At 44.9% G+C, this 104,038-nt stretch overlaps 10 protein-coding genes and 1 long non-coding RNA gene across 16 annotated transcripts in view; 5 read left to right on the top strand and 6 right to left on the bottom strand.

The window, feature by feature from the left end:
- The first annotated feature begins 2,185 nt into the window (after positions 1–2,185).
- LOC129582901 (acidic leucine-rich nuclear phosphoprotein 32 family member A-like) lies at positions 2,186–2,622 on the top strand. The gene is made up of 2 exons (XM_055474529.1): positions 2,186–2,477; positions 2,534–2,622. Exons 1-2 carry the CDS (start codon positions 2,186–2,188, stop codon positions 2,620–2,622), a joined length of 381 nt encoding a protein of 126 aa, XP_055330504.1.
- A 12,846-nt stretch (positions 2,623–15,468) lies between these two features.
- LOC129583113 (uncharacterized) lies at positions 15,469–16,505 on the bottom strand. The gene is made up of 2 exons (XM_055474827.1): positions 16,318–16,505; positions 15,469–16,121 (listed from the first exon to the last, which is right to left on the bottom strand). Exons 1-2 carry the CDS (start codon positions 16,370–16,372, stop codon positions 15,721–15,723), a joined length of 456 nt encoding a protein of 151 aa, XP_055330802.1. The 5' UTR covers positions 16,373–16,505; the 3' UTR covers positions 15,469–15,720.
- A 7,773-nt stretch (positions 16,506–24,278) lies between these two features.
- Positions 24,279–32,682, top strand: LOC129583114 (uncharacterized). Its single transcript, XR_008689724.1, has 4 exons — positions 24,279–24,469; positions 27,032–27,153; positions 27,491–27,665; positions 32,635–32,682. It is a non-coding gene; the product is annotated as an uncharacterized LOC129583114 (long non-coding RNA).
- A 6,405-nt stretch (positions 32,683–39,087) lies between these two features.
- On the top strand, positions 39,088–42,297 carry LOC129583007 (kelch-like protein 38). 5 transcript variants are annotated; one of them, XM_055474672.1, is made up of 6 exons: positions 39,088–39,358; positions 39,489–39,765; positions 39,852–40,110; positions 40,290–40,964; positions 41,112–41,219; positions 41,274–42,297. In XM_055474672.1, the coding sequence occupies exons 1-4, from the start codon at positions 39,165–39,167 to the stop codon at positions 40,931–40,933; spliced, it is 1,374 nt and encodes a 457-aa protein (XP_055330647.1). In that variant the 5' UTR covers positions 39,088–39,164; the 3' UTR covers positions 40,934–40,964; positions 41,112–41,219; positions 41,274–42,297. The 5 variants fall into 5 exon arrangements, with proteins under 5 accessions (XP_055330647.1, XP_055330648.1, XP_055330650.1 ...); XM_055474673.1 differs by having other exon boundaries at positions 40,290–41,029; XM_055474674.1 differs by having other exon boundaries at positions 39,223–39,358; positions 39,517–39,765.
- Positions 40,353–42,740, bottom strand: LOC129583010 (uncharacterized). Its single transcript, XM_055474680.1, has 4 exons — positions 42,550–42,740; positions 42,298–42,413; positions 42,082–42,181; positions 40,353–41,036 (listed from the first exon to the last, which is right to left on the bottom strand). Exons 1-4 carry the CDS (start codon positions 42,635–42,637, stop codon positions 40,954–40,956), a joined length of 387 nt encoding a protein of 128 aa, XP_055330655.1. The 5' UTR covers positions 42,638–42,740; the 3' UTR covers positions 40,353–40,953.
- An 11,236-nt stretch (positions 42,741–53,976) lies between these two features.
- On the top strand, positions 53,977–55,087 carry LOC129582900 (uncharacterized). The gene is made up of 5 exons (XM_055474528.1): positions 53,977–54,168; positions 54,267–54,398; positions 54,467–54,621; positions 54,868–55,021; positions 55,074–55,087. The coding sequence occupies exons 1-5, from the start codon at positions 54,030–54,032 to the stop codon at positions 55,085–55,087; spliced, it is 594 nt and encodes a 197-aa protein (XP_055330503.1). The 5' UTR covers positions 53,977–54,029.
- LOC129583008 (uncharacterized) lies at positions 55,079–60,317 on the top strand. 2 transcript variants are annotated; one of them, XM_055474678.1, is made up of 4 exons: positions 55,079–55,191; positions 55,487–55,726; positions 57,926–58,171; positions 59,497–60,317. In XM_055474678.1, the coding sequence occupies exons 1-4, from the start codon at positions 55,090–55,092 to the stop codon at positions 60,076–60,078; spliced, it is 1,170 nt and encodes a 389-aa protein (XP_055330653.1). In that variant the 5' UTR covers positions 55,079–55,089; the 3' UTR covers positions 60,079–60,317. The 2 variants fall into 2 exon arrangements, with proteins under 2 accessions (XP_055330653.1, XP_055330652.1); XM_055474677.1 differs by having other exon boundaries at positions 59,494–60,317.
- Positions 60,318–75,245: 14,928 nt separating this feature from the next.
- On the bottom strand, positions 75,246–76,251 carry LOC129583011 (uncharacterized). Its single transcript, XM_055474682.1, has 4 exons — positions 76,076–76,251; positions 75,743–75,887; positions 75,585–75,665; positions 75,246–75,427 (listed from the first exon to the last, which is right to left on the bottom strand). Exons 1-4 carry the CDS (start codon positions 76,130–76,132, stop codon positions 75,393–75,395), a joined length of 318 nt encoding a protein of 105 aa, XP_055330657.1. The 5' UTR covers positions 76,133–76,251; the 3' UTR covers positions 75,246–75,392.
- A 1,674-nt stretch (positions 76,252–77,925) lies between these two features.
- LOC129583006 (uncharacterized) lies at positions 77,926–82,983 on the bottom strand. The gene is made up of 2 exons (XM_055474670.1): positions 82,325–82,983; positions 77,926–80,329 (listed from the first exon to the last, which is right to left on the bottom strand). The coding sequence occupies exons 1-2, from the start codon at positions 82,968–82,970 to the stop codon at positions 78,522–78,524; spliced, it is 2,454 nt and encodes an 817-aa protein (XP_055330645.1). The 5' UTR covers positions 82,971–82,983; the 3' UTR covers positions 77,926–78,521.
- Positions 82,984–83,135: 152 nt separating this feature from the next.
- On the bottom strand, positions 83,136–89,590 carry LOC129583009 (verrucotoxin subunit beta-like). The gene is made up of 6 exons (XM_055474679.1): positions 89,408–89,590; positions 89,308–89,329; positions 88,730–88,766; positions 86,913–87,131; positions 86,518–86,844; positions 83,136–83,540 (listed from the first exon to the last, which is right to left on the bottom strand). Exons 1-6 carry the CDS (start codon positions 89,457–89,459, stop codon positions 83,154–83,156), a joined length of 1,044 nt encoding a protein of 347 aa, XP_055330654.1. The 5' UTR covers positions 89,460–89,590; the 3' UTR covers positions 83,136–83,153.
- A 14,135-nt stretch (positions 89,591–103,725) lies between these two features.
- The window catches only part of LOC129582899 (uncharacterized), a 2,293-nt gene continuing 1,980 nt past the window's right edge, over positions 103,726–104,038 (bottom strand). Inside the window, exon 3 of the mRNA XM_055474525.1 lies at positions 103,726–104,004. Coding sequence (XP_055330500.1) covers positions 103,726–104,004 — 279 coding nt within the window. The remainder of the gene's footprint in view (positions 104,005–104,038) is intronic.

Genomic DNA, 104,038 nt, shown 5'->3' with positions numbered 1-104,038 from the left:
TGTGATGTATACCGCGGGTGAAGAGGTCCGAACAGCGAACGTCCTTACACAAATCCGTAGCCAGATCGTCGATGACAACTAACGTTTGGCCACCGCCGTCGATGGAGTGTACCACTGAAAAAAGGTCATCCAAACCGTGCAAAAATTCGACCTGTGAGACGTCTTTTCGTAACTCCTCAAAACCTTTTTGCCACTGACCATAGCAGTACAATATACGATCAGGTGCCCGATCAAATACTACTGAATTATTTCGTAATAACGTAAAAACAAACTGCGTTTTTCCCGACATTGTAGGTCCGCAAACACACATACCAAAAGGAGCGCAAAAGCGCGGGTAATCATTTATTATACTGAACATCTTTTTCAATCCAAAATGATTTAATTCTTCCAACGAAACTAGCTTAAATAGACAAATTAAGCGAAAAAAAGTTTGATTTTTTCCAAAATCATTTGACGGCAAAGCGGGCATTCTCTCACTCTTCCGGAACATTCAGCGCAACAAATCGCATGCCCACATGGTGAAAAACAAATTGATACGTTTTTATTAAGACACATACTGCATTCTTTTTCCAGCTGAGAGTTTTCATCCAGTCGTGCTTCGTTGATTCGGGCTCTGATGGTGTTCGCCGCTTTCACGAGGTCCTTGATGCGAACAAAACGACGGTATCGTTGAACGGCCTTTATCAGATACGTGTAGTGCACACCCTGTTCCATTGCAAACGCCACCAGAAAATCCATTTTGTTCTTTCGCAAACTGCCAGCCCACTTCAGTTTGTCCATATCGTAAAACCGTCGAACTTCTTGAACAAAACGCAAGCCTTTCTTCTCGAGTAAATATATGCAACGAGGTTCGTACTTGGCGTGCTCGATCCACGGGTCATCATCACGTGTCCACTGTGCCAGTTTGCGGCCACAGCAAAAGCACTGGACCTGGTCCCACATTCCCTCCATGAAAAAGAACCCGGCATTGGCCATATCCATGGGGCGTTGGCCGATGACTTGCCCCGGCCACTTTGCATACGTGGCGAAACGGTCGCGATACTCTTTCATGGCGGGAACGTACACCTCATCATCCGCCACCATAGCCGCGTATGCACATTCGGGACTGATTCGCCGGTGCTCGAACTTGGGCTGGTCCCCGATCATCCGATTGAAATGGACCATACCGCATAGCACACACTTCACTTCGTCTCCTTCGTGAGTGTATATGAATCCGGCTTCCGCAAGAGACTGTGGTGAAATTAACGACAATGGCCAGGTGTCAAATGTCCGTAGCCGATCCTCCAAACTCATCTGTCGCTCGGCAGCCTGTGCATACAAGTCTATTTAAGGACCACGTTCATACTCGTACTTTATCGGCTTTACCATGGCTAACTTACAGCATATGATGTGCTTAGGACGAAACGTCGAGCAAAAATGCGAAAAAGTTCTTTTAGTTATTTTGTACGTCGTCTTTTTTATTGTTTTTGCTCCGTTTGTTGTTACGGAAGGAATTGGAAAAATTCTTCAGACTGATCACTGGAATAAAACGCTACGAAATGACACATCTTGACTTACCGACGTGACGGCGGAACAGAAGCAGGTAGGATGACAATCACGTACAGTCATGTTGAAACGTGCACAGTAATTCATTAAAAGTTTTGAAAAAACATTGCGCTACTGATATTTTTACCGATTTTTCACCTGCTTTATATACAATTTTTGTGTAATGGAAACCGGTGATCCCTGCTCGGGATCACTGAATTCAATTACAACTACTCGTACGTATGATCACTGAAAACCGTGATCCCTATTGTAACTAAGGACTTGTACGATCACTGAAACCAATTACATTTCCGGAATTCAGTGATCCCGTCGGTATATAAATTGATGTTCGCATGGCATCTGTTTTCAGTGTAGCGAAAAACAACTTTGCAACAATAAAAAATTGCTACTGTTTGTCTAGTGTTCTAGTGCTTTCTTATCTCATAAACGACCATGGCTGCAGGATCGAGCGCTGCCAAGGAAGTGGCTTACCGAAATCTGTTCCGCAAGTTAAGTCCACAGACACCACAGATGATCTTCGACGGGAAGCAGGTTCCACCAGCCATTCTTCCGGAGTTCGCAAAGTTCCAGGGGTTGGAAAAGTTGAGTCTTATCGACTGCGGCCTACGATCTCTGGAAGGATCCCAACTTGCGTGTGCTAATGTTAGGCGACAATCACCTTGACGACCTCAGCCCGCTTCCCACCTGCTTCCCCAACCTGGAAAAGCTATCGATTGTCGGGAACAAGATTGGGTTTCGTGACGAAATGGAGCCCCTGACTCGTCTTACCAAGCTGTGGGCTTTGGATGTTGAAGGCAACGAGATCTGCGAGATTCGCGGACATGACCGATGGATGGCGGACACGTTTCCCCGTGTCAAGCGCTTCATGATTACCGCGTATGACGTGGACAGTGACGAGGAAGACGACGACGATATTTCATTGTTTCTTAGCGGTAAATAAAATTTATTATTACTATATCAACTATTACTTGATAGTAAATGTTTCCAGATGAAAGTATGGACGCCGATGACGAGGAGGAAGACAATGTCTCTGATGGACCCGGAGAATCAGTCCCAGAGGTCATTCAGATCGACTAGGATCTTCTGTAAGGTATCGACCATTCTTTCTTTATATTTGTTTTTTTTTAGCTGATTTTATTGTTCTTTGATTCGAGGTACAGGTTGGAAACGGAATGCGGAGGCGAAATCTTAGATATGTTGTGATTTACTTTGAAAAGGTCACCTTTTTTTGTGTTAATGCCTGTGTTATCTAACAGCTCATTATTTTTACCGACAACAATTAAACGCAGGAATAACCAAATCATCTTGCGTATGCACGTTAGCCCCGTACAGTCAATCACACTAATATATTAACAACAAAATAGAATCACGGTTAAAACTGAACTGCTTTTCAAATGCACTGTATGCCACTATTTTTCCGGCAGTCTTTGCTTTCTGATTTTTTTAGTTTTCTTAGTCTGTTCTTTTTTAGTAGCGAGTAGCGGTCAGATTTAAAAGTGGTGCAAGTTCGTTTAGCGGTTACACCAAGTACTAGATTGTATTAAACACTACAAACTGTGAGAAAAACATAATTGACAGTAAACAGCTAACCGTTGCTACGAGACTTTAAATGTAAAGCACACCCAACGTGGAACTCCGTCTTGAAAATTTGACTAAAAAACTCAAACTTTTCAATAATTAACCTTTAAAGTTTCTTTTGAGTTTTTCGTGAATTCACCATGGCACCAAATCTTAGCTGCTTGATGAACTCGTCAAATAACTTGTGCTCTAAAACATTCAGCAATAAGTTAGAAGCATGGGAACATCTTTTCGCCAAAGATCCCACTACAGTCTGCCCAAATGTACTTGCTGCAGTAGAAAGGGCATTATCTGCAGGAACCGCGACCGCTTCAGAAGTTGCAGATAACAGAGACCATTGCGTCCTGTTGACTGAGTCTTTCAAACCTGTTCTCCCTCTATATTCATCACATATAAATGAGGTGTTGCGCAGCCTTATCAACGGAACGCACGCGCAAAAAGAGGTCGTATTTTTTGATGTACACGGTATTCAATATTTGAGATCTTACAAGGCACTACGACGGCTTGGTGATGTAATTGGTCAGCCGAAATTGGGGAACGCTGAGGCCTTCAAGAGGATTATTGAAGCAAAGCTCGTTGTAATACCTTTCTGTCACGACGTCCATGTAAAGCATATGGCTTTAGTCGTCGTATCGGGAGGCGGTAAGTTCAAAAACGTAAGGGTCGTTTCCTAAAATGACTTTCATTACTGGAACAGTTGTGTGCCATTTCCACGGATCTGGTGAATCTGTCACCAACGACTGGTGCAAGTTTGTCGATTGTTTGGAAAGCCTAGCAGGGATACGAAACCGTCGGAAATACCGTAAAGAACTGAAACGGTGGCGTAATCCCAAACAAATGATTGTCGAAGATGTGCAGCGTAAGGTACGTCCTTTTGGTGTTCTGTCATGTTGACCTTTATTATTACGCATATGAACGACAGGTGGTCACGCTTAAGATGGCGTGCGGGATAATAACCCTTTACATAGCCGCAGCGACCATAAAAGCCTACTGTATTGGTGGGTTACGTGGTGAGGCGTGCGTCGAGGCTGCCCAAGTTGATTTCTTACAGCTGCAGAATGAAATGCATAGAGCAGAACGGAGTAAGGCAGTCCCGACACCAAAAGACCTGCACCAGCGCTTACTCACAGCTGCCGGATTCGGGGTTTTCCGCAGCAAATGGTCGACCGCTCGCTATGCAGGTATGCTGTACTTTCTCACTGAGAGTAAATGTAAAAGTACAGGACAGTACTTTAATGCGTAATGTCACAATTTTACACAAGTAAAGTTCTATACATGTAGCAACTAACTCGTACCACGTTTAAGTTAACTACGATTATTATAATCTTTGTTTTCTTTTACTAGAATGGGCAGAATTATTGAAATATCCGGCCGGTGAACCACTAGGAATCGTCGATTTCGTCGAATTTGAAGGGGAATGTTTTTTCAAACTAGAATATTTCGATAACGAACTAAATTATGAATACTGGACGCCTGCGGCTGATGTTCCAATTGGCTTATTTCATTTTTGATAGTATTTTTCATGGTAACTCATAATATCGTTTAGTTAAACGCAATAATGCTGGTGAAATACAGTGCGAGAAAACAAAATGTAAATGCGGCTTAATCACTCATACCCATTTACAGTAATGTTATAACTACAGTAGAGTAGTTAACACTAGTACGTACGTACGGTACACAGTACTACCGATTTGGCTCAAAAGATCAGATGTCCATTCGGACGTTCTTTCTGCAACAATTCGGAATCTGTCCATTCGTTATATAGTTTCTGGTACGATAATGAATCCATACTACTTTCCTTTCTTGCTCGCATTGTACGTTTGGCAGGCTGGTTTATTGAGGCACATCAGATAATTTAGTAAGAATTACAGTAATTGCCTGGCGCAAGGTGCCTAGAATACGGTCGGTGTGGTAATGGGCAATCTAACTGCCCATTACCGCACCTAGAGCAATTAGGCCGTCCAATTAACGGAATGAAGTGCCCATCGTTTTAAGCGCAAACTTAGCGCTAGCTGTATCTTTACGACAGAAATTACCGGACAACGTTATACAACAATTAAAAAAGCATCAGGTAAACAAAAACAAAAACCTTGTACAGTTGTACAAGTACTGCAATTTGTGACTAAGGTATACATTATCTGTAATTTTGTTTCTAACTTGCAGGTCAGGGTGAATTCAAGTGCAAATTCGATGGATGCGAATTTAGGCAGCATCAGAAAATCAATCTGGAGGCGCACTACCGCAGCAAAAAGCACAACGGTAAATTGAGTACAGTTGTATGGACGAATTCTGTTTCTTTTTTATACTGCCATTATTGCGAAGCTGTAAAGTGTATGTGATCGTGATGGTTTCTTGTCTTCTGACAGGAGAACAACCGTTCGAGTGCTCGGAATGTGGCAAGAAATTCTCCCAGCAGGGAAATCTGGACACTCATAAGAAAACACATTTATATGAACCTGGTAGGTGTTGTGTTTAATTTTGTGTGTGACAAACGATATGTTGTGTTTGTTTTTACGAGTGACATGTTTATTGAATTTACGCAACGAATTTTTCAAAGTTTTTCTTTTCAATAAACCAAGGCGAAAATGGAATTTTTAAATTGCAGACGAAAGACCGTTCGCTTGTTCCGTATGCGATTTCAGAGCCAACCAGAAAAACAACTGCTCCGAGCATATCAAAAACGTGCATCCAGGTAATTTTCCTGTTTTGACTAATTTTCCACTACCGGTAGTAAGATGTGCCGTAAATCAAGCTTGAAAACACCCGGAAATCCGATGCTGCAGACTGCAGTTAACCTGCACGGATTGATATATTCCGTGTTTTAGTATATTTCTTATAATACGAGTGAGTACGAGTAAGAAGTGTGCATTTCGGTTGTGCAGATGTGAACGATGCTAAGCCTAATGAGGTCGGGGCTTCTGCGAAAGTGGGAAAGAAGGTAATGCCGGCGGACAAGTTGGATGGAACGATGGGAGAGGTGAAGATTTTTTTTTCAGTAAATGCATTCACGGTAGGTAAATTCGAGGATGGAGTAAATCAGCTCGATGTACCCGAGTAAGCGGCAACCGCGCTCGTTAAATGTGCCCGTTCCTGTGCAACACGGCCAGCCACCAAGGGACGGCAGCACATTCTATAACGCAGATATTATTTGAGACAGCCGTTGAGTTTTGCTAACTGCTATGTTTCTTAACAAGTTTCCGAGATACGCTAATTAATGCGACCACATGCTGTGGGAATGGTGATAGTGCTAACTGTCGGAAGGCGAATGAATGTGAGCGCACTGATGTAGGTTATGCAGAGAAAGATCCCGCTGGTAATCACTCTGGACCGCCGCAGCCACGCCCACATCATCGGCCACACGGGCGCCGGACTGCGGCAACTGCAGATGCGTTTCGAAGTGGAGATCAGCTTTCCGGTAGGCCGGCCGTACAGCGACGCCAACACCGTCATCGTCCAAGGTCACGCGGACAATGTGGACGACTGCGTGGCGGAGCTGCTGCGGCTGGAAGCGCTTTACGTGAGTTGTGCGTTGACGGGCGTTTGTGAGTAAGAGAGATGATTCCGCGGGTCTGTGTAGTTGGCGGAGTTGAACGATGTCGTCGTGGAAGACAGCGGCGACGATGGTCGCGATGCGGAGGCTGCTGAAAACACCGAAGCCCCGACGGAGCACTGTCAGGCCGACGAGTCGGGACTGCTGGTAAGTAGTACGTAATCAGTTGTAATATAGATCTGTAGTATAACAACAAAAATATCTGAGACATCGAGATCGGGAAAATCATAACAGTCATAACAAAAAAGCTGAAAACGCTATTAGATTCAGCGTGTACAGAGACTGTGTCAGGTACATCCTATTTTTAAAAAGAAATATTTTTACCCGTGCCGCCGCTACCGATTCCGGTGAAACCGGCTTCGGAAAGCTCTCATGGTAACCTTGAGAACAGTGACCACTCGAGCTGCTTATTAGCACATTAAAATACTACGAATATAACGATGATACCCTATACGCTAATAAGTAATAACCATCCCTGACATCATGAATTCCAGGCTGCGCTCGTGGCGCCGCTGCCCTCCCTAGGACCTCCACGGCGACGCAGTCAGGAGAACCCGGCACGCGTCACTCCTCAGTCATCACCGCGCAGAGCCACCGCGTCGAGTCGCGCGTCCCGAGCCACCGCGAATCAGCCATCCCGTCGTCGCCATTTCCTGGAGACTTTGTGGCCGTCTCCGCCCACTCCCCGAAATGTCTTTTCTGTGCCCGACGATGGCAAGCGCAGTGCTCCGGCCTCTGCTGACGGTGACGGTGGAACGCGTCCGGCTGGCGTCAAAATGAGAAAGCGAAGCGGCCGTTCTGCGGGAGTGTCGGTGTTGAAGAAAACCCTACGGACGAAGAAGGCGTCGACACAGGTAACTGCATCAGCGCCTGAGCTAGCAGATACCGTATCGTGTACAACAGTTACTGCCTGTAGGTGAAGGGGCGCTGCGGAAGAAGCGGGGCGGTCCGGCAAAGCGGCTGCCGGCACCGGAACGGGTCAGGGTGGTCACGCGCGCTGTGGCCCGTCGAAAAGCGACATCGCAGGTAGAACTGAGGATGATGGACGGCGACAGCAGTGGCTCGCCTGCCGGCGCAACGGCCTCGATTTCCCAACCGGCATCCCAACCTCCCGAAGTGGCCATGAGCGGCGGCGGCGCCGGTGTTAAAGGTGTTGGAGCGGATGCTCCCGTGCAACAGGTTTGTTCCACCTCGGATAATATGTACACTCTTTGCCATGTAATAATTATTACTTTAAGTTTTATTTATTTTTTTTTACTTAATTACTAATTTTTTTGTATTACTTTTTGTAGCCGGCGGAAACGGTTAGTGTGGCTGGCGCATCAGAGGTTGCCCCTCCCACTGTGCCGCTGACGATTTTGCAATAAACTGACAGATTTTTCATGATTTTGTTGAATTCTTAGTGATTTCTAAAGCTGTTTGTTAGCTTCGCGCGAAAGTACGTGCTTATTGTAATTTAATTAATGAGTTTAAAATCCCAGGGCAGAGTGCAGGCAGAGACTTTAGGAGTTCTGGGTCAGAAATTCGTAATAAGAAATTTTTTAAAAATAAATTTGTAGCTCTTTTTGCAGCCAAAACATGCTACGATTCATGCTTCGCCTGAAATTTTGTCTTTTCTTTAAATTTCATACTTTAAATGCTGTAATAACAGTAGCGTTTCCCATAAAGTGTCGATGTGAAATTTTTTCGGGACGTGATGTGTCGCTGTCAGTTTGGTTATCAGCTGCTGAGTTGCCGTTGACAATGTTCCGTTGTTAATGTAGGAAGAGATGTACAACAGGGCGAAGAAGGAGGTGGAGCAGGGTACCTCCTTCGACATACAGCTGCTGCAGCGCCAGCGAGACAGTGCGTCTGAGAAACCGCGGAAGGTTTCTTTCGGTGTCAAGAAGAGTATGCCGCTGCCGGTTGAGCTGCTGGTGGAAGTCTTCCGCTCACTAGACTCCATCGCGCGTATTCGTTGTCGGCGTGTGTGCTGCCTGTGGGACAGTATCCTCACCACCGAAGTCAACTTTCCGGATGTGCGCGTCTCCATCGGCCACCCGGATTACGTCGTGCTGACGGAAGACTATCACGGTATCTACTGGGCGGGGGTCTGCTTGCTCAAGTGCCTCAATACTCGCACCAAGATGGTCATTATCGTAAGTGTCGCCGAGGATAGATGCAACAGTCTGGCCGAACTCATCGCTGGTATTCTCTCATCGGGACGCATACCACCGCTGGTGTTCTACGACTGCGTGTGGTCCGAGCTGGGTAGTGAAATGGAAGGCCTGGTTGACGTGGTGGCTAGCGCGTTTGATGAGTGTTCGCGTTGTGAGAAGGTGGTGTGGAAGAAGTGCAAGATGGAAGTTGGCAAGCTGTCGGCACATGCGGCGCACTATGAATTTCGCTCCCTTTCGGGTGTCGCGTTGGCCAGGGAAGTGTGTTATAACGAAGCCGCTGAGTCGAGCGGACCTATCGACAGCCATCGCCGATCAACCCAGTTGGCTGTCGAAATGGCGCATTGCGAAGGTAAGGTGATTGCTGGTGCTCTTTAGTATGTAGGTGTACAGATAGGATGTGAGACTATACAACTCAACCGAATTTCTCCCTAACTCGCCAACAGACAAACGGTTTTCACGCCACTGTAAACAAATCATTTTGGTACGAGGAGGGAACAAGCATCTTCGGTAGCGCGTTCGAATAGTCAAGACACTTTGAACACTCGTGTGGTTGCAAATCTGGCTTAACAGTTAACAGTCAACCGCGGAAGGCTGGCAGTCCACGTTTAACTTGGCCACTGTCAATCAGGGCACCCATCCACGGTTGACGGTGAGGTGCACGCAGATGGGCAACATTCCGCGGTTGGCTTTTAAGTGAATCATGCTGCCGCACACTTGACGCACAGTGTTCAAAGAGTCTCGACTATTCGAACGCGCTACCGAAGATGCTTATTCACTCCTCGTATGCATGTCATAATAAGTGCAACAAAAAAATGTTTGGAAATGCGCGAAAGTGACATTTCCGGAACGTGCAGGAAATACCTCCCTAAATCTACTCCATCGATGCCATAGGACCTGACCATTACCGCGGTAGTGATGGTGGTCTGGGTAAATTAACTGTCCCCTACTATCGTGTAAATACCCTGAACACTAACTGGTACAACCCGGTAACGACGCAGCTAAAATTGTCCATGGATGGTTGTTATGTCGCAGGCTCTGAATGTTTACCAGAGTAACGATCCTCGGCCCTCCGCTCATTACCGCGGCCGGAAATGGACGCGGGCTACGCTTGGCGATCTCGATCCCAGCAAACTGAACGCACTAACGGCTGTGGCCTTGAGCGAATTGGATGATTTCGTTGGTTGCGGTATCGATTCGGATGAGGAAGACTGATGCAGATTTACCTGGAATTAACAGGTGAAGTCAAACAGGCGCGTTACGTGAGCTACATGTTTAGCCGCAATATAAAACTGCAGCCGGGTGACGAAAGCTTTACAGGGAGACGGTTCGGGTTGACTGCATTTGCTCCCTATATGTAAATTACTGCTGTACAAGTATAATTAGCGCATTTGTAATTGCAGTCAGGACGAATTTTTGCTGTAGCCGTTAGTGGACTCGGAAACTATCTTCGTGGGTGTGTGTTGATCAAAGGAAATTTTGTCACTGCTGTTGGCCGTCGTCCGTGTTATGAAATCATACAGGGCATGTAGCTTGTATAATTAATATTAATCGCCGCTTTGCTCTGGTGTCTCTTTCGATCGCGTGGAACGAATGGCTGGTGCGTTTCTGTTTTACTGAGGTGTGTTTAGTATGGTACAAAAATCATTCTATGCATAAATCCGATCTGACTAACTTGTGCCATCGGTATAATAATGCGGTAGTTCGTTGGATGCGGTTGTTGCATAGCGGTAGTTTTGTGACTCGAACTGCTGTTTCCGATTCAGATTTGCATTATAATCTGAACGCGCACTTCACTGAACAGTCTTACAAAGCATTAACCACATGGAATACAGGTTTCGAACAAAAATCCGAACAGAGCAATCTAAAGTGGGTGCAACTGGCAAACCAAAGTGTGTGCCCAAATGGTTTACCAGTTGCCGTTGCAGATGGCACGGTATTTCGTCCCAAGAGCGGCAGTGACCTGTAAAGGGATAAAAATCATGACAGGAACTAATATTGTGTGATTCCCCAAAGTACAACGTACTGAAGGACAAAAAAGTAGCTAGCACTTTGCTGACCTGAGTACCCCCAGAAACCAACGAAAAATAAGAAACGTAAGAACCTAAAAAGCCTACCCTAGGAAACCTCGGAAAAACAACAAGAATTTGAGAAATTCCAAATTCAACTTATCGAACCAAAAAGCAATTTGTCGGTTAGCAAAAATGTTTCGACAAATTCAACTTATCGATTGAACTTATGTCGGTCAATGGTTTAGCAAAAAAAAAGAACGAATTTTCGGTCAATGATTTGTCGGTAAACGATTTACCGCTCAGCGAGTTGTGTACGACAGAAACAGCGAATTGTTGGTCAGCGAGTTGAGGTACTACAGCTTAGGGCAAAAAAGACGCATAATTCCACCCATAGGACTAAGGATTCCGAACGCATGCAGCGCAGTGCACTGTACGAATCAGCTAAAATATCTGGTTGTCGTACAAGTGCACCTGCCAAATGCGTACGGATATCTGGGTATGGGGCTAAGAGTCTTGTTAGTCCTAAGCTGTACTACCCGAAAAGGCACGAATATCAAAACGACTTTATGCTTAGCTTCTGTAGCAAGTTGAAAGCAACGCGCAATGTAGGTTTAAATTCCATTTAATTAACTCCGCAGCTTGCTCAGCGAGACAGCAGCGAACAGAAAGTTTACAAAAGATGTTAGAAATTACAGGACTCGACAGTCTGAAGGTACTCATTATTTCACTCCTTTAGTATGCCTTTACCAACTAGATTGCGCCAGAAATGGCAACGGAGAAATATCTGGTTATTCGGCGTTGGGGTTGCGTTTGGGGTAGCTTATACTGCCGTGCATGACACGCGGCTGCATGCAGTGCTGCAAGTGCGCATCCTTGCGAGTTCCATTCCGGAACCCTCATTTTAAGTAGTCGATCGCAGATTCCCAATAAAGCACTGTAATTTTCATAAATTTGATATTTCGCGGTCGCAGAATTGTCGATACTTCGCCAAAATGGCCGAGGATTGCCAGTACGATCATGACGGTGTCGTAGTCCGCCTGGAAGGTTTGGATTACACGCATGCGGAAACATCGAACCCCGTGAAGACAGCCAGATACCAGCTGGACGAAGCGGCAAAACTGAAGGACCCGACAACCGTCGCGAGTGCTCTCGCTAAGCTGAACGGGATCTTGAAGCAGATCACGGTCGAATGCGCAAAGGTCCCGCTAGCCAACCTCGACTATTCCGGCCTGTCTCCGTATGCCCATGTGGATGACAGCAAGTTGGTCGCGAGCTTCAAGCGAAATCCTCCGAACGAGAAGGAATGCCCCATTCCTGTCTCTGTGAATATTCGAGCTCAGAAAAACTACACGCAAAAGCAGATTCTGAACCGGATCAGAGCAGGGAAGTTCCCCAAAGACCTGAAGCTTTTCCTGGTGGGAAGATCTCCTCACGTAGCCATGATGAAGGACCACCAGGACTTCAAGGATAACTACACGCAGACCGTGCTAACGAATGTAAGTGTTCAAAATATTCCTGCATAGCTGCGTTACTGAACTGTGCTATTGGTACAGCATGCACGCGTGTCCATAATTGTTACGTTAAAAGTAAGAAACCTGCGCCGGGCTGACGATGTGACGTTACAGCGCAAATAGCTGGATATTTGTACATGACAATCACATGTCAGAAACTGGCTTTGCTTTCTGGCTTTCACCATTGCGGTGTTTAGGTCTCGTTTTTCTACGGTCTGTCGGAAGCAGAATCCATTGCCATCGGCGCTGCGGAAAACGACATTGAGTCAGCGAAAATGGGAACTCCGTTTCCGATGATTCTGATGTCAGCGCGCCAACGCGCACTGGAGATGGGAGTGACGTTTAACACTCTTCATCACTGGAACGCCCAGAATAAACTGCCTGAGGGCGACCATTACATCTCTTTTGAGGACTACGACAAGGTCCGGCAGATGATTATTTTCCAGTGTACAAATATCCGGAAATATGAGAGGGATGGTTCCTTTAGCATGAGCGCCGAATTCCAGCAGGTATTACACAATGTAATACGAACATTTGCAGAATTATTTATCAGAGAAATACTTGAAAGTAGATGGCTGTTTCGTTTGAATACACTTTCGGGTAATTTGCATTTACCGTAACGGTGAAAATAGTCATATGTTTAGCTAGCTCTGCTGTGCAGGTATTTCGACATATAATGCAGTGTTCCGAAGCGACGTACCAAGCGATTTGGAAACCGTTTCTGGAGCGTTGGAGTAAGCGAAAGATCACCATGAACGGTAAACCGGCGCCGGCGTCAGCCAAGAACGTGATTTTGAACATCGTGCAGAAGGCCAAACCTGATGTTCGGGACGCTATTGCCAAGTCCATCGTGGATAATCCTGGCCATCATGACGTCATGTTTAACGCTGTCTTCTACAAAAAGCTGCTCAGTCAGATGTCGAATCCTCCGCGGCCATTCGACGCCACTGATTACGGACTGTGGAAGTTAAATGGGGAAGAGGAGTGGCTGCGACGCGATGGCGGCGAAAGCGCCAGCGGTGAAAGCCATAACAAGAGCAGACAGAGCGCAACTGGGGAGCGAAAGGATGGAAAAAGTGGAAAGCGAAAGAACGATGAAGAGGAACATCGAAGCGGACAGAAACTGCAAAAGAGACAGGTATCCACCTTAACGATTTATCTCGTAGCATGCGACGACATATTTGTTGTGCCTTTCGCGGGCAAAAACGAGGTCTTGGTGAGAGACTTTTATTAGGTTACTCACATTAACCTAGGTTAAACTCAAAATTGCGCATTTCAACACATAATACACTGCATTCAGTCTCTTACCGATACAAAACGCTTCCTGAACACAATCAGCGTTACCTCGCAATAAAGCAATACCGAGGTCTTTGCGTATTTTTGATACAATAAAACAGTAAAGTGGGCCGCTTGAATAAAATTATAAAATCAATCATACGCTTTTCGAAATGCACGTGTTTCAAACGAGCCAATGTAGTATCAGGAGTGTGACTTGTAAGAAGGTAAAAGCAAGCCAGTGAAACGCTATGAATTGTACAGGAAGCCGTGATACCCTGGATGCTGAATCTGGATCTTCGCATCCATTCCCGCATCATGGGCCACGAGGGCGATAGTTTAGGCCGGCTGCAGAAGCGGTTTCATGTCAAGATCTGCTTCCCGAAACGCGATGATGGGGATCCCACCACGGTGGTGGTCAGCGGCACCGAGAAGAACGTCGAGGACTGCGTGACGGAGCTGAAGCGGCTGGAAAGACTCTACGTAAGTTGTGTGTTGACGGGCGTGTATGGTTAAGACAGTAGATTCCGCGGGTTTGTGTAGTTGAAGGAGTTGGACGGTCGGGGAGCGGAAAAGGAGAGCCGGCGTGGCCAGGGATCTCCGGTGGCGGCGCGTCAGGACAGCCGACAGAAAAGTTCGGTGACTGGTTTTCTGGGCGATCCTGGCGATGGACAGGGCGATTCTGTCAAGCGACAGAAGAAGATGGATGTCGATGGCAGTGGTGGTGATGAGCGCGGCGTGGCGGACGCCAAACACAGCGGAGCTGGTACGGGAGATGGGGAGCCCGACCAGCCGGCTGTTTTGGTACGTAACCTGTTTGGGTGCTTATGCGTGTAACAGTTGAGTCGCATATTATACGAGTGCAGTCGTAGACTCGTAGGTGTTGTACGGGAAGTCATCTAGGCTAAGCCATATTGTTTCGACAATAGCTCGGTGTACATACTCCGTAATTGTTTTATCCGATGACAGACATAAGAATCTTCGAAGTACCGTCACTGATTCTTCGTAGGTTCTTGGCAGCCAAATGGCGGCTATTGCTGCGGTGGCGGACAATGTGGTGTCCCATGCGGAAATCCCTGCTGTCTTCGCACCCGAGGTTCCTGCTCCCGCTGTGCCTGTGATGATTCCACAGCACAATGCACCGCTCACCTTGAACAGCGGGAACCAGGCCGACAGTAACGCCGTTTCGCAGCCCACCGCGTTATCCTCCGCTGGCCAGCCGCCATCGCCGGCGCTCGGCACGTGCTTCGCCGCCGGATTTGAGGACAGTCGCACGCTAACGGAGGTCATGCGGGAGATGGGAGCGGGCAGTGGCGACCAAGCCCCGGCTCCCGATTCCCCGTTGTTCTGCTATCTGGCCGGCATGATGGCCGGGATGCGACACATGTCGGTGACGCAAAGTGAAGCCAGCCAAGGACCGCCAAAGCGTCCATCCCGCGGCAATGAAAATGGGCTGGGCGCCGGTCAGGAGCCCTAGGATCTTGAACGGTCCAGCTGAGCTGTGTCTGTTCTTTGTTTTAAACGCTGTTGTAAGCGAAGGAATTTTTATGATTTGTTAGAACTCCTTGGGATGAATTTGTTTTTCTACTTGTGCTCTTCTTGAAAATGGCGGTACGAAGAAATGTTTTAGTGGTTTCGTAGCACCAAGGCTAAGTTGTACACGTGTGTGTGTCAAACTATTACCAATCTTTTTTCCTACATTTAATTTGGAATAAATCTGATCGTTTGTATCCATGTTTTGTACAAGCCAAATCAGCGACGTTTACACCATCCAAAATTTAATAAATATTTAACAGATACATGGGATCGCTGCTTCCTAGATGAAACTGGAGCCCTTAGGTTAAGAGGCTGGAACGCTGTTAATGTCGATAGCGTTCAGTCGATGTCTTGTCTAATATTTATTCTGCCAAGGTTCCTTCGATAATTGTAAGAATGCCGTGCGATGAGACCAGTGCGTTGCCTGTGACATAACAAGGCAGCTCAAGGAAACGGACAATTTAGAGACGTGGTATTTTGCAGGTCGTGGACGGCTGCCCAGATGGTGTACCAGCAGCCGTTACAAGTGGCGCGATATCTGGTTCCAGGCGCTGCAGTTATCTGGAAAAGCAGCCAATAATTCCAGCAGAGTTGCCAAGTTGTCTTCCGAGTGATTTGCCATGTCGCAGTTTGACGTGGCTGACTGGAAACTTGAGAATGGTAGAACTTATCCGGACACCGAGTTCGGCCGCAACGACCACGTTCCATTCATAACCTTCGAAGATGCCCTCGAGGATTTCGCGTACCATAACTGCCATCTTGGTGAAGTCGAAGCCCTGGGAGGAGCTTAGATATTTGAAGGAGGAGCAGGAGAAGCCCACCGTCCAGTCGGTGTCGATCAGCATCTCGCCAACCATATCCGACCAGTCCTCGTCAATGATTGGAGTTTCACGCTCGAGTTCCGGTTGTGCCGCGCGCATACCTCCTGCTTTTTCGTGGCGACCGGTTGGAACGCTTTCTACAACGGCAAATGGCCAGCACGAAAAAGCTACAAGCTGCACGAGCATGGGCACACTAATTTATATTTAGCGGATGCTTGATTTTATTTCCGTTTCGTTTTCGCGATGTACCAGTTCGCTTCCCTTAATTACACTATCTGTACACTAATATTATATTTATTTATAGTATACAGTTCAAACGCGTCTTCATCTGACCTGTTGTGCGTCCCAACGCCAACACGGCAACGAAAACGGCGACAGTAGTACGCATCGTGGTTAACCGGATTACAAATAACAGGCTACAGAATGGTAATACTGACTGAGCCGTTTAAAAAAATTAAATTCCTGTTTTATACAGTGAACAGGGAATACTGCTGTATGTCGTTGGGGTTATAGAATATAAGTGAGCGTTTAACTGAGTAAATACTGGCTACGCGCGGCAGATTATTTTCAGCTGTAGTCGGCAACACTTGAAGCAAATTATCAAGGCGGCATCCGTTTCATTTTCCATTAATCTTTTAGTGATTCAAAAGTACAGACAAGAACTCATAAGATAGCGCACAACGCACTTACAGGTCGAGTGCCCGTCACAGGAGCCGATAGCTGTACTGGCGCAGTAATTGTGCTCAAAAGTAGCAACTGACAGCGGAAGTGTTAATGAAGTGTTGAGCACAACTTGAATACTTGATGACTGCTAGCGAAGATAAGTGATAACGTTTTTTACTGGCAACCACATTAACGCAGTAGGTAACTACTAATTAATAAGTACTAGGTAAAAATGCTACAAACGATGAAGACAAATTAAAGGCGTGTTCGGGCCTGATGTTCTTTACATGAATCTGGACTTCCGTTTGTCGTTGATCATTACAACAGTAACAACTACTTGCTGCGCAGTGCAGTGCACGAGTGAGTAACTGGACTTAACACCACACGCGCGGCCATGTTGTCAAAATTTAGCCAAGACAGTTTTTTTTATGGAAAGGCAACAGGACATCTGGTAGCATACAGCAAGTCCACAAAAGCGCTCCGCCTGTCACCATAGTCATTCGAAAGAGGGGCGTGCAGCTAGCGGAAATGTGCCCAAACGGAAAACCTGTTGCCGTTGCAGGTGGCGCGATATGTTGTTCCCGGAGCGGCAGTGAACTGAAAGCGATCCAATCATCACCCAAACAGCTTGCCACTGTACTCAATTTAACTACATGTTGCTCGAAAGTACATTATAGTACAAAAAGTGGCCAGTCGGTCTGTGGTTTGCGAACTTAATAAGGAAGCAATAAGCATCGTGCAACAGAAACACATCCCGTGCGCTTAAATCGTCAGCACCGAGATCGAACTGAAAAGCGCTGGTTGTGCGAGATATGCTCTAATACGAAGCATCCAGGCTTTTTCTATATTACATTATAAGTACATGATGTATGTATAATGAAATTTAAAAAAAAACATGGATCCTTCGTATTAGAGCATTGCTACCGTTGATGAACTGTGCACCTATGGTAGCGATCGTGCCACCGGTTGCCAACTAGCCGACTTCCATGTCAACACCATGCTGCATGATGGAACTTACAGTGGTCTCGAGAGGGATGGACTGATCTGCGACGTCGACTAGCCAGGTGTAGCGCGGGTATTCGGCTATGATTAGTGCGTGCACGCCCTCCCCCAGTTCGTTCAGGGCGAAGGTAGGATTGTTGAAAGACGAGGAACACGCTACTAGCACCGCCCACCTGGATTCCCTAAGCAGGAAGCGGTCCATATCCGTCCAGATCCCGTTCAGAATGTCATACGGCTTGCCCGGGTCGTCCCGTATTTCTGCAACTTGTCACGGGGTGTAAACAAAAAGTATGGCATTGCATTCTGTGCTTGGATCGTCAGACTCAGAACTTACCTGCTGCATGTACGACCGAAAACACGGCGATGAAAAGTAAAACAACGGCACACATTCTGTTGAGTAAACAGTCGCATACAAACCATTAACAAAACGCCTGCTGCAGTAATTAGCAAATCTACCATCTAGAAATGTGTTTTAATCATATAAACAAGACCGCAGCAAAGCTGCCAAGAAAAACAACATCGGGTACAAATCATTCCCGATCAGCCAATCTAAAAGCTAAAAAAACATTTTCGCTGTCTCTCATGTCACTAAATGTTCCGAGGACAGACACTGCACTTCCACGTTGTATCTCAATACTGATTCTCTGACGCAAAAACTCTCCCGACCGAGGGTTACCACTACATTCGCAAATCTTTCTGGACAATTTGTTACGAGTATACATTAGCTTAACTATTAATAATATCTCCTTATATGTGTATCATAGAAGTATCTTTCTTGCGCCTGCCCTAATCTATTTATATGTGTTTTGGAACTCAGCTCGGCTTATAAAGCGCCGGCTGACATTTGTATCCTTCAGCTTATTCTATCATTAAAGCTCACAGTAACATCCGCGCCTTTACGAAATAAGCACGTAACAACTTGGTGGCTCCAGGGCCGTTGACTGTTTTACTCAGTTAACACGAGTGCCCATGACAAATTTTGTTTTCTTTTTGAAAAAGTATCTTTATATACCGCGATACTTTTGTGACCTTTCCATCATTTATTTACGTATTTTCGGATTACTTGGACACCTTACAACCCTCTCCACCAGTGATTGTTATGTCGTAAACCGGTACGTACGCTACGCAGCTAATGTCTCACGCTAATGCCGCAGAAGAAGAAGTCCAGTTCCGGGAAGAAGAATACTTCTCCAACGACGAATCATCCGCTAGCGAACGTGACGACTCACCAGATCGAACAGTTCTTCGAGCAGATTTCCCGCAACAACCCCCAGGGATATCCACTCGTTCTCGACTCCATTTACCAGCTATACCAATTCACGATCAGTACGCCGCCCTTGAACGTGCAAACCGCCCAGCCAAAGCTATCCCGCAGCCACGCGAAGCGAACGAAGCAAACGAAGAGAACGAAAAAGAGGAAGTAGATAATCCACGTCTCTTCTTCGACCCAATACCTGACCCACCGCCTCGTCCAGAAAGTCCACCTTATATTCAACCACAAGAAACATCGTTTTTCGAATTACTATCGAAGCGATACCGGGATTTTAACAACAAAATGGCGAAAGAAGAGGACACGCTCGTTAACCACGCAAACGCCATCCGTGCGCAAATGGCTGCAACCGACAACTTACAACGACAACTGAATGAAATTCGCGATTTAGCAGAGAACGGTGCCGGTGCAACTGACATCATTAAAGGTATTTCTGAGACGCATAAGAAGAAAGTGCCAACTAAAGAATTACCGCAGTTTGCAAACAAAGAAGATGAAGATTTTGAAGACTGGTTGTTGAAGTACGAGATTTGCATTAAACAGCACGACTGGACTAATGAAGACGCAATCGGTAATCTGTACCGTGCATTCAATGGAACTGCCCTGCGCATATACAACACGCTGCCTGCTGAAGGGACATGGACAGAAATGAAGAAACTGCTACGCGATGCCTTCGCCAAACAGCTGTTTGACTACGACTTGGCTAAAGACACCAAGCGCTCACTGACGTACGCTGGTAATCCAAACGACTACTACGCCAATGTCATGCGATACCTCAATTCTATTTCTGACTCGCCGACCGAACGCGAAGTCGTGAATAAGCTGTTCGATGGGCTGCCACCGCAGCTGAAGTCAGGATTCGTGAGCAATATGCCATCTACGCCGAATGAATTCCTCATTAAGCTGAAAGAGGTAGTGAGAGAGAAAGCATACCAGAATAAGCAGTGGGAGAGAGAAGTTGCCGACTGTGTGAAGAATCCTGTCATTGCCGCCTTATTCAATAACACCGCTGAGTCACGTCACAGCAATCCTAATATGGACGATCGTTTAACTGCCATTGAAAGAGCGATTGAGAGGATGACACTGAGCGGATCCAGACCATATATGAACCGTCGTTTCGGCAGAGGAGGAAGAGGAAACTTTAGAGGACACAGAGGATACACACGAAAGTTCTGCAACTACTGCAAGCGTACCAATCACACCATTGAAGAATGCCGGCAACGAAATAAAAATAATCAAGGCCAAAGAAATGTCCAGCCGTCGTATGCCAGTATGCTGCATCCGCCAACTGTTCATGCACTGCCGGCTCCGCAATATTTAAACTGAATACCACAGCTTCCCTGGCTCACGAAGCTGTGGATCGTAAGTCACTAATACCTATCTGTCATTTCTATACAGGCGCATTATCATTTAACTTTTTCATTAACAATGAGCCACTCATCGCTATAATAGACACTGGATCTGGTATTTCTTTAATCAGTGATCGTGTTGCATCGAAGTATTTATTTACTCGTATGAATTATAATGGACCTTCACTTGGGACTGTTTCTAATATAATAGTGCAACCAACAGAAGCATGCCGCATGGACATTCAATTATTAGGATTTAATGCCGAATTAACCGTAGCAATCCTACATAATTTTCCTTTTGATTTATTATTGGGCAATGATTATTTAATTACTACACCGTTCCTATTAAGTTTTGCAGATAGCCAGCTGGTCAACCCGGAGAATCAAGAATCAATTCCTGTCGCCTGCGTACGCATACCCACTTCATACAGTATATTGCCTAGTCCAACCTTGAACTTTCGTGGCCCTGAATCGACATTAAGCGCGCAACCTTCCATCAACAATGCCGGTTCAGCCGTGAACGTTCATCGTACACTGGATACAAGCCGGAATAAGTCTGCAGCTCCCGTTCCCGGCCTTGCCAACATGGCAGCACGTGCACGTACAGATATACAAGTGGATCCACATACAGAATTTAAAGATGAAAAGTTTATTAGCCCAACAGACTTGCTACAAGATGGCTCTCCGGAATCACAAGACGTTTCCATAGAAGAATTTTCTAATCAATTTAATTTCGGCAAAGATATGTCCCAGTCCCAACGTCATCAGATGCTTCAATTACTCTATAAGTACCGTACACTATTCCCCTCGAAAGAAAAGAAAGTTGGAAGAACCAACAAAATCAAACACGTTATTGACACCGGATCAAATCCTCCTGTACATCAAGCCTTATGACGCCATGCCCCTTGGCAACGCGAATTCATCAACAAGCAAGTGAAACAATGGATAGAAGAAAAGATAATAACTCCGTGCAACTCCGAATGGGCGTGTAACATTGTTCTAGTCCCGAAGAAAGATAAAGAGCTTCGTCTCTGTATCGACTTCCGTGCCATTAATTCCATCACGAAGAAAGATTTGTATCCCCTTCCAAGAATTGACGATTGTTTAGACGTACTACAAGGATCAAAGTGGTTTACCGGCCTGGATCTCCTTTCAGGATACCTGCAAGTTGAAATGCATGAAGACTCGAAAGACAAGACAGCCTTTTTAACACCAGAAGGACTTTACAGATTCGAAGTTATGCCGTTTGGACTCTGTAATGCCCCGGCTACATTCTCACGTCTAATGGACAGCATATTTAAAGATTTCAAGTTCAAGTTCGTCATTGTTTACCTTGACGATGTTCAAGTATACAGCCCTTCGTTCGAAGCTCACCTGGAACACCTGGAAAAAGTTCTAATGAAATTTCTCGACGCAAACCTGATGCTCAAGCCCTCAAAATGCCACTTTGGATGCAATAAACTCAACTTCCTTGGACATACTGTAACACCTGATGGAATTTCTCCTGATGCCAATAAAGTAGCAACTATACAGAAGTTTTCCGTGCCGACAGACTTAAAGACACTGCGATCGTTTCTGGGCGCTGCCAATCATTATCGGAAATTTATTAAAGATTTTTCCTTATTGCCAATCCTTTGAACCGCCTTACTCAGAAAGACCAACCATTCCGGTGGACCGATGAACAACAAGTTGCCTTTGAATCTCTTAAAAGAAATTGGTCAGCAAGCCTCTCCTGGCACACTTCGACCCGAATAAGAATCTCATTTTGGAAACAGACGCCTCAATGCTAGGACTTGGCGCAGTACTCAACCAAGTGGACAACAACGGAAATGTTCAGCCAATAGCCTATGCCTCAAGAAGCCTCACCGCATCAGAAAAGAACTATTCCACGACCGAACAAGAGCTTGCCGCCGTAGTTTTGCCGTAGAAATTTTTCACCCTTACGTCGGAAACCCTGGAAAGACCTTCGACATAATAACGGATCACAACGCCTTAACTGGACTACTGAAAGCGAAAAACCCAACTGGACGCCTAGCCCGATGGATCCTAAGATTACGCCCCTACAACATGCGAATTGGATACAGACCTGGAAAAGTTAATAATATGGCCGACTGTTTGTCAAGATTTCCTTATGACGCAATAGACGTCCCACCTGAACACCAGCTATCTACACCTTTATTTTTCCTAGAATCTTTTAACATCGCCTTAATGCAACAGCAAGACTCGTATTGTTCAAAGATTATCGACACTCTCCGTGGAGATACGACAACACCAAATTACCGCCAGAAAAGAGTGCACTTCGTAATCAAGAACGACATCCTTTACCGTATTGTTTTTCGTGACAACAGAATGAATTTCCTCCTAGTTGTACCTGCAGCAGTACAACAGACAGTGCTCAAGAACGCTCACGACACCTCCGGACACTTTGGAGTTTCCCGTACTTACGAAAGAATTCATCAAAAGTATTATTGGACAAACTGCATTAAAGATGTTTTTCAATATGTAACTTCGTGCAAGTCCTGCCAGATTTCGAAGTCGCCGAATAGTAAACCTTCTGGATACTTACAACCTCTACCAGTTTCAGGACCATTCAATACCGTTGGAATCGACTATCTTGGACCGTTTACAACAAGTTCTAAAGGAAACGCCTACCTCATCGTGGCAATAGACCACCTAACGAAATGGGTTGAAGCGAAAGCTGTCCGCTCCGCAACCGCCTCGAACGCCGCACATTTTTTAATTGATTTTATAGTTTACCGCCATGGAATACCTAAAAGACTCCTTTCCGACCGTGGGAAACACTTCGTCAACTCCCTAATGGATAATTTATTAAATTACCTGGGCATAGAACACGCAACTACGACAGCATATCATCCCCAGACGAATGGATTAACCGAAAGAATGAACCGTACCATCAGCGTTGCAATTTCTCATTACGTCAGCTCTAATCACCGCGATTGGGATGCTTTTGTACCTTCATTAGTTTGGTGCATCAATACATCAAAGAACGAAACTACAAAATTTTCACCTTTTGAACTCCTATACGGACGTCAACCTGTTTTTCCCTTCGACCTTCAAATGCAATACGATGGATTACACGAAATTCAAAATATCCCGCAATACGTGGATACAGTACATAAATGGTTGAAATCAGCACAAGAATTAGCCAAACTTCGTATCAACTCAGCACACGACAAGAATGCGCCGCGTTACAACGAACAACATGTTCAGACAGAATTTTCACCTGGAGATTTAGTTTTACTATGGACACCGCCTAAACTTCTTAACGACATGGATCAGCCAATCACCAGTAAGAATAAATTAACTACGAAACTTTTAAAGAATTGGCATGGACCGTGGGAAATCATCGAACAAACTTCTCCTGTCAACTATAAAATAAGAAACCGCAATGGACGAAAAAAGATTGATACTGTACATGTTGACCGCCTGCGAAAGTTCAACGAAAGAATCAACCCGGATACGGAAGAGTTTGATGAAATAATTTATTTGGCTAATAAGCCTAAAGAATCAGCAGACGACAATTTTCCTTTAAATTTTTCTTCTAATGACGATAGTCAGAATTTTATTTTCAGTAACGATGACCCAAATTTACCGGAAGATAATAATCCGCTTGGACATAACGCCCTTGACCATGAAAGGCAACCGGACGATACGGATAACCCGCAACCACGATATAACATGCGGAAGCGAAAGCCAAAGGAGGGAGGGAAGCCGAAATAATTTTATTTTCAATTTTCTTTGGATTTTATTTTCATTTTATTTTCGTTAATTTCTTAAGCTGCGGACAGCTTAATTTTAAGAAGGGAAGTGTTACGAGTATACATTAGCTTAACTATTAATAATATCTCCTTATATGTGTATCATAGAAGTATCTTTCTTGCGCCTGCCCTAATCTATTTATATGTGTTTTGGAACTCCGCTCGGCTTATAAAGCGCCGGCTGACATTTGTATCCTTCAGCTTATTCTATCATTAAAGCTCACAGTAACATCCGCGCCTTTACGAAATAAGCACGTAACAAATTCCTTGAAAAATTTCTTTGTTTGCGGTCCGAAAGTTCCCGTAGTTTCAAATGCCAAGGGTTGCACTATGTATCGAACCGCCAGTCCATCGTATTTCTCAAGCTTTCGATTCTCTTTTGTTTCCGCTGCACTTCCTGGAACACGTGATGTCTGGCCAATGTAGGTCTAGAAATTCTCTTTACTGCAACAAGTAGCGGCTTTCTTCGTTATTGCGGTGGTTATCTGGCTTTTATTGTGTTTATGTAAAATCTATGGATAATTTATGTGAACTGTGATTAGCCACATGTCGACAATAGAGCCCTGCAACGGACTGGGAAATCCGATCCACTCCGAACCCAGTCCGATTTTCGGACCGGATTGGACGGATTTCAATCTGGAAAATTCGGAGTCGGAGTGGTTTCGGAGTTTATGTGCACCTGATCGGATCGGGTTCGGATGCAATCAAGACTCCGAATAATCCGTAATTAAATAAATTTTATTAATTAATTTTTATTAAATTTCACCGGCCTTCAAAACAAAAATTTTCGTCAGCTTCGCGCGATGCTTCCATTTGCGCTTAATTAATTTTCATCGAAGTACCTGCTTTTGTTTAGTTGACTGTTGTTAATTCTCTTTCACTTCCTTTTATTAATTCTCCTGACACTTTTTAATATTTTGAGTGTTTTACGATTGTTATGATGTGGTTATTTGTTATTGTCTTATCAAATAATTTTGGTATAACTACTACTAAGTACAGTACTGTTAAAGTTTAAACGGACCACATGTGTTGTGCAGCTCACTCAGTTTCACTAGGCACCGACTTCCCATTTTTATTTGCAGCACTTGTAATTGGATTAATACTTGAGATTAAGATAACAATAATAATATATTCTAATTATATATACTAATATTATATATAATAATGTATAATAATATAAACTTACACTAAGGAATGCACGAAACTACTATTTATTTTTATTTCCGGACGTTTAGAAACATCCCTCCCTCTAAATTTCTGTCCCTATTTTTGAACCTAACTAATACGTGGGTAATCCGTGGCCTGCAGCGTATACAACAAAAAGGTCTGATACAGATATCTGACAGTGAGGATAGATAACTAACCTCTCCAGTTGCTTCAACACTGTAGTGCTAAAAAACTAAATTCACCTAAAAAACCTTGTATATATAAATCCTCTAGCTTAACCTTTATTATGCCCAAGAAACTTGTGCCTGTGAATTCTGAAGTCTTTTGACTACCGACAACATGGCTAAAATTTTTTTGAATGCCATGTTACGGTACTTTGGCATTAAAATTTTTAACAGCTTCGGCATTAAAATTTTTTTTAATGTGGGGATGTGTAATAAAATTAAGCAATATTTTTTCGGAAAATTTTTCGGATTGGATCGGAGTGGGTTCGGATTGGCCAAAAATATTTTCGGATCGGATTGGTCGGAGTACGATTTTTAGAATTCGGAGTCGGACTGGGTTCGGATAAAATTTTTTAAGTTTGGATCGGACTGGACGCAATTTTGTACTCCGTTGCAGGGCACTAGCCGACTCGACAATTCGGGTCAGACCAACCGACTGGACGACCGTACAGAGCAAACCTACAGTTTACTGATGAAAATCGAATGCCGAATCGAATCGAAATATGGTATATAATTATATTTATGCCTAATCTTTACTAGTATACATGGTGATTATACCGGAAGCAGGGGGTTATGCTTATGCATGGTGATTAATGATTATAAAGCTACATGCCGCTGTAATTTGCTTACTACTGGTCAGTGGCCACTGGCACTGATTCACTGCTGCCTGCTTCCGCATAGTTTCGTTAATAACGTTTATTGAAGTGCTACGGAGAGCACTCAGCATTCAAGCGTAATTTGCATTTTGCAGTAAAAAGAAATACTCTGTACGTATGTACAACAGGAAAAATACGTGGAGAAAGTAATGTATAATATCAAAATTCAGAAAACATTAGGCCATCCATCAGATGCGCAAGAGTTCACGAAGCAGCCATCAGGGCAACAGCGGACAGCAAGTGCATTGCTCTGTCGCACGTGGTACGCTTAAAAGCGAAAACAACGGAGGCCGTTAAGGCCTACGCATGGTTCGACGGAAAGTGACATGATTCACTCCGACGGTGCGGGGGTGAATCATGCCACCGCCGCGTCATCTCGCGTCCACTGTGCTTTAGCTGTATTTACTATTCCTCGATCACGCGGTGAATTTCAGGGTTCATGGATTTCTGTGACCATTTAACGGGTATTTTGATCAGTACACTTCTTCCCTGGTTATTCCTTGCAAATCATTAATATTTTGTTAGCAAACTTGTGTCAATATACCTTTACAGTTTACCTCGTTTATCTTTCAGCCTGTCGACTGTATATGAAACAAGTAAGGTAAGAAGATCGAATAGGCAAGAGCCACAGGTAGCAAAGAACTGTGAGCAAATGAACCCTGAAGCAGACGTCAGTTAGCTGTTACCGTATTTTAGTAAAGCTAGTGGATGATGTCAGATAGTTAGAGCATGCTTATTAGTCTCTGGTGCTGCCTCTAAGGACTTGCCAGCTGACCGTGATGGTTCAATTCCCGATCACGATGGTCTGTTGGCTAGCACGAAGAACCCTTCAAGCTCGCTGAGCGCAGTGTTCCGCGTTAAAGAACTTGTTCTGTGTTTATAATTCATGCTTCTACGCTACCTTGAATTCAATGTTGACATCTTGTGCGCGTCGTAGGGTGCACGATTGTACAGTGTGGACTCAGGGGAAGTCACAGTCAAGGAAAGATCGAGACAAGCGCCGAATAGCTGTTGGCGGTTCACGAGGTGTTTCGCACGTCGCGTCAAGGCTTATATGAGGTACGGCGGGCCACTGTCTCCCATCTCTTTCAGCTGGATGAACGCTTTTACAGTTTAAGGCACAGTCACTGTCGTGCTGGTCCTTCCTAACAATTACGAAGTACCAGCATTATTAGCTTTGTGCTGGTACTAAGCGAATTGTTTTAATGCGAATATGGAACTGTTGTCTACATGTGTAGGACATATACTGGGTTACTTTAACTGGGACATATACTGGGTTTTCTACTGGATTACTTTAAGTACAGACAGGAGTTTTACAAAGGAGATTCCGTAAAACAAAATCATTTCAACATATAGCAGATACATATTCACAGACCTGCAATTTTTTCCCGTACAGGCTGCGCTGTTCTCCTGCCCAACTGATCGTCAGCGGTTCCAACAACCACATCGCACTAATGAAGGGAACCTGCGTTTTTTGATTTTTGGACACACTTGAAAACAGACAGACGGAATGGTTTATGGTGTTTCGCGCGATTTTCTCTTTGGACGATTAATTATTCACTTTTTATTACGTAAGTGGCTGAAAAAATAAGCCTAACTTTAGATAATTAAGTGTTTGTGTTAAAGTCTTTTAGCAAAGACTGGTTATTCTTTTCGATTTGCGGCCAAGGTAGCAGCATATGTTTCGGCGGGATTAGTACACCTTCATGCGTTACCACGTGTCCATCTTTACACGTTCAAGTTTTTCTTCCATAAAACTGTTTGTCTTATCAGCTATCTGTTTGCGTCTTTAGTACACTAACCAGCACTATAAAATCCTCGTATTGGGCTTATCAGAACGAGCTCTTGTGTTCTCGATATCGGTGATTTGCACCGGCACGCTGCTTCCAATCAGGTGCCGGAAAGTTACCGTAGACCCAGAGTATCATCTCAGCTTTTTAACCAGCGCGCGTTCGCACACTCTGCTGCTTAATTATGCGAGAAACGCATGAAGATTAGCAAAATACTCAGCTCTGCAAATTAGTCCTATATCGTGTGCCCGATAAAAAAGGGTTCTTTAAATTGTGCGGCGGTGTCGCGGTCCCGGTATTACACTACGGCTACGGGCTATGTGGTGCATACATTCGCATATACGTAGTTCTTCTTTGGTGCACTCCAGAATTCCTTGGCTCTTTGGGTGGGAGGATGCGCACAGCCTCGCGGAAGGCGCGGCTGTGCTGGGGAGGAGCTTGTGCCTGCCGTCGGCATAACGCTGATACGCTGACGGTTTCTTCAGCACATCACCTGTCGGGACTTCGAGATCGGTTGCCTGCTAACTGCAAACTACCGACTAAGTGCCTTTCACGGACTTTTCTTCGACTTTGCAAGAACTGGCATGATTGTATATACTGTTTAACTGGAATCTGGATCAAGAAAAACGCCACAAACAATGCAGGAAGCGTAATGATTCGAAGGACACTCCCAGCTCCCAAGGGTCAAGGCCTGTGTTAAAAGACAATCCAGACCATCCCATCCAGACCCATGAATGCGCCCGTAATGTTCACATAACCAAAAGGTTAGGTGAACATTAACAAAAAATTTTCAACGTTGGTTCTAGCAGTATTTAAACATTAGAACTTTACGGTAAACCAATTAGCACGATTTATTTCATTAAGGGCTGAATCAGTTCCTTGATGGCAATATAATGTATTTTGGCTTCTAATCAGACTGTTTACTGCAGTCAAATCCAAGTATAGTGAGCATATGCCTTCCAGTAATCAAGGCCGGAAGGATGGAGGCCTCATTCGTCCTGCCAGTTGCTACGATCGGACGCATGATTGACTGGAGCTGCTCAAACGTAGAATAATCTGAACAAAGAACAATTACACCATGGCAGCTATTGTTGCCACGTACACTACACTACATTAAGCACGACCAACAATTATGGTACGATGGTCGACGGTTGGATGACCACACAACGCACGCCACTGGCTCCGGTTGGTAGCTGGCTTCCATGCATGGTCCACCTGTCAGCGATTTCATTGTAGCATTCCATGGAGCGACCTGTAGGTTGTCCAACTTCCTCGTCTGCGCCAACGGCATATATCGTTTCTCCCACGAGACAGGTCCCCGGTTGGCATATTCTCTTCTGGTTTGTTCTCGCTGAAAAACGCAACAAAAACGCAGCTGCGGTATATTCTACAGAAGGTTATAAATAGCCATCCCGTAAATCTCGTAGTCTACTAAAGGCACAGCGATCTTTGCCACCTGCGGCAAACCACAGTACGCGGCGGCCAGTTTCGGGAGCCGTCAGCTCAACTTCTTCGCTACCGCGAGCGGTAGCAAAACGCGCCGCGTATAGCATACAGGAGTCACTGACCTCTGTACCTCGTTACTCCAGCTAAGACACAGGTTGGTACGGCGCATGAAACGAGCCAAGAAACGGCCTCACGAAAAGTACCACAAGTGTGTAGCTAACACGTGCATGTAACTGCACGTGCACGTGTGCAACTCTTCTCTTTCGTACCCTTAGTTTGCCATCGATTTGCTCTGGTGTCATAAGCCTCCATGGGATTCTTTATGGATCCCGCGACATTTTGACCTACAAGCGCAGATTCTGCCGGTACTAGCCTAAAATACAATGAGAATGCTAGGGCTGCTTAAGGGAAGTGGCCCGGTACATGATACCAAATTCGCTCACATGGACGAACACTTTCTCTTTCGCGCAATCCCAGACACTTCTTTGCTTTGTGTTGCGACATCCTGTAGCCAGATGATTTGTATACATAAAATGTCAAAACCGTTTGTGCGCGCAACATCCGGTTCGAGAATTATGGCTATAAGAAAATTCCAAAAAGTTTAAATGCATTCCGGTCTTTAAAATTCCTTTTGAAAGTTGAAAAAATGGTACACCTTTGGTTCGGTGTGAAGACGATCTTCTTGCAAATGTGCACTTCCATGCAAAATGTGCAGAAGATCGGTTGAAAACGAGATTTTTGTTACACAGGAAAGCACTTAAACTTTTCGGAATTTTCTGACAGCCATAACTTGAACCGGATGTTGCGCGCACAAACGGTTTTGACGCTTATGTATACAAATCATCTGGCTACAGAATGTCATAACACGTTGCCGGCGAGATCGCAGCGTTGCGAACTGTTTCCGTACCGAAATTAATAACGAAAATCAATCCGCTCGAGCCAACACATGCGGAGAGGGAGCCATGCTTCATCCGCATCCCAGCCAGTTCACTCCACGTATCCACGTGTGGATCGTAACGGAATACCGAGTCAAGATATCTTTCAGGCGAACGCCCTCCGAACGTGTACAAATAGCCTCGATGCGCCACCATAGTGAATGCATTCATGGGCGTTGGCAAGCGCGCTACGGAACGCCACTGGTCGCATTGCGGATCGTACATCTCCACGGCGTCCGTCAGACGGCCACGCCAACCTCGACCGCCCGCCACGTAGATGCGATTGTGGAGCACGGCTGCACCAGCAGATTCCCGGGCATGCTGCATGGGTGCCACGTAATTCCATTGGCCTGTCGTCGGATCACGTCGCAAGACGGTCGGCAGTACCCTGCCATACTCGCCGGGCGACGTCAGTCCGCCGCAAACAAAAATCGAACCGTCATCCAGACTCACAACGCCAGGATACCTAACGGCGTACGGAAGATGCGCTAAAGGTGACCAGGTGAGCGCAACCGGATCGAAGCAGTTCACATCCGCTAAGAACTGTGTCCGCGTTATTCCCCCAACACAAACGATGACCTCTTTAGAATCTGCAGCGTGACAACATGTGCTCGGTTTCTTACATCCATATGATATGCTGATTATTGCCGAAGCAACACTGACCGTGTGCTATTTCGTCCCGGCTTGTGGAGGCAGCAGTAACCGAACGGCCATCTGCCGTGCACCGTGTATTTCCAGCGGCCCTCGTACCGTCCTGTGTACTGACATTCTTAACCACATTTTACGAGCTGCGTGTTATTTCTCTGTGAACGTACAAGGAGCACGCAGTACCGCAGGTGGTTATTGTGTTCGGATGAGATGCAAAATCGGCGTTTGGCTTAAGGATCTTGGATTGCGTGTCGTATAGCTCTGAATCGTCATCAGGCTGAAAAACAGAAACCGTTAACTTCAGAAGAAATTTCAGGAGTATTCAACCGCAACGTAGCACTTTGGCGATTGTCGCTATAATTATAATTGTGCGTTTACAGTATTTTTCTGTGGAGCTTCGCGATGGTGCAGTTCAAATTTGTTTTCAATAATTTTACAATTACAGTAATTAAAGCTCAAAGGTTACATAACATGATGGACAAGGAAATTATTACTTCGGCGACAAAATTAAATATTTATATTTTCCAGCTTTCGTTGCTATTATTGAGGCACTGGATGACGTACTACGTTAAAAGCAAAGCCTCAAAATGTTTTGGCAATCTACTTTTTTTACGTGTAAAAGTGGCATTTCTTGAGATAATTTGGTGTTCATCAAGCCGGAAACTGAGTAATTACACTGTATTATACTATAACTGCTATCCCTAAGTAAAAAGTAATGATTAAAAACACGAGGTAACGCATCATTTACAAAATTTGCAACTGCAGATAGTCAGCCACCGTCGCTGTCTGTATTTAGCTCCTTGTTGTTGTAATTAATATGGTTGTAACGTACTCATACGTAGTTATTACGAATATTAACGAATATTCTTACGAATATAAATATTACTTAAAAGTGCAATATATTAACGAATATTATTACGAATACAAATATTACTTAAAAGTGCAATATATTAACGAATATTATTACAATCTACAAATATAACTATTACTTAAAGGTGCAAGGGCTAGGCGAGTTTAGCGGGTGGCTACCCGCTAAGCTCGCATAGAAACTCGGAAAAATCTGGCGGTCGCGGGAGTCGAGCCCGCGCCACCATGATCCAAAATATTGAAGGATTTTATCGAAATATTGTATAGGAAGAGGCTACCTCTCTGACAACAGTCACAAACAAAATGCTACAAAAGTTATTACAAAGTGCTAATTTACTGTTAACTAAATTCGACTGCACTGCACTCAGGCAACGGCGCTGTTTTAGAGAAATGTCGCCAGACTGTGGTTAGCGGTGAATCCGTAACCCAAACGCAATTCGCATTGGCATTTGCCAATGCAAAAAATATATACAAAAATAAAATGAATACAAATACAAGCAAAGAAAATACAAACAAATAAATAATCACAAATAAAGGAAAATACAAATAAAAAATCTTTGAAACAGTCTTCAGTAAACCAATATAATGTACTGTAAATTTGCTTATATATAAAAACAGACTAGAATAATTGATTTCCTGGGCCTCGTGGCCGAGAAATCAGAGATCATAATACATTGAAAATTCTTGGCTATGTCACATGGAAAAACAAATTGTAATTTTTTCAGCATGCGAATAACGTTAGCACGCCCAGTCAGGTTTCACTTCATGATAATTAAGCCCATGCACTATCTCTGCTATTTGTATAACCTGTACCAAGAAATCTATTACTGAAAATCTACCTTATTGTTTTCCAGCTGTTGTTCCAGTGGAATGTTTTCGCAAAACGGGGGATACGTCATGGCAACGCCCTCGGTTGAGAATACACTGTGATATTTGGAGTAATACGGAACTTCGGGACGCGTTGGTGGGAAGTTTGGTAGAAGGATCTCCATTGTGGGACTATTCCGCAACAGATTGTACGAAAATACGCAAAATTAGGACGTACTGTTTAAAATCGACAGCAAGAAAATCCGTGACACTTGACAGCACAATGTTGAAGTTTATTGTCAAATTCGTTTTCTTTTTTTGCTCTGAAACCTGAATGCGCGTAATGGTAGAGCGATCCGCAATAAAATAATACTAACAGTCCAGCCTGCCGTGTCGTGCAATGCTTATTGAATTGCTAACACCATTAATGATGTCGATGGAATAAGCATGGAGGTGCGTTTGCTTCACCCGCCGTCTCAACGGCTGCTTTTATGCGCTCCTGTTCAGTAAGCCGACATGGCGCAGTTCAGTGAGACTGGTCTAAATTAAGCATGCGTGCCGGGTAAGCAGAGGGGGATGCACTTGTGCAGTACGAGTACAGTATCGATCCCGACGATCCGTTTAGAATCTGGAAGAATCATGCCCATGGGTAAGCGTGTTTTATACTGGTCAGTAGTCGGAAGAAGCATGCCTGCAGTTATACTGTCATAACTGTATTATTACGGTACATACGCAGTATGATGAACAAAATGATAAACAAAATGTTGAAAAATAGTCCAACTTTATTTTATCTAAAGTTGAACTTTATTGTAAGCGTTAGAGCGGCTTACCCATGATCCATCCAAACGGATCGGTACTGTATTTCGCAATATATTATTAACTATGTGTAATAATCATATTAATCCAGCGTAATAATTCTTACTTCGTTTTGACTACACTAATTCATTGATTCCGGTTAGAAGAATTTGTAGTACAATGGCAAGTGGAACGACACGTGGAGTGGTGCAATGACACCTTGACCGGACTGCATTAGCGTAGCATTTGCGAAAACATATATGTTTCGAAACCGTGAAGACCATAATCACCCTATTCGGCGCCTCAGGATTAATGCAGTGTCGGCTTATGCGGTGCTACGCGCGACCACCGCCACAAAACGCGCCTATGCGTACTGCCTGATAGTATTTGCTGCTGAATGCAGTCTGACAATTGCTGGATGTGGTAAGGGTTACCAACTGAACTGCATGTTGGTGAAAGTGGCAATGGGGGGCATGCGTCCGTAGGGCATGTTTGCCGGACTGTGTACCTAGTGGCTGTTTTCTTAGCATTTTTACTTTTTGCTAAGTGACCAAAATGTCTGGTGGCCAAAGTGGGTGTCCTGCCAAAAGTGTCGCCGCACTATACAGTAGTTTTGGATCGTGCTTGCAAAATTTAATTATGATATACATAGAATCAAAAATGTTGAGGTGAATTTCCCGTTTCCACTCAAATTAGACCAAACTAGGCTATACAGGAATTGATAGAAATTGCATTTCATTATCTGCTGATATGAATTACGTCTTTATGGAGAATACTTGTACACAGTTTTTTAAAGTAAATTTTTGTTGATTGCACAGCCTAAGCCGACAACGGAAATCTGCGGCCTTACGCAGAACTGTTCTAGAGAGTTCTAGAGGCGATTTCATGCTTTTGTCTGTGAAGCTTAAATTGTGCCATGTGCAGAGAGAGAGATCTGGCATAAAGGTTTAGCGCGCAGTTCGGTCGGCATGTATATCTGTACTAGCTGACCCCGCGCAAATTGCGCGGATTAAATTAATGCGATGGTCAAATTATAACCCAGTGCAAAAATTAAAACTCATAGCTGCAGGTTGTTATAGAACTTAGATTTTATGACCGATTGTCCGAAGCGTAGAATTCTGTTACTAAATATTACGGTATCAAAGGCTACAGTTGACGATAATATTCTGTGGAAAATTTCCCTTTCCCTCAACTGACTACAGAGGTGACATAAGACCTGAAATGCGAACATTTTCCCTCAAAGCCGACAAAATTTTCTTATAAATTTCGACCTATTCCTTTAATTCCGGATCAGTCACTATTCACTAATCAGTTAAAATTCGTGCAGTTGGTGCATATAGACTTTGTAATTTATTTTTTTGGAAGAACTTGCTTCTACCTTCGTGTTTTTTGTCACTTTGCGGTCTTCAACATGCAAACTAATTAACAACAGTTTACTAACTTTAAATCCCAGGTTGACCACAACACCACTGCTGCGCTTTAAATTGCGCCGAGGCCCGTGCCCATTATTTCCCAGTTTAGCAATCAGTATAGTAGTACTAATATACGTAGTAATAGTCACCATTTCTTCTACTGCTTTGTCCACAGAACACAGTCAAACCACTTTAAGTAAACAAAGACATAATGGTGTATCTTGTGCGTGTTGCGTATCTTTCCACCGGCTTCCTCGCATTCCTGCAGGAAACGGCCACGGGACAGTCGCTTTATCAGGCCATGCACTCCATGTCCGCTAAAGGACAGCATCGCAGACCTCGAAACTCTTACAGTACGTTTTTGTCCCTTTGCGCCAAATCACAGTCTTCCTCATCCCTTCTTTGGTTCTAAAATTTGGGCATTTCAGAACCGACAGTGGTGTACATTACCGCGCCCAATCCTAAGCGTCCGGAGACAGGAGCAAAAAATGGTCGCCAAACCAAATGCGGCGATTCGGTGAGGATCTGCCAGGGCGGCTGCTATCCGCAATGGTGGCAGCCGTGCCAGCCGCCGTCGTCGCGCTCGTCGACTGGCCTGCCCCCCTTAATGCCCACCGTTGTCATGACGCTCGACAATCGTTTGGCCGTGCGCGTCTGCCATCGTGTCTACGTGTACGAGCCCATTAAACGCAAATGGATTGCGTTACACGACCCGGAAGCCACAGGAGCCGGTGAAAATGTATTCTTTGTCCGGCACTGCAATCAGTGGAATTTTCATACTTGGCGTTTTTGAACGGAAGGTACTGTGTGCTTGGAGATGCTTATAACCATCCGCAGCAGTTCGAGTTCTACGACGTTCAGCTAGGCTGTTGGCAGTATACGCCGGCTCCTTTCTTGGATAAACAGAAGGTTTCGGTTAGGAGCATGGCCCTTGTCGTCTGGCAAGACTGTCTGTACAAGTTCGGCGGCTTTTCGGGAAAAAAGAGCAAACGAGTGCCGTTGGACGTTGCATTTCGGTACGACCCCCGTAACAACAGCTGGAGCGTGTTGGCTAAGATGCCAACGGCGCGCTATGACTGTTCGGCCTGCGTCGGTAGCATTGGGCTGATTTATGTCATCGGTAAGGACGATGATTGGTTCTGTTGAATTTAAGTTTGAATGCTTTTACTTGGTTTATACAGAAGGGTTTATACGGATTGTTCATTGTTAAAAATCATTGTTATCTGCACTGATCGAGCCCTACAAAGCACAGTTAGGTTAAAGAGCGATGTGATTTCCAGTGGTGCTGTACAGGCTCGCACTCGGTGCAAAGCTATGGTTAACAACTACTCGCTAAGAGTACAGCACCGAAAATAGACGAGTTCCTCCGTAAGTCGCCTATAAGCTGCATCTTTGAGATGTGACACTCTCCTTAGGGGGATTCGCAAACCATTTAGAATGCGACCATTACGAGACTACAGTGGAAGTTATCCGGTGCATGGATTGCGTGGAGGCCTACGACGTCACACGGAACCTTTGGGTCAGAAAAAGTAAGGCTTTTGTTCGTCAAGCGGTCCTCTCCCCGCTTAACTGCTGTGGGCGACAAGGTGTTTACCGATGGATGCATTGACGACCATAAATATACGACTGATTCTCGGATTAATTTTGTGGAGCGTTACGACGAAATAATGAATAAGTGGAGCTTGGTGCACAAAACACCGCCGATAGAAGAGCATTATGCGCTGGCCGTGGTGCCGCAGTATCTACTTAAGCGGTGGGATGACAATGGGAATGAAAACGGAAACTAGCATGCTTTTATTAAAATCATCAACGCTCACTGGGTATAGCCGATGCGCTCCGACTTTCGACCGGGTTGTATTAAACTTTGTACTATGTAACTTGCGTCGCTACTATGTAATAATTAAGGTGGCACATACAAGTACGTGGATGCATTTTGGAAGCTTGGGAACTACGTACGGAGTTTTGTCCGCTGGGTTTTAGCTGTCTCCACTATCCTGTCTATGCAAGGCGCGAAAAAATTTCCGGACCTAGTGAAATAGTTGTCAACGCCGTTAAGCGCAACGACAGTATCTGTAAAACATTAAATTTATGCTTGACACAATTTCCATTCAAGCCGGTATTTAACTCCAGTTCATTATTGTCAGTCTGTATACGTACATTCACCATCTCTCGGCGCTCTTTGTTCTTCGACAAATGTGACCTTTCAGCGTTGTCATTGCAACAGGAGCTTGATCCACTGGGTCCGATGATGTTTTTCTTTGCATTCCGACTACAACTTCCATCAACCATCTCGTTCATTTTGGCTTACGATTATCAGCTCAGCCTACCTCCATCAGGTGAAGATCCTATACCTGACGTCAACGTTACGCTTAGCTTAGACAAATCAGCGATAGTCTGGTGCAGGTTTGCCCCGCTATTTTCCTGTTTATCGCTTGCGCATCAAATATTTCAGAGTCAGCACTGCCATAGGCACATGCAGTGGCGTCAACCTTTTACGCTTGTATTACGTTTTCTGGAGCTACTTTGGTTATTGTATGCACACTAGAATGTAGAGAATTAAATTCCCTACAGTTTGGCATCTCAAATGTTTTCCCTGGCGATTCGCTGTCCTTTAATATGACGTGTTTGCAGTTGCAGAATAGCGAAACATTTCTAGACCAAGTTACGATGATCATAAAACCAGAAGTGGCCATGGTGCTGAGTCGTAACGCGCGTTCTGCTCGATATCACGCAGACAAAACAGGGCCGTTCAGTGCCGCGCCCAAGTAATACGGATCAAAAACTTGTATACGCAGTAGCATTCACCATCTACGACGTGCACTTTGTGAATCACCAACCAGCTACATGTGTAGTTGGTGAATCACTGTTGCTGATCACGTGAAAATAATAGATGGACCGGAAACGATTTCGCCCGTAAGCCGCAATGCTAAACGGCCCATGCTTGTACCTCCATTGTTTGCCTTCAGAGCTGAGTGTCGACAAGCGGATTATGTCAGAAGGATTAAAATACTGAATTAATTTGCATAAGGGGAACGAACGTAGAAGCACAGATTTTTGCAGCACCAAAGTTAGAGCTATATATAAGCGATTTTCTTAGTAACCCATGCTGCCTCGCATTTCCTGTTAAAAATGCCTACATTTGACGCAGTTGATTATTTTTTTTGGCTCTTCGGGTAATTTTTCTGTCGGTTTTGCCACGGTTCGGCGTTTTTTCCGATTCGTGACCTCACGAGCTCTGTGGCAACTCAACTATTATTGTGCCGCTGGAGACGCTGCTTGTTGTTTCTTTTGCGAAAATGTTAATGTCGTCGTTTATATCATCCTTTTGTGTAATAAGTGTGATCACAACGCAAGCATTGACCTATTCAGCAGCACAATAATCAATCTGGCATGCGTACATGGATACGTATAGAAGTATCGCAACGTGGCGGACAACTGCGCCACTGTATCTGTACTTTTCCTGCAGATACGTGACTGCACCCAAATATATCCTACTGTGTTCCTTTATTTTTCCTACATGATCAATTTACCTCGACCAGTCAGTTGTATAAAAGAGAATAAAGTAGGGCTGAAAATTCACAGGTTCCTGGCGAATCCACTACATCAGAACAGCGATGAGAACTACACAGTTAGCACGCGATAAAGCTGCGGCTCTTGGAGGCGGTCATTCCGATGCAGTGGATAATTATTTTAGTCGCCCAAAGCGTACCGAAGTTTAAACGACAAACGAAGGCCATCGTATACCTATCAAACGACAAATTTCACAGTTGTAATAACATTGTGTACGTAGCTTTTTCGTTGCCACCTAATAAATTATTTTGCTCAGCTCCCGCCCACTGACAGATGCAACTCGCAGTAGTCGTTTAACTGTAGAATAGCAACGTCTCATTACAACTGTGCATTTCGAAAATTTCATTTTTGATCTTGCTACCAATGGTATGAATTCTGTTTACCGGCATTTCATCGATTTACATTTTACTGTAATTCGCAATTGAACACAACTGCACAAGATTTATTTGCTATTACACGCACATCATTACTAATACACGCATTTGAATCGCTCCAGTTTTGCGTACGAGTGCCAATTGTATGAAGAATTACACATAACTGTCTTAAGGATAACAGCCATTACAGTGTATGGTACAAGCCGGCATGTACAAATCGGCACATCGATCGCAGATCGATATCTGTATGCTATCGTGCCGATGCGTGATCATAGCATGATGACATCATGACAGTGTTCTTTATATGGCACTAGTCCCGCTGGCCGCTACCACACACCATCGGGTGCTGCATTGCCGACAAGCATTCTGCGCACCCCGGCATTCAACTTTGCAGTTATTTTGCGGCTTTTGCTGGAAGCAGTCACCATGTCAACTACTAATTTGCCAGATCCGGATGTGTGTCTGAAGGGCACGGAGACCGATTCGGAATGGATTCCCTGCCAGCGCTCAGTGTTAAGCCAGCACAGTCCGTTTTTTGCCGCCATGTTCGCATCGGAAATGAAGGAGTCCCGCGAGGAATTCTTTCAACTGCACGATATCCCGCACAACGTCTTAATGCAGTAAGCAATCGCGCCGTCGCGGTATTTTATAGAAGTACGGGCATAGTAAACAGTTCATTTAAATACTGTGCTTGCTGGAAGCAAACGCCAACAACCGTTTGCTGGGCAAGTTAGTGACCACATTTTTCAGACTAATCAGTTACATGTATTTGCGGGAGATATCCGTTGACAAGGACAACGCGCTGCCTCTGCTGCAAGCGTCGCACATGCTGGATATGCCGCGCATTGTGAGGAAGTGCACGGAGTGTCTGGAATGGAGCGTCGATCTGACGAACTGCTGGAGCATTGCACAATGGGCGGAAATGTTGTCTTGTCACGAATTGGCAAAAAAAGTTAGAAACATCCTCTGCGGCAATTTCCTCGCAATGTTCCGGTGTGAGGCCTTTCTGGAACTGGACAAAAACATGGTGCTTAACGGTTACACCAAGCGAGCGCATTAATCGGCATGAAATATTTTTCAGTAGCGTTGTATTCAAGTCGCGTGCTTCTGCAGGTGAAGGAGTTACTTGGCTCGGACGATCTGGATGTGGACAGCGAGGACCGAGTGGGCGAGGCACTGTACGACTGGTTGGATGGCAGCGTTAAGGAACGGATGTCCGCCGCACTGGACATGCTGGGCCTGCTGCGCGTAGCGCACCTTTCCACGGCCTTCCTCAGATTTCTGCAGAAAAGCCCAACGGCACGACCACTCTATCTGGCCATGCGGTATTTGACACCCGAACAGCGCCGATGCCGGCCCCGCAAATCTTACAGTACTTACCCCGGAAATTTTACCGTATACTTACTTATATGTTATTTAGTATGTCGTGTATCTATATGTATGTTATGTGTTATGTATGTATGAAAAAAATATAACTTATGTATGTAAAAAAATGTTCGGCCAGCGTATGCTGCGCACCAGCCGGAATACATGTTAAAACTGCTATTGCAGAACCGGTAGCGGTTTACATTACCGCTCCTAATCCAGTGTATCCTGACCTGTCGTCAAAAAGGATTTACGGTACCGACTGCTGCGGTTCGCCCACGATCTGCCAGGGCTGCTGCTATCCGAGATGGGGAAATTCTTGTAGGCCACTTTCGTCGTGTCCGGCATTGCGGAGCGACCTAAACCCGTCCGTCATCGTGACCCCCGGCAATCGCGTGGCTGTGCGCGTCTGCCACCGCCTCCACGTTTACGAGCCGGGCCAGCGCCAATGGACTGCGCTGCCCGACCAAGGCCTGAGCGGTTGTACCGCTGAGTTCCATCACTGCTTCCAGTACGCAGCGTTCTTAAACGGGAGATACTGTATGCTGACATACGCTGCCATTACCTACCATCTGCAGTTCGAATGCTATGACGAAGCGTTCGGTTGCTGGCAACGTACATCGGTTACTTTCTTGCAAGAGACGAACATTCAGATGCGCAGTATGGCACTGGTCATCTGTCAGGACAGACTGTACGCGTTCGGTGGTTGGAAGTCCGCCAGAAGGGAAGAACTGATGCCGATGGACAGCGCGTTCTGTTACGATCCCATGGGCAACGCCTGGAGCGAATTGGCTCCGATGCCAACGGCCCGCTATCATTCCTCAGCTTGAGTCGGCACGAATGGGTTGATTTACGTCATCCGTAAGTGGGGCAAATATGTGGTATTCGCAATTGCCATAGCAGTATAAGCCGGCTTCCGAAACCGGGTGAGCACTAAAACAGCGCAACTGAAACCGGATTGCATCTAGAATATTTTGATATCTGCAATCAACGAGGGTTTTTGTGCAGGGGGATGTGAAAGCCGCGCTGATCTCACCGAGATACACTGCAATGAAATCCTCGCATTGCCGTGCGTGGAGGCCTACGATCTGGCGCAGAACTGTTGGTATACGAAAAGTAAGCTTTTGGCTCTTCACGCTCTTCCTGAAAACTAATTTTTGGCTACCCAAGGTCCCATGATGCACAAGCGAGCTTACCCGCGCTTAGCTGCTATTGGAGGAAAAGTATACGCTGCTGGCGGATTGGTAAATGGGTTTAAATCAGGTTCTAATAACTGGACTGACATTGTGGAGTGTTACGACGAAGCGACGGACAAGTGGAGCGTGCTGCACGACGCAACGCCCATCCAAGAACACTACGCCTTGGCCGTGGTGCCGCAGTATTTGCTCAAGCGATGGGATGATAACGAAGACGAAAAGGGCAACGAGCACGCCTTTAGAAAGCTTTTCTACGCTAAATTTTCCTAGCGACGAGTACGTGCTTTCTGCTGGGTGGAACATATTGTTCATTGATTGTTGACCTCATAACTACTCTTGGCGTTGCCAACCTGCCTCTGTTTCTGTCTCGAGAATGTTCGTGGAAGAAACCCAGGACATGCATCAATTCGTGCTGGACATCGCCGTGCTGCTTCAGGCAAGCGGGGGAATAAATTACAGCTTGTTTCCCTCCGATGCGACCGATATTCGACATGCATCTGCCGTAACACCGATTGGTAAGCATCGCACGTATTCTTAAACCGGCGAAAATAAGTTACTGACTGCAGTCCTTTCTGGAAGCTGATGTAATCCTCTTCACCGGCGCGCTCTACAAAGTTGACGCAGTTCCCGGAAAGAAGACTAATTAAGCGCATTGACTCCAGAATGATTTGCATTTCTTTTGGCGCTGCAAACGGTTTAGGCTGACTTCCTTGTGTCAATATATTCCATTAGCTTTTGTTATTTTTTTTTAAAACAGCTCTCAATGAACAGCGGTCTCGTACTCATTAACGCGTTCTGCTTTTTGGAGAACTCATAAGGAACTGTGTTGTTGGGCCAGAAAGAGCTGGCGTCGTTGACGACGTTTGCTGCTCCGTGCTCAAGCTGCAAAGTTCGTTTAAGCACTACAGTACTCTAATGATTTTCAAGGAAACTGTTACCGGTACATAATTCTGCAATCTTTAAGTGCGTTAGCGAGCACAAAGAACTATCTTGCTTACCTGCAACGTTTGCAGTCCCAGAATATCGCCTTCCGGCAAATCGCTGTCGTAGCGCGTAAATTCATCATCATTTTCACTTTGTGCGAGAATCTCCGGATCGATGAAGTCTCTCCAGTCTGCACAAGCGAAACATTTAAAGATCGGTTTAGCTAGAATAATATTTACAAATTAGACCGCTATCTACAGATATCTGCGGCCCGTCGGTGCTTTATACATACTATAGATTTCTAAACAATTCTGAATTCGGCATACTTGCTGGAAGATTTCGGATTATTTTCGTCGAAACCTGGCCATAAATTGCGGCACACACGATCAGCGTACAGAATACACATCCCAACATGGCGGCGGTTGTTTCTTCAGTGGGAAACGTAGCTTTACGTCATTACTTAGCCGAGCTTTCTAAAGTGTGAAAGGGGCAGTGCCGTATCAGAATGTGTTATATGCAGTACTCGTTCTGCGCTAACTGAAGAGGAAAGTGATGTTTCTTGAACTATGACTTTAATCACACGACAAGCACAAATCACAATGAGATGACATGCAACAGGAAATAACAGACTGTCGCTGAAATGAGCGACATCATATACACCAGAATAACACCTTCTATCTACTTAAAAAAAGTTCAGTAACTTCCTCCAGAATTATAAACATCATAACAATTCTTAGATTGTCAAGCGTTACGGCCAAAGGCATAACTCGTGCTCATCTATGCACACAAACAGTTGAACAAGTTGCAATAAAACAATAAAATGCTTCATGCGCAAACACACGACATCAGTGTAAAGACAGAACCGGCTCATGTACAGCGACAAAACCTTTCAAGTATATTTCAACACTTTGCGCCGTGGTGCAGTGGTACTGCCTTCGCGGATCTGACGACGTAGCCGAGGTTCTATTCCCCCATCGTTGCATTTTTCGGCCAGTTTCTCGGCTTCCTTCGGATGGCGCCCTGATTAGTACGAGACTACCAGTAATAAACCTGGTCACCTTTTAAAATAAGCTTGGCCACCTTTTAAATGTCGTAAAGCGCAGCTGTCGTGGGTTCGCTTAGCAGCTCTGGCTAGATTTTCAAAGACGAATTTTTTCAAAAGCTAGATTTTGGCGGCAAGCCTTTGTCAGCATTCTTCTCACTACACGCACGACCCTGTTTTTAAGGGTCTTGCGAAAGTCGGTTTTTTAGACAGCAAACCGATATGTAAGAGATCAGTGTAACAATAAATCCGGGACAAAAGCAATAGCGACAAGGCAAATCCATTGAACCCGATGGTTTACAACAGCAAAAGATGGAGCAGAATCCGGATTCGGTTGCTCATAACGGTCATCGATAGAGGTCATTAAGTCTGCGCCAGGCTTAAAATCTTCAGCGAACAGCAGGAAGAAAAAATTACTGTCTCTAGCTACCTCCTTAATAAACATCTCTCTACGTGAATCTATGGTTGGCTACTTGACCGGCATTTTATTTTTCCATAACTCTGGTACTTCCGTTTACGTGTCCAAGGGATGAAATCATGGGAATAATTTATTCAATAAAAATTGCCAACATTTCTTGGTACAGTGCAAACGCCAGAACATACAACGGACATTTCCTGAGTGAGGGCAACAGAAAAACAACGGCAATGAGGACGACAAGAAAACAGAAAAGCAACATCAAATCGAAGTGTTAGGTCGCTGCGCCCGAGCCCCCAAGAGCAAGAGCATTCGAAACTGTTTTACCGAACTGTTGTCGAAGTGCATCTGTACGAGATACATATTTCTCGAAATAGTTGCTGGACCAGTTTCCTTGTGCCTTAAGTTCATCAATCGAAACACCAAAAGAAGCGGCAAATGTGGTGCCCCCTCTGCGAAAGGAGTGCACCGAGAACTGTTTAGAGTCGTAACCCGTTGCTGCTAAAAGTAAACGCAGCGTATTCACGAAGCGAGACGAGGTATAAGGAGTTTAATTTCCGGAGGCGTCAACGTACATTAATGCCGGTTCCGAAGGAGACAAACTGATTTTCTTGCGATACGATGCAAAAGCAACCACTGGGCACAGAACAGAGCCAGGTACCGCACGAACTGGAACTGATACAATTTTCCTAAGAAGCGGGAAGTTTCTAAATGCGGCACAGTAAGCAGAATGCTGTTATTTGACAGCCGAACATTATTAAGGCGAATGTATTTCGAGTTCGACTTGCTGTAAAAAATATTACTTTTTCGTAATAAAGAAAAGAATGCAAACAAACATGAAACCCAGAACACATTCCGTTCCTTTGCGTTCACTAGATTTAAACTGCGGTAGATTTCCTGCAGGTGCTTAACACTTATACCTGCTTTTGCATTTGGGCACTCGTACCTACTTCTTTTCAAGCCTGCTAAGGCCAGTTGTACCGAAAAATGCTTGAGGTTTGGAGCGGCCTTACCGATTAAGTTATGTAGCGATGTCAAGGCGGCGAGGTAATTCTAAACCGAATTGTATTCCATTGTTTTCGACAAATATGCAACGTAATGGCACACTGTGTTAACTGAAGCCGGCACCGCAGTTAGAGTATGCTTTTCACAGAAGTCGAGGAATTTTTGCCACTGGCATCTACGAGTCTTTTGCGATCCGTAAGCCAGAGCTGAACGCTGTAATCTTTTCAGGGTCGTCTTCAGAGAACTGATTCGGGTATCTAAAAAGGCACGACGAAGTTACTTTTGCAAAACTTTCTTCTCGACGGAAATAAGACTGAAATATCGACTCAAATTTATGGTCAGTAAGAATGCGACTGAGTGCATCCGCTGCAGTGTTCGATTCGCCTGGTACATGGCGAGCAGTTACGATAAAACTAAAATCGCAACCGGCATAGAATACAAGCTTCAACCATTTCAAGGCTTGCGTATTTTTACACGTGCCGCGATTAACGAAACTGACAGTTGAAGCATTATCACTTAATATGACAACTTCCGCATTACGAAACATCTGGCACCACACCAGAACAGGGAGGCAGGCGGCGATTAACTAGTGTGAATTTTACTCGTACTTCTGCTGGAACTTACAGCTTATGCTGATTTTAAGTAAAAGTAGGGCACTTTTACTTATGCTGATCATAAGTAAAACTCTAGACTTTTACTTATGCTGCAGCTCAAGTAAAACCCACCGACTTTTACTTATGATGAGTCTAATTCTAACTGTTTTACTTAAGCTGATCAAAAGTACTTTAACTGAAGCAAAACTCAAGAATTTTATTTTTTAAAAATTTTTTAAAGCTGCTGTCTTCTGCTATCGCGCTTCTGTAAATCTATCGCACTCTTACAGATTTCTGTAAAATGCAGCCCCCACTTGTATAAATGTCGTCAACGGCTGGCGAATGCAAACTCTGTTTGCTACTCACAAGACAAGCTTGCTTGATACGATTCGCAATTCGTGTATTCTTTTGGTATTGTTTCTCTATGCGGCTGTGTCAGACATTTTTAGTTCTCAAACAACAAGAGTCCCACCTGAGCTCTCCGCGTGGAAAGCAGTGTTGGCTCGTTTTAAAAATTTTGCTCTCTAGCCGGTTCCCTAAACTACCTCAATCGGACCAGTTTCCCGTTCAATTCTCGCCCGTCTGCGATAGACTGGTATAGATATAGCGGCCCAAGTCCTGTCCCGTTACGTCGATTCCGCTAGAAGGCTCATGCAAACGGAACCCGTTTCCGCGTGGGTATCGGCGAGCAAATACGGGTCAAACCGGTACACAGCAATCCCCATCCAATATCACGCCTTTACTGCTTATGTTCAATATTTCAAGTTTCTGTTCGGGTTCTCGGATAACATTAAAAAAATAGGCTCTGCCTGGCGTCTGTTACAATTAGGCTGATAATTACGCTTTTTAAAACTTTTGCTAAAAGTTTAAGTACTTTAGCTGATGCCTTTTGCTGCAGCTTAAAATTTCTAGTTATTACTTAAACTGATCATAAGTAAAAGTCCCTAGCTTTACTTATAATCAGTTTAAGTCAAAAGCTTCTGCTTTTACTTGCGCTTATCATAATTAAAAGGGTAGAATTGTAGCTTTTGATCAGCTTAAGTAAAACTCAAAGCTTATTACTTATGATCAGTCAAATATTCACTACGATTAACTCAAGGTAGTTAATGTTGTCGCGCAAGGAAATGTGCACTATGGGACTTGTCAACCAGCTTGGCCAAAATTTACGGTTTCCAGGCATTTCGTTGCGAGACCAGGAGCCCGCGAGCCAGCTGTCACCCATTACCGCGCCGAAGCCTTGGAACGAAGCATCATAAGTAATGTACACTTTACGTCTGTATTTTCCACAGGCATAATGGTAGAGACCATTTAGTTTCGGAGAGACTTTTATCCACCACAAAAGTTCGGTGCGAATTATATCGTCAACCTGGTAGAAAGCATCGCTATCGTTTAACGACTTCAAGATGTCAATAAAAATACGTGAGAAAGTACGGGCACCACGAATCGCCCTAGAAGCAAAACTCAAATGGCCTACGAGACAGTGCAATTGCGATTTTCAAGCCTAATTGGAGAAATTACTGTACCCTCTGGGACAATTTTAAACCCGTGTTTAATTCCGTCGAGCAAAAATGTTTTGTCTTCATCATCGGAAAAGCAATCGATCCAGTTACTGTAATTACGAGAGAGTGGACTGCAGAACGTGACTTCGTTATCAGCTGAGCAACTTCCGAGAGTTTTATTAGTTAAATCACAAAAAGTATTAGGTAGCAATGAGTAAACCGTTGGAAAATCAGATAACTTATCATGTAGCGAGGGATCAGAGTCGACCAAAATTTTAGAAATTGCGAAACAAGACTGACCGTTCGGAGAGTCATAAACAGAGAAACCATTAAAACTGACGGAATTGCCTGTTGCTGCGGTTGGCGGTTGGGTGCGACTGCTCGGTTCCGGGAGATCCGGTCCATTTAGGACAGCGGTACCAGTCGTGGCCATCGCCGCTGCAGAGCCGACAGATGTGGGAATAGAGGCAGTGATCCGGATGCTTCTGGCAGCGGCGCTCATTCCATTCGGAGCATGGAAATTCCTTGCGTGGGCGGTGGGGGAAGGGTATGGGTCCGCGCGGTCCTGGTGCTGCCGGCCCACGTTGAAAGGCACCAGGCGCTCGAAAGGGATTTGGCCCAGGCCGATGCCGAAACGAATTTACTGCGACCGATAACGTACCAGAGTGAAAATGCTGATGAATCAGGCTCGAACACGAACTAAAATCATTTAAAGCGCAGTCATTTTCATCTGCCAAAATTCGAAAGGCGTCGTCAAATTGCAACACTACGATAGCCCTGTAGTCGCGACGTTTATTAGCAAGAAATTCCACGTATTCTGTGTACTCTTTTAGGGTTTCTGCGCGATCGGGTAGAACTGCTAATCGACGAATGATAGACTGACAACCCGCCATAAAATCACCATAACCAATATCGAGTGCCCCGACATTTTTCGAAGCAGACATATGAGCGCGAGTATATACCTGCGTATGCGGACGCGGTAAATTACGAGCAAGCCGAGGAAGCGATTTTTTTTGCACTAATTACGTCACGAAGGTCAAACTCACCTGAACTGGATTGCCGGATGACCTTGCGATTGTGAGCGATGTTGACCGGAGGAACTTCGATAACGGAGGCGACGGAGGAGCGACCGGATTTCTTGACTTCGCCGTCGGTGTCATCGATCTAATGCAGCAGGGATTTGCGATCGCGAAGGGGAATTCCTTTGAGTTCATCCAATTTAAAGTCTTCGGCGGTGAGGGTTTTAATGTGTTCCTCTCTGGTGTACCGTTGAGCTTTCAAAATCTCCAGCGTAGTTGGGCCGAGGTCCAGAATCTCTCCGACTGCTTCGATCGATCCACACGACAGCTCCAATTCTGGCTTATTACCGGCATCCTTAGAACACTGACATGCGGGCTGATGATCGAGAAAGCGATTAACCAACTCAGCTTTCAGGCCGGCGACTGAAAGGTCGTGGTCTCTAAGGATACCCTTTAAAGCTTCACAAGTCAAATCTTCTAGTTCTTCACGCGTCTTACTCATTTTGTAAGAAAACCGAAAAGTGACCTTTCGGTGCAACGAAATTAAAACTTACACGCTTTACAAAATTTGCACACTCTCAAGAAAAATTTGCACACTAACTCATAAACTCATTTTGTAAGAAAACCGACACTAAAAATTTGCACCACATCCTCGGCATTCCATGCGCTCAACGACTGACGCTCAACGACTCAATTCCATGCGCTCAACGACTGACGCTCAACAACGCTCAACGACGACGTCGCCTCAAACTGACATCTAAGTAGAATGCGCTTCTACAAAGATACTGGAAGATCGTTGAGCGCATGGAATGCCGTGGATGTGGAGATTGACGTTCGGTTGCTGAACAGCTACGTGGTCAGTCTAGAAGGTACCGAGAGCGCTTCTCCCGTCTACTAGTCGATTTCGGATGCCCAAGGCAACAGGCAATGCTTGTGGAATACGGAAAGGTCTGGGACTGCTCACGCGATCCACCTCCAGAGTCCAGTAGCCGTTGGGCACGCTACACGTCTGCATGACGAAATGGCCCACCTGAACAAGTCCCGACCTGGCTGTTTGTCTCCAGGCATCGCGAATCCGATTGGTGGGAAGTTGGAACTAATTCGAGACGCCACTGCCCGTCCACTATCGCCTTTACCAGCGCTATTTCATGCCGCTCGTCGAGCTGCGGAATCAGCATTTTTCCGTGGAACCATGTCCAGTGAGGACCGTCATGCAGTAGCACCTCCACAGGTGATCCCTCGATAGGGTTGCTGTCCGACTCGGCATTCCTGCTCCAGCAAGTTGAGAGCCGGTGTAACCTGCGATTTGTCACTGCTCCCAGTCAGACGGTGCACTATCTGAGGAGGGACGGGGCGTGGCGTTTAAATGTGGCAAGTGCAGTCAATGTTAATGTTAATTATTATGGTCAGCTTCTTGTTGGCGGCACCGCCTCTTTTACTAGCTATTTGCTTGTTTTCGCCACGCATTTTTTTAAGTGATTTTTCCCATCATAATTTTCGTGCTTTGTTTATCATTTCACATGTATTTTCATAGATCTTAAACACAGCTGCGTGAATGCATATTTGCATAGCTGTTTGATGGATTTAGTTGTGTACAACTTAGCAAGCATGATTATGCTGCTGTTAGACGGATAGTATCAGTGAGTGCTCACGTTTACTTTAACAGCAAAATCGCGATAACAGTACGGTATCAGGCAGGGTGTAAAAGGTGGCAGTGGCACCTGCCACTGGCACTTGCCACCGGCAGTGGCAAGTGGCATTTCGCGACTGGCAAGCGGTAAAACATGGCAATTTTTCAAAGTGCAGAAATAACTACGAATTCGCCACCTAGAAAAGTGGAATAGAAAGCATAGTCGATTTCTATTACCGTATTTTTCGAATTAGAAGCCCTGGGCTTCTAAATTTTCAAAGGTGCCTGGGGAGAGGCTTATACAGCAGAGGAGGCTTATATTGTGGAGGAGGCTTTTAAATTTTCAAAGCCTTTAAACTAGCATAATTGCTATACACCGTATATAGAGAGAGGCTTCTAATACGGAGGAGGCTACTAAATTTTTGAACTATGGTGGGGGGAGGCTTATACGATAGAGGAGGCTTTAAATTCGAAAAATACGGTAAATAGCCTTTCTCTACTCTGCGGCAGCCAACGGCCTATACTCCGCCTACCAATGCAATGAGCGCTGCAACGCCGCAAAGTAAATGTTTATGTAGCACAAAATCTTCAAATTTTTAATTTCTTAAATTTCCAAAATTCCTTGAATTTCCTAAATTCCTCTAATTTCTTATATTTTTTATGTTTCAGTACATTTTTTTTAGGATTCTTAGTTTTTCTTCTAATTTCTTGTGTTTTCAGTTTTGTTTACTTCATTGGATTGGCAGTACTACATTAGAAGATTACAGGTACGGGTACTTAGCTTTGGCCGGACAAAAATGTGAAGGCACTGGTTTCCTAGGATGGCGCGTTTTCCCGGGCTCTGTTTGGCCTGAGGCCTCCCGACTTTTTGTTCAACGACATATCAATGATTAACCCCAACCCGCAGACCGACAGAATACTGTATTTTCGCAATTACACAGCAGACACGTTAGCTGTTTTTCGCGCGAAGCGCGAGGCTGACAAATGTTTTTCTCTTACGAACTCAAGAAATTCCATTGAAATTAATTTTATTTATAACTTTTATTTAAAATATATTTTTGCCAGACTGTTTTCGTCAGTTAAAGCATTCGGTAATTAGAAAATTTTATTTGAACGGCTCCCGTTTCCGCCCATTTGGCATTTTCCTATTTTTTTCCATTTTGCAAATTTCCCATCCATAAACCAAAAATTCCCATCCATACCATTCAGTCAAAATAAATGGAGAAATAAATAAATGAATAAATAAATAAATAAATGGACAATGGAGAAAAATGGGGACCATCTGCATTCGAAAAAGGAAATGGGATCACTCTGGACAACACGTTTGACGTTATCTGAGTTGTCTCTGCTCTCTTGTTCAGTTGCGCAACTGGATATGCCGAGTTGATCAGAAACCGGTTTTTAGCTGCAGCCAACTTTAGGCTGCATTCGTGTATAGTAGAGATGGGCATCGGATAAGGTTTCTTTATCCTTATCCTATCCGACACTTTTTAAAATTATCCTTATCCGACCTTTTATCCGATTTTTTTTATTTCTTTATACTTACCCTATCCTTATCCGACATTCGGATATCCTAGTATAATCGGATAATTGTCCAAAAAGACAATTTTTAACAAAAAACAAAAAATTCAGACTCGACATTCAGCGCATAGTTTTTATAATTTAAAAAAAGTTAATGACGACAAAGTTATTAACGTTATCGATTAAGCTACATCGCCGCCATTAATATACCGCTTCAAAAGATTTTTTCCTTAACAATAACGATGATTAAAACTTCATTGCCTTCGACACAGTTGTGTTCCGACCCGGAAAATGATTGTCTTAATATCCTACGTTAAAGCGATGGAATAATAAACTAGTGCAAATGCGTGAATCATGTTGAATGCTCCGTACAAAAAGCGGATACGAAAGCTGCAGTTACGCTTAATTATTGCAGTATAGCACAAAAGAACAACTGCTTCTTGGTGCTGCGACAATCGTTTATGTTGCAGTGTCACTGCTACCGCTTGTAATTCTATAAATTTAACAACGCAAATAATTTATTTCGATTCTTGGATAACGTTCGGACAAGCACCCAGTATCCGAACCTATCCGTAGGCTACGGGGCGTTATCCTAATCCGAATCCGAACGGTTCGGATAATTATCCTTTATCCTATCCGAAATTCGGATTCGGATAGGATAAAATAAGATATTTCTATCCGATGCCCATCTCTAGTGTATAGCGACTAAGCGGCACATGTGCGGGGGAAAACGAAATTTTTTAGTACTATATGAGGGGAAAACTTAAGGCCCCATGGGAAGTATAGTAAGTGATTTTGCGTTATAAATCTTTTTTCTGAATGGCAGACAGATTTCTAATCATTTCTGCATTTTTGAAAATTGCCACGTTTTACCGCTTGCCAGTCGCAAAATGGCACATGCCATTGCCGGTGGCAACTGCCAGTGGCAGGTGCCACTGCCACCTTTTACACCCTGCCCCGAAGGACTGTATTCGCACTTATTAGCTCGTTTTTCGTCCTCCGGCGCACGTGGCCGTGAGAACCGTAGCCACCACGGAAGACTGCACAATCCATTGCTTTAGTACAGATATATCAGTTATTTGTTTCGCGTGCTGATGCTGAAGATGCAAGGATATAGAAAAGACAAGCAAATCTCAGCGAAAGCAAGGTCGTACAACTGTTTACACAGTAACAGAGGCAGGTTGGCAACGCCAACAGTAACTATAAGGTCAACAATTAGTGAACAATACGTTCCACCCAGCAGAAAGCATGTACTAGTCGCTAGGAAAATTTATCGTTGAAAAGCATGATAAAGGCGTGCTCGTTGCCCTTTGCGTCTCCGTTATCATCCCATCGCTTGAGCAAATACTGCGGCACCACGGCGAGGGCGTAGTGTCCTTGGATGGGCATGGCGTCGTGCAGCACGCTCCACTTGTCCGTCGCTTCGTCGTAACACTCCACAATGTCAGTCCAGTTATTAGAACCTGATTTAAACCCATTTACCAATCCGCCAGCAGCGTATACTTTTCCTCCAATAGCAGCTAACCACGGGTAAAGCTCGCTTGTGTATCACGTGACCTTGGGACCAAAAAACCATTATCAGTGAAGAGCGCATCTTGAAGAGCCAAAAGCTTGCTTTTTTATACCAGTCCTGCGCCACGTCGTAGGCCTCCACGCAAGGCAGTGCGAGGATTTCGTTGCAACTGCATTGTGCCTCGGCGGGATCAGCGCGGCTTTCACATCCTCCTTCACATGAACCCTGGTTGAATGCAGAAGCCAAAATGACCCAGATACAAGCCGGTTACAATTCCGCTTTGCTTAATTCACACGTTTCGGAAGCCGGCTTTTACCCTAATTAGAATTGTGCATGCTACATCATTGTCCCACTTACCGATGACGTAAACCAGCCCATTCGTGCCGACACAGGCCGAAGAATGGTAGCGCGCCGTGGGCATCGGGGCCAGTTCGCTCCAGGTGTTGCTCGTGGGATCGTAGCAGAACGCACTGCCCATCGGCATCAGTTCTGCTTTTCTGGCCGATTTCCAACCATCGAAGGCGTACAGACGGTCCTGGCAGACGACCAGTGCCATAGCTGCGCACTTGGATGTTCGTCTCTTGCAAGAACGTAGCCGGTGTGCGCTGCCAGCAACCCAACGGTTTGTCATAGCAGAAGAACTGCAGATTGTAAGTAATGGCAGCGTAGTCAGCATGCAGCATCTCCCGTTCAGGAATGCAGCGTACTGGAAGCAGTGATGGAATTCAGCGCTGCAACCGTTCAGTCCTTGGTCGGGCAGTGCAGTCCATTGGCATTGACCCGGCTCGTAAACGTAGAGGCGGTGGCAGACGCGCACAGCCACACGATTGGCGGGTGTCACGATGACGGACGGCATTAAGTCGCTCCGCGATACCGGACACGACGACAGTCGACTGCAGATTTCCCCATTGCGGATAGCAGCGGCCCTGGCAGATCCTCGGCGAACCGCCACAGTCATTGCGGTGAATGTTTTTTGACGACGGGTCAGTCAGCTAAACGAAAGGCAAAGTGCTGTACTTCTACGATAACAGTGCAGCACGAAATACGGCGGCACGCTCCCGTTGCTGTGCGCTACCTGACGTAGTCTAACTGAATAGACGACAGAATGAGAACAGTGCGATAGCTCTGTCTGTTTAGCTTGACGGCGCCTCAACTCTGTCTACCCCCGTTCCTGTTACTCTGTCTAGTGTCACGAGGAGGCGGAGGAAGGTCTTACACCCCCTCGAAATACTGATAAATCTGGTTGTGGAAGACCGCGGGTCTTGCACAAAAGACGAGTTTACTGCCCAAAAAGGGAAAAATACAGAAAAAGGGAAAAAATGGAAGCAATAAACTAAGCATTTCCATAGGAAATGCATGAAATCTATACCAGCAGCCACCGAGGGTGGCTGCTCCAAACATCAAGCAGGCAGCGTGACACTAGTAGTGAAGACTGCATACGATGCCAACACCAATGCCAGTGCCAATCCAACCTCTGCATTCGGGCTGTTCGCGTTTTGATGAATTTTTGTTTGGAATGAGTTTTTATAAATTTACTTGTTTCAATTTGTAGTGTTCATTCAATTTTTGATGAGTACGATGCATGGGCATAGCTCCACAACAAACAGAAAACGTCAACGAGATATCGGTCCTGTCACCATGCGAAAACTGGCAGCGACAGGCGATGTGGCGGTTCTGAATGTTCCGATGGATAATGCGGGTTCCTCCAGTGAGTATTCTTGAGACGCTCGTAGGCAGCAGTAGTAGTGCCATTGTGCATTAGTTACCATTATCCTTTGGAATGTCAAACCGAGGAGCCTTTTGCAGCGGGAATGTCCTCTACAAAGCAGGCAAAGCAGCCAGTAATCGCAGCGCCGTCGATCGAAAGTGACACACGCGTAGGACAGGAGGATGACGCAGAGGTGATTGCGTTGCGCCAGGACAAACGTGAGAACGAAGGTTTGGAAGTGACAGAAATGTTAGTCAAACTAATGCGCCAACATAACTCTCGGTCCCGCCGTTCGCAGAGTACGCGCAGCTTCTGCTCGACTGCTTCAACCGCGCCTTTACCGAAAGAGCACGCGCCACTCCTGTGAAGAAACCAGACACCACAGGTCCATCTCCGATGACGACCGACCCACGGCGAACACGCCAGCATCAACGCGGACTTCCGCAGCAGCAAGTAAAAATACGAGTCATTTATTATTTTGTTGGCTTTCTTTTCTTACTCAAGCTTTATTGGGTTTGATTGTTTTTTATTACTGCAAATGCAAGCTGGTAAGTTGATGCTTCGATGCAGCATCGGTAGTAACAAAGTGCTGCTTCAATTTTCCCCAAGAAAATGCAGTAATGGGGGATTTCGGTAACTAGACAGTCGACACCGTGCAGAATTAACGGAATTAACGGTCTGTATCTCTTCACTGCGCAGGATACGGCGCCGCTGGCAGACGACGTGGAAATGGTGGTGCGCTTTTCCAACCGCCTGCACCCGCACCTCATCGGCTTCGAGATGCGCACCATCACCGCCATTCGTCAGGAGTGCGGCGGCAACGTGCAGTTCTCCTTTCCGCCGTCGGGATCCGGCGAGGATGACATCACCATCCGCGGGCCCGAAACCAGCGTCGAGAAGGCCAGGACGCTGCTGCTGACGATGGCTGCGCGCCTATTCTCCCGCTCCGAGGTGGCTGTGCCGATCCAGCCGAAACCGCAACGACATCAGCCGATTTTTGCCAACCGGTCTAATGTTGACCGTGTAAGTGTCCACGGTTATTTCCGCTGTTATTTGTCAAAAGAGAACGCCTGTTACTCTCGGCTAAAATTAATATTGGTAAATTTTATTGGTTACGGTATTTTATACTCCTTCAATTAAATAGCGTTTTCTGGTTAATCAATTTTTTATTGAATTATTTCTATGAATTTATTTAATGAATTTTTTTTAACGGTTTCTTCAAGTTGCATTCAGACAACTGTAAGCTGTGCCGAGCATTACTCAGCGCAGAAGCTCGTTTTACGGTCGAATAGCTGCTCATGTTGTCCGTGCTGGACAGGATCTGATGCTGGTGGAGGAGGAGATGACGGTGCCGCTTGAGTACCACAGTCTCATTAACGGCCGACAGGGCAGCGGATTCCGTAAACTGATGGACCAGTTCCACGTCAGCATCAGCGTCCCCAACGCAGCCGACCAGAGTGACGTCATCTCGATTCGCGGTCTGGGTCGGCACGTGGACGCCGCCAAGGAGGGGCTGCTCGTGCGCGTCAAAGAGCTGGACAAGGCCAAGGAGGAGCGGGTAAGGAACGGCGCGGTGTAGTAGTTGTGGACGAATCGGTAGTAGTACGAAGAACCAAGGAATAATACTTTTAAGCGAAGATGTCACAGAAATGGATCCGGGTTCGACAAATGACAACTACCGAAACGTCAGACGTAACAATAAATCCTTTATTCGTACAGTTTCCATGTGTACGAGGAGGATTGGTGTTGAGTCGGAAGCGAATTTCTAGCCTACAGTTAAACTGAACACCTAGTCCACTAGAGCTTGATTCAGCCGTCAACCGTGGATGGTTGCCGTACCTAGCATACGTAACCGCCAACCGAGTATGATGGCAGCGCCATATATTGGCGCTGGTATGGTTGACGATTACGCACTGTTGGGTTAGTGCAACCAACCACGGTTGACGGTTAAAAGCAACCTCCACTGGATTGGGTGTTCAGTTTAACTTTAGGCGATCAATTCGCTGCCGACTCTACACCAATCCTCCTCGTATAGCCAGTATGGGTGAAAAAGGCGGCCAGCGCGAGCGTTTACGCGGCCGGTAAAACGGACGCTACCGCAGCAACGGTGGCGCAGCTGATGTAGGCGGAGTCGGTCCCTATAAATGTGTTGTTGGAGGTCAGTCGTTGGTCAGCGGCGTTCTGTGCTGCACACTAGAACACAGTTCTTCCAGTGATCCACCGTCAGTGCCGCCGACCCGTGTCGCCTTGTGCCGTTGGCCCCGGGCACCCCCTCGCAGCGATCGGTGGGCTGCCAGGCCGGCACCAGCACCCACAGCCACGCCTGCAGCCAGACACCGTCCTAGCAGCTGTGCGCGGGATGTCAGACGTCCGTCTCATCGGGACTGATCTGATGCCGATTGCCGGCGCTGCTGTCAAGACCCGAGTCGCACGCAGCTGATTGTAGTGTGGCTGTGTCACATAACTGGATTAGCGTACTTCGGAAACTGCATTCGTATTTCGTACAGTGCTTCTGCATTCGGCCGCTGTCGCAGCTTCATCGAGTTGGCGAGGTGAAACGGGCGGTAGCGGAAATGACCAAACGAAAACCATATTATTTGTCCAGTACCGATTAATGTTGGCCGTTTTCTGTGGGTAGTGGAGTGCTAGTAATTGTCGCTGTGCACATCGGCCGTTGTTTGTCGATTGCTTGAGTTGTGTGTAGGCCTGTAGGGACACAGTAGCCGGGTACCAGTAATTCACTGAGACGTTCACCTTAAGTTAGCCAAAAACTCTATCACTATGCAATAAGCATTGACAACGAGGATAAGCCCAACAGCGCCGGTATAAGTCACAAACACCGCACGAATTCTGCAGTAGCAAAAATGCTACTGTAAGTGCAAGGCTTACCATTAGACTCACGTGAAATCATTTTCTAATATTTTTAAAGAAACTAGACGTTGTATTTTTAACGCTGTATTTTCTGTGGCCGTCCACAAATGTAGTTTCTTACATTTTTATTATAACGGAGTAAACGGATCATAACAGCTCGTAAACATAAAAAAGTTTTTAAAATCTGTTAAATATTGTAACAGTAGCCTATCTGGCTGCTGTTCTAGTGGGTTGGCGTGTTGACCGTAACACGATGTTGTGTGGGCTGTTGGGATGAAAGGTTGGCATGACCGGCAACGGTGCGGTCGTGGACGCTCTTACTAACTTAACGACGTAACTAACGTAACAACGGAAGTTCAGGGCATGTTTAATGACAAGAACAATGCAAGACAAGGAGCAAGGTTTAGGCAAGAGTTTAACAAGCTGATGCAAGCTGTAACAAGCGAACGCAAGACTGAATTTTAGAATTGTGAAGAAGAACAGCTAGCCGGTAAAATGGACAGAAATATTCATAACGCAATGACGAATCATAACTGGGTGGTCTTATAGTTGTACAACTTCTATCGCTACAATATTCTTGCTTCTACAGTCTGCCAATGCCATCTTCCCTTTATTTCATCTAAATCTCGGCGTTTTTGCCAAAAGCAGGATGCCGATCCTTGTCAATCTGGCCGGCTGTCGCCCTGCTTGGCATATGATCACAAAAATTACCACAAAAATTGATAATTTTTTTTACTTGAATAGTGAATACTTGTAATGGGAAAAACCATTTTTCAAATTGATATTCGTACTCCTTCTGGTAGTGACACTGTTTCGTTTAAATGATTGCCGTAATTAAATTATATTCGTGTTTGTTTGAGTGAGAATGTTGTTCGGGTCTTTATAGGTAAAGCAGCGGGACAGTGATGGAGAGGAGGAAGAGAGCTGGCGTGGCCAAGACTCTCCGGTGGTGTTCCGGCAGAACAGTTCCGTGCCTGGTTTTCTGGCCGATCCTGGCGCTCGACAGAGCGATTCAGGCCGACGACAGGAGGTGATGGATGTCGAGAGGGATGATGAGCAGCGTGATGCGGCGGGTGGCGAACACAGCGCAGTCGATACAGGAGACCGGGAGGCCAGGCAGCCGGCAGTTTTGGTACGGAACCGGTTCGGGCATGTTTACGCGTATAGCAGCTGATATGCGAGTGCAGCCGTCTGAGATTTACAGAGATGACCCAGTCAAGGCTATTTAAGCGCAGCGGCTAATATTATTATTGTACTGAAGTCTCTGTCTGGCAACATTGGCTGCATATACCAAGTTGAGGCAGTTGTGTTAAATAATTTACAAAATAATTTAACGCCTAGCTCTGCTTTTTTTTGCACTTTTCTAGCATAACGTTTTATTGCGAATCTAGAAATAATAAAACTACAATCTTTTGAAGCACCAGTAGCGTGCCGAGCACTGATTCAGGGGATGAGGTGGTGGTTATTTTTTGTACGCTTATAACTGACTCTATAAAATATTCCCCAACCGATATTTCTTGTGCACTTTTCTGGGAACCGTTAAGGGCCAAAAAAGGTGTTTGCTGTCCGTTAGCAAAAAAATCTTGAGCGATCAGGGTTTGAGCTAACGCCCAAAGAAAGTGCATCTCCCATAAACTTGTATGTTAAAAATGACCCGTCGTAGAATATGGCTGCCTAGCTGACGGATGTAGGTGCCCTTGAGCTAATATTTTTTACAGAGAAAACAAAAAATGAGCCTTGTTAGTCAGTTTTGATGTGCCGACAAATATCCAGCGCACCCGTGGGGAAATGGAAGTACCGGGACGATTGCAGATAACTTCACCAAAGCAGATCGCAAAAAAGGCTATGCGTGCCGATTTATTTGGTTGCAGTGAACTGTTTTAGGTTTTTTATAAGCGAAACATTTAAAGTTGACGATCAGTACGTGTTAGAAAAGATCTTATCAAGAACGGTTGCCTGCGGCATTCCGCGACTGCACAGTGAGCTCGAAGAGAAGGTCACCCTCCACTTTGAGAGTGCTTGCAGTCCAACAGAAAAGGTCACGCTGGCTGGATTGAAATTCACGCATGTTAGGCATGATTCACAAGAGGTTAGGATGACAAACAATCTAGACTTATCACCATTAGACTACAGCCTCAAATAAAAGGTTAAAAAATTTTGCATGAGAGGAAGGCTAGCACTGTCCGCAGGTTGAGCAGTATTTTTATGCATGCCGGCTCTAGTTTTGACCTCACTGGAACTCGAAACTCGCCCTCAGTGTAATAAATTTTAGTGTAAAAGATGCTGGAGACATGGGGCAACTATGTAAAAATTGAATAATTACATATTTGTTGACGGCTGGCTTTTGGTAATTTTTTGAGAAATCTGCCCCAACTTGGCTGAGCAGGGCTTATAAGACCCGAGATAAAGCAAAGCTGATCCGTAATCGGGATTTCTTTCTTCTCCTAATTTTAGCAGAATAAACTGACATCTGGCGCTGATCCCACATCCCCAGCGCATCAACACCGGGAGGACGGCGAGGGAGCCGTGTCGTCACGACTTCGAACGCGCCGACCCGTAGCCAAGGTCGCACACGTGGCGGAAGCGTGCATCCGCTACGCGTTCTCCCACGAGGTGCAACGCGCCGTGCCCGCCTCGACCAATCCGGAACCCAGCCACGCCCACCCAGGCGAACCGGACCCCGATTGGCGCATCAGGGTCGCGGCCTCTTCTTTCATGGGCACACTCCCTAAGGATTATCCCGAAGACCGCCAGGAGGAGGCGGTGACCTACGCGCGCGGAGAGGGCACTCGCATGTTTCGCGAAATCGCACGCCTCAAGGACGCCGCACGCGACGCCGCTGAGTCGGCAGCCGTCTGGCGCGCTACGCAAGAGCACCGGCAAATGGAAGCTATGCAGCTCTTGAACCGTCACGAGGCGGAAATGGAATGGCAGGATTCTGCCGAGGACGAAGACGAAGAATCCGAGCAGCAGCAGCAACACGATCCGGATTATCCTGCTCCTCGTAACCCCCGTAACACGCGAATCCGTCATCAGTAATGTTCGCGAAATCTATGATTTCGACACTGCGAATATCACGATGCAAGGCCGATATCTGACTGGCTTGATCGGCACATTCAAGCTGTACAGATTTTTTTTTCGTTGACTAGTTATACACCAGTCATATTCGGCTTCGGCTCGGATGCTCCTTTGGTCTACAGGCAGTTTTCTGAAAAATAATTTCCCTTCATTTGTTTTTAAGTGAGGTTTTGGCGTGCGTTTTGGCATTGCATATACGATTTCGGCACTGTCTTCGGTTTGCAGCTTGCTCTTATCAAGAAAGAGTTATAGCTAATCGGTACATTTTAGGTGAGACGAAATAAACTTTTCCGCTGAATAAATGCTTCTACGCTGTAATAAGTGATACGTAATACTATTGTAACTGCAAAAATAATTACTGCACCGTTGCTCTTTAAAAACTGGTGGAAGCATATTTTAATAGCGAACAACAATATTGATATCGCTCCCGCAGTTTAGTAGGGTTGCTGCTTGATTCGTTGGATGTGGTAATTCTGTTCAATCGGCAGAATTGCTTGGTGGACATTCCACAATAATAACGAGCCACAGTGATCACTTGGCCCTAATTGTAACAGTGGTACGTAGTAATGATTTGTGACTTTCAATTTGTGAAAGCGGGCCACGAAATTGTTCTTTTTTGTCTTTGCTTTAAAACGCTTTATACGCATAAACTTCTTATTTGTGCGCTTTATGTATTGCTTCTTCAGCTTTTTGTCAGAGGGAAGCCAAAAATATCAAAGAAAGCTGTAAATGCTATGGGAACCACTGGTTCCCATAGCCTTTACAGCTTTCTTTGGTTCCGAACCACAACTCAGCATGCTTCGATAAAAGAAGTAATGATAAATGAAGTAATTTTGTTTATCCGTAATGTATTAGATCTTGATGCAGTTATCGCGCTACAGAAATAAAGTGCAGAGTACACACAGTGATGATCAAAAGGAAGTGGCAAACTGTTGATCTACTGTAGGACAATGGCGTCCGCTCTTCTCTGGTCTGGCGAATTTGGCCATTCAGCTCTCTGGTCTGGGGTAAGCCGCTAACGGGGTACGATGTCAGAGGTCCGGTAACTTCCAGTCACTCAACAGGCGCGGTTTTCCTTATTCAGGAGGTTTGTTCAGTGGGTAGTGTGACCGTTTCCGTAGTTCCGTTCATTCGACAGCTCAAATTAAAAACTCTCTTAGCACTGAACAGTGGTCAGGGTTGAGCAACTGCAGGGGTATGGTTTCCGTTCTCGTAGGGTCTTAAGGGGAAGAAATTTATAACAATTGCAAGGCCGCGGAAAGTTTTACGACACGTAGCAGGCACAGCATGTCCAGTGCGGCGGGCATTCGTTCCTTGACGCTGGCATCCAACCAATCGTACAGCGCCTCACCCACTCGGTCCTCGCTGTCCACTTCCAAATCGTCCGACACGAGTAATTCCATCACCTGCATAAGCACACGGCAGGATTACGACATTGCAACAAGTTCGAACTGAAAACTATTTTGCCTCAAATAGTGCGCTTTCTTGGTGTAACAATTAAGCACCATGTTTTTGTCCAACTCCAGAAAAGCCGCACACCGGTACATTGTCAAGAAATTGCCGCAAAGGACGTTTCTGACTCTTTTTGCCAAGTCGGGATTAGACAGCATTTCCGCCCAGTGTGCAATGCTCCAGCAGTTCGTCAAACTGACGTTCCACTCTAGAAACTCATGGACTCTCAAATTAAGCACTGTGGATATCAGCTATAACAAAATACCGTTGATCGACTGGTCGGATTTCCAACCGCTGAATCGCAGCATCAAGGTAAGGAATTAAGATATATATGGCTTAACTTTCGGCTCATTGCATTTCTTGTTTTTATAGGAGATTCGCCTAATCGATGACCAAATCCAGAACATTTTCCTCAGCCGCTTCTTCGTGCTGCACAACGTGGAAACGGTGCAGTTGACCGGCAGCAAGCTCTTCAGCTTCGACAACCGCTTTCTGCGCAGTCTGGCTTCGTCCCGCGGGCGGCCATACTTGAACGTGGACAGGAACATGCTGTGTTGGGCTGACAATCAGTGCCGGTGCTCCGAGCTGAGAAACCTCTGGACCTGGCTGAAGAAGCGACCCGATCATTGATCGGAACGGCGCTGATAGCGGGGATGTGGTGACGTGCGGCAGTTACACCGGTGGCGCGGTGGAAGATGTCGGTCTGGCTACGCGTTGGGGTGATGTCCAACGCGGCCCGCGCCGCTACCTCGGGGCATATATAACCGCTCTCGCCGTCTGCAATAGGAAGACAGTTCGCGCGCCGGAGAAATTTCCCGTTTGCTTTTTGGAGAATGCAACCGCCGCTGCAATGCGCAACGCGCCGGAAGTTGTTAACTAAGTTTGTTAGAAGTTTAACGGAGAGCGTTTTTCCGGTAGATTAAATCTTGGACAAACCACTGTTGTTCATTCGCTTGGACTAAAAAGCTGTTAAGATTTCATGAACGCGTATAACTTTGCCTGCGGGAAAAATTCATTAGTATTCGTACGCGTGGTCTGTTGAAACGTAAACATAGCACGCGGCAACTCTTTGGGAGTCGATTGGACTGCGTTTCTTCACACACGGGAAGCCGTGGGTGTCGCGTTGATGCCGTCTCCCGGTTTTTCATGGCCCAAGCCTGAAAAAGCCAGAAAGTCATGAGGAAGTGTACCATAAAAGGTGAGCTTGCGTGAGCTTGCTTGCATATTTACTATTGTTGATATGTAATTGTCGATTCATACTGGAAATGTAGACAAAAGTATCGGCTAACAAAAACAAAATCATAACAATCATCATTTCGTTCAACTAAATGAAAGGCAAGTACTGTACTTTTACACGGTAACAGTGCAGCACGAAATAATGCGGCAGGCTCCCTTTGGCCTTTGCTGTGCGCTACCTCAACCGTAGTCTAGCTAAACACTGGACAGAGTGATAGCCATGCCACGACGCTGCACTTATTGTAGCTCGTCATTCAGATTTAAGATAAAAAGGCTTAGTTAATTAACTTGGTAATCAGTACCTGAGCGAAAATTCGATGAACTAACTCTAATCAGCACATTTAGCACCTAATAATTAGCGCATATGCCCCTTATTAGTAATTTTGCACCTAGGTTTTTTAAGCACCTAGGTTTTGCACCTAGGTTAGGCTTTTGCACCTATGTTATTAGTAAATTTAACACACAATGTCGTGATAGAAATAACATTACATCAATAATTAAGCTATTTGAAATTACTTTCTTATTAAGTTTGCGCACGTTGTGTTGGGTTGTCCATAGCAGGGAATGGCACTGAAGGCAGATTTAGTGCAGAATTCACGGTGCTCTCAGAATCGGTGTTAGTTCCTACGCGTGTATCCGTTATCACTGGTGGAAACATCTTTCAATTTTGTTTTAATCATAGCAGAAGGATGAGTAACCGATACGTGCGTAGCAGTCGTGCCGCAGATACAAGCGGGCTGCTGATATTTGACAGTCGGCCCATGCTCAAACTCGGACTTGGACTACTAAAACTTGGACTTCACTTGGACTCTAAAACTTGGACTTCACTTGGACTCTAAAACTCGGACTTCACTTGGACTCTTAAACTCGGACTTCACTTGGACTCTAAAACTCGGACTTTATGACTTGGACTTGGAATTAGGCGTTCCTTATGTTTCTCATGTCTTCTTACGTTTCTTCATGTTTTCTTAGGTTTCTAGGTTTCTCAGGTTTCTCAGGTTTCTTAGGTTTCTTAGGTTATTCTTAGGTTTTTTTTATGTTCTTAGGTTTTTTTGGCGTTCTTAGGTTTTTTAGGTTTCTTAGGTTTCTTAGGTTTCTCAGAATACCAAAGAACACCCAGATAACGTAAGAAATGTTAGTAATCTCAGAAACCTAAGAACACCCAACAAACCTAAGAAACCTAAGAAATTCAAAGAAACCTACGAAACCTGAGAATCCTGAGAAAACATGAAGAAACGTGAGAAGACATGAGAAACGCCTAAACCCAAGTCTAAGTCATAAAGTCCGAGTTTTAGAGCCCAAGCGAAGTCTAGAGTCGAAGTGAAGTCCAAGTCCGAGTCCAAGTCCGAGCTTGAGCGCGGGCCTTGACAGTCGCATTTGTTGTTCAGCGTGTTCCGAGTAACGGCAGCGAGTGTGTCATGGCTTGCCTGTACTACTTCACTGCACCCGCACTACTGCGCTGCACAGTGTGTGCACTGAAAATGTGGCTTTCAACGCTTCGCTCAAAGCACTCAGTCAAAATTTCAGAGTATCGGGTTCTACATTTTTGTGCAACTCATTGCCGTTCCTAAAATTGTACTTGATAGAGTCGCGAGGTCGTGTAAGGCTCGCGAGATATTATGGCTGTACAGGTTCTCGAAATCTGGCAAGCTCTTAGCACTGGAGAAAGCACATGGATCCCAGATACAGATTCGAAAGAGTGGAAAAGGTTCCAGGAAGCGCTGATGCAGGAACCTGTGTATCCAATGCACATCATCCCAGCAGTTGCGGGGGAATTGTTTGGATTAAAAACACTGTACCTAGTGTTTGGATACAGTGACGTACTTCAGGCACTGGGAGGAGGCCCAGAAAACCGAAAAATCGCCATCCGGGTATGCGGAATGCGGTAATAGTCCGTCATTTGAATCGCCTTGTGTACCAGTCAACCGCGAAATACTACTGATTTGTACTAGTGTTCTTGTACGAGCATCATTTTAGTACTATTTTAATTGTTTGGTTTTGTGCCTTTTTCAGCTATTGGCCAAAGAGCCATCCAAAGAAGTACAACGACAGGAGGCCGTGCGTATCAAGCGCCTAACAAATCTGCCAGCGAGTGCTTCTAACGTCTTCGCTAACCTACGCAGATGGAGTCGCGACGGAGACCTTACGTCGATCGACCATGCGGCGCTGATGTTCCCCCATCATCGATATTGCCTTTTTACTGAAAGGCGACCCAGAGCAGCCGCGGAAAGCTGCATGCAAGGCGAAGATGATGATTGGGATCTGAAGTTTTTCTTACTCCAAAAAGCCGATGCAGCTGGTTGTATCTCGCAGTATCTGTCGTTTCTGGACGAGATGCGCACCCATAGTAACGGAACACAGCTTCTCAAAAAATGCAGCGCTGACCTGCCCACGTTTCTGCAGATCGTAAGCATACGCTTGAAGTCTAAGGCGGCTGATGCGCATATGGTTAACAATTCTGTTACTGCTATATTGATTGACATTGTTGTGTGCAGCTGGGGTCGAAGTCTGCGCGTTTCAAACCGGCGCCTGCTTTTGCTACGGAAACACCTCAAATTCGCATGCCTTCGGGCAAGGAAAAGGTACGGTGCGATATGACGCTGTCACGCTATTTGTACTTCCCGAATGCTATACTGGTAATTGTAAGGGGTTGTGTTATTGGCTGCAGGCGTCCGGTAAATCTGGGAGCGCCGACGCTTATGGAAGTTCCGATCAGATGTCCGCTCGTAAAAAGGTAAAAATGACCTATTTAACTGCGTCTCTGTTTTACCCAGTTAATGGTTACACAATGTAGTTCTGTGGTGTTCCTGTCTGTAATGCAGAAATTCAAGGGTTCTAAGCTGGCGCCTTCGCGTTCTAATGAATTTGCTGCAGCCCGGGCTGAAGTAATGGTACTGTGACATATGACCGTGTCGCGGACTATACCTTGACAGATGGTAGTGTCGGGCAGTTAAAGGGCATATCTTACTCCCGCAGGCAGCCAGTAAATCACCCCATGCCAAGGTTGCCGGAAACCCAGGGAAATCGGACGCTAATGATAAGGTAAACATAACCGCCAAGAAGCGGCTGTAGGTACGCGTCAAAGAGCTGGGCAAGGCTAAGGAGGACCGGATAGGGAACGGCGCGGTATAGTTCTGGTGGAATTGCTAATAGTGCAGAATAACAACGATTTACAATTTTAAGCGAAGACTAGGACAGAAATAAATGGCAACCATGGAAATGTTAAAAATTAAAAAAAGTCCCTTATATCAACAATTTTATTGTTTATGTGAGGAAGGCGTCCACCGCGAGCGTTGGCGCGGCCAGTACCAAAGGCGCTGCCGTAGCGACGGGGGTGCAGCTGATGTCGGCGGAGCTTGTCCCAGTGAATGTGTTGTTGGAGGTCAGTCGCAGGTTAGCGCCGTTCTGTGCTGCACACTTTAACACAGCTTTTCTAGGCATCCGCGGCCGGTGCCGCCGACTCGTGTCGCTTTTCGCCAGTGGCTCCGGGCACCCCCTCACGGCAATCGGTGGGCTGCCAGGCCGGTAGCGCCACCCACAGCCACGCCTGCAGCCAGACACCGGCCTTACAGCTGTGCGCGGGATGTGAGGTGGCCGTCTCGTTGGGACTGATCTGATGCCGATTGCTGGCACTACTGTCAAGACCCGAGTAGCATGCGGCTGCTCGTAGTATGGCTGTGTCACAGAACTGGATTAGGCATGTAGCGAAAGTTTCCTATGGTCATATTTGTTGTCCCCTGTCGTGTACCAATGGTCATGGGTGTGTTGTGGTGTTTACCCTATGGTCATAGTCCTTGTTTTTGCCTTTCTCATTTCCTTGTTCGCCAGATGTACTGGCAATGAGTGATTTTCTCATATTAGGTCGATCCCCCTAATGTCCTGTCATTTCCGGCTTAGGTCGTTTTATAAGCTTATGTTTACTTGTTATTGGGGTAGTTCTTAGCTGATTATCATTGAAGTGGCTAAAAACCCGATATTATTTACGTCTATTTACGTGTAGATGTTACAGTTGTTGAATGGAAACGCCATGAATCACCGATTTCGAATAGTTTGTTTGCGTACTAGAAGTTTTCTTACAACAAAAGTACAGTGTAACGTTGACTTTGACTTCTGTTGTGCTGATATGAAGCAGTCACCCTTGTGATCAAATAGTACTTAAAATGATTCACTATGACTGTTTTCTGCGTCTTTTTATATAGCACGGCTATTATTTCTGTAGATAGGGTAAAGGTTAGGTTCGAACTTTTACAGGCACTGCAATACAATACAGTACTACATATTATAAGTGTTAGAAAGCCAAGAAAACTGCCTTGGAGAAACAACTTAAAAACTCACAAGTACCTCCGTGTTACCTTGGCGAGCGTTGGACAATATCAAATTTATTCTGTTTTTCTGTCGACTGTTAATCTCGCTGCAAAAGCGTTTCTAAACAGTTTTGCTCGTTACAGTAGTTGTTTTACACATGGGTTGGTTAAGCACATTCAATCGCGGCTGAGCCGATAAGAAAACACCCATGGCGACTGGTCAAATTTTTTTTCGACTTTAGAAGCAGATAAACATAAAAATTTTACGATTGAACGTAACAGCGATTCTCTAAAATAATGTTTGTCCCAAAAAGGCCCCACTGCTGCGGTTGGCTCCTTAGCACTTATCAGGTTCTACAGAAGCGGCCAGACACAAAGGCAAGAAAACATATTTGGAGAAACGTAAATCTGAACACGGATATCTCTTCATACGTTACGTTTCTCTACATCATTACCGAGAGTGTTGCAGCAAGTTTAGCCACTTTGCCGCTTGGTGTCGATACTCGCCGCTCCGACAGCTTGACTACAATCAGATTAGCAGGAGGTTTATTCAGGGAGAATTCCACCTCGCCAAAGGGAATCGAAGCTGGTCCAGAAGGGAAGGGATCTGCAAAACAATCGATTGGCACATACAGTACACGCGATTAACGTTGTCACCACTCAGCCAATCGGAGTAACTGCCTACTGCTTTCCCGCCATTGGCGTACGGAATGGCGCAAAGTCACAGCTGCAGTGAAGACGAAACAGGTAATCCTCCTGCGCTGAAGATTAACGCCCTCCTATCTAGAACTCCAGTAACAGCATGCGCAGAGCCGGTAAATGCGAAAAAGTATCGCTTTCGATAGTACGAATTGTGAATCCGATAAGCGACCAATGTCACCCCGTTTCCACCGGTCATTCAACAGACGCTTTCCCAAACAGAAAACCGTTGTGTAAGAGAATAACGTAATAAAAAATCCGGGTTAGAAGCAATAGCTGACAAGGCAGATCCTTTGAACGAGATGGTTGGCGATAGCGCGACAAGGACACAAGAAAATCCGGATTCGGTTGTTGCGGGGTCTTCTTTTATTGATTTAGTTAGCAGGAAGAATTATAAACATCACATTCCGAAACATTACAAAACAAAATAAACAGCATTAAGACCGTCCGAACGTGGAACAGTCGACGTTATCGACAGCGCATTTCCTCTCTGTATTTCAATGCTAAGACGCTGTAGCAAAAACTCGTAAGAGCGTGCTTCTCCAGTAGCATCCTTTAACCGCCTCCCCAGTTCCCGTAAGAACTTCAGACATGCTGGGCCGGTGACACCGGAAGTCTCAAAACAGTTGTTGCTACCGGTAGCCTTAAAATTTTCAGCGATCAGTAGAAAGAAAATTACCGTCTGTTGCTACCAGTACCTTATAAATTTATAATAAACATCTCTCTACGCGAATCTACCGTTGGTTATTTGATCGGCAAAGTTCTCTGCAAGCTCGTTTATCTTATCCACGTTGTTTGACAGTGTAACTGAATAACCCGCTGCTGTCAGTCACTTTCAAACACAGATCTTCATCCGCCTGACAAAGAGCTGAGAAGAATGCGCTTCTACGAAGACAGTGGACGATCGGTGTATGCATGGAACGCTGTGAACGTGGAGTTTGACGGTCGGCTGTAGCACGGCCACGTGATCGGCCTGGGAGAGGCCGAGAGCGGATCCCTTGGTCTGATGGTGGATTTCGGATGCCCGACACAGAAGCCAATGCTGGTAGAGTATGGGAAGATATGGGACTGCTCCAGTCATCCATCCGGCACTCCTGTCGAGGGAGCTGTTGTGGAAGTGCTGTTGCGTGACGGCCCGCACTGGACTTGGTATCCCGGAAAAATGCTGGTTCCGCACTTTGACAAGCTGCATGAGATGGCGCTGGTAAAAGTGCTGGTGGACGGGCAGTGGCGTCACGAACTGCTTCCCACCAATCAGATTCGTGATGCCGGGGGACAAACAGCCAGGTCGGGACTTGTTCAGGTGGGCCATTTCGTCGTGCAGACGTGTAGCGTGCCCAACAGCTACTGGACTACGGAGCCGTCCGGCGCGGCATTCCTGCTCAAACAAGTGGAGAGCCGGTGCAACCTGCGATTTGTCACGGCTCTCGGTCAGACGATGCACTATCTGCGGAGGCACGGGGACAAGCCTTTAAGTGACTTGGCTGTGGTAAGTCATGCCGTCATGTGTAGCACATCATTTCGCCGATCTCCAATTCGCTGACCGACATGTTGCTGACGTTGTCCTGTTAAACTGTTAACCGACACTTGTTCTTCGGTTCGATTCGCTAGTTTTCGAGTTTTTTTAACTGGTTGTTTTTCCTTAGGTTTATTTGGGTTCTTATGTTTCGTTAGAAATGCATTACCAATATATTATACATTCATGATGTGTCATGTACTCAGTACTTGTGAACTATGACGATTGTCTTACTAACTGATCTATGAGTGTACGGTGCCCCCAGATCAACAGTCCCCTTGTTTATTAGATTTAGGTGCTGTAACTTACTTTCGCCAGAACATTTTGAGTCAGCAAGATAAAGTAATGGACTAGGATAGGTATCGCACATACAGAAAATTGTCGGTGGGCCTTAAGCGGTAGATTAAGCATGCCTAATGAGTAATGATCGACTTATATTGCACAGCTTTCGCTGTTGGTGCTTTGGTATACTTTATTGACGTCCTGCTCTCATCCTCGTACCTCAGGCCAGCATCTTGGAGGACCAGAGAAAGAAGTATGATTTTGGCTGGCAAATTGAATCGCTCACTGAAAACGAAGAGCTGGTTGTAGAGCGGAAGCGGAAGATGCCGTTCAGCTCGTTGAATGTCGGTGAAATAGACGGATGGGCACTGCCGCTGGAAGTGCTGAAGGAGATCTTCCACTCACTGTACACCATCGATCGCGTCCACTGTCGCCGCACCTGTGACTTGTGGGCGGACATTCTTATTAAGCCGGAAATGTGCAGCGAAGTGGTTCTATCGCGGCCGCAATTCAGCTTCTGGGATAACTACCTCTTTTACGCTAGCCTCACCAGACTCGTCACTCCCGCAACACGCACCATCTGCATCCGCGAAAGCGGCGCGTATTACGATGAAATGTTCAAGGTTATGAAGCGTCTCTTGCAGGACGCCGGCATCCACCTGGAACGTTGCATCGTGCACCGGCGATCGGTGTCGTACAGAGAGTCAAGATTTACTCGATGGAAATTCGCACTCTTAACCGAGGAAATCACGGCGCCCCTGTCCAGACTGGGATCGTGCTGCGATCGTTTGATTTTCAAAGATTTCGCAGCCGTCGTGGTAAACAAGTGGGCGGTGCCCCTCTTCGAATTCCGCGTTCCCCTCGGCGTCTTTACCAGGGGACACGATGACGCCGACATCGTGGACTTGTTGGAGAAGCATCTGCGTTGTCGGGGGCTGCTGGTGGATGTGCAACACATTGCCCACTGCATGGCCAAACTGATTGACAGCGAAAAGAAGGCCCGGCAAGTGAAGAAGGTAATTAATACTCTGTAATAACACTCCGTCGTATACCTCTTTAAAACTCGCGATGGGAATTTGCCTGGTGGTTGATTTCCGGCACAGTAATATTCTTAACCTGGCTTTCGATTCCACAGATTTTGCGGGTGTACCAAGCCAGCGATCCGCGTCCATGGGCGCATTACCGTGGATATCGGTGGTCGCTGTACAATATGGCCAGTGTAGACGTCAGCAAGCTGAACAAATTCTCCCTGTGCGCCTTGTCGCACTGCATGCGAGACTGGGGTTACGCGTTCGAAGATGACCATGAGTCTGAGCAATCCACCGACGACGACTCCGAGGACGAGGAGGAAGAAGACTACGACGACGAAGAAGAAGAAGACGAAGAGGAAGACGAGGTTGAGTAAAATGAATTCAAATTTCCGAAGGCTGTTATTTTGTATCTACACAGTGTTAATCTCGTATGAGGAAGTTAATTTTGTACTTAATTCTGATCAAAAACGGTATTTTATTTGTTTTTTTGGTTTTAGTGAAACTGAACTGTAGTGCCACTACCGTAGCAAGAGCGAAAAGAGACATAGCCGGCCGCAATGGAAATGGCCGAAGTGATCGGTAGCCGACGACCCTATAAAACTCGGTAGATGACACCCTTTCACGCGGGCACCGAATCCTCGTTACCGTTAGTGCTTCCTGTGGTCATCTTATTTCTGCACGGTGTGTTTCAACAATCGATAAAACTAGGGATTCGCTACAAAAGTGCTGTACGTTTGATTGTTACAGATACACGCTGCAACATTGGCGCTAGACCGTCCAGTTTCATTCCTTCCCCACGTAGCACCCTCCACATCCACGTAACCACGCGTCACGCGTGTTGTTGCCGCACGTCACGGGGTCCGGTTATGTGCAACCACTTAATTCTCTCAAATACTTTCGCATGCAAACAAATAACTGATATTAGATGGTACGAGTAAGGCGGATGTCCAGAAATGTTCTTAGTGGCAGCTTGGTTGTTTTGACTTTTGCACGTCCACGGGTTTTTAAGCCGATAACCTAATTGTTTTACTTTGCTGAAAAAACAGAAAAATATTGGCGGAATTCTTTCATGGATGATGCGAACATGGAGCAGAAATACGAGCTGTTCCCGCAGAGGATGAAACGATTAAGGATGACAGGGAATCCAAGCCGATGCCGTTTCGCGGCTCCGACGACTAAGTCTGGCAGATTCCGCTGATCGGGCATGCCACTTTGTTACTGTTGTAGAATCGTACGCTATTTAATAATCTGGCTAGTATCACAGCAGAACGCAACTGAGTAGAAAAGAAAGATTCGAAGAAACAGAAAGTTGCTAGAGGGATACAGAATTTGGTAAAAATTACCAAGAATTATGAGAAACAATTGCCAAGTTGAAGGAGCTCCACCTCGTCAAAGTCAAGGAAATCAAATACAGAAGGGAAAGAATGTGCAGATCTTGGAATTTGGCGCGTACGCGTCACTTGTTTGCCACGCGTAGGTGTTGCAAACGAATAAAGTTGTCCCCACTCAACCATTCGGAGTAATTGCTTGCTGGTTTGGCGCCCATTGCGGAATGGCGCAAAGCCAAAGCTGCAGTGAAGACGAAACAGATAATCCTTGACGTTTGCGCTGAAGGTTAACGCCCTCCTGATTTCACATCCCAGTGACAACATGCGCAGAGCCGGTAACTGAGAGAAAGCATCAGTCACGAATCTCGATAGTACGCAATGTTGAATTCCGAAGAGAAACCAACCAGCGTCAGCGTGCTTCTCACCCACCGGGACTCGTTTTCACCGGTCATCCGAAAGTCAGTTTCCCAGAGAAGATCGCTGCGTAAAAGAACAGCGTAACAACAAATCCGGGTCAGGAGCAAAAGCTGCCAAGGCAATTCCGTTGCACCAGATGGTTGCTGTTAGTTGACACAGCGCGACAAGGACACAAGAGAATCCAGTTAAGTTGGTAGCGGTAATGCGATAGAGGTCATTCAGTGTGCGATAAGCTTAAATCAAAAGCGTTCAGTAGAAGCAGCAAATTACCGTCAGTTGCTACAAGTACCTCCATTGTAAACGTCTCTCTGCGCGAATCTATCGTTGGTTATTTGATCGATCAAGTTCTCTGTGCAGCCTGTTTATCTTAATCCACGCTATTAAGCAACCTACTGTCGTTAATCACTTTATCACACAGCTCATTATCCGCCGCCTCGAAACAGACAGTTAAGATGTTCTTTTACGAAGATACCGGACGATCGCTGTACGCATGGAACGCGGTGGATGTGCAGATTGACGGTGGGCTGCAGCACGGCCACGTGGTCGGCCTGGACGAGACCGAGAGCGCTTCACCCCGTCTGCTGGTGGATTTCGGATGGCCGACAGAACAGCCGGTGCCGGTGGAATACGGGAAGATCTGGGACTGCTCCAGCCATCGCCCCGGCAACCTTAGCGCGGGAGCTGCAGTGGAAGTGCTGCTGTGCGACGGCCCATACTGGACATGGTATCCCGGCAAAATTATGATTGCGCGCTTTGACGAGCTGTACGAGATAGCGCTGGTGGAGGTGACGGTGGACGGGGAGCGGCTTCGCGAACTGCTGCCCACCAATCAGATTCGCGACGCCGGGGGACAAACAGCCAGGTCGGGACTCCTCGAGGCGGGCCATTTCGTCGTGCAGGCTGTTAACTTGCCCAACGGTTTCTGGTGTATGGAGCCCTCCGACCCGGTATATGTGCGCGAACAAGTCGAGAGGCGACGCAACCTGTTATTTGTCGCGGATTTCGGTCAGACGGTGCACTATTTGCGGAGGCAGGGGGATGTGCTTTTAAGCGGCCAGGTTCTGGTAAGTCATCATCGTTATTTCTGTACAGCATTCACTATTTGGCGTACTTATTGAGGTCCTACTTTTGTTCTTGTACCATAGGAGACCATCTTTGAGAGCGAGAGGGACAAGCAGTGTTTTGCGCGGGGAATTGAATTTTTTACTGAAAACGAAGAGCTGGATTTTGAGCGGAATCGTGAGTTGTCGTTAAGCCCGTTTAAAGGCAGAGAAGAAGACGATTCTTGGCTGCCGTTGGAAGTTCTGAAGGAGATCTTCCACTCACTGGACACCATCGACCGCGTGCGCTGTCGCCCCACCTGCCCTCTATGGGCAGATATTCTCACTGCGCCGGACATGTGCTGCGAGGTGATTTTGTCGCGGCCGCAGTACAGCTTCTGGGATAACTACCTCCTGCACGCTGGCCTCGCCAAACACGTCACACCCGCCACACGCACCATCTGCATTCGCGAAAGCGGCATGTATACCAATGCAGTTTTCGATGCTCTGCAGCATCTCTTGCAGGACGCCGGCATCCGCCTGGACCGCTGCATCGTGCACCGGCGATCGCTGACGTACAGCGAGTCAACATTTACGCGATGGAAACTGGCCTTCTTTGCCGACAAAATCACGGAGCCTCGGTTCAGGCTGCAGTCGTGCTGCGCTCGTGTGATTTTCAAGGATTTTGTTGTCGTCGTGCTGAACAAGCGGGCGGTGCTAGGCAAGTGGGAGCTCTTCGAGTGTCGCGTTCCCCTGATGGTCTTCACTCGGGGGCACGGCGATGAGGCGGATATTGTGGACTTGTTGGAGAAGCATCTGCACTGCGAGGGACCCCCGGTGGATATGCAGCGGATTGCGCGCTGTCTGGCCGATCGGATTGACAGCGAAGAAAAGGCCCGGGCAGTGAAGAAGGTAAGGTTATGGCATCGTCTAACAATTCTGCAACTCCCCTTCGCTGTTTACCTGGTTGTTTGCTTGGTGGTGTCTAGTCTGGAGCGTGAGTGTCGTTAACCCGGCTGAGCGATTGCAGATATTACGGGTGTACCAAGCCAGTGATCCGCGCCCGTCGGGACACTATCGGGGGCGCCGTTGGTCCTTGTACAATCTGGCCAGTGTGGACGTTGGCAAGCTGAATAAATTCTGCCTGGCAGCCTTAGCGCACTGCGTGAAGGACTGGGGTCCGGGAACGCATCCCAAAATGATGATGAGCACATTGAGCAATCCAGTGACTCCGAATCGAAGACGAGGAGGAGGACGATGAACACGATAACGAAGTGGCAGACTGGATTTAGCCAACAACTGACAATTTTCGAAGGCGATTAATTTGTGAAGTGTTAAAATCTGGCATCCACGCACGCTATCTTATCGGTGATGTTTCAAAATGATTAAACTGTTTTGCTACGAGAGTATAATTTACGCTGCCACATTGCCGGTATACTGTCCGGTGTATTTCCTTCGCCGCGTAACATCCTCCGTATCAGTTCCCAGCTGCACCGTCTCCATGTCCTAACGCGGAACGTTTGTTGTTTCCTCGAATCACGGTGTCCGGCTATGTACCACCACTTACATAAGAAGTACTCAAAAACTACTTTCGCGTGCGATATCGTTAGCATTAATTTGCTACGACTGACGAGTATGCCGGATTTCCTGAATTATTTTTAGTGAATGGTTGTGACCTTTGCACATGCATGAATGTTTTTAATTGACCACATAAGTGTTTTACCTTTCTGGAAAAACTCAATTTTGTTTTAATTTTCTGACGGATAAAGTAAATGGACCGTTAAAGAAAACCATGCCCAGAAATAATATTGGGTTTAGTTTTAGAACGTCACTTTTTAAGAAAAAACGAATCTTAATCGTACATACGTAATCATATTATTGCATAAATCCTTTTTGGGTCGACTGGACAATATTTCTTAACGCGCACAAGGAGCCGTAGATACAGCACTGATCTCTTGTTGCCTCACAATTCACAAGGCTATCCAAGGGTGATAACCATCCGGGCCTAAACCAAATGTCAGAAATCCGGTTACCATTAAAAAACTTAACAATTCTAAAGAGGTGTATTTTTTTCATAGGGCTAAGTGTGGGCTATTGGGCAGGCAGGAAGTGAGAAATGGGTACATAAGTAATATTATGTCAAAATTCCAGTTTTCACGTACCGCAGTTATCGCGATAGTTGGGCCACGTGGTGGCGTTGAATTCATAGGTCAAACCTCTGGAGGGGGTATTAACGTGCATCTCTACAAACAAGAATAATGCCGAGGAACACCGTTCCTTTACAGTTTACACTACACAGTTGTGTTTATCGGTCGCTTACTGCCGTCTTTGAGCAGACACCGAAAAGGTCTGCCAAAACTAAGGAACGTGTGTTGTCGAACTTGACGATGATGGGTAGCGCCAACGGCATCCGGTTCCCGGGTCAACCATGCATTCTTGGTCGGCTCTGATGATGGCGCAGATATCTGCAAGACAACAATTACGAAACCGTGCACATCAGTACCGAAACCAACCAGTAGAGTAATATGTTATCAGCTCAACCATACTGAACGTTTAGCGCTTTGTTATGGCCGGCGTGCATCATCTACAATCCCAGATCCTTTCTCCACACTTCTGCGTTAAATATGCAATATAGAAAAATTACAGTACATACCGTACGAGTAATGACCGGAATCCAGATTAGCAAGGTAATAGCGATCGTGTAGTACATGTTGGGGTCAAACGAGTGTTACAGCGAAAACTTTTCTAAATGATGAAAAGCAAATAAACTCCCGGAAGCAGGGAACTCGTTTGCATAGTCTAAGAGAAACGTATGTGAAATTTTGGCTAGAAAGCTGAGCGTGGTATTTTACTCAAAAGCTATTCAGAGTAGCATGTCTTTTGCGTTAAAGACATTCGCGGTAGCAATGCCTGACACGAGTCCATGACGCTGCCAAATCAGCATACATGTTTCCCAAGATATACTGTACATACTTGATTTTCTGGTACAACGCAGTCGGCAGTTGCGGCCGTTTTGAGTTACCACTTCAAAAAATACATGTATTTTCAAGTGCGCTAATGTAGTGGACATTTTGCTTTGGAAGTGAAAGAATGCTTCCAATTCCTTTAAAGAATGTGTTTTCTCCGAGTACGTACAGCCCGCACTGCGCTTATGTCACGTATCAAAGGAGTCCGTCCTTATTTTACAACGGCAGCATCGCTAATGAGGTGTGATGACGGCTCTATTGTGTCAATCTAAATCTAATAGATATGGACCGCTTCGTACACATTAAATTTTTCTAAACATGCCGTTTTACTTGTATCCGCAGTATCCCACCGTATCCCACGGTATTCTCGACGTATTCTTCATGTATCCTCGTAATTTGCTGACATCTTTTGGTCCACTACCGTATCTTTGCAGTATCCTTTATGTATTCTACATGTATCCCACTAAACGTCCTTCTAAAACATAAGAAAAACAAACGAAGACCTAAGAAAATATAAGAAAACCGAAGAATCTAAGAAAAGTAACGGGATACATGCAGGATAAACGAGGAATACTGTTGGGATACGGAAGGATACGTCAGTTAAAAGGACGCATGCACGTGTGCACTGATTCCAGAGTATCTGCTCCAGAGATGGGAGAGCAGCGGAAACAAAAGAGGCAACGAACAAGCCATCATTAGACTGTTCAATCCGCGGTTGCCGGTTGTTGAGATGCGAGTAGTAGCCGACTGTCGTCCCTGCTGTCTGAATCAGTCTGGTTGTTTGTTTATCCTTTAAAAGTTAAGCTAGTAGACAACCTGGTTAACGAAACTTGTCGAGCTTCTCTGACAATACAGTCTGGACTTATACAATGATATGATAGATATCAGACTTTATCGTGCATGGGCGAAGGCAGGTGCTTTTGATCGACATTAGCCAGGGCACATAACATGATAACAATACGCCAGCACAAATCTGCACTAAATAAAACGAAAAAGTTGTAAACATAAAACACAATCAAAATCGTTATTGTCCTTCGTAATCTTCAGACGTACGTTCAGTACAAGCATCTGCCCCCGCCGATCGGTCCAAAGTGGCGGTCGTAGACCAAGTGCAGCCCGACTGGAAAGCGTTGATGGACCGCCAGAATAAGCAGGAACAGAAGCTGCAACATCTAGTCGATTTTGTCTCACCGCTGGCAACTAAGAAACTCGGGGAATTTCCCCGGGGAAACCTTCACCCGCCTGCACCGCTGACGCAGAGCAAGAGATCGAATCTTTTGCGGAATGTACGCCACCGGGATGACAGAGCCTGCCTTGACCGCATTCACAATAAAAACAGGAGAATATTTCCTCCTCTCCGTGACACTATTAAATAGTTAGTGTTTCTCGAGTTTACTGTAACTACAACATGTTAGCATGAGTAAAGTACACATGTTTCCCCTTAGGCGCACATATTTTGCTTTGTTAGCTATCCCATTCCAAATGAAATCGTCCTTATCTACCTATGGCACGGTTAGCATTTGTACGCGTTAAATTTTTCTGGGCATGTGTTCTCACTCGTATGCACAGAATCCCAGTCCTCTATGTATTCTTCTAGTACCCGCCCGAATTATTCAATTTTTAATCACTGCCGTATCCCAAGGTACCTCTGTGGTATTTTTAATGCATCCCGAATGTATCCCACATGAAACAAAAGCGGAAAAAAAGATACTCAGCGAAACATACTGGAAAGATGTTTCGAAGGTCATCCAAAAGTCGGTTTCTCAGACAGAAAACCGCTGTCGACCTGTTGCACATCGCAGATTAAATCAAACTACACTCGTACAATATCTCTTTACCAAAAAGAAAACTTTCTTGCTTTGAAACCGGCCTATACGCGCGGAAAAAAGGGACGCGGAAAACCGATTATCACCGCATGGGAAGACGTAAGAATATCTATCTACTTGCCACAAAAACAAAATCATTAGTCATGTTAAAGAAAGGTTTATGAGTATATATTTACTAACTTTTAAAACGGCTTCTGCAGAGACTACGAGTTTACGACCACCGGCTACCGGTTCATACTCTCCATCGTAACGACAAAGCTAGTCCAGTTGTCTGATCCAACAATCTTTTGCTTCGGCATACCGTTGCTCACACCGCGCTATTAGTGGGATAAGTGGTGCTAGGAGATTCGCCGTGCTTGAAGAGTTCCTGCAGTTTGTTTTTTGTCCATTTGGCAAATCCTGAATTACTTTGCTTAGACGATGGAGTAAAAGCAAATTCCTGACGGAGTACGCTGTGCTCTTGGGCGTTTTTCGAATTCTCTACCGCACTGCGGATTTCCGCTCCTTTAATAGGCAACGCATACAGGGTCTGAACCATTTTCTCGATATCCTGCGGCGACATTTCGACTTTGCTACCTTTAGCCATTGCGTCATCCAGAATTTTGCGTTCAATCCGATACTTGGATAGCATCACTTCCAAGTTTTTCTTAACTGCGTCACTAGCACCTAAGGGGATTTTGTTCTGTTCTTCTAATATGGCATAGTTCAGGTAGTCTTCCATTGCGTCATTATATGGTACAATAGCGTTTTGTTTCAAAAAACTGCCAAAGTGTGATACAACTGACGTAATTGTTGACATCTCCTTGTTCAGGCCGTCCTTTCGTTTGGCAAGCTTGTCGAGAAACGCCGTGGCCGCATCAATATCTCCGTTTTTTTGCCGCAGTAGTTCCTGAGTACTTTTATCCACAATCTTATCGTGTGCCTCGTAGTAGTCCAACATGACGTGTACATGTTTGTCCCAACTGCAGCCGCAATGGGCGCACTCCTCCCCTTTGCTGGGCAGCATTGCAGAACATCTTTTCAGGTCGGGATTCGGATAGCGACCAGGTACCACGTTTTCAAGGTCACAGGCTTCATGGCACCATGTTTTGAAGTTGGTAACACCGTTGACCACGCTGATACACTTTGATGCCGTGCAGACCGTTCGGGGCCGCGGGAGCGGTTTTGATTTTACCGTCAAAACGGAAACGTACAATTTTCCTTCCAAGCTGCGTTTATCATTCAGACTTAATCTGATTTCGTTTTCCTTGTCTTCTGCCAGTCTAACATTGGCTAAAATACTTTCTGAAATTTTTGCCAGAGGTTCAGTGAATGCCAGAATAAGCCGACGGGCATTATTCAAAGAGTGCGTGTTGCGAAGGGCATGCGGCGGTCTGGAGAGGATGTGCTGGAACATTCTTTCCATTTCCTCTACGGTCTTTTCCCAGCTGGCTTCGTAGCATTTTTTATCGGTGTCGGTGAATGTCATTCCATGCTGAACACAGGCCATGTACCGTACCGCCTCGTTATCGACGCAGTATACTGTGGGTTTGGCGAGGACAATGCCATTCTGAGGAATTCCTCCAAGCAGTATCTCCAGCTGTGCATACGTATTTCCTGGCCTATAGAGTGTGGCACGGCTGTTGGTCAAGACAAAGAGAATGTTTTGGCAAGCATCTTTATGCAGATGTAGCAGAAGTCCTTTAATGCAGTACTGCAGCATCACTGTCAAGCGGGCTTCGTTGGGTTTTAACAGGATGCATATTCCATGCAGTTCGCTCAGATGAGATAAATACGACAGAACATTTTGGAAATTGGCTTTATCCATGCTGGCGCCGCGTGTATCGCCGATGCCCGGCGTATCAATTATGCGAACCAGAGAATCGCCTTTTCTAAAGATATAAGCTTTCGGAAACTGTGTAGCTGATTGTCCAACTATCGTCCACTCATTCGCTTCCGCTGCGGCTCCGAAAGTCGATTCTACTGTAATGGTGACCTTTTTGTAATTATCATCGGTAATTGTAAAAGAAGTCGGAATTAGGTAGACCGGGTTAGCCACAGCATCGTCCAGTTTCGTGTGTGTTAAGCAATTTGCAAAGGCATTAATCCATGTTGACTTTCCGGTTCCGGTTTCGCCTGAATAAAGATTATCCACTGCATTGCAGATACAGTACTTCACATATACAGGAGCAACAGCATTGACTCCATAGCGCATTCATCGCCCATGAGTTATGCTGAACACTAAGATACATTAGTGCTTCACTTACGTAATGGTCAACTGTAGATTGCTACGCTAATCATCATCATCTGCGCAACAGCTACCATCATCTGTTGACGGTTTAAGTCAGCCGCTAATAGACTTGGTGTTCAGCTCAGCTCGGTCAATGGTACCGAGTCAATGGAAATGCTCCTCCGCCTCCTCGTATACTCTTTACTGTATTTTATCATAATAATTCCAGTTATTTATCCTACTTGGTGTAAGTTAGTAACCTTCGGCATTTTTCATACGAGGACCATTGGGTGCTGTGAACACCCCCTGCACGATTGGGCTGCGATGAACAGCCGGCTAAATTCAAGCCGTTTGCATTTAGACTGTGATCACAGTAGCGTTGCGAGCTACGGCTGTTCATCGCAGCCCAATCGTGAAGGGGGTGTTCACAGCACCCAATTGTCCTCGTAATGGTAAGGAAGCACTTCGCTTTGCAGCTTGAGCTACTAGTAACGCTTTTGAGATTTTTTGCGAATGCCCGTCGTGTCTACATTATTTGAAACACCACTGACATTCTGTTAAATATTCTAACATTCTGTTAGTTATTCTGTTAATTATTCCCTTATTATTCTGTTATTATCTTTCTGTGCGCACAGTCTCACAGAATAATTATCGTAGCATCGTCGCGCAGCGCTAGAAGCCGCAGTTCTTAATGAACAGTTCCTGTGGGTTTGGTATTTCATCACATTCCGAACAGTTTAATTATTTCGCGCGGCAAAATGAAAAAAGCGGAACAAATTTCAAGTCTGAATCACAAGTATACGAGTAGACATTTTATTGTTTTTTTTCGTAGTGATCGGCAGTTTGCACGGAGTTGAGCATTATGGCAGTTATAATGTCGAGCAGTTTTCTTGATAAAATCAATATTAAGCAGTTAAACCTAAAATTTTGTAATGCAGTCCTATTGCGCAAATAAAGCGCTTACAGAAACGAAAAATTTGCGAATTCAGTGATTCCGTTTTCCATAGAGGTGTATATATAAACTGTGAGTACATAACCACCCCATATGGTAGTAGTACAGTAGACTAGGCTTAGTAAAAAATCGTGAATTTCCCATTACTTAAGAACTTTCAGCTGGTAAAATTTTCGTTCATTTCCTAACTTAAAATGTATCTCGTTGTTGAATTTTTTGCGCTGACTAACGGATTGCATGAACCTAGAGAAATTCAATGAAGTGCAAAAACTGCAGTGAATGCTTACTGACAAGCGCCCATTTTCCGGGTGTAAATGAAAAAAATCTCATCTTTTGTAAAGCGATATGTTTAAAAAAATTATTGCATCTGCCATGGTAAGTAAAGCGTAGCCAAATAAAAACTAAGGGGAGCCGTACGTAGCAGTGCATATTGCATAATATTACAGTCCAGTAATTAGCTTCTATGGCATTTTTGTTACTTATTTTGCGTGCATTGCGCTAGATGTGCCCATAAACCGCTTCACTTGTCCAGCACGAATTTTGCCCATGCCGCCGCTGCCAGATTCTAAATTTTCAAAAATTCATTTAGCATTTTACAATCTGTCAATACAATCTGTAAACAACGCTTTTGTTCTAATCAAATCTATACTCGTAGCATAATAAATTAACCAATAAAGTATTCTAAAAATTCACAATCCACCAGCGGCGGCATAAACCAACGCGCGCCGGATTCAAGTTCGCTGGTGCTGGACAGTTGAAGCGGTTCATGGGCACATCTAGCGCGCAAAATAACAAAAATTCCAGAGAACCTGAAGTACTGCACTATAATAGACAATAGTATGCCTGTAATACTGTATGCCTGTACCGTAGTATGCACTGCTATAATATACGCATGGTTCTCTAACGAGCCGAGCTAGAAGGTTCAAATTTTAAACGCTTAGATGCTCACCCAAAATTAAAATATTAATTTCCTTGAAGGGACGCAATTTGTCAAGCAGCGGCATTAAAAGGCCTCGTTCAAAATTTGCGTATTGGTGTCCATGTTTATGCTCGTTACACTTGAAGGTGTACGTTTCCACGGGTGCTCCTCCACATGAGCAATAAACAAATTTGTCATCCAGTCCGTATTCCAGGAGTTCTTTGCAAGTTACACACAGCCACTTTTTATCTTGGGCACTGCACTGTCCTCCGGGTTGCGATCCTGGACAGCGAACTTCCAGGTCGCATCTTTTAATCGGCTTCTCTTTCCATTCAATAAGACTTGACGTAGCAACATTCAGCGATGCATCTCTCTCGATATCTCCGATCAAGTCATTTGTGATCAGTTTGCCGTTGCGATAATGCGATATAGTAATTTTGTTGGTTTTAGGAGGACCTGTCCTAACAAGATCTTGGTCAATGAACACGAACATTTGGTGGCCTCCGTTAGGTGACGATATTTTTCGAGCATCGCTCAACATTCCCAGGAACATCCCCAAGATTCGGTGCCATTTCTCATGATCTTCTTCTCTGGCAGATTTATAAAAGCTAAGAAAATATATTTCTGATGTTGCGTGTTTAACAATATACTTGTCAACACCTTCGCATTTATCCATGTAGGTGATGCCCTTTGCGATAAGTTCCTTGGCCATGCTAACGGTTTCGAAAACCTTCCCATATTCAGCACAGAACGCTTCTGTTTCAGTCTTAGAGAATTCAGATAATGCGAACTCAGAGTGCATTTTCTCCAGTATGCTGGCATCCGAAATGCCGGAGCGAACCGCAATTAGGTTACGTGCTCAACTTGCCTTGAATTTCGATTCCGCTATGTCAAGTTCTTTTTGTTTTGTCATGACCTTTTCAGCGTGTTCTGCCGACAGACAAAACTGATTCTCAACCAAGTCGCGATGTAGATCATTAAGGATTTGTCTCGAGTAGGCAATCTCGTCGAAGACATGTACGTGCTTCTGTATGATGTCGTCATCCAATCTGTGAAGTTCCACGTCCGCTGTTGCTTTAAGTTTAAAGTAATGCCTAATCAGAGACAGTGGTAGCATTGTGTAGATTATCGGTTTTCCTCTACCACTGTTCACGGACGCAACGAGAGATTTCACTTTCTTCATCAGTTGCTGGGCGTCCTCGATAGTCTGCGGAAGATCGCCATCCGGTAGAATGTCTCCGTAAAACTGTAAAAGCAAAATTTTGTTTAGTTATGAATAACGTCTCTTATGGTGGAACTTCAACTTTCTACAACAAGCGAATCACCTTCATTCACTACATGTTTCGAACACTAATCAAACTTTCCCTGCCATCGTTACGACGGTGTGAGATATTCTACGGCTACTCACTGCATTGAGTGCATTCTGCTTGTATCTGTACTGCTCATCACCATTACGCTATAGACATGACTCATGGTGCGGTGTGCTACCTGATGCGCCCGTCCATTGCGCTACTTATTATGCGTGCTCTTTGATTAGACGCTACCGACTGACCTAGCGGTTCGCATCCGCTATCGCATTCACCGTATGTCTAGCGAGCTTTTGCTTATGATCTTGGCCCATTACTTCTCCAGCTTCTCTGTTTGTCAGCTTGCTTGTCAACAGATTGTTTCACCAGCTTTTCACCAGCTTATGTGTTTGTGTTGCTTCGTTGTTTGTTCAGTCTCATTGCGAATAAAGGCTTATTCACAACATTCACAACTACCTTTTTGCTCTCCCACTGGCTACCACATTTCACAACGGTCACACACTTCACATCATCAACAGGATGTTATTTACATAATTTACTTATTTTAAACTGAACTGTTAATTACAGATAGTAATGTCAATTACATTAAGTTTCACGCAAAAGAACTCACACTCAGCAGAGTGCGACTTATGTTTTGTGTTTTTGTATGACCTGTGTTTCCCGGTGTTCAAATTTTTGGATCACCTTTTCATATACCAGCCAGTTTACTCGTACACAGCAGCGGAGCAGTCCAGATGCCCATATCATGTATAAATTGGTTACCCCTCCGTTAAGACATATAATTTATTTATTAAGGCAACACGAAAAATGAAATTTTAGAAGGTTCAATGAAGAACTACAGAAACGAAAATTATGAAGCTTGCGTCACATAATCACATTTGGCACCCTTATCATGGTCATTTGTAAAATTGTTTTTTATTTCTTCTCTTCTCACCTTCCAAGCGTTTTCAGCAGTGGCTTATGATAACAGATGCTTGCAGTGTCCTTGCTATTTCAATGTTGTCAAAACGTTTTGCAAAGCTTACAAATAGAAGGACTGATTATTTTCTGCTCGAGATACTCTTATTTTTTAGCTTTCTTTCTAGGAAGTTTTCCTAGATAAAGCGTGTACCGTTGGCCCACTACAGCACTCTGTAGACATAAGTTAATTTTAATCGGATGTAAAAACCACTGTCTCTTTCTTTAATCTTTTGCATTTTTTTCGTTTGTATACCTTTTTGTTTCCTGGTCCTCACATTTGGTCCCCAATATTTTGCATATTAATATTCTTCCAATAGCATAAAAATTGGCCCTCTTAGTTATTGATTAACGTTTCAAGAGAATAAAATTCCAAAGATGATGACATATTTTGCTTCACAAAATATGGATTTCGCATTTCCGGTCTGTGCAGACCGGCGATCACTTCGATGACCACTATACTTAAGATCGGTATTGCCTACAGCATTTTATGGGCTTTTTGTGATATCTATTGCATTGTCTATGACGCTTCTGCCAATTAATATAAATTTTCAAAGATTCCTGTAATTTTTGAGATAATTACCTATACTTTTATGACATGGAGGTGACTGACAAGACAAGAAGGACCTCAAAGACCCCGGTTTAGTCAGTTTTGATCCTGTTTGGTCACTCGCCGGACCTTACGGCCATGGTGGAGCTAACTGTTATCAATTTTAAACTGTCGCTTAACATCGTTTTTTTAAATAAAACTTTTAAAAACAACCATAATAACTACGACCATAATAACGGACTACAGAGAAGAAGTCATCAACCATGTCGGCCTAACACGCATGGTGTGGAACTGGAATGGTGTGGAACTGAAGTAGTTTTTTTATAATTTAACTTTTAAATGCCAAATTTATAAAAAACTTTTCTCTCGGTTCACAATTTCCTACGGCAGACAATGTACCTTTACTCCATGCACTACCTTTGCGCGCTCTACACCTCGAGTAATACTCGTACCATTGACTCCGTTCACTACATTTTGACGAGATCTTCTAAGCTTTTCTAGATCTTTATAGAACTCAAAATATTATACTGTAGCGGCTCGATCAAGTGGCACCAGAGTTTGTGTACGGGAATCAGCTCTCTGCAAAGTGTGCACTGCTCGTGCTAGCGCATGAGCATGCACACGCTGCATGTGTGCTGTTTTCCCGTACACGAACTCTGTGGTGCCGCCACTTGATCGAGCCGCTACAGTACAACAGGCTCACCCAAAGTGACTGCTCCAATTTTGTAATTCCTCCACAGGCGCATTCAGGTACATATTCCTACAGATACTTTTACTAACATCATCCATCATTTATTCAAACTAAATTGTTATTAGGCTAACTGCAATCTGGCTGCAAAACATTTGGCAGAAACGGTTGGAGGTGTTTGACACACTATCCTGCGGTTTTGTCGCACCCTTTTGGTTTTGTGGATTTTCATCTGATACAGCCGGGCCAAAAGCTCCCAGGGTTTCAGATTCTACTTACTAGTGGATAGAAAAGGCTCTGTTTTTCAAAAAGAATACTAACTTTGCCTTTTCAGTGAAAGGTCTTTCACCACAGAGAATATACAGACTTAAATTTTAACTATCATGTAGTACGCCCGCCCTTGCAGCTCTTGTTGCTTTGGGGCGTATTGCCTATAAAAATGAAAAGATTTGAATACAAGTATACCGAATGATGCACCATCAAAGTAAACGGACACCGAACCATCGAACAGATCTGGAATCGTATAATACTGTGTGTACTCTATACCAATCTTTTCATAGCTCATCACTCAGAGGTCACTGGTCGCAGCACTAGAGCCAACCGCATGCCGCCCCCAGTGCCCCACTATTTGGCTTGCATCCGCAACCAACCAACAAAATTTGATGCGAATCTACGTAGGTTACGTTCATAGTAGCAATATTTTAGCCCATGAAGTGCTCACCTTAATAGAAACGTTTCTGTTCTCAGAATTTGTGATTTCTTTGGATACACCCAATCCAGCTCCAGAAAACGATGCCGAAATAATTTCCATTTCGGCTTTCAGACATCCTTCAATTTCTTTGACATTTTTCTTGTCATTGTTGACAGCTTCTGCCGATACACAAAAATTTGCTCCCCATTCGATTCCGATAATGACATGCGTGGCACTATTATTATCCATGATCGCTTCTAACAAGAGAACGTCTGCTAGATCTTTATGAAGCACATTCAGTTGCTCCTTGACTGTTTTTATGTTGTAGTACAGCGTTCTGTCTTCACGGACCGGGCACTACATTTTTTGTCAGTCAGATATTTTCCTGACCCTTCGATCGGAAGCAGACCAACCAAAACGCTAACCTTTAACTCTGCTTTGACCTCGAGATTGCTGAATTTGTCTTCAAAACTGTCGGTAACAGTGAAATTGTAGTGGCTGAAATGGTTGTCTCTCATAGTCAAACTGGCTGTCGGCACACTGCCTTTCAGTATACTCAGACCGGTAAAGCTGTCGGCACGAGCATCGTAAAGGTCACCAATCTTTGCAATTCTGCCAAGAGCTGCTCGCTCTACAGTGGAGTCCTGCAACATAAATCTGCAACTAGTTACCGGCAGTAATACCAGATAAGTTTTTTGTCAGCATGTTAGTACTTTTGGTAAAAAAGAAAGAGTGCGGCATACAGAGTAGATGCTTTACTGTGCTTGGTATCATCAGCAGTTTTAGAAACAGTTAGACAACTTGGAAAGGAATTATTTCAAAACTAGCGGCTGCAGCAAAAATTCGTAAGGAGAAAATTAACCGGTTCGCTTATAGTAGTAATACTGTATTAGTCGGTGGAATAAATGATAGCGCCACGACAAAGTTATGCACCAAATGAAAGGTACAAGTAGCGCAAAAGGATGGAACGGAGTGTTGGACCAGTAGCTTTTGTGCCCACCGTAGTGACATCTAGCGACAGTCCCGCTTCCGGTGTTCTGAGTTGCACCCGGCACTCAGTCACTCAGCGCAAGCTGAATCGGCCTCGACTCTGACAACGCCTGTGTTTTCGGCCAACCAGCGTTTCGCATCGCGCGTGTTGGATCCGCCCAGTACCGCAGACAGGCATCTTCTCTGTTTGGCTCGAATGGCCGCTCATTCTCAATGATTTTACATTCGCACTGGCCACTTCACGTCATATGTATGAGTGTTTTTTTCCCTGTTGCTTTATTGCATTTACATTAAAGTCTCTCCCTCACAGTTGTGAGCAGTTTTTGCAATAAGGCTGTATTCTGGCTTCGCGCTTTGTGCACCTGTTGACCTTATAGTCGAATTTTCAAATATTAAATTACCAATAGCCGCAAGGCGCGTGCCTCCCCTTTCATGCATTTACATACAGTAAATCAGAATAATTTTATTATTTCTTTTGAAATTTTTAGCAAAGTTTGCGGTAAAATCGTTCCATGGCTTCGCGCGAGAATTCCCGTTTATTGTGACTTGTATCGCGTACTTTGGATGACAAAATTCAAAATGCTATTAATAAAAACCATTGTGATGAGTAACAAGACGTGATGTTTTCGAAGGTTGTCGAACTTGAAAGGAATGTACGAGTGTTTAAGCGAAACACAGCATGACTCAAGATTACTGTACCGCGACGTGCTAGACGTTCCGACTGCCCTTGAAATCGGTTACGTATTCTGGCTGCCGACTGAAGGGATTTAGCCCGGTACATAGCACCAATTACGCGTACATCCGCGGGAACTTTCTGTGTCGCGCACTTCCAAACACATTTTGCATTGCTTTAGGATCCGTTTTCGCGCGCTACATCCGGTTGCGGGGTTATCAGGGAAACAAAAATCAAAAAGTTCGAATGCATTCAGATGTACCAAAAATCTCATTAGGACCAATCCAATGCTCTCGCAAGTTTTTCGAATTTCCGCGAAACAACAGCGAAAGATCCCGTGGATGTACACGTATTTCGTGAAAGATACCGGGCCAGATCCCTGAATGAAACACATCTTGTGCGTATCATTTTCATTTTGCCGGGAGCCAAAATGTGTTACCATTTTTCAAGGGGAGCCGGAACGTCTAACATATCGAAGTACTGAAGAAAGTATCTGTATTTGTAAAACATCCTTCCTCTGAATGTGAGAATGATGATTTCAAAATTTTCTTAGGTTTACTATAGTGGTCATAATTTTACCTGCAGGTCTTTAGGTTGAATCCGCGGTGTTGCCGAACTGTAATAAAAGTAGCTGTTTCTGCATTGACGTAAATTCTAACGACCCACAGGTAATGCTGATAGTTAAGTTGAATCAGGATTTTGTATATATACAAACACACACACACACATATATATATATATATATATATATATATATATATATATATATATATATATATATATATATATATATATATAAATAAGGAGCATTGTTTATATAAAGATAATTGCCATTGCTTATTATGAGCAATATAAGAAGCTGTATAGTATAGTGTATACTACCAAAGTGAGCTCAATATCCAAATTTTCTCTCCGAATGGTTAATCAGTCGTAAGCTCGTGTTGTTTAATTTTGTACCGACCAGACGTTGAAGTCTCGTTAATCGGGTTGTCTGCTCTTGATGTAATAATAATAATAATATAGTACAGGAATAATCGCAGTTTTATAAAATGCTTCGGAAAGTCCATTATCTCTGCATATCTTGCATACTGTACACCTGTCGCATATTTCTAACGTCTACATAATGGCAAAATGCGGTTCATAAGTACATTGCTTACCTCACGCGGCCATCCCTTTTTTCTGTAAAAATTAAACGCTTGGTCAGTTTGAGTGAGCTCTTTGTTGATATGCTGGCTTATTTGTTTGCTTGTTGCTTACTGTAATAACCGCTGTAAGAGTTGGTCTTAGACTTGGTCTTAGACTTCTTCATGATCAAGCAGACTGTTCCGGCACATATAACAGTGACACTTCTGCACAACCGACGATTTGTAGTCGCTCGAGCAGATAAGAAAGTAAACAATATTTATCTATTGACTTCACAAAATCCGCTCACCGTTAACACTGGAGAAAATAATATAACTAATGTGGCCAACGGCACTTTGATATTGTTGTAAGCATTTGCAGTAATCCGTACATGCATTTCTTAATAGTTAATACTCACCATCAGGCCTTTGTGTGCGACAACGCCGACAAGGGCTTGTTTTCACTTCACTACAGTCACGTAAGGCCTTCGAAAAATTTAAGCCCGATATGGCTGCAGGCAATACAGTAGCTTGTTAAATTCCTTCGTGCCAAATAACTAATGGATGCAGTGATCGATCATCATCATTAAGCCAGGCTCAAGCTTAGTGATTAAATTTCATGATGATATGCACTATGCAATACACATAATCTTAAAACTATTAATTATTATATGGCATGTGCCATCGTGAATATCATTCAGTAAGAGAGAATTGTTCCACGAAGTTGTCAGCTGAAAAATTCGTTCAAAAGGTTGCCGTTTACGTACGACTGGTACGAGTTACTTTTAACGTAAGTAGCAATCTTTTGTTCAATAATTATGTCTTTCATCTATGTCATATGATAAACTACGGTTTACCGGCAAATTGTAAATAATTATATCGTAGCCAAAGCCACAGTTTACCGGCAAAGTTACCGTTAAGGTGATATACCTGCTTTATTTCGATTACAGCAAAGTTGCAGTAACTGCATTTTCCTAGATAGAAAAACGGTGCAGCCTGTACTAATTTCTAGTAACACATGACGTATAGCCGTGTACTACCTGCGGCCCGACAAATCGCTGCATTTTGTATTGTGAACCGGGATTCGTTCCCTTGATAAGTAATGAGTACTGACCCATTCTACCGTATGGTTAGTGGTTTTGTATTTTCTTCCGTGTTTCCATCCTTAAAACTTTCTATAAGATTGATTCGGTATACTAAATCTGCTGAGACAAACGGGCGAATGTTTTGTCCGTAGTTGTGCATACTCAACCAATACTGCTGTCCTCTTCTTGAGTTGGCTTTCTGAATGCGGCGTTAAGCCAGTACTCGTTCAGCCCTCGTCACACTAAACAGAAATCACCATTCAACAGACGAATTTCACCTTTGCCACGGTCAGTACACGTTAATTTTTTCCGGCATGTAGTTTGGCTTGTATCGCACCGTATCTTACAGTATCCTCTACCGGCCTACGTATCCGTCATGAACCCTACAAATTTTCAACTTGTTTTAATAATATTATTACCGCATCCCACCGTATGTCTGCAGTATTCTTCATACATCTCAATTCCTAAATGTATTCCACTAAGGAAATTATCCCAATACTTGAAATATGCTCCACGGATACGATAAGGATACGTTGGGATACTGCATTAACTGGTTACCTCCAGTTTTATAAGTACAGCAGACGAGTACACGAACTCACGAAGAGTACTTAGAGGATACTGTGGCTTCTAAGGTGATACGCATAAAAACATCACTTATTACGGCAGTGAACAAAAAGGCAAATAAATTGTGGGAATACATGTGGGATACGTAGAGGATACCATGGGTCATGGGATACCGCTAATACAAGAAAACATGCCTCGAAAACTTTAACGTGTATGAACTATGAACTACTACGAAGTCGCCCATATTTAAATTCTGGAGCTACGAGCACACTGCGAGGCTATAGAACCGGCATTTTCGATGCGAGCGCTGCACTGGCGATTTATGAGCGGATTGCGTCCTTGCTAACTGTTATCGACCTGAGCGGCGCTGAGCCATTTTTCGTGTGTATGTATAGGAATAGGACAAAACAAACATTAACAGAGTCTTCAATTGCAGCGATACGTTATTTGACACCTGATGGAATCGCGCACTACGACTGACGCTATTTCCGCCGTTTGCGAGACACAGTTCTGATTTTAACACCGCAGAGACATTTTTGTTAACTGTTATGTTAATATTACTCCGTTGTTGTGTCGAAATGGATGTTTTGCGCTGACTCGGGCGCGGATGTTGTGGTGCAGCATTCATACAGTTTGCCGTAAATGGGAAAGATTATGGCAATAATCTGTATATTATTGACCTGGTGACGGTGGGCGGAACGCAGTGATCTGTTCGGTTAGGTATATACCTCATAAACATAAACATAAACATAAGGCTTTTTCGCATAAACATAAACATAAACATAAAGCTGCGCCGCATAAACATAAAGCCGTGATACATAACGCATGTACCGCATAAACATAATCCGGATGCTAGGTATAAGTTTGCTTTGATTCAATCGGCTGCAAAAGCAAATCCGGGTGGAACAATGCGGTACATGAAGCACCGTTTCTGGTCTATCCAATTTGGTTCTACATTAATGCGGTCGCGTGTCTGAATGATGAAAACAATTTTCACCTGTAATATCTGAAATTTGAGATTTTCAACTGGGTAATTTTTAATTTGATTTGCCATGACGTCCGACAGCGAAGTGGGATCGGATAGTGAATCTCCACCGTCAAAGCGAAAACGGTACAGCAAAAGATTTTCGTCTATTCTTTTTTGAGAGTGTGTAGCTGTTTGCAACGTATTAATTTTGTATTCATTAGAACAAGCAGTGGCTCTATGGATGAATCTGCAGTCCACCAAGTTGCTCAAGACGAGGAAATTGTTGTTGACGAAGAAGCCCCTTCTGTTAACGGATCTACGAACGGCGATAGCCATTCGGAAGGCGAGGTAGTTTGGCTGGATCCGGAGCCGCTTATTCTCTATGCCCGGGGTGCCAGAGAGCGCTTAAAGCCGGAAACTGGAGATACGGCTGTCGGAAGAATTTGGAAAACGTAAGTTATCCAGTTGGTGTACCGGTAATGGCATTACGAATTTACATAATGTGATTAGGTATTTAGCTCCAGCATTTTTTATATATTGTTATTGCGATACAGCCAGGGTACTTTGTTATTTTAATATAATTTTATTGCAGCACAGTAACTATCTCATACATTTAAAATAAACTCGAGCTAAACGAAGAGCGGAGTTTATTTTCAAATAAACCTAAATGCTTTTTTTGTTTTAGGAAGTCATATCGGGTGTTCCAAAGGCCGAAGTCTGAAAGACTGGCGGAAACTCATTCTCTGATCTTGAGTGAGCCAAAACTGGACAAGGTCGTGAATAACTCTTTGCCCCAGGAATATCAAGGAAGTGGATTCTTTGCCGTGAAAATTAAAGAAGGAGTGGTCGAAAAGGTGAAAAAGGTTTTGGATTTACTGAAGCGCGACGGAAACCGAACGTGGTCACAGCGAACCCGTACTTGGTGTCAGTTTAAGCGAAAAATCAAACGTTTCATGTCTTTGTGGTCTACTATGATCACAGCTGCGAAGGCTTCCGAAAACTGTCAGTTTTATTGTGGAACGCAATAACTCCAGACGTATGGATTTTACAGTCTGCGACATTGCGGTTGTGCGTTACTATTGGTCGAAAGGAGTGACGCCAAAATCGTATGACCCCAGCATATATCGGGAGGAAAAGCTTGGAGAATATTTCAAAGAAGAACTTATTCGAAGTTTGACCCGAAGTCGCTTGGACCATCGACCGTACCGCGTCATGCGCTGCAAGAAGTAATTGAAGAGACTCCGGCTGAAATAATTCAAATAAATCCATCGTTCCAGATTTCGTCCGTCCGTCAAGTCAAAAATGCAAAGCAAAGCATTAAACGGCAACATTTTGGTCGCGATAAGTTACAGTATATTTTGGACTGTAAAGCGGTAGAGTCACACTTTTACCAGTGTCTGGACGGCGGAAAATCTGAAGCCAGGCTTGTCAAAAGACAAGTTCGTTTTATTTGTCAAAAATATCAGCTGGATTTCTTTGCAAAGTATGCCTTCGGTCAAGGATCGGTATGTGTGGATGTGGATGTTAAATTCAACCTGACTGACGCATATACTGTAGTTCTTACCTGCCCCATGCCAGACCTTATTCACAAGGAACGCCGGACGGCGTTCCGGTTTTTTGAAATGATTGCTATTTCCGAGAAAAAAGACACGCAGGTGTTTGAGGAAGTCGCCTTATGGCTCCATTCGCAAATGATCAAGCGGGAAGTCAAGATCATCCACGAGGACGAGCGTTTTAATCTTAAAATTCAAACTGACGACGAGGTTGCGCTTTATACGCCTTTCATCAAAGTGTTTTCAGTAAGTTGCATATTTGCAGTAAAAAAAATTACGGGAAAAGACTTTAGTCTACAAATAAACTCGTCGCTTGATTTTGATCGAGTTGATGTAAATTAGAAGTTGAGCAGCCGTTAGTTTTGTTGGCTGGGATACATTCACTACTCGGGCAGATTGCTATTTAGCCTATTGTGGTATAGTTATTGCCGGCATCTGTTGCATCTTATCATCTGTTGCAAAACTAATTAGCTAACTGCGACTGCTCCGTTTGAATTTCATTAAGCAGTTAAACAATTTATAGATCTTCTGTAGACTTTTATAAACTGAGCTAGGTTTTTAGGTTGAGTTTATATTAACCTTAGAAGACACAATGCTTAGGTTTATTTGCTGTTTTGCAGGCGGTACACGTTCTGTGTAGCAAACATCTGTCTAGTTCGTTTGAACGTAACATGCAGAAAATGGGAGCTCCAAAAGATTTGGTGCAGGCGTGGCTTGTGAGAATTTCTGGAGATCCAGACAGAGATTCTGGCACTTACGCACGCGGAACTGTAGACGAAAAATCCCTGGATGATATGTTCCGTCATGCACGTGACTTTGAAAGAGCAAACGAAAACGCTAAAGTTTTAGATTGGCTCATAAAATCGAAGAATGGCATCCAAAAGCTACATGCAAAAATGGGACCAGACGCGCGCGTGCGAGCTGGAATTTTTCCAAATTTGCCGCATACGAACGATGTGGAATGAATGAATAACCTTCTTGGCTTAGAAGCAGAAAGGAAAATGGAACAGTGTGAACTGATTGACGAACTGGGCGGTCTGCTTCTTACTCGACTCGAGATCATATGCCGCGGCTTGATGCAGCTGGGTGATTATGAACTGGTCGATCAAGCTCACGCTATAACGGTCGGCGAAAGGACGGATGGCAAGGTTATCGCCGCAAAACTGAAAAGTTTTTTTGGGACAGATCCCGATCCCGAAAAATCGCTCAGTATTTGGAAAGGAGTACCCAAGGACATCCCTGAGTTTAGTCACCCGAAATTATCGGAAGCCTTTACTAAAGGCGAGTTTGCCATGCACCACAAATCTGCCTTCGTCAAAGCAACACACTACATGTCCAATCGTGAAAAAGTCGTGCACTGGCCTGTTCCAGCAACCGGGGGGAATGGTGGAAATTTTCACAAGTTCGGGGTGCTGTCAGAAACTGATTCTCGTCAACAGTACTTTGTGTCTATTGAATCGGATTCGGGGAAGTTTGAGTGCAGGTGCCCAGGGGCGAAATCAAACCAAAACCGACTTTGTAAACACGTGGTTGCAGCGGCTGTTATTAATAACCTCGTCATCGAAATTTCAAGCTACGTCAAACAGAAAGCACCACTTGAGCCACTGCAGTTCCAACAAGTAACTGGCTGCGGGAAAAAACCGTCTCAAAAGCCATGTAAAACAGGTGTTGGTTATACACGTCGTGAAGGTCTGTCGCAAACTGGATGTTCTCAGCCGCCAGCAAGCTCAGTACCAGCTGACCTTGGAGATGCAGCGTCTTGTGCCAGCGGCGCCGATGAACACCCGCAAGCTGAGCTTGTAAGGAGATTTGCAGCTACTGCTCGCGCAAAAACGCCAGGTACATAACAAAATATTCGAGTATTGATGCATTTATAATTTACTTTCAGTCACTCATGCATGATTTTCGAGTACAGATATACGTGTACGAAACGAGTCCGGCTGAGTGTTTATTTTCGAATAGTTTAAAACGAGATGACATACACTGTCAATATTTACAGAGCGTTGCGGCTGCTGCAAAGCTTCTGGTGGTCCTTTCCATCCATGGCAGCAAGGGTCAGATCCATTCAGGATTACTAAGGAATCCTACGTCGATCCGCGATGCAAATGTCCAGGTTGCAAACAGGTTTTTAAAGAGAAATGGAAATCGGGAGGTTGTTCGCAGTTGCTTGTGGTCCGTACAGAATTTGACTACAAAAGCGGGAGCAACAGAACCAGAATCATTGACAAAGCAGGACCTCGCAGGTATTGTTTGGAGAAAACTTGCATTCAAAACCGGCATCCTCATTTTCGTCCGACGCAATGTGTGATGGATAAGAACATCGAATTTTCGGCAAAAGAGCTTGAAGAGATAGGGCAGTTCATGGCTGAGAAGCAAGGCTAGCCAGCATAAACTGATACAACAGAAGGGCGGCAGTTTACCGAAAATGTTTTGTTGCTTGATGTTTGAATTTTGTGATGTTTAAAGTGCCGCGATCCAGTTTTACCCGGCGGCCAGTGTAGCCTACGGTTCTGGATTGGAGACATCTTTATTACGGAAATATGGAATAAAAATTTTGCTGCGGTAGAGCACAGTGTTAGCAATGTGTAGCTGTTAAACAGAAAAGCCTTATGTTTTAGTGCAGAACCTGTTTTAGTGCAGAAAAGCCTTATGTTTTTGTTTGCAGTGCGTAAAAACGTTGCCGAATTATGCCAGCTTACGTCTGTGTTGCAGCTTGTGTCTTTCGAACGTTACGTTGTGTTCTTGGTACCCGAAGTATATCTCGCAGTATGTCCTGCAGTACGTCCCGAGTACATCGCGTTTATGTTTACAAAATATACAGATACAAACGTGTGGTGCTTTTGTGGTGCTGTAGCTGTTTGGGTTTTTATTTAAATACATGATAAATGCAGCGGTGGTACGTAAAGAAAAAGCAAGCAAGAAGCTTGGGAAATATTTAATACAACACTCATCGTAGTATTTTAATCAAGATCCAATATTGCATCTCTTGCTTCTTCGATTTGTTCTTGAGCTTCTTCAAAAGATTGAGCACCAATAGTTGCTTGAGCGTAAGCTTCGATTGCTTGTACTGATATTGACGGCAGTCTCTTATAAATTTTTTCAGAAGTCTCAAACTCATCCTGTAGTTCAGCCAGGGTTGTCATAAAACTAATAAACTGATTGTTCTCTAGCCAGATTTTGTTCGATGCTCCCTTCCCCAGTAAATATTGAACAGACCTTTGAAACAATCCCCGTACGTGTTTGACCTTTTCTCTGAATTCTTGTTACGTCCAGTTTTTGCTTTCTTAATAACTAAAATGTCGGATCTCGGCTTTTCATAAGACTTTTCCCCTAGGAAATATGTGTGCAGGTCATCCCAGCTTTCATAAACATTGATGGAGGTGCGTTTCTTTAAGTCCGCGTGTTTAGCCATAAGAGTGCACAGACTGGCTTTTTGACTGATATCATCGAGCCCATTTAACTTGGACTGCACTGCGGATTGAAACTGCTGCAGAACGCCCAAGAGTTTCTCCATTTTTTTCCGCATTAGGCGGTCGTGTTCAATTAAGTTGTGATGAAACTCACTAATTGCTTCGTGCACAGCAGCCTTAATAAATAAATAAAAAATGTTATTGTATATAACTTTTACAAATATTTAAATATATATATATTATGACAAATGTGCTTGAGCTTGCCATCTTTAGTCGGTCAGTGTCTGAAAGGCGCTCCAAATACGCGATTGGGTGCGAGTAGTTAGTAAAATCAGAAGGTGGTTGTACAGCATTTCGAATTTCTTCGTCGACATAACGTAGATATACGTTAGGGTCTGGTAAGGCAATCCGGGGCATCTTTAGTCAGTACTCCAGCAAAAAAAATTCAGAAAACAATTTTACGACTGTGTTCGGGAAACTGGAGTACTTGTACGGACTTCTTACAAGAAAAATGTCTGCCATGGTAACCATTCTAGTAAGTAACAAAAATTACGTATAATAGTATGTGTTTCAACGTTTATGTTTATGTATTATGTATTAAAGACATTATGAGTTTATGCTTTATGTTTATGTGGGTAAGCTTTATGTTTATGTTTATGTTTATGTGAAAAAGCCTTATGTTTATGTTTATGTTTATGAGGTATATACCTAACCGGTCTGTTCGGTCTGTTAGTATTCTAATGGTCAGCGTGCAGTGTATGGTACGAGTATGTATAACAGCCGTTCGCAGTGTATGCGCTCCCACTTGGCACTGCGTCCGGCAACGATTAGGATTTGAAATGATTTTTTAATGATTTTGGTTAATTGAATCCCATATCTGTTTTTGCCATGGTGGTGCCAGCGTCAAAGTCCGCTTTGCGTAAGCTTAGCGTTCAGAAGTTGAGGGATTTGTATGTTGAGTTGGACATTTCCTATGTGGATACGGATGGCAAGAATGCACTATTGCAGCTTCTCGAGCCTCGTCTGTTCCCTGTGGGTGATACTGATTCCATTGCCGGAGTGGTTGTTGCATTGAAGTTGGATAGGAAATGCCAGAGTGAACTGGAAGCCGAAGGGATATCCTCAAAGTCTGCCCTGTTGTGCCTGGGAGAATCTTCCAAGTTTCCGAGCAACCTGGATATTGTGAGCCGTGAAGGAGTTCGATGCATCCTGGAGCCATTTATCTGTACCGAGAATTGCAGCCGCGGTCGGGAACAGCCAGTCATGCCAGTCTCTCCATGCCGGGAAGCCGGCCCACAGCACGGCAGTTCCAGCCAGCGTCCAATCAAAGGTCACGTCGACCGCAAAGCGGTCAACCTTCCCCGCAGCAGTGGTACCGCGTGTGAGTATGATAATCTGAAGCCAGCATGCTTAGACCGCCCTGTTTTTGTCATTTCAATTGAAAGTGATAAGTCTGAATTTATGGCCAAAAGTTTGTTTTAACTGTTTCCCAACGGAAGCACGTAAACTGCAGAGGCCGCACGAGCTGGCGTGCCCTAAACCAGGGTCAAAAAGCAAGCATGTTTCTCCTCTTGATCTATCACTCGACGAGTTTTCTGTACATAGTTGGCGCACAGCAGTTAAATTGTGCAAAACTGTGTCTGGGGCGTATGCAGGGACGCTCCTGGAGCATCTCGAACATAATGAGTATTTGGCCTCTATGCGTTGTAATTTTACGGATGATGCTGTGCTTGAATTTGATACCGATTTTCGGCATTCTGCTGAGAATGAAGGGTTTTCGTTATGCGATTATCAAGCACGGAATATTGGAAGTTCTAAGCATTTTCATGCGATCAACCGCCGAACAGAGTATGGCGAAGGTAAAGGCGATAAAGGTCAGCCTTTTCGCGGACGCAACGGCGCCAAAATGGGCCGCTACAAGTTTGCTTGTTGTTTTGCCTTCCAAGAGGGCAACTTCTCTCGCTCGGCTGCTTCCTGCCACTATTCGCACGTATGTGGCGAATGCGGGAAACGCGGACATGGCTACCATGACCACCGAGACACCGGAGACGCAAGCCCTACTGACATGAATAATTAATTAAACTGATATTAAGCTTAATGACTTTGGCAGCGCAGATGCAACGGGTCTGTGTCGCCCCTTTACTTTGCTTCGGTTTTGTGGTTTGACCAGAAATTTTCATTACTGGTCGTTTCATTGTTGAGCGCTAAAAGCTCATATTGTATTTTGCAGTGTGTCTGCATCAGATTGTCTCGGATTCGAGAAAGTGTAATTATCATTGCAATTGCATTTTGCTAGACTGTGTGATTAAAATGTTTTTGTACTATTGAGTGAAATATAATCGTTATTTTTCAAGCCAGCTAAATATCAAAGCATTTTGGCATTATACCACCGGCTTCGCAGTTATAAAGAAACAGCTGTTAATTTGTATCGGACTTGCTCGTGCATGTCGTTCGCTAATCACTATAATTTTGCTGCAATGCAGTTGCTGCTGGTGAAAGCTGTTTTTACAGCGTTCAGCTTGCTCTTTATTCTACATTCTATTGAATATAAGTCCCTGCGCATAATGAAATTAAATATTTAGTTGTGACCTTTCACTTGGCGGCTGTATGTAATTTGTCTTGACACAGTTTTGACTGTGTGGCGGTACATTATTATCCTTTGGATTTCCTGCCCGTTATCCCGCGCGAAGTATCCACATTACGGTTGTTCAATCGGGCCATACGCAATCGGAACATGCGCTTCATCTCGGAATTTTCATCACCCGTTCATCCACCTGTTGTGCCGTTTTTTGTTTTGTTCTGCTCTTGGGGGTTTGGAGGTTGGTGCCGCTTGTACGCGGGCGTGTTTGTCAGTAAACAATAAATTACCCCCCATTTCTATATTGCATTGTTGTGTGTACACTGTACAGTAACAGAACCAGGGAACAATAATTGCGCATCCTGCCGGTGTACGACCGTTGGAAGCAGTCTGAAGCGGTATGGCTGTATAAGATCTACAACCACGAAGCATACCGCGGTATATGGTTGAAATGATCGATTTCACGGAGTTCGGAGCGCGGTACAACCTGCGGAACCCGACGAGAATTGCTGCCAGTGCAAAGAAGAAGATCGGAGAAGGGACGCTGGCCATGCGACTTAAGAATATCTTTGAACGCATACAAAAAGTTAACCTGCAGATACTCAGTGTTGATGGTGTGGGATTTTTCAAATTTGCTCTCCGAACTGTTGATCTGTCTTAGCAATTCTCGTTTGTTTAGCTTTTTGCCGACCAGACGTTGAGGTCCCGTTTAGCGGGTTGTCTGCTCCTGATGTAATAATAATAATAATAATAATAGTTGAACTACTTGTACGTATGAGTACTTCGTTTACGCATAGCCGGCAGCGTTTTTCTCTGAACATGGCTAGTTTCTTTCTTCATTCTGACCACTGTCATATAATAATTAAGCTTGACCTTTAAAAATTCAAGGTTCGTTTAACTGAGGTCCGTTAACAGCGAGTAAAGTAACCACGGAAGCAAGCTTTTGAGCCGACGATATTCTATTCGTATGCTACGCAACACTGTTATCTGTTGCAAGTGTTGTTATTATTATTGTACACGAACAGACCACAGTCTGGTAGAAAAAATACCAAAAAAAAGCAAAGACCCAAGAGTTTGAATAAGAAATGTTAAAAGTTTACCAGTCTACCTCCAGGCCAACCATTTTCAAAGCAAATTTTAAAAAAGCCAACAGTTTATCAAAATTCCTCGTACAGATACCACCCGAATCCGAAGAGTTCGCCAAAATCAATAGGCGACCGACTTCTTTTGTTTGAAAAAGCGGAAGCCTCACTATATCCGTCTGAATCAGCCCCAGAATCGATGTCTTGGTTCATACCAACAGAAGCCTCACTATCTTCGTCTGAATCTGAATCAGCAGCAGGGTCAATGCCCTCGCTCAAGGCCGCTGCGGTCATTGCGGTCAGCTCATCGGCGTCCAGATCGCCTAACGTAGCCGGGGTCCATTTGCGATCGCGGTAACGAGTGGAGATGCGCGGATCCGAACTCTGGTAATACTTCAGCGCCTAGAAATACCGATTAGTTCAGCTATTCAAGAGTACACAAACCCTGTTCACTCGAAGTCTGGTCATCAGCACCTAATGCGCAGAAGTACGGCAAACGTTAAGCCGGCAATCTCATTTCCACAAAGTTTTTATGATTGCAGAAATTTTAGATTGTACAGCTTAGGACAAAATGGTCGCATACCCAACATCTCCACATTCAGTACGAATGCAGCGCAGTGCACTGTACGACTGAGTTCAAAATATCCGTTTCGTACAAGTGCACTGCACCGCTTGCGTACAGAATGCTGGGTATGGGCCTATGGGGCTATGCGACCATTTAGTCCTACATTGTAGATCGTACATCTGTAGCTAAACTCTGTATCTTTAGTACATAAAATCGGTTTGTTTAAATTGTTATAGAAAAACGGTAACACTTTATTAAAGTATTGACGTCTGTCCGTTTCGTGATTAATTCTACCGATTTCGCGTAGCTCTGTATGATTTTCTAACGTTTGTCTTTCCGTCTGGGACTTTTCTGCCTAAGATAACCTGAATGTATCCCAGCCAATAGCATGCCTACCAGTTCTCAAAAGTGTGCAATTACGCGGTGACTGATTCTGTGACTAACAACTAACTTGCCTTGACAATCTGTCCTTGCGTCAGCTCACTCGGTTGGCCAGCAATGCAGTTGACAACGGCTACCGATATTTCCGTCCGATTTAGTGGCTTTTTGAGAACGAGGTTCTTCTCAAAGAGCCCCCACACCTCTTTCTCCAACTCGTGGCCCGAACGGGCGCCAAATGTATACTGCGCTATATGCGCCGTTAGAAGGCGATCAGCCATGTCGCATTCCTTCCACACCACTCTGTCGCACGCCGGACACTCCCCAAACGTCTCCACCACGTTATCCACGATACTCCCCACATATATATCGTCCTGACTAAAATCGCAGTCGTAGAACACGAGTGTCGCCATCTTTTCCGTTGTGAGGATGCTTTTGATCACAGCGGCCAAAAGGTCGCACTGGGCTCCTTCGGCAGACGCGACGATGACCATCTTGGTGCGGCTGCTGAGACACTTGAGCAAGCAGTTCGCCGCCCAGTACATACCGTGATAAGCGAAGGTTGAGACACCGAAATCCGGATGGGCCATGGACACGCGCACATCGGGAAAGTAGGCTTCCGTGGTGAGAATACAGTCCCATAGTGAGCAGACACGCCGACAACGAATGCGCGCGATGGAGTCCAGCGAGCGGAAGACCTCCTCTAACAGCTCAGGGAGCGCCGGCACAATTCTCCTTTCGTCGCCGCGCGAAATCGCCGGTGCTTTCCGCTGACGAAGGAGCAACTGCATGTCGCGAGATGCACCGCTCCTCACCTCGTTCCTGGCGTTGGCATACACGCCTTGCTACAGGAGGCAAAATATTATTTTTACTAACAAGTTGTGGCTCAGTTAACTAAGCTAATAATATTTTTTCTACGCACTGTCATTACCATTTGGTCAGCGCATAACGGAGCGGCAGTCTGTCGTTGCAGATAAAGCATGGCCTGGTTCAACAGAAGATGGTCTGGTTGACACCTTACTCCGTATTTTTGGTTTAACCGCTTTTTGAAGACCTGGCGGCACAACGGCGAACCGTCGGACCAGTAGGCGGCGGGCAACGGACAAGAACGGACCACGAAGTCGCCCTTCTTCACGCGGCGCTCCAGGTCGGCCTCGTTGGGCGGTGCGCGTATTTGACCGACGGGGACCAACTGTGTCACAGTGGCGTCGGGCAGTAGCACTTCCATCAACTCGGCGCCCCCGCCGTAGACGCAGAGTGCGCGCTGCAAGGCCGCTCGCTGGTAGGCCGTCCGCCCAGGGTACCACATCCAGGCCCCGTCTGGGTAGCGGCGCAACAATACCTGCACCTGCTCATCTCGGAATTTCCGTTTCCTGAAGGGACAATGCAAAATACGAGCAAATTGGACGAACTGCGAGCGTTGTGCGGCACAGTGAAAGTCAATGATTAGGCCGCCCTCCGCGACGTTGATCACGTCGCCGTGCTGCAGTAGTCCGTCGCTAACGAGAACGTCCACGGCGTTCCAGCGCGTGACATCACCTTCCTCGTCACCGTAAAATGACATCGCGCAAATCAAGCTGCCGGCTGAAAAACTCAAGGACCAAAGTACCTGGTAAAAATTCTGAAGAACTTACAGTACTCTTACTTCGTGCTACATTCCGCCTTCTAACAATCTAACGTACCGACCGCACCCTGCAGGAGGCTGCCATTTTCTCAGTTAATGGTATTTTTTTAGAAGACTGCCACACGCCGTCGGTTGCCCAAAATACAACAACAATTATTAGACTTTCGTGTACTATTTTCAGTAGATCGGAAGTAAATAATTTTGTATAAAGCCTGCAGTGATCAAAATTCGGTGTTATACCGCGGTGTAATGGACATGATTTCTGTCCGCGTTGTCTGGTCGTCGGCAGCAAAAATCCAGCAATGAACATTGGTATCTCTGTGAGCGGCGTAATTTTTCGGAATATTTTATACAATAAACATAAAAGTATGCAAATAACTCACATCAACAGCGTAACAATGGATCTGACCACACATGTGATTAATGTGAATCCGTTGCTAAATCATTCATTATGCTTACATAATATAAATCACGAAATCTCAAGAGGGAAACATAAACATGGCGGCGTAAAAAAACTCGGCTACAGTCACACAGTATGGAAATGCAAGAAAAATGACTGGGCCGCGCTGCAAAGAGTCCTACATAATCATAATTAAGAAAATAAATGAAAAGTTAATATCAAGAAAACAAATTTTCTTATCAATGTCGTCAATCATCACCAACGTCTTCAGACTCTCCGCTATCGTCATCGTCCGTGCTCATATCGTCATCCGTACTGCTACTCGTATCGTCTGCATCAGAATCGCCTTTGCCTTCGCTGTCATTCCAAATTTTTCCGTCATCCTGCATCGCTTCTGACAGATGATGCAGTGCCCAAAAGGTCATGCCGTGTACAGTTGCTAGGTTAGCGCGCAGATTCGCCGCCACATCCGTCCATTCCATATTTGGTCCGAAATGATTGTCGTTCTCCTGCCACCTTTTCAAGATCTGCAAAAGAAAAACCTGAAGGTTGCATGTCATG

Source organism: Paramacrobiotus metropolitanus, unplaced genomic scaffold (assembly GCF_019649055.1).
Source record: "Paramacrobiotus metropolitanus isolate TYO unplaced genomic scaffold, Prichtersi_v1.0 Parri_scaffold0000009, whole genome shotgun sequence".
NCBI lineage: Eukaryota > Metazoa > Tardigrada > Eutardigrada > Parachela > Macrobiotidae > Paramacrobiotus > Paramacrobiotus metropolitanus.
This window is presented reverse-complemented; position numbering and strand designations above follow the sequence as displayed.

Excerpts from the sequence above, each read along its gene's own strand:
- LOC129582901 (XM_055474529.1), top strand. The coding sequence starts at position 2,186 with ATGTTAGGCGACAATCACCTTGACGACCTCAGCCCGCTTCCCACCTGC. Across the intron at positions 2,478-2,533 it reads TATTTCATTGTTTCTTAGCG|ATGAAAGTATGGACGCCGAT; the intron begins GTAAATAAAATT and ends AAATGTTTCCAG.
- LOC129583113 (XM_055474827.1), bottom strand. The coding sequence starts at position 16,372 with ATGCGTACTACTGTCGCCGTTTTCGTTGCCGTGTTGGCGTTGGGACGC. Across the intron at positions 16,122-16,317 it reads GGCGTTGGGACGCACAACAG|AAAGCGTTCCAACCGGTCGC; the intron begins GTCAGATGAAGA and ends TTGCCGTTGTAG.
- LOC129583007 (XM_055474672.1), top strand. The coding sequence starts at position 39,165 with ATGTCAACTACTAATTTGCCAGATCCGGATGTGTGTCTGAAGGGCACG. Across the intron at positions 39,359-39,488 it reads CCGCACAACGTCTTAATGCA|ACTAATCAGTTACATGTATT; the intron begins GTAAGCAATCGC and ends CACATTTTTCAG. Across the intron at positions 40,111-40,289 it reads CCGGCCCCGCAAATCTTACA|AACCGGTAGCGGTTTACATT; the intron begins GTACTTACCCCG and ends CTGCTATTGCAG.
- LOC129583010 (XM_055474680.1), bottom strand. The coding sequence starts at position 42,637 with ATGTTGGGATGTGTATTCTGTACGCTGATCGTGTGTGCCGCAATTTAT. Across the intron at positions 42,414-42,549 it reads AATCCGAAATCTTCCAGCAA|ACTGGAGAGACTTCATCGAT; the intron begins GTATGCCGAATT and ends TCGCTTGTGCAG. Across the intron at positions 41,037-42,081 it reads AAAGCAGAACGCGTTAATGA|TGCTCACCCGGTTTCGGAAG; the intron begins GTACGAGACCGC and ends GCGCTGTTTTAG.
- LOC129582900 (XM_055474528.1), top strand. The coding sequence starts at position 54,030 with ATGAGTACGATGCATGGGCATAGCTCCACAACAAACAGAAAACGTCAA. Across the intron at positions 54,169-54,266 it reads GGATAATGCGGGTTCCTCCA|CGGGAATGTCCTCTACAAAG; the intron begins GTGAGTATTCTT and ends AGCCTTTTGCAG. Across the intron at positions 54,399-54,466 it reads GGACAAACGTGAGAACGAAG|AGTACGCGCAGCTTCTGCTC; the intron begins GTTTGGAAGTGA and ends CGCCGTTCGCAG.
- LOC129583008 (XM_055474677.1), top strand. The coding sequence starts at position 55,090 with ATGGCTGCGCGCCTATTCTCCCGCTCCGAGGTGGCTGTGCCGATCCAG. Across the intron at positions 55,727-57,925 it reads ACAAGGCCAAGGAGGAGCGG|GTAAAGCAGCGGGACAGTGA; the intron begins GTAAGGAACGGC and ends GGGTCTTTATAG. Across the intron at positions 58,172-59,493 it reads CCAGGCAGCCGGCAGTTTTG|CAGAATAAACTGACATCTGG; the intron begins GTACGGAACCGG and ends TCCTAATTTTAG.
- LOC129583011 (XM_055474682.1), bottom strand. The coding sequence starts at position 76,132 with ATGTACTACACGATCGCTATTACCTTGCTAATCTGGATTCCGGTCATT. Across the intron at positions 75,888-76,075 it reads TTCCGGTCATTACTCGTACG|ATATCTGCGCCATCATCAGA; the intron begins GTATGTACTGTA and ends GTTGTCTTGCAG. Across the intron at positions 75,666-75,742 it reads GTGTCTGCTCAAAGACGGCA|AGATGCACGTTAATACCCCC; the intron begins GTAAGCGACCGA and ends TCTTGTTTGTAG.
- LOC129583006 (XM_055474670.1), bottom strand. The coding sequence starts at position 82,970 with ATGGATAAATGCGAAGGTGTTGACAAGTATATTGTTAAACACGCAACA. Across the intron at positions 80,330-82,324 it reads AATTAATATTTTAATTTTGG|GCGAAACCGGAACCGGAAAG; the intron begins GTGAGCATCTAA and ends ATCTTTATTCAG.
- LOC129583009 (XM_055474679.1), bottom strand. The coding sequence starts at position 89,459 with ATGAAGAAGTCTAAGACCAAGTCTAAGACCAACTCTTACAGCGGTTAT. Across the intron at positions 89,330-89,407 it reads CTCTTACAGCGGTTATTACA|AAAAAAGGGATGGCCGCGTG; the intron begins GTAAGCAACAAG and ends TAATTTTTACAG. Across the intron at positions 83,541-86,517 it reads ACAGAAACGTTTCTATTAAG|TTTTACGGAGACATTCTACC; the intron begins GTGAGCACTTCA and ends TTGCTTTTACAG.